This window comes from Alternaria infectoria, assembly GCF_024043175.1.
Source record: "Alternaria infectoria strain BMP 0036 chromosome Unknown scaffold_39, whole genome shotgun sequence".
In the NCBI taxonomy this organism is placed as follows: domain Eukaryota; kingdom Fungi; phylum Ascomycota; class Dothideomycetes; order Pleosporales; family Pleosporaceae; genus Alternaria; species Alternaria infectoria.
The window spans coordinates 89,131-190,449 of NW_026250728.1; the positions used below are offsets into that span (position 1 = coordinate 89,131).

At 49.4% G+C, this 101,319-nt stretch overlaps 32 protein-coding genes across 32 annotated transcripts; 14 read left to right on the forward strand and 18 right to left on the reverse strand.

The window, feature by feature from the left end:
• Positions 1-1,461: 1,461 nt before the first annotated feature.
• On the forward strand, positions 1,462-2,375 carry J4E92_010598 (uncharacterized protein; the record flags this gene model as incomplete). The annotated part of the gene is made up of 2 exons (XM_051501935.1): positions 1,462-1,575; positions 1,629-2,375. 2 exons carry the CDS (start codon positions 1,462-1,464, stop codon positions 2,373-2,375), a joined length of 861 nt encoding a protein of 286 aa, XP_051347837.1.
• An 860-nt stretch (positions 2,376-3,235) lies between these two features.
• On the reverse strand, positions 3,236-3,744 carry J4E92_010599 (uncharacterized protein; the record flags this gene model as incomplete). Its single annotated transcript, XM_051501936.1, has 2 exons — positions 3,236-3,381; positions 3,702-3,744. 2 exons carry the CDS (start codon positions 3,742-3,744, stop codon positions 3,236-3,238), a joined length of 189 nt encoding a protein of 62 aa, XP_051347838.1.
• Positions 3,745-6,491: 2,747 nt separating this feature from the next.
• J4E92_010600 (uncharacterized protein) lies at positions 6,492-6,854 on the forward strand (the record flags this gene model as incomplete). The annotated part of the gene is made up of 1 exon (XM_051501937.1): positions 6,492-6,854. The coding sequence occupies one exon, from the start codon at positions 6,492-6,494 to the stop codon at positions 6,852-6,854; it is 363 nt and encodes a 120-aa protein (XP_051347839.1).
• A 1,293-nt stretch (positions 6,855-8,147) lies between these two features.
• J4E92_010601 (uncharacterized protein) lies at positions 8,148-9,637 on the forward strand (the record flags this gene model as incomplete). Its single annotated transcript, XM_051501938.1, has 4 exons — positions 8,148-8,237; positions 8,286-8,353; positions 8,407-8,767; positions 8,816-9,637. The coding sequence occupies 4 exons, from the start codon at positions 8,148-8,150 to the stop codon at positions 9,635-9,637; spliced, it is 1,341 nt and encodes a 446-aa protein (XP_051347840.1).
• Positions 9,638-9,671: 34 nt separating this feature from the next.
• On the reverse strand, positions 9,672-10,298 carry J4E92_010602 (uncharacterized protein; the record flags this gene model as incomplete). Its single annotated transcript, XM_051501939.1, has 1 exon — positions 9,672-10,298. The coding sequence occupies one exon, from the start codon at positions 10,296-10,298 to the stop codon at positions 9,672-9,674; it is 627 nt and encodes a 208-aa protein (XP_051347841.1).
• Positions 10,299-10,891: 593 nt separating this feature from the next.
• J4E92_010603 (uncharacterized protein) lies at positions 10,892-13,278 on the forward strand (the record flags this gene model as incomplete). Its single annotated transcript, XM_051501940.1, has 3 exons — positions 10,892-11,223; positions 11,437-12,127; positions 12,181-13,278. The coding sequence occupies 3 exons, from the start codon at positions 10,892-10,894 to the stop codon at positions 13,276-13,278; spliced, it is 2,121 nt and encodes a 706-aa protein (XP_051347842.1).
• A 115-nt stretch (positions 13,279-13,393) lies between these two features.
• J4E92_010604 (uncharacterized protein) lies at positions 13,394-14,997 on the reverse strand (the record flags this gene model as incomplete). Its single annotated transcript, XM_051501941.1, has 2 exons — positions 13,394-14,949; positions 14,994-14,997. 2 exons carry the CDS (start codon positions 14,995-14,997, stop codon positions 13,394-13,396), a joined length of 1,560 nt encoding a protein of 519 aa, XP_051347843.1.
• A 1,561-nt stretch (positions 14,998-16,558) lies between these two features.
• On the reverse strand, positions 16,559-16,960 carry J4E92_010605 (uncharacterized protein; the record flags this gene model as incomplete). Its single annotated transcript, XM_051501942.1, has 1 exon — positions 16,559-16,960. One exon carries the CDS (start codon positions 16,958-16,960, stop codon positions 16,559-16,561), a length of 402 nt encoding a protein of 133 aa, XP_051347844.1.
• A 1,300-nt stretch (positions 16,961-18,260) lies between these two features.
• On the forward strand, positions 18,261-19,061 carry J4E92_010606 (uncharacterized protein; the record flags this gene model as incomplete). Its single annotated transcript, XM_051501943.1, has 2 exons — positions 18,261-18,610; positions 18,674-19,061. 2 exons carry the CDS (start codon positions 18,261-18,263, stop codon positions 19,059-19,061), a joined length of 738 nt encoding a protein of 245 aa, XP_051347845.1.
• Positions 19,062-19,932: 871 nt separating this feature from the next.
• On the reverse strand, positions 19,933-24,917 carry J4E92_010607 (uncharacterized protein; the record flags this gene model as incomplete). Its single annotated transcript, XM_051501944.1, has 3 exons — positions 19,933-21,651; positions 21,701-24,742; positions 24,801-24,917. 3 exons carry the CDS (start codon positions 24,915-24,917, stop codon positions 19,933-19,935), a joined length of 4,878 nt encoding a protein of 1,625 aa, XP_051347846.1.
• Positions 24,918-25,724: 807 nt separating this feature from the next.
• J4E92_010608 (uncharacterized protein) lies at positions 25,725-27,545 on the forward strand (the record flags this gene model as incomplete). Its single annotated transcript, XM_051501945.1, has 1 exon — positions 25,725-27,545. One exon carries the CDS (start codon positions 25,725-25,727, stop codon positions 27,543-27,545), a length of 1,821 nt encoding a protein of 606 aa, XP_051347847.1.
• A 1,116-nt stretch (positions 27,546-28,661) lies between these two features.
• Positions 28,662-30,581, forward strand: J4E92_010609 (uncharacterized protein; the record flags this gene model as incomplete). Its single annotated transcript, XM_051501946.1, has 5 exons — positions 28,662-28,847; positions 29,141-29,432; positions 29,498-29,625; positions 29,680-29,690; positions 29,768-30,581. 5 exons carry the CDS (start codon positions 28,662-28,664, stop codon positions 30,579-30,581), a joined length of 1,431 nt encoding a protein of 476 aa, XP_051347848.1.
• Positions 30,582-31,087: 506 nt separating this feature from the next.
• J4E92_010610 (uncharacterized protein) lies at positions 31,088-33,316 on the reverse strand (the record flags this gene model as incomplete). The annotated part of the gene is made up of 7 exons (XM_051501947.1): positions 31,088-31,358; positions 31,424-31,499; positions 31,557-31,898; positions 31,948-32,620; positions 32,670-32,704; positions 32,755-33,163; positions 33,230-33,316. 7 exons carry the CDS (start codon positions 33,314-33,316, stop codon positions 31,088-31,090), a joined length of 1,893 nt encoding a protein of 630 aa, XP_051347849.1.
• Positions 33,317-34,623: 1,307 nt separating this feature from the next.
• J4E92_010611 (uncharacterized protein) lies at positions 34,624-34,914 on the forward strand (the record flags this gene model as incomplete). Its single annotated transcript, XM_051501948.1, has 2 exons — positions 34,624-34,638; positions 34,714-34,914. The coding sequence occupies 2 exons, from the start codon at positions 34,624-34,626 to the stop codon at positions 34,912-34,914; spliced, it is 216 nt and encodes a 71-aa protein (XP_051347850.1).
• Positions 34,915-35,713: 799 nt separating this feature from the next.
• Positions 35,714-36,703, forward strand: J4E92_010612 (uncharacterized protein; the record flags this gene model as incomplete). Its single annotated transcript, XM_051501949.1, has 1 exon — positions 35,714-36,703. The coding sequence occupies one exon, from the start codon at positions 35,714-35,716 to the stop codon at positions 36,701-36,703; it is 990 nt and encodes a 329-aa protein (XP_051347851.1).
• Positions 36,704-37,564: 861 nt separating this feature from the next.
• On the reverse strand, positions 37,565-39,953 carry J4E92_010613 (uncharacterized protein; the record flags this gene model as incomplete). Its single annotated transcript, XM_051501950.1, has 4 exons — positions 37,565-37,793; positions 37,871-39,306; positions 39,359-39,680; positions 39,736-39,953. 4 exons carry the CDS (start codon positions 39,951-39,953, stop codon positions 37,565-37,567), a joined length of 2,205 nt encoding a protein of 734 aa, XP_051347852.1.
• A 1,673-nt stretch (positions 39,954-41,626) lies between these two features.
• On the reverse strand, positions 41,627-44,318 carry J4E92_010614 (uncharacterized protein; the record flags this gene model as incomplete). The annotated part of the gene is made up of 2 exons (XM_051501951.1): positions 41,627-42,205; positions 42,303-44,318. 2 exons carry the CDS (start codon positions 44,316-44,318, stop codon positions 41,627-41,629), a joined length of 2,595 nt encoding a protein of 864 aa, XP_051347853.1.
• A 906-nt stretch (positions 44,319-45,224) lies between these two features.
• On the reverse strand, positions 45,225-47,000 carry J4E92_010615 (uncharacterized protein; the record flags this gene model as incomplete). The annotated part of the gene is made up of 1 exon (XM_051501952.1): positions 45,225-47,000. The coding sequence occupies one exon, from the start codon at positions 46,998-47,000 to the stop codon at positions 45,225-45,227; it is 1,776 nt and encodes a 591-aa protein (XP_051347854.1).
• Positions 47,001-47,341: 341 nt separating this feature from the next.
• RPT4 (26S proteasome subunit rpt4) lies at positions 47,342-48,621 on the forward strand (the record flags this gene model as incomplete). The annotated part of the gene is made up of 3 exons (XM_051501953.1): positions 47,342-47,558; positions 47,611-48,454; positions 48,501-48,621. 3 exons carry the CDS (start codon positions 47,342-47,344, stop codon positions 48,619-48,621), a joined length of 1,182 nt encoding a protein of 393 aa, XP_051347855.1.
• A 487-nt stretch (positions 48,622-49,108) lies between these two features.
• Positions 49,109-51,150, forward strand: J4E92_010617 (uncharacterized protein; the record flags this gene model as incomplete). The annotated part of the gene is made up of 3 exons (XM_051501954.1): positions 49,109-49,220; positions 49,272-50,941; positions 51,013-51,150. The coding sequence occupies 3 exons, from the start codon at positions 49,109-49,111 to the stop codon at positions 51,148-51,150; spliced, it is 1,920 nt and encodes a 639-aa protein (XP_051347856.1).
• Positions 51,151-51,756: 606 nt separating this feature from the next.
• ATG1 (Serine/threonine-protein kinase) lies at positions 51,757-54,806 on the reverse strand (the record flags this gene model as incomplete). Its single annotated transcript, XM_051501955.1, has 3 exons — positions 51,757-51,899; positions 51,949-54,583; positions 54,645-54,806. 3 exons carry the CDS (start codon positions 54,804-54,806, stop codon positions 51,757-51,759), a joined length of 2,940 nt encoding a protein of 979 aa, XP_051347857.1.
• Positions 54,807-55,368: 562 nt separating this feature from the next.
• J4E92_010619 (uncharacterized protein) lies at positions 55,369-58,261 on the reverse strand (the record flags this gene model as incomplete). The annotated part of the gene is made up of 2 exons (XM_051501956.1): positions 55,369-57,425; positions 57,637-58,261. The coding sequence occupies 2 exons, from the start codon at positions 58,259-58,261 to the stop codon at positions 55,369-55,371; spliced, it is 2,682 nt and encodes an 893-aa protein (XP_051347858.1).
• Positions 58,262-58,615: 354 nt separating this feature from the next.
• On the reverse strand, positions 58,616-61,362 carry J4E92_010620 (uncharacterized protein; the record flags this gene model as incomplete). The annotated part of the gene is made up of 3 exons (XM_051501957.1): positions 58,616-59,089; positions 59,138-61,160; positions 61,211-61,362. The coding sequence occupies 3 exons, from the start codon at positions 61,360-61,362 to the stop codon at positions 58,616-58,618; spliced, it is 2,649 nt and encodes an 882-aa protein (XP_051347859.1).
• Positions 61,363-62,181: 819 nt separating this feature from the next.
• Positions 62,182-63,480, forward strand: CYT1 (cytochrome c1; the record flags this gene model as incomplete). Its single annotated transcript, XM_051501958.1, has 5 exons — positions 62,182-62,253; positions 62,388-62,545; positions 62,604-62,666; positions 62,717-63,316; positions 63,369-63,480. The coding sequence occupies 5 exons, from the start codon at positions 62,182-62,184 to the stop codon at positions 63,478-63,480; spliced, it is 1,005 nt and encodes a 334-aa protein (XP_051347860.1).
• A 161-nt stretch (positions 63,481-63,641) lies between these two features.
• On the reverse strand, positions 63,642-64,337 carry J4E92_010622 (uncharacterized protein; the record flags this gene model as incomplete). Its single annotated transcript, XM_051501959.1, has 2 exons — positions 63,642-64,271; positions 64,326-64,337. The coding sequence occupies 2 exons, from the start codon at positions 64,335-64,337 to the stop codon at positions 63,642-63,644; spliced, it is 642 nt and encodes a 213-aa protein (XP_051347861.1).
• Positions 64,338-67,016: 2,679 nt separating this feature from the next.
• On the reverse strand, positions 67,017-69,294 carry PRT1 (Translation initiation factor 3 subunit b; the record flags this gene model as incomplete). Its single annotated transcript, XM_051501960.1, has 2 exons — positions 67,017-67,427; positions 67,480-69,294. The coding sequence occupies 2 exons, from the start codon at positions 69,292-69,294 to the stop codon at positions 67,017-67,019; spliced, it is 2,226 nt and encodes a 741-aa protein (XP_051347862.1).
• Positions 69,295-69,730: 436 nt separating this feature from the next.
• J4E92_010624 (uncharacterized protein) lies at positions 69,731-73,407 on the reverse strand (the record flags this gene model as incomplete). Its single annotated transcript, XM_051501961.1, has 5 exons — positions 69,731-71,117; positions 71,163-72,573; positions 72,622-72,688; positions 72,744-73,279; positions 73,344-73,407. The coding sequence occupies 5 exons, from the start codon at positions 73,405-73,407 to the stop codon at positions 69,731-69,733; spliced, it is 3,465 nt and encodes a 1,154-aa protein (XP_051347863.1).
• A 283-nt stretch (positions 73,408-73,690) lies between these two features.
• On the forward strand, positions 73,691-74,641 carry J4E92_010625 (uncharacterized protein; the record flags this gene model as incomplete). The annotated part of the gene is made up of 1 exon (XM_051501962.1): positions 73,691-74,641. The coding sequence occupies one exon, from the start codon at positions 73,691-73,693 to the stop codon at positions 74,639-74,641; it is 951 nt and encodes a 316-aa protein (XP_051347864.1).
• A 17-nt stretch (positions 74,642-74,658) lies between these two features.
• Positions 74,659-75,801, reverse strand: J4E92_010626 (uncharacterized protein; the record flags this gene model as incomplete). The annotated part of the gene is made up of 1 exon (XM_051501963.1): positions 74,659-75,801. The coding sequence occupies one exon, from the start codon at positions 75,799-75,801 to the stop codon at positions 74,659-74,661; it is 1,143 nt and encodes a 380-aa protein (XP_051347865.1).
• Positions 75,802-76,521: 720 nt separating this feature from the next.
• Positions 76,522-78,120, reverse strand: J4E92_010627 (uncharacterized protein; the record flags this gene model as incomplete). Its single annotated transcript, XM_051501964.1, has 1 exon — positions 76,522-78,120. One exon carries the CDS (start codon positions 78,118-78,120, stop codon positions 76,522-76,524), a length of 1,599 nt encoding a protein of 532 aa, XP_051347866.1.
• Positions 78,121-79,022: 902 nt separating this feature from the next.
• On the forward strand, positions 79,023-80,401 carry J4E92_010628 (uncharacterized protein; the record flags this gene model as incomplete). Its single annotated transcript, XM_051501965.1, has 2 exons — positions 79,023-79,656; positions 79,704-80,401. The coding sequence occupies 2 exons, from the start codon at positions 79,023-79,025 to the stop codon at positions 80,399-80,401; spliced, it is 1,332 nt and encodes a 443-aa protein (XP_051347867.1).
• Positions 80,402-80,550: 149 nt separating this feature from the next.
• Positions 80,551-81,975, reverse strand: J4E92_010629 (uncharacterized protein; the record flags this gene model as incomplete). The annotated part of the gene is made up of 1 exon (XM_051501966.1): positions 80,551-81,975. One exon carries the CDS (start codon positions 81,973-81,975, stop codon positions 80,551-80,553), a length of 1,425 nt encoding a protein of 474 aa, XP_051347868.1.
• Between the last annotated feature and the right edge of the window lie 19,344 nt (positions 81,976-101,319).

The following is a 101,319-nucleotide window of genomic DNA, read 5'->3' on the forward strand; positions in this document are numbered from 1 at the left end:
GGTCCTCTTTGTGCCAATGCGGGGAATGCTGGTCATGTCTCATTTCCAGTCTCGTGGTATCAACAGTATCGTCAATCTACCCCTCTTCGGTACTTGTTTTTCATATAATTGATGATCAGCTTGGCTTGCCTTCATATCTTCTTCGGCAGTTGAACTCTCCGCTGTGCAGTGACAGCACGACCCATCGAAGACCTAAGACGCATTCTAATCGTAGTTTAACAGGGTATTACGGGACCGGGTCTGAGGCGCCGAGGCGCATGCATCTGTGCAGGAGCTGCTCTTGACTTGGGATTGAAATACCCAGTTAATAGTACTCAGCGCCCAGCTCATGGCAGTGAGCTTCAAGATGCTTGGTATGCTTAGCCGGGCAGACAGCCGAACAAAAGGGTTGTTGCATCACATCGCCTGTCCGAGTGACCTTCTGGCTGCGATGACGATGTCTAATGATTCCTACATTGCGTGGAGATTGCCTTGTAGACCTACGGGTGTCCGCGTCGCACTAAGCAGTCAATTCATCTCATAAGCTGTCCGCGTCTGTGGTCGGACACGTTCTAGCCTCCAGTGAGATGAATCTCGACATGGCATGTAGGGGCCGCACATTATCGGTATGCGAGAAAAGGCTTTGAACGCAAATTGCAGCAGTTGGGGCGTGGTTTAGCATTTATTGACACATTGATTGAAAGATGGAACATAGAGTACATACGCCCAAGGGTAATTAGAAGGCTCCGCGAAAAGGGACATAAGAGACGCCTGCCGATGCACTTGCCATGATCTTGATTCAACCTTTTGTCAGTCTTTGCCCACGATATTACTGAAACCCCAAAGCCTGTACTGCTCACCATCTGGGCATGTATCACTACTTCGTCATTGCCGCGTGGTTTTACCACGTCGTTCACGCACAGCTTGTTGGTACTCAGCAAACCGAAACCCATCCAGGAATGACATGGCAGTCTTGCACCGCCAAGGGTAGCTGCACAACCAAGAACGGTAAAATTGTCATCGACGCCAATTGGCGATGGCTTCATGTCAAAGGAGGGTAATGGCATAGGCACAATCTGTTGGGTTGACTCAGCTGCTAACACAAGACTAGCTATGACAACTGTTACACAGGTAACGAGTGGAACGCAACTGCCTGCCCAGACAATAAGGCATGTGCGGCCAACTGTGCCGTTGACGGCGCAGACTACAGTGGCACATACGGCATCACCGCGGGCAGTAACTCCCTGAAGTTGAAATTCATCACGAAGGGTTCCTACTCCACAAACATCGGTTCTCGGACGTATCTCATGAAGGATGATACGACTTACGAGGTAAGTAACGTTCTCGTAGGTACAAACAGTGTCTCAACTGATCCGTGGATTTGAACAGATGTTTAAGTTTACCGGCAACCAAGAGTTCACGTTCGATGTGGACGTGTCGAACCTGCCATGCGGGTTCAATGGCGCTTTGTACTTTGTTTCAATGGATGCAGATGGCGGATTGAAGAAATTCTCGACGAACAAGGCTGGCGCCAAATACGGCACAGGGTACTGCGACGCCCAGTGCCCACGGGATTTGAAGTTCATCAACGGCGAGGTAAGTCACGCTCGGTTCCAAGAATTGGTTTTCAGCTACTCAGAATGCTGCAGGGAAATGTCGAAGGTTGGCAGCCATCCTCCAACGATGCGAATGCAGGGGTTGGGGGCCATGGTTCGTGCTGCGCAGAGATGGACATCTGGGAAGCGAACGCTGTCAGCACAGCCGTCACCCCACACTCGTGCTCCACAATCGAGCAGTCTCGTTGTGACGGCGACGGTTGCGGAGGTACCTATTCGGCCGACCGTTATGCCGGGGTTTGCGATCCTGACGGCTGTGACTTCAACAGCTACCGCATGGGTGTCAAAGACTTCTATGGCAAGGGCAAGACGGTAGACACTTCAAAGAAGTTCACCGTGGTCACACAATTTGTCGGTACCGGGGACGCTATGGAGATCAAGCGTTTCTATGTCCAGAACGGCAAGACTATTGCGCAGCCTGCATCTACTATTCCTGGCGTAGACGGGAACTCCATCACAACAAAGTTTTGCGACGAACAGAAAGCTGCGTTCCACGATACATACACGTTCAAAGACAAGGGCGGTATGGCGAACATGGCAAAGGCTCTCGCAAACGGCATGGTCCTCGTCATGAGCCTGTGGGATGACCATTACAGCAACATGCTTTGGCTTGACTCTACGTATCCCACAGACAAGAATCCAGACACGGATCTAGGTACCGGCAGGGGAGAATGCGAGACGACGAGCGGTGTGCCGGCAGACATTGAGAGCCAACATGCTGATGCCACTGTTGTCTACAGCAACATCAAGTTCGGGCCACTGAACTCGACCTTCGGTTGAGGGAGTGTAGTGGAGGGAGGGAGCTGCAGCGGAAAAGATGACCTCCAGTTCCCGAGGTCGGGAGAACGGGGGACATGAGAGCGTGGTCTAATACACATGGTTTGTCGCGTACTGAAGCGATAGTTGATCGCTTGGCAGAAGAATTCAAGGCGCGTCTGCATGCAGCTTGCAATGTGGAGCAAATTCTTCTGTGCACCCCGGCCCCCTTTGATATTTTGTTGAGTGATGACAAATCATGCGACAAGGCCCAAGCGTCATTAGCGCGTGTCAAAGACGCGCGCTTCTCGTCTACCTAGGTACTCTCAGCTGGGCATGGGCGACTTCGTCCAAATGTGAGCGCGCTTTGTCCGACCGTTGAACAATAACACTTACGTGGGTTGCGTCACGCAGCCGTGCGTAGGTATTCTTCTTGCGTGTTGGCGTTGCCAAAAAACGAAACATGGACCACAGCGTGCGTGGTAACCTACAATCTTAACGACACCAAGCATGGCTCAGCAAACCTTCCCAACGTCGCCACACTCTGTATCCATGATTTACGTGGGATCAATGGCCCCGGAGGCACAACTGAAATATCGCCAACGGCACACAACGCCGAACCTTGCCTTAGACATGAACATCTCCAAGACACCGAGGCCGTGCCGCGAAAGACACTCGATACGCTCAATGTTTGTCTCTAGGTGCGCATTCAGGCTGTATGCAACACTACGCTCGATGTAGTTGCTCAGATAGGGTCATAAGGGGATTGAATCGGAAAATGACACGGATTACGCGAAGAGCTGATCCACCGCTGCAACTGTTTCTCTGCCCTTCCTCGCCCTAAAGCCCTTCCCATACCACCGGGTACTTTATCTTCTTCCAAATCAGCCAGGGGCGCTCATGTATCGATCAGAGTAGTTCTGAGGAGGGAAGAGAGCCTCTTTCAGATCCTCGACATCCACTCCTTTGTTGCCAAGGTTGCCTGCCGCGAGTGCAGCATCCACGATCAGGTCCCAGTCATCGTGATCTTCTGTGGATGATTACTAATAGTCTTGACGTATGAGCACAAGAGCCATGTTTGGACAACGTACCAAATATCACCACCAAGCAGTCCTGCTTGTTCCTATGGCTACAAACCGTCTTCCCACCAGGGATGACACGCATGTGTTGTCGGCAATAGTAGAAGTGGTTGGCACGAAAGCAGGGTATATGGAAAGGGTCTTGAGAGCATTTGACATCGTTGGTCCGCCCTTCTGGAAAAACGAATCCACTGATATGCATTAGCCACTATCACTCATTCATGAGCGCTCGCTCAGAGAGCATCTCACCAAGATCTCAAGGTGCCCTCACGTTTGTGGCGGCGGTGCTCGGACATGATATTCTCCATGACCATAGGAAGATAAGCTGCGTTGTCTTTACTACCAATGACTGGCTGCTGAGGGCGGACTGGGTTCAGTGGGGGAGCAGCGTGTTGTGCGCGTGGTGTAGCATTCGCATCCACCGATTGAACAGGGGATGGGCGACTAGAATAGCTGTTGTGTCTAGAAGAAGCCTCCCCTGATGATAAGAAGCGGGTACGATCATACCTGTCGTTACTCGTGGCGCCACCGGTATGTGCTCGTGGAGGTGTTGTGATGCGACCAGTACCGATAAGAGACTCCGAGAGAGGGAGAGGATTATCTTGGTTGGCAGTCGAACTCGAGTAACCACTGTGACTACTGCCAGGCGGTCCAGGAAAGCGGTTCGTAGCAATTTGGAGCTGATGTAGGAGTTGTCGCTGGCGGTTCTCAGCTTGTTGCAGACGCTGGCTTAGCCCGACAATGTGGCCATCGTGTTCTTCGCGGATGCTCTGGATTTCGTCGCCGAGTGCCTGGAGCTGTGCTTGAATTTGGCGAGGGTGTGGTAGCCGCGAGTCCATCTCGTAGGCAGGACGCGCGAGTTGAGCGAGAGAGTGGCTAAAGACGGCTGTAAAGGCTCTACGAGCTGAGTCGACGGTTCAAGGAGCGGGATAGATGAGAGCTTTACTTCAGAGGCCACATCCAGAGGTGGGAAATGTCTTGGCCAGGGAAAGTATACGTCATCTATGAGCGGTACGGCTGCTAAAACGAGACAGGCCCGGATTCAATTTCATTACGGTCAAGCATTGATACTATCAGATTAGGGTCGTACGTGATTGGAGTACTGGAAGATCTATACTCGAATGCGAAATTGTTTCCCATTTCCTAGCTACTTATGCTGGTGTAGTTGATCTTGTCTTCGTCGCTGCTTTGGGGGTACCCAGATGGGATTCGCCGCGTTATCATATCGCTTTTCCTATCTGACAACACCGGCAGAGACATTATCCAAATAGCATAGTGACAAAGCGTGCTTTTGGTAGCTACATGAATCTTGCATTGTCTATCTAGTACAGAATGTGGTGGTGTACATGACTACCTGGGTATGATATAAGACGCAATAAAGGCGGAGGAGCCATCAGGAAACTATGGGGCAACTATCGTATACCATACTCGGCTAGAAGGCTAGTATAGTCGCCCTCCCAGGGCTCACTGCCAGACTCTTGTGTTTCCTCGTTGTGCGCGTCTGCTCTTACGGTCATTGTCACAGTCTCTCCACCGCTCTTCACTGAGCCTGAGTCATGCTCAAAGTACTGTTGAGATGAAACCCGCCGCGGCCTATTCTGGAGGTAGCGTAGTGAGCGTTTGCAACGATTCCAAATGCTTGCTTGGTCTTCAAGACGGCCGCAAGTGACATACTGGCTAGCGTTAGAGAAACAAATGTTCTAGACTCTATCAAAACACTCAGGACATACCTCAATATTCCCGTCCCGAATTCTGCGAACAACAACAGCGCTTTCCTTCGCTGCTTCTTCGGCCCTGAAAGTCTCTAGTACCGACAGATGGCGCTTTTGCCATGGTGCCCGCCATTTGATATGACGCCAGTGCATGGTCTAGGAAGCAGTATAGACATCAAGTTGCGATCGAATCTGAGTTCTCTCTTCTTGAGGCGGAGGGAAGCTTTCGCATTCGGTGGATGAATACCAAACTTCACACTGGGACTATGTTAGTTGGGCTTCTACAGACTATACTGGATATAGCAGCACGGGTGTCGAGTCCTCTTCGCTAGTGCTAGTGACTACCTAGGTAAACAACACGGACCACAATCTGAATATCATTAACATATTGTAGTGACAACGAAATCCATCGATATTTTCTCGTGCAACTAGATCGATCATGTCGCCTCTCCCGAAGCAGAACACATATTGAAGGTTCAATGAATGGCGCTACACCTTCACTGGAGCTTTGTGTTTGTCACCACAAACAGTCACAGGCTTGGCTGCTTCCTCTTAGTGAGTTGAGAGCGTGTTTCTAGAGTGTTCGCTTCCCCTTTCGCTTCTGCTCCAGCTCCTTACCATCAAATTGAAGTCGAAACACGCGTTGCAATCACTCTCCGCCATCAGCAACTAGGAAAGCATGTCGGTCCCCCCTCGCATAAATTCTACTTCCCCATCAGCGTCCTCACCGACAATTCCGCGACTGGTGGAGAACCGCAACTATACGCGTTTTGCAGACGTCGGCTTTGGCAACCGGCTGGCCGACGCGCGCAACCTCGTACACACGCGGAGGCCCTCCCTTTCTCTTCGTTCAGAACATACAACCGCTGTAGGTTCGGTTGCATCTGAAGTCGCCAACTCGATTCGGCGGGCTGCCTTGATCCCGCCCGGTGCGCCAAAGCATGGATGGGAGAAGGGATCATACCGGTCACCCTTCGACTATCACATCCCTGGTCATACCGTAGGTGGCAGAGACACGCCTCCTGGTAGATCAAATTCGCATGCTTCTTTTGCGGGGCTGTCTTCGTCTTCGCCTCTTCACAGCATAACGCCACTCTACACTTCGACGCCTCTTGCGACGCCTGCATACGAGATGAAGCCCAGACCTGAATCCGATTCACTGTGCCGTACAGTTACACCTGGTCCTGATGTAAGCTTCAAAGTCCTATTCTTGCTTGAGTGCGCGACTGACTGCTTCCAAGGCAAGGGAACGTCTTGTTCTCATTGCCCCCCTCCGCATGATTCGCGGAGCAGGGGCCCATCTTTGTGAGGATGACCGGGAAAAACTGTATTGTTTCATCGACGGTTACATGGCCGACTCATTACACACTGTTGTCGAACGCGATGGCATCCTTCCCAATATCGTTTACAAGGTCAGCATTCCCATGACAGACGCCGCTTGGGTCAGCTACAACCAAGTTCTCGCTACATTCGGGTTCGCCAATGGTGTGAATGACATGCTCATTGCGGGCTCCGACAATTTCGACAAGTACACATACATGATCGATGATGTGAGCGCAGAACACGAGCAAGGCTGGAAGGTACTAGCGAGTTCAAGTGAGAGGAACCTCGACATGGCAAGACTTTCGCAAGAGCTGGTGCAGATCTGGAAGAATACGTGGATCGAGAATGGATCTGGCTATGTCGGAGTGGCCAAGGATATTGTGCAATAACGTAACCAAAGGTTGTGACAAAAGTAGCAGGATGGATCTACCGGGAAACGCTAGCTCGGAAGCTCCCTGGCGCCTGTGGAATATTGCTTGCTGCTCAACGATTTGATACAAAGTCTTTACGGTATTCTTACACGGGTTTGCTCGAATGTGAAACTGAGGCGTCTGATTTGAAAACACACAATCTCCTATTTAGACGATGTGCCGTTATCTTACATGAGAGCGCAACGTGCTGGACATTCTGGAATGCATTGTACTGAGACAGTCCAAATGTATGGAATATGTCGAAGTCGTTGGCCCTTCGCAATTATCCGATCATCAAAGGTACTTGCGAATGGCTCAAATCAGGGACGTGAAGGATGGTCGTCTGTTGACGTTCAATCTCTGATGTCTTGTAGAGTATCCAGGTCCCTAGGTTCCCTGAAGATGCATGATTAGTAAACTTAACACAACGCTACATCATTGCTGAGGTTGCTGGGCCGTATCTGATATACGTGGAATCGCGCCCAGAAGGCTGTGGTCGTGGCGCTGGCAAGCTTTCGCAAAAGGAAGCAGCGGGTCAAAATGCGGGCGAGAAGCATGAGCAAGCCCGAAGACGCTGTCGTGGGTGCGCTGCGTACGCTGCCTGCGCAGGTGCAACGTTGGTACGAGTGCAGCAAACATCTTGTCCAATCCAGAACTAGCAACGTGCCTTTTTCGACCGGTGCAAACTACCTCGGTACTGTTGCCAGTCATTCCAAGTTATACGTTGAGCATACACTCGTTAGCCCATATGTCCCATCGCTTCCAAGGTTCGGTCGCAGTATTGTGCCGACTGGATGCGGCATGCTTTCCCCTTCCAGTAGTATCTGCGCTTCGGAGGGCGGCCTGTTCCATTGCTACCGAGGCCAGTGTGCATTCATGTTGAAAGAGCCACGGACATCGGGTGATTGCCAATCCAGGCGATGCATACCTAGGCAGCGTCGTGTGCAGAGTTTACAGTATAGTACGTGCAGTACACGGGTAACGTTCGATCAAGCATAGCTTCCGGGACTAAAGCTTCCCCACAACTCGTCTATTACCCTTGTCCCGGTAGTCATACGCCACCAGAATTATTGAAACAGTCATGTCTGCTCGTGACACTATGTAGCGCAGTGCCCCTTTTCCGTCAATGAGCGACGAGCCTTTCGCGGTCGACCCAGTTGGCAGATTGTCAGGAACTTGCGGGAGGATCTGCTGATGCGCCTATAAATTCCAGGCACTCTGCATAGACAATTGCTCTGGCTGGCATCTGAGACTTGATCTTACAATACCGCCATGCGACTTCTCAGACTCGTAGGCTTTGGCCTGTCCGGCTTGATCGTAAATGCGACGCTCCAGATTGTACCTGGCGCGACTTGGACAGCAGTGCGTTTCGTCGTACCCATGAGCAAATGGCAACTGACATTACACCAGACCAACACAGGCCAGCACATTCAGGCTCACGGCGCCGGCATCATCAAAGATGGCGAAAAGTGGTATTGGTAAATAGCTCTACGCGCAAGGGCAGCCTCTACCGGTGCTGATGCGCCCGCAGGATTGGCGAAGATAAAACAAACGGAACCGCTTTCACAAACATCAACTGCTATTCGTCTACGAACCTTGTCGAATGGTCTTATGAAGGCGCTCTAATCTCGCGGACTGCATCTGGCGACACAGGGCCCGATCGTGTTATTGAGAGACCAAAAGTTATGCACAACAAGCGAACGGGTAAGTATGTCCTGTGGGCTCACATTGACAGCGCCGACTATGGTGAGGCGAAGATTGGGGTCGCAATAGGCGACAGCGTTTGCGGAAAGTATTCGTATCTACGCAGCGAGCGACCACTGGGCTTCGAGAGTAGAGATTCTGGCGTGTTTGTCGATGACGACGGCAAGGGCTATCTACTGACCGAAGACGTATGACTGCCTCGTAGCACAGTAGGAACCTGTTTCTGACGAAGCCAGCGCCGCAACGGCCTACGCATCAACGCACTGTCTGATGATTATCTCAGCGTTTCCAGCAATGTCTACGTCTGGAAAGAAAAATACGAGTCTCCGGCCATGATCAAACACGAAGGCGTTTACTTCATGTTCGCCTCGCAGCTTACGGGGTGGAGCCCGAATGACAACTACTACAGCACGTCGACGTCTCTCTCGGGTCCATGGTCGTCGTGGCAAAAGTTCGCCGACTCTGGGTCCAACACGTACGCTTCTCAAACAAGCTTTGTACTGTCTGTGGGGGATGGGTACGTGTACATGGGGGACCGATGGCACAGTGAAAATCTGATGAGAAGCACATACGTATGGTTACCGGTTGAGATATCTGGAACGACGGCTAGCATGAAGAACGCTGTCAACTGGATCCTGGACCCCGGTACTGGAGCCAGCAGGGCCGGGCCCAAAGAAAACATGTACGAAGGCGAGACGGCAGAGCTTGCTAACGGAGCTATATCTCAAGCATGCTCCTCGTGCTCGGGCTCGAAGGCAATTGGGTACATTGGCGGCGTGCCCTCGGGGTCCGCCACGTTTTCCAAGGTGGAATCTTCAGCAACGACGCGCACGACTGTGAGGATCAAGCATCTCAACGGCGACAAGCAGCAAAGGTATGCAGCCATCAGTGTGAATGGGAAATCGCAGAGGGCGGCGTTCTTGCCAGACGGGGGAGGAGGCCCGGCAAGTTCAGTGGTGCATGTCAACGTGGAGCAGGGCGTCAACGAAGTCAAGGTTGGCGGGGTGGATGAGGGCTGGGGGCCGGACATTGACAGGGTGTTTGTTCCCGTGGAGTGAGGATGGGCTGATGAAGACTAGCAATGTATGGTGTTCAGTCCATCGACTTGCTCATGATGGCGTATTCGGCGGGGATGACGCTGTTTCTCGTGATCCTGTCGTCGGGGCTGCACTCGTCCCTGGTGTAGCCCAGGCTGTGGTACATGCTCTTTGCGCGCGTGTTTGCGGTGAAGACGGTCAGCATCGTCTTGGGGATGTGACATGCGCGCGCCACGCTCTCGACGAACTGGACGAGGCGGGACCCGAGGCCCTGTCCTCGCAGGCGCTCGTGGAGATGGATCTCGTAGATGTAGAGGACGGGGCGGTCGTGGTGCGGGGGGTCGTCGTGGGTGAACATGAAGGAGGTGAAGCCGAGGATGGCGTCGGGGCCGCCCTGGGCCGGGCGCAGCAGCAGATACATCATGTCGGCGTCGAGCATCTCGTCGCGCTTCCTGCGCGGGTCCCAGCCCATGGCCGAAGCCGCGTAGTCGTGGCCCGACGTGGCGTGGACGAGGCCGAGGCAGGCGTCGAGCTCGCCCGGGCGGAGGTCGAGAGCGGAGGGGACCCAGTGGAAGGCGACGGGGCAGGGTCGCTGGGGCGCCTCGTAGGCACTGAGGGCGGCGTCCTGGCGCAGCAGCGTCTGCACCGTCTGCATGCGCGCGAGGGCCTGGGGCGAGTGCATGGTGGTGTGGTGAGGTGACGATTCCGCCGCCAGCCAGCCGCCCACCACCAACCGCCCACCGCCCACCGCCCACCGCCAACCTTGGGCACTGGGACGCGCCCTCGACACATCGCACCGCCATGCTGCGCGCCTACGCGACCGTCGCCTCCAAGCCGCCCTCCCGCCTGCGCGCACGAGGAAAATCCCCCGTGGGCCTGGACCACGTACCTGTCCCACGACGCATCCGGCCCGGCGCCACGCCCGCTGACGGTCCTGCAGTTCATCCAGCGCCAGCGCGCCCTGGCCCTGTGGCGAGACATTGTCCGCAGCACCGCCAGCATCCCCGACGCAGGCGCACGACGAGACATGCGCCGCTTTGCACGCTCCGAGTTCGACCAACACCGCTCCGTCACTGACCTGGGCCACATTCGATATCTGATTTCAGTCCGCCGCCCCAGAACCCCCGCAGCGTGCCCTGGCCCTTTGCTGACGCCTACCCAGCATGGAAAGACACAGTTCCAGACCATCAAAGGCACCCTCATCAACGCTGGCCTACTCTCCGAATAGCCTCTGTTCAGACACTGCTGCCCCGAATTCCCAACCCCGTCCTGGCCATGGATGCCCCGGTCGAGCAGCAGTCCGTCTGCGTCGTCGGCGCTGGGCCCGCGGGTCTGGCGGCTGCACACATCTGCAGACAGCACGGCTTCGCAGTCACCGTCTACGAGGCCGCAGACCGTGTAGGCGGCATGTGGAGACATGACCGCGGGGAATTTGGCGACAAGTGCAGTCCGGAGATGCGCACCAACCTGAGCAGATACACTGTTGCCTTTTCTGACCTGGCTTGGACATCGGTACATGTAGATATCTCGAACCCTGCTGCCGATCCACTAGCTGTTCCGCCTGTCTTTCCCAAAGCGTGGCAGGTAGAATCCGTGCACAGCATGCTGTGAGACAGTTACTGACTTCGTACATGCATCTTTAGGCACGTGGGCCGCTATCTTGCGGCGTATTCAGAAACCCTTGGCTTAACTGACGACATACTCCTCGAGCACCGAGTTGTCAGCGCATCACTGCAAGAAGATCATACTTGGAGAGTGGTCAGTGCCGACGGCACCCGTCAGCTAACATGCCGTACCTTTGATCGACTCGTCGTCGCCAGCGGCTTCTTTAACAAGCCAGCTCACACCTTCAATCCCGTTCCCTCCCACCCTCTCTCAAACATCCAACACTCCTCACGATTTCGGACTCTCTCTGCCCTGACGGAAACCCCCGGCAAGATAGTCGTGATTGGAGGCGGCATCAGCGGCTCAGAGGCTGCTTCTCAGGCTGCTTCTCAGATCTCCAACGCAAAGCACTCGCCTGGTGGAATGACACCCTCCCACGCCGACAGCAGGGTTTTCCACGTCATCAATCGTCCCTTCTACTGCCTGCCCCGCTACCTTCCACAGGACCCTCAGACCCACGACGGGCATTTCAAGCCAGCACCCAGATTCCTTCCCCTTGATCTGATTCTCTACAATCTATCCCGTCGCGGCCATGGTGACATCTCTGCAGCTATCAGCACCGTTCCACCAGAAAAAGCAAAGAAAGGCCACGACTTCTTACGATCAAGTATAGGCTGCCATCACGCCGACGTCGGCTTCTCAGAGCTCGCGTACACGGCGACCCAGACACAACACCCTGGCTACACCGGTATAACCGACACGTATATGGAGTTTGTCAGAAGTGGCATCATTGTGCCAGTCCGGGGATGGGTTGAACACGTCGAGCAGGCAGCCAACGGTGCTTGCCTAGAGATTCGTCTTGGCCAATATGAGCCCTGGTTCCATGGGCCAGGCGCAAAAGCTATGGTACTCTGCTTACTCGAGAGTCTAGGCGCATCGAAAAGGCTAACACTTTACAGGGTGAGAGCAGACTGCGTGATGTGGTCGGTATCATTGAAGCCACAGGCTACAAAGCCGACCTCGATTGGCTCGACGCCCGTGTCCAATCCCTTCTCGCTGACGGCAGCGACAACCCGAATCCGCGCATACCATATCTCCTGTCACGTGGTTCCGTCTTTTCGCAGCAAATACCTACAATTGGGTTCGTGGGTTTCTACGAAGGCCCTTACTGGGGCGTGATGGAAATGCAGGCTCGACTTCTGGCGCAACGCTGGGCCAAACGAGAGCCTGAGCAGTCGGCGACTCTCTCATCCGCCTTGTACACGTATGATGATACGAGGCATATGCAAAATGCCATGGGTCAGAGGTCCTTGCAAGTGCCGCAGTTCTGGATGGCCGACTACGTTGGACTAATGGAAGAGTTCGCACGAGAAACGGGCGTCTCACGTGACGACACCCTATTCGGTAGCCAATCGGGTCCCGCATTCCCATCGCGCTATCGACACAGAGATAGCAGTCTGCAAGCCAAGGCAGTAGTCAGCGAAGTTGCCGGAATACTCGAGGCATCCCAGGAGCATGCTCGGTTTGTTGCAGCGGCCGTGTTCGCAGGCATGCAAGGTGTCTGGAAGATGACGCGCAAAATTGATTCACGCACCCAGACACCCGGTGGCACATTCGTGGGTACAGCTCACTTCCATCCGCGTCAATCTACCGATGCAGCGACCTACGCCTCCGAATACTTGTATATCGAACAAGGGACATTCACCATGGACGCTGGGCTGTCATTCCCTGCGACCCGTCGTTACGTCTATCGGTACAACGAAACAAGCGATGAGATCACCGCATGGTTTGTTGAAGACGACGAAAAAAGCGTCGGAAAGCTATTCAATACCTGGCGCTTCCACGCGCCTGATGACCAGGCTGGCGGCTGGATGGCTACGGGCTGCCATTGGTGCGATCCCGACACGTATCAGAATGACTGCGAATTCAAGTTTTGTGGTGCAAAGATCGATCGGTTCATGATCAGATACAAGGTGGACGGACCAAAGAAAGATTATCTGCATGAGAGCTGGTATCAGAGACCAAAGGTAGATGGTGGAGCAAACGAATGCGGATGAGGGCGTTGTAAAGACAGCGCAACGTTTGCAAAGGGCTATTCCATTGCGAATATATTGGGTGGGGTATCATATATAAATCGTCATATCGTACAGTTACACCTGGTCTTCAAGCCGGTCATGTGTTTAGTTGCTCAACACCTCCATCAGCGAGCGTACTGGGATGGGTAGGTGGCCCATCTCTCCCTATGCTCTCAAGGTCGGCCAGCAGCATCCTGAGATGATTCTCTCGGTTCTGGTTACTGCCCCAGGTGACCGCTTGCGAGTAGTACAGTATGTCCCACGCCTCGTCACCAATGTTTTGTAGGAACGTGGGCAACGATCGCGCTTTCTGGTACGAGCGCCAGAGTATTCGGCGGATGTCATCGTTTGCGCCGATATAGGCAAGCTCAATGGCTTTATTGAACGATTTCAGGGCGGGCGCAATGTTGAACGGTGGGGGGAGGTCGACGCGGAGGCGTTGGAGAGCGGCAACGTGCTCTGGGTCTTGGAGGGCAGCAGCCATACGCTCGCTGAGCGGCGCAGTGCGGCTGTCCGCGAGTTGGTAGGGGTCAGGCGCAGTTTCGTGGGCGATAGAAGTCAGATCGCCTTGCTGTTGCTTGTTCTCGGAAATGAGCTTTTGTATGTACATTAGCTTCTCCATCAGCTTCGGGTCTTTCATGATCTCGTCAACCTTGGCCTGGAGCTCAGCGGGAACATCTTCTTCGTCCTCCACAAGCTCTCCGGGCTGCGATGCTTTGGACTGGGCGAGCTTCTTCAGCTCTTCGGCCAATTCTTGGGGGTCCATTTCACGCTCGAACACACCCTCTTCATCTTGACCCGATGTGGAGTCTTCGCTGATCGCTGCGTCGAGTTCGGCTTCGAGCCCGGTGTCGCCACCCAACGACTTCATGACATCCCGCATCTGGTGCAGGAGCTTGTCCACGTCCTGCATGTCTTCGGGTGTCGCCATAGTCAGGTCCTCGTCTGGAGTCTCTGCTTGAGCAATGGCGTCTTCGGTCTCTCTCTGATAAGTCTGCCACTCGCGCTCCAATTCGGAGTCGGGGCGTTTACGCATAGCGGCGACCTTGTTCTGCATAGCTTCGTTGCCCTCAAGCTTGTGCATTGCCTTGTTCAGCATAGCCTGGAACACGGGATTGTCTATGTTTTCCACCTCAGGCATGTGGTCGATGCACGCTTGCAGGTCGGCCCTTGCGTCTCCGATGTCCGGGTCCTCGAGGACGTCTTGTAGTATTTCAAGTGTCGCCATCCGTAAGCCGGCGTTGAACTGCTTGCTCTCTGCCTCTGCCTTGGCAGCGCCCTGTTGTTTCAGTTGCTGGAGCTCCTCCCTCGACTTGATGCCTTTTTTGATGAGCTGGAGCTCATCCGTCAGTTCGGCGAAGTTTGGATTTGTCAGGAGGCTGTCGATGAGCCGCCGGTTCAAAGTTGCGTCGTCATGGTCGGGGTTCTTCCGAGACTCTTCTATCATCAGGTACATGTCTCTGTCTTTCTTGCGGTCTTCGGGCGTGGCTATGCGCTCAATCAGGCGCTGCGGCGTGCCTTTGTCCAAGTCCTGCTCGTACCAGTTGATGACGGGCAGATCGTCGCGTTCGAGTTCGGCATCGGACAGCGGACGCATTGCCTGGTCCATTTTCGCGTCATCCTCGAAGATGGAGCGTGAGCCTCTGAGCCGGCCTAGGAGCGAGGGCTTGGATTTCGTCGTTGCATCGTGCTCAGACCCATCGGGATAGCTGGCTTTGGTGCGTTTTCCGCGTCGGAGCAGCACTGGTGGGGGGCGAGCAGAAGGACATGGTGTAGCGCGAGCTCCCAGGAAAGCGCTTGAGCGTGTACACGCGCGCGAGAGCATCGTGGCGAGCTTGGTTGAGGAGCGAGAGTGCCAAGTCGCTGTCTCAAACTTGTGACGTTGTCTTGGCACCTCCGAGAACTCCGCAATTGCTTGTCACGCCTTAACAAGAGAGCTACCCAGGCGCGCTGCGATCATCAAGGTGGACTATCCTAATGCGGTAAGGCGGCAGCTGCCCGCAGTCCCCATCATTGCGAAAGCTGTATCAATCCCTTGTCCCTGTCCTGCCACCAGAAACGTCTCTCTCCGGCACATGATGAAGACAATGAGGACCAAATGGTTGCGCCACAAACAGCTCCGCGTCAGTGGGTTAGCGTCACACGTACATAACATACACCCAACGTGTCGTTACTGAGTCAATCTAGCCAGCTAATCCAATGCAGTCACAAAAGACACACGGCGCATTTCTCGAGTTACCAGGCGAGATACGAAATATGATCTACGCCATGGCCATCTACCCAGAGCTTTCTTCGCTCGTGATCGCAAATTGCACTAAGCCGGAGCATCTCGCCGCATCTGTGCTGCATCTTTCTGCCTTCCGCGTCTGTCGCCAGATACGGGCCGAATGTCTCTCCTACATTTGCGCCAATTTCTCCCTCAAGTTCCTTGGCCTGCAGACTGCGGATCTCTTCTTTTGGTGTGCGGGACCAGCCATCTCCGAGATCAAGGCTTTTGTTCTTGTGCAGCCCTGCATTGCTCCGAAAAGCAAACAAAGCGGAGATAGGAGTGAGCGCTTCCTGGCTGCGCTAGATAAGATGAACCAGTTGACCGAAGTTGTTTTGGAGGAAACCGCGAAGGTTCTGGCGTTGGAAAAGAGTGAAGAGCAGAACGAGTTCACAAGAAGGGTCGAGGCTTTGAGCAAAAGAGGCGTGAAAGTCCAAGTCAGCGTGGGGAACAGATATATCATGTAGAAGGAGTGGATTTGGGACGTCTCTTTCGTGGAGAGGCTGCTAGAGAGAATAGTGCGGGCGCACACGTCTTGGAGGTGCCGTGTCCTTACCCGCCATTTCCAACAGCCTTCGGCTTCTCTTGCACACGAGGTCGCATCTATAGCACCTCATATCGCGTGTATGCTGGGCTCACGAAGCATCACTGTACTGGTATCTGTCCCCTCCAAGCCATATTTCGACAAGTCCCACGTGACCACTGTAGCATTGAGAGCATAGAGTTAGCGTGTGCCATACACGCAGAAGTAGTAGCACATGTATGCTTTCAGGCTCAAGACTTACCTTCTTTAGCTTGAAATCCCATTCTCCCGTACAAAGGCTTGCCCATCGGGGACGACTCCAAGAAGGCAGGTAGTCTCGCGCGGTCCGCTTGCTTGGTACCCCACTCAAGTAAGATAGATCCTGCACCTCGGCGGTGGTAATCTGGGTGCGTTACGAGGATATGCAAAACTGCTGTCCGTCAGCAACACCTTCCGACGTAGCGCGCTGGGTACTAGCAGTAAAAGGGCTTCGTTCCCATGTACTCCCTTCTTACTCGACTCAGGAATACCATGAAGTCTAGCAAGCCCTGTCTTCCCTTGGCTTCATCATCTGGCACTGGATACATCTTGCTGGCTTCTCCCTCACTGCGCTCCCGCTCGTTGATGCGCCATTTGGCGCCTGCGATCATCTTGCCATGGGCGTCGGTATCGATGACTTTGAGATACACAACGTCAGGCTCGTCGCGCCAAGACTTGACGTGCTTTTCGATAGACTTTTGGATGTACTCGTCGGTGATGGGGTTAGGCGTGAGCAGGGAAGTGATACCACCGCCGTTGGCAAAGGCGGCGATCTGTATGGCGACGAAGGTTTCGAAGTCGGCTGTCGAGGTTATGCGGTGGACCTGAAGAGGCATGTTGCCTGTGTGTTACCAACACTTGGACTCGAGGCTGCGTCGTAGACAATTATACAAATGGACCACCACAGACCGGGATATTGCACAGTCGCTAGCACCTTCCTCTTAGGGCGAAGGCGGGGTGGTCTACGGCCAACGCGCAACACCAAAGAGGCACTGCCGCCCTTTATTTCGCCTTGCTACCAGCGTTCAGCCTTTTTCAACACGTCCAAAATGGAGGCATGTTGCACGGGCCTGATCAGCGCAGACTCACAGCAGTGGCCAAGGATGTTGGGCCATGATCTGTCGGCCCACAGCTACTTCGACATCGCCCTTTCCCGAGTCCTTGGCCGCCTGGCTGACTGCAAGACTCCACCAAGCTTTTGCGGACCGCGGCATCTTCGCGACGATATATGCGCACCATGTTGTTTCCATCGCCGGCATGTTGTGCTACCGTAGGCTTGGAACGTTGCTTGGCCTGGACTCTGGAACGCACGACGATTCGAGGTGTGGAGGCATGAACGGGTTTCTGAAACAGCCACAGCATGTGACGCGATGCGACAACTCCCAAAGTCATGAGACATGGTTTTGGCCGAACACCAGGTTGCCGATGACGTTTTGAGATGTCGAGAACTCTGATTCAGCTCAGACATACTTATGTGGGATGCGATTGGCCCTTCACATTGTCCAAGCGCAAAGTCGGGAGCCTTGAGCGCAATCCAGACGGCAGTTGACGACAAATCACGCGAACGACAGAGCACCAGACTCAGGGACAGGAGACACCGCCACAAATCTCATGGCAGCTTCACCATATGAAGCTCGTCGCCTCGGTCGTTCCTGCTGCCCATGCACATCGCTCGTCCACCTCGGCAACAGCTGTCGCAGACCTGGCCAGGTGCGTGGGGACAACGGCTACTGGCATGTAGCTCTAGCCCCAACCCCGTTCCCGACGAGCTTGAACCGACATGGAAGGGCTCATAGAATATGTCGCACGACACTCTTGACTGCCAGTATGCGTGCTATATGCGGTCTGGCATGACGTTTGATGTGTCTTTGGAAAACAGGTGAAAACATGACAGGTGAGTATACTACATGTTCAAACTCATAAAAAGCGGTGGTTAAATAAACAGCGTTAACCATGGCATCTTGATGTATGATACTATAAAGGGGCTTGTCGCATGCTTCTTGTGGTGAACAGCAGTCCATACATTCCATATCTTCTCTTCCAATACCCTTACTTGTTTTATCCATATTCGCATAATACTTTGTAATACCCTAATATCCCTTCCTTGACGGAACAAAGCGAGACGACTCTATCATTATGAAATTCCTTATTTTTTTCCTACCGTCAGTCACACTTGCCGCCCTCGCCTCAATCTCACAAAATGATGTGAAGAGCGGCGGCGGCTGCAAGCCCATGACCGTCCTCTTTGCCCGCGGAACGACTGAGTTGGGCAACATGGGTTCAATTGCTGGACCACCTTTTGCCATCGCTCTTGGCGCGATGATGGGAGGTGCTGGTAACGTCGCTGTTCAGGGCATCCAGTACCCAGCAGATGTGCCTGGTTTTCTTGTTGGTGGAGACAAAGGAGGCAGCCAGCTCATGGCACAGATGGTCGGACAGGTTCGGGCCCAATGCCCGGACACTACACTAGTAATGGCAGGCTACTCGTAAGTAACACACTGCCCTCAATATCTTTCTCACATGGTTCGCAAGTCTAACAAGAGATCTAGACAAGGTGGTCAGCTTGTCCACAATGCTGCTGATATGCTTAGTGCTGAGGACTCGGCATTTGTGTCTAGCGCAGTCATATTCGGCGACCCAAACAACGGCAAACCGGTCGGCAAAGTCGCAGCAGCAAACACTAAAATCATCTGCGCACCTGGCGACCTCATCTGTGCAGGCCAGCCTATCATCTTGGCACCTCACCTGTCGTATGGTGCTAACGCGGCTCAGGCTGCGCGATTTGTTATGAGCAACATGGCAGCTGGTGGTGCGGCGGCTGGAGCGGCAGCAGGAGCAGGAGCAGGAGCAGGAGCTGCTGCTGCTGCTGCTGCTGCCAAGGGGGCTACTAAGGGGGCTGCCACTCGCGCGGTGCAAGCAAAGTACTTCATCTCTTAGACCCCAGTGTCGGTGTGTAGACTCCTCTTTACGTGATGCGCTATATATCTATATCTCCTCTATTGTAGTAGCTGCAGGCCAGCCTACATTACGTTGTCTACATAATTATAAGTAAATAAATCCTCAAATCCGTTTCAGAGTTCCCCTGCCCCAGAGTCACCACACATGTGCGTCTTCCTCGATATGTCTGGAGCGCTCATTCGCAACCTGGGTTGGACATGACTATGTGTGTAGAGCCGTCTGATGAACACGCATACGAACTGCAACGCTTGTCGACCGGGGTCGCTTGAACAAACGATCCAGACATGAAGTCTACTCAATGATCTTCGATATCTTGGAGAGCTGGCTGCATCTGAGAGAAAAGGAAGAGCAGTTAATCCCGTAGCAGCACCTCAGTACCGAGAAGATTGCAATATACACCGAGACACTGTTCGACAGCAGTAAGAGCTATCACTCAAATGAGAGACATGATGAATTTTATTGGGAAGAAGTATATCGACCAGATAGTGAGTGATACAATATGGCCTGTTGAGTGAGCAGGTGCGCGACGCTACAAAGAAGGGCTGAGGATTACCGAGAACTCACGGCGAAGTCGGGTTTTCATCACACCAGCATCCCATAGACTCCACTAGTCGATTCTGAGAATGCGGGAAAAGACGTGTGAGGACTGCGGAACGTGCCCAACAAGCTTCAAGGCGAAAAGATTAGGGCTCGACTATTATAAAGTGGGATAACTAGACAAGCTATATACAGAAGCTAAATGCTGTGGTATCATACAACGTCAAGGCTCAGGGAGAAGTTTCCCAATCACTCATTATCTTGACTGCTCGTTGCTTGCCTGGCAGCTTGTCTCTGCGACAGTGTTTACACTCTAAGCAGGCAGCAAGCCACAGCATATGAAGCGACCCCATCCATTCCTCTTTGTACCCTTTGGTTTCTTTCCACTCGTCTCTTCCTCCTCCTCGCCAACAACACGGAGGAACACCTCGTCCAAGGTGGTAGGCGAAACCGAGTAGTATTCCAAGCCTAGCTCTTGGCGATTAGATTCTAGCAACTGGATGAGGCCGGGAATGCCGCCTAGATCAGATGCTGAAGCAGCTGAGGACGAAGTGTTGATTTGATGAACCTCTGCTTCGGTGACCTTGCCATCTTGCGCATTGTCAAGATGCGCGGGCGATGCAGTCGATTCGGGGGAAGCAGCCTTGAGTACTTTGAATCGGAGTTGTCCGTGGCCTCCACCTCGCGAACCCCACTTGTCGAGCTGAACACCGGGAATCTTGCTCTGAACCCATTGCTTTACGGCTTCCATCTCTTTTTCTGTGGTTTCGGGTGCAGATTTGAGCACAAGCTGTACGACCCAAGCATCGCCATACTGCTGCCCTAGATCACTGACTGTCCCCAGCGCAAGCATTTTGCGCTTCATGATACCGACGCGGGTGGCGAGCTTGTCCGCTTCTTCCATGGAATGAGTGGTGATCAACAAGGCACGCCCAGGTGCCGCTACACCGAGCAGTGTGCGCCACATGACTCTCTTCGCAGCTGCATCCATACCCGAGGACGGTTCGTCCAACAGTAAAACAGACGGATTGCCCATCAATGCAATGCCCAGACTGAGCTTCCGCTTGTTACCACCCGAGAGTTTGGACGCGAGACGGTCGTGAAAGCGCCCCAAACTGGTAGCCTGGAGAATCGCATCAACACTGGTCTTTGGGTCGGGGACGCCGCGAGCGCGAGCGTAGAAGTACAGATGCTCCGTTACTGTCATTGAATCCATGGCATCGAATTGCGGACACACACCGAGATGACCTCGTGCGGCTGCACGCTTGCTGATGATTGAGATGTCTTCGATCAGAACGTCACCACCTCCGTTGATGTGTGTCGTAGGATGAATGTCTCCACGGATGAGCGAGATAGTCGAGGACTTTCCAGCACCATTGGGACCAAGAAGAGCGAAAACCTGGCCTTGGGGGATGCCAAAGGTGATGTCGTTCACAGCGTGATTGGAGCCGAACGTTTTGTGTAAATGCAGCGCACGTAGGCTGTCTTTGCTCTGCTCAGCGCGTGTTATTTCGGCAGCGACAGCAGGAGGGATGGTATCCACGTTCTCTTCCGAGTGCTGCTGACGGCTTTTTTCTCGGTTGAGAAACGCGGGTCGGTAGCCCGAGTCCCACCACACGAGAGCGGTGAAAAGCAATATGATTTGTACAATGAGATACAAAATGGGTCCTCCGTACACTGTCAAAGCGCCAGGATAGCTAGGAATTTGATTGCCATCGCATAGTACGCTGAAAGAGTTGAGAGAAAGCAGTTGCGTCCTCAGTAGGCTTGCGGAGGGCGAGATCAACGAGACAGTCCAGTGGAAGTACTGAATGTAGGAGTCAATGGCGTATGCGGGTGCGTAAGTCAGTATGGCCATGTAACCGATAAAGTATATCAGGTAGAGCGACACCATGCCTCCAGCGGCGAAGGCAAATGCTGCTAGTTGCGACGTAACGACAATGGAGATTAGGTAAGCAAAGAGCGTCGCACACAGGCCGTAGAGAAAGAACACCACGAAGAGGTACCCTGGTGCATACCACGCATCGGAAGCCTGTAGCAACGTTAGCCATGCAGATTTGTATGTGCCAATAGGAACTTACTGCAGCAAAGATCCCTGTAGTGACGGCAGAGATCACAAGCACGAACAGGAAATCAAACGCCGTGTATGCCAGCCACAGTGGCACAGCCCGGATACCGTTGCTGTAGTGCAGCGCTCGGACATTCCTAAGCCGCTCTTGTGTCGGATATAGAGCAAATAGCGCTGGGTAGACACACATGGCCAGGCCAAAATACAAGATCAGCTGTAGCGTGTCGCCCATATTAGGAGCAAATGGCACGGCGAATTGCTGGTACTGTGTGGAGATGGTGATGTTTGTCAAGATGTTGTCGAGAGTATTCAGTGTGATGAGGCCACCGATGACACCGCCATTAGCAAGGTAAGCCATGAGTGGCGGGCCGTTATCATTTAGGAAGAAGCCACCGGGTGTGATGTTGCGGAAACGCGTGTTGACGTAGTCGTTGAATTCATCGAGTGTGTCCACGAGGTGAAAACTGTCCTCGGAGACTCCTGTTCGTTGAATGATGGTGCCGATAGCAGGATCGACGGTACTTGCCGGACCGATGGGGATGAGAGGGACATCGTCTACGTTGGAAAGCGAGAATATGGTAGGGTCGTTAGCGCTGGCTCCAGGATCGCATCCCACAGCCTCGTAATCCTTTAGGAACAGTGTGACTAGTCCCGCCGCCACAATCGGAAGGAGTAAAGCGAATATGTAGGGCCAAAAGTTGCGTTTGACAATGGTGATACGCTTCTGTACAAGTATGAGTATCTGCCTGAGTAGACTAGTGCCACGACCTTTGCTCATTTCTAGCGTCTTGTCGGTGTCAGAGTGATCTGAAGGTACGTCTCGATCCTTGTCCGACGTTGGGGTTCCAGCTTGCCCACCGTGGTCAGCGTCCATTAGGTTGTACTCCTTGACTTCCTCAGCATTGGCCAGGAAGACATCCTCCAATGTCGGGCCAACAATGTCGTAGTTCTTGACGTCATGATGTCTCAGAATATCAACGAATTTGGTGGCGGGCAGTGCGTTCTCGAATTGGTACTGTAGCATGCCTTCGGAAGGTGCCGGTTTCTTGATGGCATCCACTGGGGGCTTGACAGGAGCGTCTTTCGGATACGTAACGTGGTATCCAGCGCCGACTTCATGTTTGAGCTGAACCGAAGTACCCTTCGTTTTGAGGATACCGCGGGAAAGGATGGCAACGTAGTCGGCAAGGACATCTGCCTCGTCGAGAAAATGTGTCGTGAGCAAGAAGGTGCGGTCACCCCGCTCAGCGAGTAGAATCTCCCAGATCTTCCTTCGCGAGAGTGGATCCAATCCGGACGACACCTCATCGACGCAGCAGACTTTTGAACCGCCGGTGAACATCATGGCCAGCTGAAGCTTGCGCTTTTGACCCCCAGAAAGTGTGCAGGACGGTGCTCTGATCTTGTGCCCCAGATCGCAAGCGCGTATCAGGTTTTCGATGGTATCTTTGGTATCGTAGGTGCCGGTTGACTTTAACTGGTTAAAGATACGAACGTGTTCGTAAACAGTCAGCTCATCCCACATGACATTTTTCTGGGGGCACAGTCCAAGGCCTCCGGTGCCATCAATCTCGATCGCTCCACTAGTGATGGAGTTGAGACCCGCGATGGCGTCCAGCGTGGTGGACTTGCCACTACCATTGGCACCAAGCAAAACCATAATCTGGCCTTTGCGCGCCTTCATGCTGAAGTCTTGCACGGCGACGACTGTTTCCGGTGGCTTGACGCCGAACTTGGTAAGGACGTTGCTGCGAAACCAACTGGGAGTCCAGTGCTTACAAAAGTTTGTCAGGATGATGTTGTGATCCGGCGAAGACGTTGTAGTCTTCCGGTCGGCCGAAACGGTGCCGTAGAGCCAGCGCTCAACAAGAGCGCCCAGAACAGGGTACACAAAAGTCTGTATAATGGCAAATATGCAGAAGACGATGCCGGGAGTAGTCCAGATGTGGTCCTGGTAGTCGGGCGCGGCTTGGACGAGGTTCATTCCAACGAGCTGTCGCTCAAAACGGGCCACGCAAATAATGAAGAAGACGTAGTTGATGGACGGAAAGGGCAGGCTCAGAACGTATACAGCAGCCGTGCTGAAAGGTCCAGCGACTTGGGCGATGATGGCCAGGAGGATCGGGACGATGACGATGGTGATACCAGATAGTTGGGCTTTGCGGAAGAAAGCTGCGCCGAAGATGGAGAAGCTGGTCAAGGACAGGCCAGCAAGGATGTGGAAGATGATCAATATGGCAGGGTTGGAGGTTTGGAAAGCCAGAGCCCAAAGGATGGCGCCCATAATGACCCAGCCCGGGAAGTAGATGATGTCGAACGCAATATGCATGGACAGAAGACGGGCAAACTGCGTGTGCCATGGCTTTTTGGCGGGCGACATGGCTTCGACTAGCTGGGATATGCCGCGTTCTCTCTCCTCGGCCATTTGCCCCGTGAGCTGATAGGTGACGCCGCACACGCCAATGTACAGAGCCACGCCCATGATGTTGATGAGTGCGCCCATGTACAGGGTCCTGATGCGATCGTCGTATTCTTGCTGCGTACGCTCTGTGTACGGGTACTCGTCGGTGGCGGGGATGGCAGCAGAGCCCTCGACGGAGGCGATGGCCTGGTCGATGGCGCGCTGAAAGGGCAGAATGTAGATCTGGACATCGTTGTCGTCCTGGCCCACGTAGATTTCCTCTCCCAGCGCTCCGTCGGATCGGATGGTGTAGTTCCAGCTCTCGCCCTGGCCTTGGCTCGGACTGGAAAGGAAGGACACTGCACCATAGCATGTGCTGGCGCCCCGCAGCGAGCTCTCGCACGTCGAAAGCAGTTGAACATCCTGCTGAATAGTCACGGCCTGCAGGCCAGCGTCGCGGACCTGGGTGGATAGCTGTGCAATGACGTCTTGAATGTCGCCACCAGTGTGTCCGTTGTTGACGAAGACGACCTTGTCACGGCCGCCTTGGGCAGCACTGAGGGCGTCGGGAAAGGAGCGGATGAGAGACGGCTCACCGATGCCGTACTCTGACGGCGGGACAAAGAAGTTTTTCGCATAAGATATGAAGAACATCTGCGGCAGAGCCCTGGTTAGCCATTGTTGTGCGGGGGGCGACGAGGCGTCGACATACAAAGATAATGGGAGCCCAGAATGCGCGGACACTTGTGAAGAACCAGTGGCGCACAAAGACGACGAGGAGCGTCTTCTTGGTGAGGATCCATGTCTGGCTCACGATTGCGCCCGCCATGGTGGCTTTGTAGTCTTGGAGCGTCGTCTCGAGATGGGGTCGCAGTCGCTACAAGGCCGCGCGTGGAAGCATCCTGCTTCTCTTGGGAGAGTGGAAGGGCGCAGAGAGCGTCTTGAAGCATGGATGGCGAAGAGACGACGCCAATGCCGCGCCCCGTACCCAGCGTATACGGAACGACGCCGAGCAGACGACGTCTTGTCCGACGTCTTGGACCCGCGCCAGCCCTCCAGGGCCGTCGCCATGATCCACATGGGGCGCCAAGCTTGGAAAGTGCCAACACGCTGCGTGCCTGCCCAGCGGCCCGGCTTACCTCAGCCTGCTCCCGTAGCTGGGTCCATGTCTGTGTCGCGACGCCTGTCTACCACAGTCGGCATGCCTGAGCACGCTGTTCGAACGCGGCTCGGCGACTGCATCCGCCCAGACAGCGCCCAGTCATGACAAGCCTCGCGTGCACATCCTGGCATCCTGGCATCGCTGCGCCTCCTGTCCTGTTTGCCGTCGCGTCATCGATTGTGTGCGACGCGGTAGGGCCATCGTGCCATGACCTGCCCCAGACGGGCCGACGTGTGCCGACAACGTCGTTTACAGTACACCGTCGCCGCAACCTCACCTCATGCTAGGAGAACAAGTCTGGGTCCGTCGAATATTCACTCACGCCCTTTGCGTCTTGATATGCTTGTCCGCTCGGCTTCGTGTGCCCCAGTCACGCACGCAGCTCTTCTCCAGGTTCCCGAGGTCTGGTAGGGACCTATCGCTCATCTGGGATAGTCACGTGATGGGGTGGTATCGGCCACCCTGGACGAAGCTATGACGGGGGGTTCGTGGCTGCCGAGGCCGTGGCACGCGTCGGCGCAGCCTCCTCCCACAGCAGCGGCATCTCTCCTGCGCAACGACGACGACGCCGACGCCGACTACCAGCTCGCCATGGACTTTGACGAGGCGCTGCCCTCTTCGCCGCCGTGCGCGGGCACCGACGACCTCGCGCCCAGCCCCTTCTTTGAGCGGCACCCCACGGCCTTCACCACCAAGTCGAGCTCCCCTCCGCCCGTCTTCTCCAGCGACGACTCGTGCGAGTCGGTCGACGTGGCCAACTACGAGTCCCCGCGCATACACAAGAACAAGCGCAAGGGCGCGTGGTGGGACACGCACGCGTCTGCCCACGCCAGCCCCCAAGTCAAGAAGACCAAGTTCGCGCGCAACTTGGACTCGGGCATCTACATGCTCAGCGACGCGACCAGCAGCTGCGATGACCTGCCCCTGCCCCCGTACATGCCGCCAGCCTCTCTCCGCGCCGCCGTCTCGCTCCCCCGCTCGCTCCACGCGCGAGCTGCCGACGATGAGGCCATGGACGTCGACGTCGACGTGGCGAGACACGCCGCTCCAGCGGCCGTCTTCAACCGGCACATCGACGACGGCCTTGCCGCGGACCGCGAGTCGTACGACCTCGTTGGCCTCGACCTCGCCGACCGCGACATCACACGCATTGGCGAGCTCAATTCCGTCATCAGCCACCCTCCCGTCTACGACAACGAGCTCCCCACGGCGGGCCAGTACCGCTCTCTGCTCCCCAGGCTCCACGTCAACCTCGGCAAGAACAAGCTCCGTCGCCTCGTGCCCGCTTTGTTCCACCTCGACGATCTCACTGGCCTCTATCTGCGCCAGAACGACATCGACGAGCTTCCCCAGCAAATCAGCCGCCTGCGCAAGCTCGAGGCCCTCGACGTATCCCTCAACAAGCTTCACTACCTCCCCTTCGACATCGTCACTCTTCTTGCCCCACATGGAAACATGACCCGCCTCACTCTCATGGGTACCGATCTGCTCCAGCCAATGTCCTTCCGCCGCTTCTCCCTCACCGACTACCAGAAGCAACACCAAGGGCCCCTTCACCACCTCGATGACGTACGAGAAGACGCAAACAAGCAGCTCGCTCATCTCTATCCAACGCTGGCAACGTGCCAAGACCGCGACCAGGCTGTCTGGCGCATCCGCTATTTCGAGTCCTGGGCCAACTCTTTTGGCGGTGCAGACGACGCCCGAGAGTGCGCCGCTGAAGATGTTGGCTTCTATTCGCACCACCCGTCGTTGCGCCTAGAGGCTTTAGTAGAGGGCGATGCCGTTGCCCACGCGCCACGGTACATTGCTCGGACTCTGGTTTCTTACTATGGGCAGGATGGCAAGCTTCTCAAGGGCTCTCCAAAGCTCCCTACTTCCGACCAGGAACACTACCCCGTCATCATCGAGACGAATCAGGGTACATACGGCCTACCTTCCTCACCGTGGTTCGTCCCTCCGTGCACAAGCAAAGTTTCCTCCCTCTTCACAACGACCCTGCATATGGCACTTCACTCTTTGGAGCCCCACAAAATACGCGACTACCTCAGCCCGTGTGCTCTCCCCATGGTGGAAGCCATTCTCTCGCGAGCAGAAGCGAACGCTGCCGACGGATACGGTCTCTTCCGCGAGTGCCATGCCTGTCGCAAGCATTACGTTGTGGCACGCGCCGAGTGGGTTGAATTCTGGAGTCGGGGCTCAGGTGACTTTCTTCCACTGAGAGTTAGCGTATGCTCGTGGGGTTGTGTACCTCCAGACATGGTCAAGAGACCGCAGAAGGAATTGACATGGTGAGGCCAGGAGGTTGTCAGTTGATGCCAGACAGTAACGTGAGATGTTTATTGTAGTCACAAACCATCAAGTTGTGTCGTGAAACAAGTCATACTCTTGCAGGAATACACCAAAGACACTCGGGTTGCATCGGTCACAGAGTCTCCGACACGCCTGTCTATCCCGACACCTAGAACACCACCCGTGGACTCGAGATGTAGCTAGGTAGAAATCTTGTAGCAACTCCCATATCCATGCAGTAACACCTTCTTGGCATGGTGCTCAATAGCCATCGTACCTTGGCCCGTCTACTCCACATGCGAAAAGCCCTTGGCGGAAAGTGCGCTAATCTTGCTGGTCGCGTTTACGACAGCTGCTCTACATCACTCATATTCCGAAACTTAAGCGTGTTGCCTACGCTTGGAACATGTATGGCGGAATGATGACAACCGTAGCTGCCTCTCTCAGCTAGATGGATTGCTAGCCGAAACAGGCTTGGACGGCGCTGTTCGGACGATTGCGATAACAACACGCCGTGTTAGTGGGCATCCCTGGTGCATCACTACTTCTTGTAGGCCTATATCTCGTACTCCAATTCCTGATTCGATACCAAGATGTAAGGCTCGCCAAGCACACCTGGGCATGTTCTATGTGCGAGCGTGTTTGTCGTGCCTTCCGAGACCACCTGCACACAAGCACTTCTACGCAGCTGCGCAGTTCCATGCTGCACCCATGGATGTGCAGATGGAATCGAACATCTCTACAAGTAGCCTAGCTCGTCTATGAACACTGAAGAAGCTTATCAGCTCTTGTACTCTCTTGCCGTTGTCCTTATCGGCGCCTATCTTCAGCCCTGGTTCGTATCCTTGCCAGTCTCGACTCGTTCCACCGGACCATCGTCCGCGGCTTGACGTGAGCGTATGGAGAAAGCCATATCAGCGTTCATCTGGGGTTATCATGTCCGGCTTGGTGAATCCGCGTGGGACTACGTATCGCAGCTGGACAAGCATTCCTTGGTTACACGGCTAGCATGCTGACCGGGTTTACTTGATCCGACTGCATGCAAGACTCTTATCTACAATTCAACTCCCTTTTCTACTTCTTGACTGATTGTTTACCGTCAGAGTCCCAGAAGCAGTCATGTCCGAGAAGAAGGCAGAAGACTCGGCTATCGGAGAACAGAGCGTGGACTATGGCATTGGCCATGTTCGCAAGTCGCATACGGCGAGTCGCAGGAAAAGCTCCGCTGTCGATCCAGAGATTATTGCGGGAGAGATATTCGACGAGCGTTATGAGACTACGCAGCGTGGTCTGAAGTCACGGTCAGTAGACCCCTCTTGATATAATATATCCTCAAAGACTGACGGAACGTAGACATGCTCAAATGATTGCGTTGGGTGGCACAATAGGTACTGGGCTCTTTGTCGGCTCAGGCCAGACCCTCGCTCGTGGCGGCCCGGCCTTCATCCTGTCCACGTACATCGCCATGTCGTTCTTGATCTTTTGTACCGTTGCGGGTATCATTGAAGTCGCGGCCTATCTGCCGACCCCGGGGTCTTCCATGGTAACTTGTGGCCGTACCCAAGGCATGTGACACACGACTGACCTTGTACCTTCAGAACCTTTTCGGTTACCGTTATGTGTCGCGCTCTATGGGGTTCGGCCTGGGTTGGCTATACTTCTACTCGCTCGGTATCCTTGTGCCTTACGAAATCACGGCAGCCGGGTTGGTCATTGAGTATTGGAACCCGCCCGTGAACATCGCAGTGTGGATCACAGTCATGATCATTGTCATCGTTGGACTGAACTGCTTTCCAGTCAGGTTCTACGGCGAGACAGAGTTCTGGTTTGCCGGAACAAAGGTTATCATGATTTTAGGGCTCCTGATTCTGTCATTTGTTTTGTTTTGGGGTTAGTAACACCCCTGCACAAACTGCGTATGATACAACCACTGACTTTATACATTTATCTTAAAGGCGGCGGTCCACAGCATGACCGACTCGGCTTCCGGTACTGGAAGAACCCTGGCGCGGCGAATACGTATCTAGAAGAAGGGAATGCTGGGCGATTTGTGGCCCTCTTATCCACTATGGTACTCTCTGCTGTAAGCATGCTTCCGGCGAAGCCTTATATCTACTTGTTTGACCCTCATGTCTAGTTCCCCTTCACGTTTGCCCCCGAGCTTCTCGTTGCAACAGTGGCGAGATGCAGTCACCGCGTCGCAACTTGCCTACTGCGGCACGCAGATACATATACCGCCTACTCTTCTTCTATGTTGGCAGCGTACTGGCTATCGGAATCATTTGCCCCTCCGACGACCCCATCATTACGTCTGGTGGTTCTGGAGCTGGCTCGTCGCCCTTTGTTGCAGGAATTAAGAACGCTGGCATCCCCGTGCTGGACAGCATCATCAACGCAGGTATCATCATCAGTGCATGGTCGTCCGGAAACTCCTTCCTATTTTTGTCCTCGCGCTCGCTATACGCGCTCGCCCTGTCTGGCAACGCACCTTCCGTCTTCAAAGCATGCACCAAGTCCGGTGTACCGTATTGGGCTGTTACTGCCTCTTCGTTGTTCTGCGTTCTGGCATACCTAAACGTAGGCAGCGAGAGTGCGGTCGTCTTTAACTGGTTCGTGAATTTAACAAACACGTCTGGATTCATCTCCTGGATCTGCTGCGGCATCATCTTTCTGCGCTTCCGGAAAGCCTGCGAAACGCAAAACATCACGGATCTTCCATATCGCTCACCGGTGAACAAGTGGGGTGCTTGGTGCGTCATCATCAGCTTTACAATTCTCTGTTTGGTCAACGGGTTCGATGTCTTCTGGCCTGGGAAGTGGGACGTTAGCTCTTTCTTTACTGCGTACGTGGGTATTCCCATGTTCTTCCTGTTCTATGGGGGGCATCGCATCTGGGCCTGGAGCGATAGTTGGGCTTATGATCCAGCAGAGGTAGATCTGAAGACGGGTCTGGATCAGGTGCTTGCTGAGGAGGTGCCGGCGCGAACAATGAATATGAAAGGGCCATGGTGGAAGAAAATCACCTTGCTTTGGCAATAGAGGCGAAGGCGCTTCGAAGAGCTGTACGACAGGGGCAGGCAGCTATCGGTTCTCCCAAGTCATGTTTTTGTTCTACCATCATTCATTATGCAACATCTCGGACATTGCCCATCAAGCCTCTTCTCTTATATCCCCCTCCCGGACGGTCCCGTAACGTCCTGACTGAGAGAAGGAGACATGCCCGTGTCATTTTCCTAGCATCCTCCGATGGAATCTGATGGAAGGAAGCACACCATCGTCTTCGGGGCCCAGGCTTCGCAATGGTGGGTACTCAAGATAGCAGCACGTGAGGGTCAGAAGAAGCTGCGTAGCTCCGGACGAAATTAGCGCCAAACGCGCCGCCTGCGTCATTGACCAGCCCTGGAGGGATGTGGGGCCGGGTGGCTGGGTACCGCATCATCAACATTCAGCCGACTACGCTACTACGCTTGTCCATTGCTTCATCATCTGCAACCGACTACCGTATCTTCCCTAACTTCATCAAGTTCATTCTGGTACAATCCATCTCAGTCGTCTTCATCTTCCTTCTTCCGCTGGCGGTTCAGCTCATCGATAACCTTCTTGCCACACGCCAAAACCTCCAGTGTCCGACTCTTGTTATCGTGGTCTCTTGTTTCCGGGACCAAGAAATATGTTGTTACGGCACCTGCTAGCATGAAAGCGCTCATTACTTGCAGAATATGTCCGAAATTCTTGCGTTCCCATTCAAAATCGCTTGTGGGTTCGGATTTGTCGGATTGGAATGCATATGCCAGAAAGACTTGCACCACCCAAGACCTATGGTGCGAGTTTTCGAAGTCAGTAAATGTCTCATATGCAGTGCTTCCGCGGTTTGTCCTCACCCGAGTTTGCCACTAGCCGCAGCTATGCCGTGACAGGTGCACCGGTACCTCGTAGGGAATATCTCGGCAGGGATAACTTGATGCACGAAATTAGTAGATGTTTCACAACAGGTCGCACACGGATATCACTTACTAAAAGTCGTCACATTCGGTCCCAGGTTGAAGGCGATGTGGCTGAGCACGTAAAGCACAATGAGTCCCGAGCGACTGCTGTCGAGTAGGTTGGTCCAAGCACTTCCGGTTACGATGAAGAGAACGAATAGAACCAAGAACCCCCAGAACTGAATCACTTTTGGCGAAGCATGCTTGACAATCTTGATCATTAGCAGGCCGCCGACAACTGTCCCTATGGAAACCATCACCAGGGTGTGTTTGCTATTATCACTCAACGTCTGGTAGACGGAAGATCTGCTGTTGTTGTGTCCCTGCCAGATGTGGCTGACAATTTCTGGTGAAGAGAGGCCCAACCCATAGACTGTCTCAAAGTTAGTGGTTTTACCGCAGTGGTCTGGCAGTGTACCTACACGCGAAATCGAGAAACAGCCAGGCCAACGACGTTCCTAGAAGGTACTGCCAGTTTTTCTCCGCTATAAAGAATTGTTTTGCGTCGGCCCACGAGGCAAGTGGAGGAACAAAATCCGGGTCGCCTGGAGGAAGCCGGCCGCGAGGCGCTGCGGCGGGACGAAGATGTACGTCACTGAGGCGGTGTCCGGAGTCACTATCGCTCTCAATCTCCTCGCCGGGTGCAATCACCGAAGCGTTGGTCGATTGCCTCGATACAGGCCTCGAAACTTCCTGTGTTGCAGCCAGATCTAGCAGCTCCCTCTCGCCATGTTCGGGGTCTGTTCCGGGCGCACCAAAGTAGTTCGCCGTATCTTCGAGGGTGCTTTTTGTGTTTTGCAAGATGTCCAGCGTATACCTCGGACTCTCTGGTATCGTGAATCGAAAGAGCAGAGCGATGAGAGCCGGCACAATGCCGATCCCAACTACGAGCCTCCAAAGTCGATCGATAGCTCGGAAGCACTCCAAGTCGGCAGGCTGACAAGACTGCGTGGCCTCCTTGATCCATGGCTTGTACGACTCCACTGCAGCAAGTGATAGAACATTGGCGAGCAGCTGTCCAACAGGTTGGGCGAAGAAAACCCAGCTCAACATTCGCGCACGATGTTTGCGAGGTGCGAACTCGGCAGTAATGACCTGAACCCACGATTAGCATCAGCACGGTCACGTTGGAAACAATACCTACAGCACTCAAAGGGTAGTCCGCCCCGATACCGATCCCTAGTTATCGTCAGTCTTACGATGCATTCGTACATCAATTCGCTTCTTACCCATGATCGCTCGCCAGGTGATCAGCCATCCTCCAATTGCCATGCTGTTCTTCTCCCCGTTCGAACTCATGAGCAGCAGCATTGTGCCAACGATGACGATTACCAGCTCAAGACCATACATTTTTCGTCGGCCCAATATGTCTGCCGCGAAGCCGAATCCTATCTGGCCGACCATTGTACCCGCTAGTGTGGAACACATCATGGCTGTCTTGACAGAGGACGGCACCGAGGGTATACCGCCTTCGTTGCGATTAGGCCAGTAGACATAACCGAGCATGGGGGTAACGACATTCAAAGCAAAAAGGCCGAACGAATCTGTTAGGAAGCCGATCCCAGCTACTACTACTACCCAGACTTGGAAGGGCGCTGAATCAATCGTCGCGAGAGTCCACCGTCGACGCCTTATCTCCTGTCCATCGGATTAGCGAGAGAAGATCGATCCTAGGACTACTACGAGTGGCAGAGGGAAACCTACCGGTATACCGCTCCCGCCTGTTGTTATGTCCGGCACCCCAACTTGATGGCCTCTCATTGGACGCATGATCCATTTACGGAGGCCCATTGTAGCGATAGGGGTGACAGAACTGTAACAGTATGGTAGTTGTACCTACGTGCGAGGGTTCCGGCAATAGTCAGTATGTAACGGGGTCTGTCGTGCAGAACCGCCGTGGGGCAGCATCTTTCATATTGTGAATGCGCAAAGCTTCAGCCTCCACCATGACACGGACTACCGAAGGCAGATTTCAGACAGCGTGCATAGCCCGATACCACAAGGCAAACCGGTCAACAGAAGAGGACGCATGCGAACTGGTGCTATTCGTGCGTTCTCAATCAGCGCATCCAATCTCGTTTGGTTCGCCGAAGTCAGGCTTGGTGGCGTTCATTGCCGCGATCCAAGCGTCCAGGCCTTCATCACTGGAATCCTTTGGAGTGTGTGGTTGCTGCTGATGTCTAAATCATGGTGCATTCTCCGGCTCCTCCCGTCTGCGATGCTTCCGAGGTCGTTCAGCTGCGAACGCTGCGATGAGTGGGCAACAGCATCTTGCTTTATGAAATCCGGTTCCTTGTGAGTTCGTGCAGGCTGCATCAAAACATGTTCCGAGATTCCAAGGGAAAGCCACGCGTGGCTGAATCGAGCCCTGGAGTTGGCTGGCCCGTCTGGTAGTCGACCATGGCCGTTCGCTCCCCCACGTGTTGATCTTCGCAACCTCATTGAACGCCAAAAGCTACTATGCCGAATTAGGCGTACCATTCTAATACCGCCACATGCACAAACACGAGCTGTCCGCCACCTTTGGATAAGCTCATGGCTGCCCTGGGCTGCCCTGATTGCTGCCGACAGTAGAAGGCTTCGACGAGTTTGCGTGCCTGAGCGGTAGCAGGATGTCAGCAGCGCCGTGAGCCACCCCCCAGATGCCGGAGCGGTCTACCTTAGGCTAGCTCTATCGGACGCGTGACGAAGAGACGACCGTAAGCTCAGGTGGTTCTTACTACACCTGCTTGTCCTTTTCATGGAAGCCTGATGCTTGGACGATGATTGTCCCTACTGTGCACCAACAGTTCTATAACGTATGAGCAGTCTTTACACAAACTCTGTTGCGCTTGAGCGCGGCGCAACCCTACGAATATGTCCTTTGGGTGCAGTCCGTCCGATGTTCTGAAATTGTTGGAGATTTCGACCCGTGTATATCTTGCGTTCAAAGGTATGGCGCCAGCTACCCCCCTCTGGTGGCAGTCATCAGGGACCACCTCGCTCATCATTGCCACTAGATGCCAACGAAAATTCGGAAGCGCAAGTCAGTGGGCTTGTTAAGGAATTCACCACATTCCATGGCTGTCTCAAAGAGCTGGGCGAGCTAATGAAACAATATGGCCAGCCGCTACGTGAGCGTTCATCTGTGTACTACATTTGCGGCATGCACTGACGCGAGATAACAACGCGCAGCATTCCCTGTCCAGGATTTCGAAGACACGCTGAAGAAGTGTGAAAAGACCCTGGAGCCATACGCTGAACATCTCGTCGATAAGAAGATGACCGTCAAGAAGTTCATCTTCACGATCAGATACATCGGGATGGAAAAGGAGATCGATGGGCTGAGGAAACAGATCAGCGGCCATTACCAAGCGCTGAACATGTGCATTTCCTTTCTGCAATTGTAAGCCTCTTTCGTACTCGAAACAACAGTCGCTGACCGTCGTTAGGCGGCTACATCTCGAGGCAACCAAGCAGACTCAGCGTCTTCTCGACGCTGCGCCGTCTCGTACAGTAAATCTAGGCGGCCGCGCTTACTCCACAAACACTCTTAGTGTTCCAAGCAACCGCGCACCACTGGCACTCGCGTCTTCCGACGAACACCCGTTGTTCAGCGAATGGAAAATCTTTGATCGATGGCTGCAAAGTGAGGACGAACGTGTTGCTCAAGAAGCGGGACTATCGCGGCCTCTTTCTCTGGGAGACACACCTGCTACGTTTTCTACTGGTGATGTTCAGACAGCTGCTGTACTATATCATCTGAGACGGCAGGTCGATGACGCGATTTTCATCGAGGAGAATCGCGCAAAGCGAGCTACGGCGGAGAAACGCTCACACTTGGTCCCAAGCGACGCGATGAAGCAGCAGGTCCGCAACATGCCACCAGCTCCATTGCGAACCTATACCCTCGAGACAGATCACTCCGGGAACTTCACCATGTTTGGCCAAGACAGCTTGAGTGACTCCACGGGCAGCAACCGCCCGACCTTGAGTCTACAGCCATCGTCTCAAGATTACTTTGGATCAGTCGATTGGTCGCAGTCGCCTAGACCGACATCGCTTGAGCCTAATAGGATACCTTTTAGTTCCACAGTTGCCTGTAGCGAAAGCTCTTCGCCCGCATCACCGTCGTCAACGGGTACTGCCTCAGAGAAGCCCTTATCTCCCACTTTGCGGCGCAGTCTCTCGCGCACATCCCTGGCAACCATGGCATTAGGAGACGCTGCACTCGACTGGAAGCGAATATGTCGCAACGTTCAGGTCGAACGAAAGTCTCTGAAGTACGGATCCGAAAATCACGAGTGCGAGGTTCGGTGGCGATATCGAGAAGATACTGGCATCTCGCTGCGAACAGTCTATCACTCTAGCCAAGACGGGAAGCTTCGAACATGGACTGAACAGCACTTTCCTGCTACCGGGCCAGCGATACCCTTGACTACCACGTATGTTGACGGTGCAGTGTCTGTCGATTTTCCGCGCAGCTCGTTCGGGAAACTCAACAAGCAGTATGTTGACATCAAGTACACGTTCATTGGCCACGAATCAGCAAACAGATTCCAGACCTTGTTGTACACCAACAACGGTGCCGACTCTGCTAATCTCGAATTTGATCGACCCATATCGAGCATATCCTCGGATCACAATCCGACTGAATGTCGTGGAAGAAATTTGCGGCTGTGGCGGCGTACCGAGACGCATCTAGCGGATGGTGGGCTCGTTACGTCTGAGGTCTTGATCCTGCTGTTTTACACGAGCGCATTGGAAGAGGATGGGCACTGGGTCGAGGAGCCGCACTACGCATTCGAATGGCTCACGGAGTCGGTCTATAAGAAAGACAGTGACAAGCTTACGCTTCTCTTCTCAAAAGACGCACCGCGTTGGGCGACTGATAAGCTTTTCAAACGCCGCAAGTCATCCACACAGACGGATTCCGAAGCAGCGAATCCGTCTCGCAAGAAACGCAACGACTCTATGGAAATGCTACGGTTTTCTCGATCAGACAGCGTTACTTCAGGGTCGTTGAGCGGCTCGCCGATTCCTTTGAAAAATATATCGGGTGGTGGTGGTTTCTCGAGGGCTGCTAATCTGAACCGGTTTGGGTATTCGGCGTTAGAGATCAAGTTCCAGAGCAGGAAGGACAGGATGGCGTTCTTAGACATCTGGAAACAGTACGTCAAGCCGCTGAGTGTGTCCTGAAGATTGCAATGGGCAGATAGAAAGTACAGGGCGCATTGTACTGTACCGTGGTTTTATGCACAGATATCCGGAAGTCCGACCTTCCAAGCAGACGGACTGTTGAAGATTAATATTTGGAACAAGAGGTGTGCGATGAGAAAGGCTCCAAAGTGAATGTAGTCGTCTTGTCAAGCACAGACAGGGCATACTGGTTGCTGTAAAGCATCACGAAATCTAATTGAGACGAACATCGCTTTGTAATGCTAGTAGCGACAATCACAAAGTTTACAAAACTGCCTCGTTATTGAAGAAGTGTGCACGGCTTCGATCGAAAACACCTGATTGCGGGCACCACGGATGCGCATGACACGTCGTCCGCACGGACTTTGCGCTTATCCAACTCGGGTGCTGCACATGTATTACGTATCGGTCTATGATGTACTCAGCGATGACACGTTGGGAAATGCAATGAGGCATTGTCCGCGGAATGAAACCTACATGGGATCGTAGCAGGACTTATAAGCGAGTCCGACTCATTGTTGAGGGCGAAGGGTTGGAAGGCGAGGGCCTGGATCCTGTGGGCGGCACATTTCATTTTACCCGCATCAAGTTGTTCTCGCATGTACGTATACGAGAAGGCGTTCCGATGAAAGATGTACCCCTCATATTTGAAGCAGTCATGATCTGATTGGGAGTTGGGGCGAGAGCTAGATAATTACAAAAAGCCACCTTTCATCACGCTTATCACAGCTTGGAACCATGACGGAAGCACCTCAGAGCTGGAAACAGCTTGTAGTAGAACTTTTGAATAATGAGAACCATGAACAGTAATGACGGAATGTTGCGCGATCAACAGTATGTAGACATCCATGTAGAAGTAAATCAAATACAGGTCTTGTTGGCAGCCATTTTGCCGAACTCATCCACATTCAGGACAGCACCTTCTGCATCGTATTCAATCCTGACCTGCTGGTTGCTCGAGACAGAGGGATCGCCTACAAGGTAGTTGAGCGGTTCGAACCTCATGGCCGAATGAGCAGAGCTGAACATAGTATTGGGCAAGTCGCCGGTGTGCGGAAGATGGTGCATGCCGAGGTTGAACCAAAGCACTCTGTGTTCTGTTAGTAGTTGATATATTACGGGGTGCAGTATCAACAATAGATGGAGAAAGGAGGTGGGTTTACGAACAAATCTTCTTGATCCAGACTCTCGTCGTCAAAGAAAGTCTCAAAATTGACAAGCGGATCGTCCTTGGAGAACTGGTTATTGGCATCCGCAGCTCTTGGCTCAGTGTCCTTTTGCTGTGTGACATAGAAGTCGTGAGTCACAAAGGCACCTGTCTTGCCAGTGTTTGTCGAGTTCGTTTGTGTAAGGTGGATGGTGCCGGCAGATCTTTTGATTCTGTAACCTGGGTACTCGCCATACGGGTTCGGTGTGTCCCTATTGACAATGGCGTACAACACGTTATCGTTCTCGGCCCAATTGATCATGGACTGGCTCTCGTCGGCTACCCAAGATCGCTCAGCCTTGAATGTATTGTATACGCGACCCTGGCTCCAAGGATACGCTGTCGAAGTCGGCACAAACTGTAGTTTTTGTACACTGTTCTTCCTGCCGTTGATGTCAAGGTCGACCTTGAAAGTGAGGGTGTGGTCGTGCGAGCTACCCGAAAGGAAGTCGTGTATATGGAAGCCGTACTCAGGCTGATCCTCCCAGTAAGCAGCGGCAATGTATCCAGAAAAGCGTGAAGAAACCTCGATACCGCCATCGTAGAAGAAGCTGTAGTCGATGAGGAAGTCGTAGTTGCCTACTGTGGCTACCGTGCGCATGACGAACTGGATGTTCTTTGCTACGCTAGTGTGTGGCGCGGATGGTGAAAAGGAATGGCGACGGATTGGGTAGCCCGCGTCGAATTCGAACAAACATATAGCGTCGGCTTGCGTCTTGACCGTGTCGCCTTCTGTCCATGTTGCAGGCAGGTATGTAGCATGACTAGGGCAGTCATAGCCTCTGACAAGAGGCTGCAAGGTCGATCCCATACCACTCGTGGTATCGAAGAAGGTCGCTTGTGATTGGAAAGGGTCGGAGCCGGAGTATGATGTCAGAGCCTCCTGCAAGGACAACTCGTAAATGATGCGTCTGCCTTTGTATTTGATGTCAAACAACGACAGGCCAAGGTCCTGAGAGACGGCATGATAGAGGGTGAAGTCCATCCAGGATATATATCCCTCTTCCGTATCGATCTTGAATCGCTGGTCGCCCTGGGCGACAGAAGCCGGCGGCGGTAGGTTGTCCAAAGGCATGGGCGTTCCCTGCCTGTCGGTAGACGTCCAGTTTCCCAGTACGTTTGGTGGTGGCGTCTCATAGTCGGGAGCGTTAATTGCGGCACGGAACTCTTCTGTGCTGGCATAAAATTTGCCATACGAGTACCAACCGACAGCTTTCCAGGTATCCGAGATTGGTCCGGTCAAGTCAAATTTCACAGCGAATCCGAGTGGCTCGACGGTAACACTGCTGAGATTGGTGCCAGGGTCCGCAAATGCTCCTGCCCAGGAGATGGTTCGGCCCTCTTCATCCCAGAACGGGCTTCCAAATCTAAGACCAATGCTACCAGTAAGAAAAGTCTGCATGCATGTAAGCCTTTGTTGTTGTATGTTGTGGCTGGCTTCCACTCACAGTGTTGAACAATTGCATTGAGATATCCTCAGTCTCTGTCGCGAACCTCGTAAAGAAACTCGTCGCGTCGCTGGGTGAATACATGGGATGCATTTGTGTTCGACCTGGTTGGGAGTTTTGGAACGGGAAAGTCAACGGTTCGACCGCAGTCGCATTGGTTGCTGGCAATGGTCCCACCATGTACTCTTGCCAGTGCTTGTCTGTCGAGTTGGTGGTACCGCTTTGAACAGTAGCTCGCGCATAGCGCTTTGGAGCCGTAGCATTGCTGTCAAGGAAGGGAAGAGTATCCGTCTTGTTGGGATGAAGAAGAGCGAGCTGTACTCTGATATCGCATTAGTGTCCGGCGAGTGAGAGGTGTCTAACAATGGTCGACTTACACGTAACTATCACGGCTAGATCCTTGGTTGCCAGTCAAGCTCATTCGCTCTTGGAGAAGTTCATTGACACTAGCAGCTTCCTCCTCGGAAAGGGTCTTCCACGGGTTTTCATGCGGTGCACTCACTGTGGGCTGGCGGTCGTTGATCGTGTTATCCTGCGCTGTGGAGAAGGTGACCAAGACGGCAGCACCAAGCGTTAAAGAAGAAGTCCACTTCATATTGAGCAGGACGAAATGGAACGAGCGTGCCGTTTCCGACGTGCAGACCTCTGCAGATTATATGCCCGTCTACTGGCCCATGCCTTTGTGGTAACACGGTAGGTCTAGGGGCGTTCGTGCTGTCATCGTGCGTGCGCATCCCCGTGGCTGGCTCGCGTCCTTAGCGACGAGAAGCTATGCCTCAGACATCGGTTTGTTGAGCAGCCTCAAAAAATAACATCACACTGTTGCTTTGCCGCACGCGGTAGGCAAGAAAGGAAGTGATCAGCGCCAGGGTCGCTTTCTGCATGTTGTGCAAGGGAGATTCAGCTCCACATCCGAACGTCACGGACGGAGGCGCCTCCTTTACATGATGCAGCTGCAGAAACGATTCTCGCGACAAGAAACACGAGTGGAGACGCAGAATCGGGAAAAAACATGTTGCTCGAGCGTAAAGGTGTGCCCGGAATGTGGTAGAAGTGTCGCGCACGACTGGTAGCTCAGGGGCGGAGCCTGCCTTCCGGAAGCTTGGTACGGTAAGGTACCCCGCAGAAACAATACCGGGCAGAAGTAATTAAGCAAACAAGCTTTTTCTGGCTACCTGTCGGTTCCAAGATTTGGTCGCCGATGCTACCTACCTAGATGCGTGATACATGCTTCTGGAATGCTGGAAATAGAACAGCCTGCGTTGCCTCACACCCCCGTTAGTGGACTGCAGTCTTCACGTGTCCTGCCCTTCGCCACGCTACACCGTTCCAAATCCAAACCTCTCGTCATCGCCTTCGGTTGTCTGGCCTCTGCTTCTCTCCTCCACTCTGCGTTTTGCGGTCCTGGTCCCACTTGCTCCTTCTCTCCGCAAGTCCTGGCTTGTCTTTCTTGACTCCTTGTATCTGGTGCTCCAGGACTTTCCCCATCACAACCAACATGTTCATAGCCGACTTCATGGCTATGAACATTTTGGAGCTCCGCTCTGGTGTCATGACCATGTATACCTTTGCGTCTGTTGCTAGAAATTCTTCCAAAACTAGGAGATCGGAATGAGCGGGGTTGCGAAGAGCAGCTTTGAAAGCGATCTGGTGGACTTTCCGGGCGGCTATATATTAGTTCGACATTATTCAATACGCCTATCTGGGCAACGTTGTGATGTTGCTGTTATTTCAAGCGTATATTCCCGGTCACGGTGCAATGGGAGCGAGAACATGCGCTTTCGTTTGTATAGATCCATTTCTCATATTCTCGTCACCTTTCATCAGTCCCAGCACGCGATAATCAAAATCACCAGTCCGTCGTCCGTGCGTTCGTTTGCGATTGCAAAAGGACGAATCAAACTTGAGCACAACGCCGAAGCAGAAGGCGTATTCCAGAAGCCAAAGCGATACGCAATACGAAATGTACAACGCTAAACGACCATGGTATATCTGAGCTTTTCTGCACAATCATAAACAAACAGTCCCAAGTCCACATACAATAATTTGCAAAGCAAAAACACGCTGTTCCTGACGCTGCCACAGCATGTGCATAGCTGAGCGAAGGAAGCACGGAGGAAATGGCTAAGAGACGTAAGACCAGCCAAGCGCATGTACACGATGACAAACAAGGCGCGAACGAGGAACACAACACAGGGTGTGCCGTGGGATCGATCGCAATATACCACCGCTGCAATTGCAACTGCTTTGTTTCCATGTGTTTCAATCTTACTTCTTCTTCTTGACAGAATCCTTGCGAGCGGTGGTACCAGCAGCCCATCTGAAGAACGGTGATGGGGCGGGCTTCTTGCGGGAAGAACTCCCAGAGCTGCCACTACCGCTAGGCATGACAACAACTGCAGGTGGGGGTGGTAGCGGACCGCCAGCAGAATGCCCAGGAGGTGGCGGTGGTGGTGGTGGAGGAGCCATTGCTCCCGCAGGCAAGCCGACTGGAGGAGGTGGGAGTTGCACAATGTGTGCATGTGACAGAGATTCTCGCTTCCGGCTCTTGTCCCTCTTGCCCTTTCCCTTAAGTGGAAGATGGCTTGACATGAACATTTGAGCATCCGGTGGAGGGGGCGGTGGCGGAGGAAATGCCTCCTTAGGCGGCTCGGGCGGAGGTGGTGGAGGCTCAGGCATTGGCCACATGTGCATGGTGATGGCCCAGTCGGGTTGAATCATGGTTTCCCAAACCTGGGGCAGGATGATCTCGCCATCAGGTCCGACGAGGTCGTAGTGGCCTTCATGCACATGAGGACCAATCACATCGACATGCAGGAAAGCTTGTTTGATCAATTCTTCCATACCCTGATAGAATGTTAGCATTGGACTTGAACTCGTTGTTGGTGGGACATGCCTTCCAAGTCTTGCATAGTTCCCACGGAAAGCTAAACTTGCGGCCAACGGCGTCCTTGAACTTGATCGGGGCCTTTGGAGCATCGGAGGGCTTCAGCTTCGCAGCTTCTTCTTCCGCGGCCTTCTTTCCCTTTTCAAGCTCATCTGCAGCAGCCTTTGCCTCTGCCAAAGCCTTCTCATGGGCCTTCTTGGTCTCTTCGGCTTCCGCGGCCGCCTTCTTCTCGGCCTCCTCGCGTGCCTTTTGCGCTGCTTCGAGCAGTGACTTTGCCTTTTCCGCAGCGGCTTTCTTCTCTTCGGCAATCTTGGTGGCCTCTGCATCTGCGGCTGCCTTCTCGGCTGCACGAGCCGCGTCCGCGGCCGCCTCACGCTTGAGTTGCTCGTCTTTCTGGGCAAGGATAAGGCTCTCGAGCTTGGCGAGCTTATCCTCGTCGCCCCTCTTCTTTGCCTCGGCAGCTTCCTGTGCAGCCTTCTCAGCCGCCTCTTTCTTTGCCTTCTCCTTCTCTATTTTGGCTTCTTGCTGAGAGATGAGCAGGTTCTCAAGGCGATCAAATTTGGCCAGCTCGGCGTCTCTTCTCGCCTTCTCGGCTGCCTTTCTCTCTTCCTCCTCTTTGCCTAGCAAGAGCTTCTCAAGCTTAGAGAGCATGCCCTCTTCTTTTGGGTCGGGTTGCGGAGATTGTTGAGGCGGTGGCGGAGGCATCATGGCCATGGGGTGCATCTGTTGCATGAGCTGCTGGTGCATGGGCTGCTGCATGAGTTGCTGCTGCATCTGTTGTTGCTGCATTGGCTGTTGCATTGGCTGCTGCATTGGCTGGAGCTGCATCTGCATAGCCGGAGTTTGAGGGGGCTGGGGTTGTGGGGGTGGTGGGGGTGGAGCAGGCGCGGCGGGCGGATGGTGTTCTTCTTCGGGCTGGGGCTTCGGGGTAGGGCGCTTCGAGGGAGGGTGCTGCGGCGGAGGGGAGGGATGCTGTGCATGTCCATAAGGCGGATACATGTGAGGCGGCATGCCATACGGTGGGGCGCCGTATGGTGGGTAGTAGCCCATTGGCGAATAAGGCATCATGTCCCCCGGGGGCGCTGGCGGCATGGAGTTGCGATGGCCTCTGCGTGGCGGACGCGAGTCCTGATGGCGCGAGTCCTGGTATTCGGGAAAGTAGCCGGCTCGCGGATCTGCAGCCGAAGGGGGGCCCTGGGTAAAGGGATTCTGTCCATTGGGCGCAAAGGGATTCTGAGCATAGGCGGCGTGTGTGTCGTGGCCAAACGGAACCAGCTGGCCCGCAGGCGACTGGGTGCCGCCGCCGGGGAAGGCATATGGGAAGCGTGGATCCGACATCAAGCTTGGGGCGTAGCCGTTGGGGGCATGCTGGGGAATGTGGCCCCAGCCAGCACTGGGATGGCCGGGAGGGTGGCCAGGGCGGGCCGACGGGGCGTATGGGTAGTCGTCGTCGTCATCCTCGCCGTCGAGAGGGTCCTGGTGGTGGACGGATTGGGGCCTTGGCCTCCGCGGCCTGCGTGCGCGCTCCAGCTTGCTGCGGCTGCGGCTGCGGCTGTGGCTCGGGAGGCGCGAGGGAGGGTCTGGTACGGGGGCTGCGTGGCGCGAAGAGGCTCGGTCGCGGTGCGAGGGCTTGGGTCGAGGTGCTCGCGGGGGGGCTACAGCAGGTGGGGGGATCGCGTGGTGCGGCGCAGGCTGACGGTGGACAAGGCGAGGGCGCGAGGCAGAGTCGGAAGGGTTGATCTCGTCGATGTAGTCCCACGAGCCCTCGTCCTCTTCGTTGTCGTCTGTGTCGTCCTCTGGGATGTCGTCGTCGCTCTGCTCCTCCTCGGCGTCTTCGTCGGTCGCGTCCGAGGTGCTGTACTCGTCCTCGCTGGCCGAGACTACCTGGATGCCGGCCGAGTCGTCGTCGGTGAAGTCGTCGTCGTCGTCTTCGAAGGCGCCCGTGTGGTTGTTGACAGTGATTCCCTTCCGGAGTCTGATGGCCACGTTAGTGTCGCCCTTGACATGATAGCGGCGCGACGCAGCCTGGGGCAGGGCGCGACCGTGGGGCAGATGGGCTAGGACTAACGGCATGACCTTGTCCGGGCGGCGGGGTGCGGGCGATGGGATGGATGGGATGGGAGGGGAGGGGATGGGATGCAATGCAACGGCCAAGGTGGAGCAGTCGAGGGGCTGCGAAGTGCGGGCGCGAGGGCCAGAAGCGCTGCACTACAACAGTCTGTACAGTTACAGCAACGACACACACTGGGTGCGACCGGCAGACGGCGGTCGTGCGGGACAGTCGCTGTCTTGGGGCGGGCAGGAGAGCAAAGAGCGCTGGGCGGCTGAGCGGGTGAAGCGAGTCCAGCACTGCAGTTGGGTTGGGCCGCTGCCGTTGTGCTAGCGCGTCCACCTGGCCAACACGGAAAAGGCGATGCTGCCCCAACTCTCCAACTCTGATGCAGATGTCGGGCAAAGCTGTGTGCCGACGCGTGCATGGTCTGGCGACGGGCCGTGGATGTAGCCGTGGGCAGACGCAGCTGGAGTCCGACGACGACGACGGCCATCTGCCTCTTAACCTCACCCAACCCGCCTCGCACTGCTGCGAGTTATCCACGCCTCGTCTAGGCGGCTACGTGTCCAGCTCAGCAGCCTCACTGACCGCCTGGCTGCCCGACTCAAATGCACTCATGCCGACGGCCACGTGTAGCGCCCACTGCTTGCTTCTTCGACACCAACGTCACCGGTGCGGCAGTCGACTTGGCCTAGGCTGTGGGCCTGGCGTGCAACGAGTTCCCGCCCACCGTCACGACACCCAACGTCAAGACAGCAAGCTCAGAGCCATTCATCACGCATACCCTAGCCATCTGTGAGACCGAGTCTCGCTGCACCCAGTGTAAGAAGGCGACCAGAAGTCGTCACTAAATGCGTCATGAGAATTGGTATCTAATATGCATCCACAAACGCCTCGCAATGCAAGTGACTTCTCGCCTATGCTTCCTAACCCTCCTCCTCGCCCTCAGTTGTGCCGTTTGCCAGGCTTCTTCTCGGTACCTCGAAGACGTGAATGCCGTTCTTGGCCTTTGCAGACATCCATCTGGCTAACCTGGGCTCCTTGCCCACGGCAGCCACCACGCACAGCCCATCCTTGCCTCTGTCTCCTCTCTCCTGAACTGCAAGACCATTCACAATGCCTCGTATGAGAATAGCATCGTCCCTAGAGCTGCCATTGACCATGGACTCGTCTTCCGCAATCGGCACACGTCCTATCTTGCCCGCGGGCTCAATGCTCTTCTTGTCGGCTGTAATCCTCCAGGCGCGTATCCAGCCGTCCCAGCTCGCTGTGAGGATCAAGTCGGCAAAGGGAACGGTAGCAAGCGCAGTCACGTAGCGCGGTAGCCGCGGACCGGGCTTTGTCGATGTTGCGGCGTCGTCGTTGGCTGACATTTGCTCGGGCGAGAGCGGTGGATCGCGGCCATGGGTAAGTGGATATGTAAAAAGGGGCTTCTTCCGGTTGACAGACCACAACGACAAGGCTCCATTGTCCGATGCTGTGACAAACAAGCCGGCGTCGAGAAGGCCGACGCAATCGATGGAGCCTTCGGCATATGCCATGGGCGCATCGTCGTCGAGGCTGGCGCCGACGTCTTGATCCTGTTTGTCGTCTCCGTCAACAGTCTTGCCAAATCGGCCTTTGCGCAGCTTGTCCAAGCCCTTTTGCCTGGCTGTACCGCCTCCGTGGAAGACGAGCTGGTTTTCCTCGACGACCCTCCACAGGCGCGCAGTGCGATCGCGGGCGCCTACACTGACGCATGTCTCTTGGTTCATCTCCAACCCGCCTGCGACACCAATGACGGCGTCCTGGTGTCCGACCAGTGTCTCAATGTACGCAGATTCAGGCGCACTCCAGACAATGACTGCTCGGTCTGCGCCGCCGGAGAAGAGCTGCTCGGTGCCCCTCCGGAAGGACAGTGAGAGAACGGCATCTCGATGGCGAGTAAAGAGGTGTCGGGGCGTGAGGGTGTCGGCGTCCCAGATGACCAGACGCGCATGCACATCGCCCGTGGCCAGGTACTTTCCCGAGTCGGAGATGGCTATAGACACAATCTCGCCCGTGTGACCCAGAAAGGCGCGGTCGCCCTTTTTGTTCTTGTTTCCCTTGCGCCACAGAAGCCTCTTGGGAGTGGTGCGCGGCGTCAGGTTGGACGGTCGGTTGGGGTCGGGCGCATACGATTTCGGGTCTGCAATTGCCCACTTCTCGACGACGAGATCCTTGCTGATGGTCCAGGCATGCGGCAGCTTGACAGCGCATCCGGTGGTGGCTTTTTGCAGCCCTGAGTAGGCCGTGGCGTGTGATGCATATTCAAACCCAAGCTCAGCAGCGATGGATCGGTATATCCTGCCCTTGCCCTCCGCAACATCTTCCTTGAGTCGCTCGGCGATCAGGTCCTTGTCGATCTGCTCGGCGTCGAAGCCCACGTCCTCCTCGACCTCGTTGCGGATGTTGTCGAGATAGCGCTCGGCCAGCCTGAGGCGCTTGTCCGCCGCCGTCTCGTGCTCGTCTTCCGAAGAGCTAGCGCCGCTGTCTGCATCGTCGCCGCCGTCGAACGTGGGTGCGCCGTCGCCCTCGGATGTGTCGCTGCCGCTGATGGACTCCTCGCGCTGCATGCGGCGAGCATGCGCGTCTGTGGTGCGTCGTTTGGGGGCGCCGGCGGTGGCTTCGCTGCGCTTGCGTTTCCGCTGTGAGGCCGGCGCGGTGAAGAAGGACGACGACATTGCGGTTGCGGGTGTGGTTGCAGGAATTTGATCGGCCAACTTTTTTCGAAGGCTAACTTTCGCCGCGGAAATGGCGTCTTGGTCCAAGCTCGCTCACATACATGGACAACACCAAGGCCATCGCCGTGGCCATCACCACCGACGTCTCCCATTCCGACACTCACTCCACCCAACGCGGATAGACCCTTTCGCTGGCTGCGCACACATTCACGCCGTCTTGACTCTGCAGCAAACTCGGCTGCCTTAAAGTACCGCCCGCCGCCCTCACGCGTGCCATCACCTCCGCCTCCACACGCCGCCGCTCCTCCGCAACGTCACCCACGCCGCCGCACATGTCCACCATGAGCGGAAGCGGCGACCAGGAGCGCGAGCACGCTCTCGAGGCCTACAAGTCCAAGCTGCTCGAGTCTAGAGAATGGGAGGCCAAGCTCAAGGCGCTGCGACTGGACATCAAGGGCCTGCAGCACGACTTTGACGTATCCGAAGACAACATCAAGGCGCTGCAGAGCGTCGGCCAGATAATAGGAGAGGTGCTGAAGCAGTTGGACGAGGAGCGATGTACGTGCACGTGTGCATCCTGCCAAAAGACGCCACACTAACGTCGCCGCAGTCATTGTCAAGGCATCCTCGGGGCCCCGTTACGTCGTCGGATGCCGGTCCAAGGTCGACAAGGCCAAGCTCAAGCAAGGCACACGCGTGGCCCTCGATATGACGACACTCACCATCATGCGCATGCTTCCCCGCGAAGTCGACCCGCTCGTCTACAACATGTCGCTCGAAGACCCAGGGCAGGTCAGCTTCGGCGGCATCGGCGGCCTGAACGAGCAGATTAGGGAGCTACGCGAGGTCATCGAACTGCCGTTGAAGAACCCCGAGCTGTTTCTACGGGTAGGCATCAAACCGCCAAAGGGAGTGCTACTCTACGGACCGCCAGGCACGGGCAAGACACTCCTGGCACGCGCCGTGGCAAGCAGTCTCGAGACAAACTTCCTCAAGGTCGTCAGCTCTGCCATTGTCGACAAATACATTGGAGAATCGGCGCGTCTCATCCGTGAGATGTTTGGGTACGCAAAGGAGCACGAGCCCTGCATCATCTTCATGGACGAGATTGATGCTATTGGCGGACGTCGCTTCTCCGAGGGAACGTCGGCAGACCGTGAGATTCAGCGAACCCTCATGGAGCTGCTGAACCAGCTCGACGGCTTCGACTACCTAGGGCAGACCAAGATCATCATGGCGACGAACCGACCCGACACGCTCGACCCCGCTCTGCTTCGCGCCGGGCGTCTTGACCGCAAACTCGAAATCCCCCTACCCAACGAAGTGGGCCGTCTCGAGATTCTGAAAATTCACTCTGGCAGCGTAGTGACGGATGGCGAGATCGACTTCGAGAGCATTGTGAAGATGAGCGATGGCATGAACGGTGCCGACCTTCGCAACGTTGTCACCGAGGCGTAAGTGTCTCTTCCGTGTAACTGTGACATGGCTAACACATCGCAGCGGCCTCTTCGCCATCAAAGACTACCGAGACTCGATCAACCAGGACGATTTCAACAAGGCAGTGCGGAAGATGGCCGAGTCGAAGAAGCTAGAGGGCAAGCTGGACTACCAGAAGCTATGAGCCAGCACCTACGTTTGGATGGTAATGATGATGTGAAGATTAGCCATGGGCATCATGTACGATAGCATCACAGAAAGAGCCTGGAGCAATGATTCGTCTGCCCCACTCTGTTTATCCGATTCGTGATGAGCCCAATGCGTACATACATTTCCTCGCACAGCGCCAGAAGAGCAGGCGATGCCCTTGCGTTATGATAGCACTTGAACTTGAAACAGGAGAAAAGAAAGCAATGGGTGGGCTTTCCACACCGTCTGCGAACATGACAACAGTATTCTGCTGAGGCGTGATCACAATGCATGGATACCCGTGAACGGCGTGCTAGCGTACCTGACGTATCCCGCAAAACTCTCCGACTGTCCGACAAGCGCGTGTGATAGTGCAACGTCACGCGTTTAGACGCGGCATCATTCCAAGGTTCGATTATTCCAAGCTTGGGCCTGCGACAACCAACCCGCACCACCCCGGCGGTCTCAATTGCATGCCCATGATGGAAATGGACGGGTCTCAGTCGCCGAGTAAGGCGAAGCGCTCGCGTACCGAAATGGAGGCTGACAGCGCCGTCTCTGCAAAGAAAGCTCCTGTGCAGGCTCTGGACGACGGTATGTCCCTTGTGCATCCGTTGCGCGTCAAGTTCCTAACAACCTCCCCAGACGATACTTCCTCCTCCGACGATGACTTTGGTCCCGCCCTTCCGTCTTCAGCGCCGAAGCGAAAAAAGCGCAAACTGCCCTACGAGAAGCTTTACGTCGCTGCGCTGCCCGGCGCGACCCGCTACTCCAAATCGCTAATGCACCGCGAGCAATTGTGCTTTACCACCTTTACCCCCCACACCGACTTCCTCATAACGAGCTCTGTCGACGGCGTGGTCAAGTTCTGGAAAAAGGACTTTGGCGGCGTAGAGTTTGTCAAAGAATTCAGGGCGCATACCGGCGAGATCAAGTCTGTCAACGTGAGCGCCGACGGCCGTAGCTTTGCTACCTCCGGCTCGGACAAGACAATCAAGATCTTCGATGTCGTCACCTTCGATCTGCTGGCCATGCTGAGCGTCGAGTACACGCCTAGAGCGGTTTGCTGGCTGCACGGCCGAGGCGCAAGCTTTCCTCAACTGGCCGTCAGCTCCGAAGAAGACAGTTGGATCCGCATTTACGATGGCAGAGGGGAGAATCCAGAGCCGTTACACATGCTCAGGAGCGTTCACAGGGCGTCAGTGAACCTAATGGCATACAATAGCGAATTCGACTGTGTTGTGAGCGTCGATCAAGGTGGTATGGTGGAATACTGGAGGCCCAATGGAAACTTTGAGAAGCCAGACAATGTTTGGAGGCTGAAGAGCTCTACCAGTCTGTTCGACTTCAAGAAGTCAAAAAGTGTGCCCTCGTCGCTTACCATATCTCCCACGGGGAAGCAGTTTGCGACGCTTTCATTCCCGGATCGCAAGGTCCGCGTCTTCGACTTTGCCACCGGCAAACTTCATCGCACGTACGACGAATCAATCGAGACCATCACCAGCATGCAACAGGCTGGTACCGCTGTCCAGCATCTGGAAGACATGGAGTTTGGTCGACGCATAGCCATCGAAAGAGAGCTCGACCAGCCTATGACGAGGTGTCGCATGAATGTGACATTTGATGAGACAAGCAATTTCATCCTATACGGCAGCATGTACGGCGTCAAAGTGATCAACACACTGACCAACAAGCTTGTGAAGCTGTACGGCCAGGAAGAATCCATCAGACCGCTATGGCTGTGCCTCTACCAAGGGCAACCAGAGAAAAAGGGTGTTGTCACTGTCGAAATGGCAGCGAGCGAGAACCCGTTACTACAGGAAGCCGAGGCCAGAGATGCCATGCTCGTCACTACAGGTTCTGGCAAGGTCCGTTTCTACATGTACACTAACGATGCCAGCGCTACCAAGTCGACCCGTGATGTGCAGAACGAAAAGCCTCGCGTTGCTGCCTCCAGCAAACAAAGAGACGACAAAGCACTCGCCGCAACAGGCACTACAGCTACTCTCCACACCACCTACGGCGATATTACCATCCGTCTCTTCCCGGACGCCGCTCCCAAGGCCGTGGAAAACTTCGTCACACACGCGCGCAACAACTACTACAACAACGTCATATTCCACCGCGTGATCCGCAAATTCATGATACAGACTGGTGACCCACTTGGTGACGGCACTGGTGGAGAGAGTATTTGGGGCAAGGAGTTTGCAGATGAGTTCTCCAACTTGAGACACGACAAAGCCTACACAGTGAGCATGGCGAATGCCGGCCCAAATTCGAATGGAAGTCAATTCTTCATTACCACCGAAAAGACGGTAAGTCCTTGTCTTCTCGTTTACTTTCAGTTTCACGATGAGGCGGTGCGCTGACTGTGACATGTATGCAGCCCTGGCTTGACAACAAGCATACCATCTTCGGACGAGCGATTGCTGGGATGGATGTTATTCACAAAATCGAGAATACCAAAGTATACAAAGAGAAGCCGGAGGAGGATATTAAGATCATAAGCATTTCCATTTCTTGAAAACGCGGTCTCGAGACGGACGCCCGAGCTCATGGCGTGGAGCAACGTCATGCTTGTACATTAGCTTGGATGGTCATGTGGGCTGAACATTTGCAAAGCTCCGGTATCTACTGGCACTACCTGAGGTTGCGCGTATGATGGTAAACAGGGAATTCAGACTGCAGGTGTCACATTTCATGTCTGCTGCATGGTCTGCAAGTTCGATACACTGACCACTTCTTGTTATTCCCCAGCTACTAATAATTCGTGCAAGTCTCGATACACGTTCTATTGCTTCAAAGGCCAGCCCACAACCAATGCAAGCACTGTCCCTCCATAGCAGCATGCCAACCCAACCGTGCGCCTGAACCCGCTATTCATTTCAAACGCCTGATAATGAGAAAAATTGCACGTCGTTGCTATTCAAGATCCTGGTATCATATGCGAACGAATGCGAGTGCGCCAATGCCTTTCATGACGCCCCGTTGTCCCAAACCACGCAAAGAATACCGAATGATAAAACCATACACAGAGAGCAGGGGCTCGTAAGGATAGTGCCGTCCCTAGGTGCGAAAACAAGCAGTTGTAAGTTTGATACTTGAAAAGGTGGTTTTGTACGATGCATGACTACTTTGCGACACCTTGGGAAGAAGAGCTGCGTCCCACGGAATGTTGTGCAGGCGCACTAGTGATAGAAGTGCGCTTTTGAGTCTTGACAACGTCGAGTTTCTTCTTAAGAGCCCGTTGCCGGCTTCTCATTTGTTCAAGGACTGCGTTGGTTAGTTGGGTACACTTTGGGGACACTGTAGCGAGACTTACGCTTCTGGATCGAGCGCCGATCTTCGCCGTCGAGGCCATTAATCTCCTCGGCATCAGCCTTCTCGTTGGACGATTCTTCTTCCTCTTCAAGAACAGCTTGAAGCATCGTGATGGCAGTCCAGTAGTTGATATCGCAGTCCGCCAGGTTGTGTCCAGTGAGTTCATCAATGGCTGCCTGGCGACTCATCTCTAGCGACCGGTCATATAATAGTTTCTCAGCGGTAACACCAGTCGTAAGTAGAATGTTCTCCGCGGAACCTACAGCAGTTGCAGAGCTGGATGCCGCCGATTGATTGTGAGGATGGCTTGGATGATCTGCCGGTAGCTGCCCCTGTGCCTGCTTGAGCTTACGTGCGACAATCTCAGATTTGACGCAGCATTCGTTGAATCGATCTCGCATCCATGAGACCACCTGACCCAGCTTTGCATTGGTTCGGCTTGTTCCGTCGGGGCCACTATTACGGCGGGCGCGATTCCAGTAGCTGCCAGTCAGGTCCATAGCCTTGTTCAACATTGCCAACGTCTTGACGAAGAGTACCAGCGCTTCCTCGGAAATGATGAGAATAGTATCAGGCGTCAAATCTTCGTCGTCATCGTCATCGTCGATCACATCGCTGTTGGGCTTGCGAGCAACGCCAGTGGAACCGACTCCTAAAGCTGGGTCGCTTGGTGCAACCGGAACAAGCTGACTGTATTTGACTTCAGCGAAGCCATATACAACGTGGCTGAGCTGGGCCAGATCCTCAATCCTTTTGACCGTCATGGTATCTTCATCTTTGCCAACGGATTTGCCTCCATCGCCGACCATTAGCATGCTGCTTTGCGCAGTGGGATAGGCTGGGAATGCGGAATAGCCCTGTGGGGGTGAGACGCCCTTCATGACCGGCGGAGACAGACCAAGCCCTCGGATATTGACCATGTTCATAGCCTTGGAAAGAGCAGAGGTGGCGGTTTCAAAGCTTGGGCGGTATTGTCGCCGGCTGTAAGAAGCTGTGCGCTGGTGCGTAATGGTAGGCTTTTGCTGAATCTGGATGGCTTTCGAGGGGACTGCGCCAGTGGTTGATGTTGGCGACCCTTGCGTTGTCGATCGTCGCTTCATTGCTGCTTCCCGGTGGAGGGGACGATCCCGCTGTGTTTGTGGACTATTCGCAATCTCGTCTGCCAGTGCGTCAATCTCCACACGCCGTTTTTCCACAAAGACAAACCCCTCGTCAAGCGCGTTATCTTGTGCTGCTCGCTCTGCCGCCTCTTTCAACACGTTTGCTTCCGTCCTCTGTGGGATTCGCTCGCGATCCAGGTGCTCCTTGAGACCGATGTATGGCGGGCCTTGTTCGTCGCGAGAGTACTTGCGCCTGTGGCTGGTGGCAGTAGGTGCTGTCGTCTGGTCTTGCAGCGTCGCAGTACGTCCTGGTGCGGTTGCAGCGTTGGTGAGCGTAGGCCGACGATGCTCACGCGTTGGAGTGCGTCCGTCGTTGGGCTCAATAGGGGCGTTACTAGCTCGTCTTGCAGGCAGATATTGCGGTGGAGTGCCTGAGAAGTTGCCGGATACAGGTCGAGAAGCCGGCCGTGAAGGTGGTGTTGTCCCAAGGCCTGTCGTCCTGTCCCTGGTCGAGATCGAGTATGGACTGTCAGTAGGCCTGGATTCCAGCTCGAGGGGCGCCTTGTGGACTCGCTGGGGTGGCTCAATGGGTGGTTCTAATACGGAGGTTTGCATACGCTCAGACGCTTGCATAGAACCCGGAAGGTCCTCATCGACCATGTCTGGAATCTCATCGCGAATGACGGCATCTGAGAAGAAATGCTCGTATGACATGCGTTCGGTTGGCTTTCGCTTCAAGAGTGCGCGGATAAGGGTCTTCATGGCCCTGGTGCAGACGAGGCCTTCTGGAAATCTGACCTGGTCCTTGCGCTCTTCAATCTTGCGCAGTAGCTCTACGTGGTTGTTCGCCCTGAATGGCGGTCTGGCGCACATCATTTCGAAGAGCACAGTTCCCACAGACCACAGGTCGGCCTTTGCGTCGTACTTTTCATACCGCAGAATCTCAGGTGCCATGTAGAGGGGAGAGCCACACAGGGTTTCGGCCAGCGAGGTAGTCGGCAGAATTCTAGCGAAGCCGAAATCAGCGATCTTGAGCATGGGCAGCGAGGCGATGCCGGTGGCGGGTATCAAGGAATTGGCGCTGGCAGCCAGAGGCATGCGTTCGAGGGTGCCACTCTGCGAGTAAAAGATGGAGGAGGGGTTGAGGAGCAGGTTCTGGGGCTTGAGATCACGATGAATGTAGTTCTTGGACCGCAGGAATTCCAGGGCGCTCGCCATCTGCTTGGCAAAGTGGCGGACGACAACCTCGTGCAGGCCGCCAACGGTCGGGTTCGGGTACTTTTCTATCATGCGCTGCGTCTGCGGGTGGTTTACGAGGTCGGCGCGCTTCTTGATAAAGGCTGACAGGTCGCCGAGCTCGCAGAACTCCATGATGATGTGCATGCGGGACGGCGTCTCGTGGCAGTCGATGAGCGAGACTATGTGCGGGTGGTGCAGACTGCGCAGAATGGAGATTTCCGAGACGAGGTTGTCCTTGAGCTTCTTGTTGAGCTTGTTCATATTGACCGACTTGATGGCGACGGACTGGCGCTTCTCCTGTGCGGCGAGACAGTTAGCACTCGGCGCACGCCCCGGGCAAGGGAGGGCAGCAACGTACAATGTGAATGCCGCGGTAGACTTCGGCGAAGCTGCCCTTGCCAATGTGATGCAGGCGCTTGAACTTTCCGATGACCTGCTCCGAGCCCGTGGCTGCGGGCGTCGACACTGGCGGCGACGCGCCCGACCGCCTGGGGGCGAGCGGGTTGGGGGGTGTTGCCATGGTCGGCGGCGCTGGCTGAGCAGCCGGGCGTCAGCTACCAGCGAAGACGTGGGTACAGCGCGGCCGTGAGGGCGTTGGACATGGGCTGGCGGGAGGCGGGCGGTGGGCGGTGGGCGGTGGTCGAGGGCGGCCGATGGTGGTGATGGATGGCCGAGGGACGGGGATGCAGGGCGCGACGAGCAGCTGGGCGCGGGAGAGAAGAGGTTCGGCGCAGGGCGGCAGAGACGAGTGGGAGAGTATGTAGGGTATCGCGAGCGCAGCGTGTCGGGGGAGCGAGGAGCACCACAGGCAGTACAAGAGGCCGACGCCGTGGCTCGAGGCAGGCGTGCGCGTGTCACATGCAGGAAGCCGGCCGGGATGCTTGATAACGACGCGTGCCCCTCATGCGCTAGCACCACATCGCCCGCCTGCACGCTCCAACATGCCTCTTGTCTGGTCGCACGCATTCTGAATGCAAGTCATGCTCCCCTGCGCGAACGACCATGTGGCCGGCTTCATGGTCGGGTCGACCCGTCTATCTACGCCGTACCTGCAGCCCGCCTGATGCGGCGGCGTCGACTGCCTACAGCCTGACACCCCTCACAAGCACCCATAGTATCACTGGCACGATCACGTTGTCGTTGCCGCCTGTGAGGACCGCCTCGTTGAGGCTTGCGCCTGTCGCGCACAGAGCCGCCTTGCCCAGCGTGAGCAATGCGTCGTGAGCCCACTCGCCCTCTGTCCTGTGCCCTGCCGCACCGCTTTCCCACCCGACGCGGAGCCACACTCTACTTACCACGAGTCCAGCCGACACTGCGACTGCAAACGCCAAGGACCCTTCCAGGGACTTGCCGCCTGCCCAGGGCCATTTCCGCCGCCCGTAGCGCCGCCCGACGAGGGATGCTGCTGCGTCGCCCATGCCCACACATATAACTCCCGCCACCATACTCACGTCCCTGTCTTCCACCTCCCAGCCTTGCCACGGCTCGTCGCCAGCCCGTTCCACTCCTGCGAGCGATAGCCACAGCGGGATCGCACACCCAATCAAGAGGAAGATGTGCGACACCACCACGGGGCCTCGGAGATCGCGGCCATCCACGTACGGCGTCAGGAACCTGGCAATGGGCTTGGACAGCGGCGGAAGCTGCGAGGCGCGAATCAGATCGAGGAGGAGGAATATCGCAAGTACCAGTGCAAGCGCCAGCGCAACAAAACAAGGGTCGATGAAGATGGTCGGCAGGAGCATCGCCACCATGGTGCCGTGGAACACCTTTCTGCGTGTGTCGACTTCTACCACTGCAGAAAGCGAAAAGACCGCTACGAGGCCAGCGAGTATGGTTCCTGCACAGTACACGCACAGCAAGAGACGCGTAGTCGCTTCTCCCAGTACTATGCGGCGAACATATTCCGCCAACGACAGATGGTGTGTGAGTCGGGCCATGTCATCTGCGTGCCGTCTTGTCGGCAGAGGAACCCACCAGTTCAAATCCCACGTGAACACTTCCCACCGCACGCGTGATATATTGCCGAAGAGGTAGCTGATGGCCCATCCAAAAGGTTCGTGTTGGTGAAGAGCATATTTGCCGATACTATACCGAATTGGTCCCAGTATCAGGCCTACCACAATCACGTAGAAGTATCCAGCGTAGAGCCATTTCCTCATTGTGGCTTCGGTGGGCGTGAGCGATAAATAAGACTGCACAATCGATCCCGACTGTCTTCGGTTCGAATATCGATGCTGTGACGTATGGTCTTCAGCAACGAGGACTGGGAGGGTATTCCTACGCTTACGTCCACTGTTAGGAGTGGACCCTGCTGCAGAAGTAGACTGCTGAAAACCAGTCTTTGTCGCTTCGGCGGCGGACCGCGGCTCGCTGCCCTCCATGCAGGGTTTGATGTGTCTGACCGAGTCTAAAACGTTGACTTTAAGGCTCTTGGTCTTTTGGAGGGGCTTGTCGAATCTGGGTTCTTCATCCGCATCACTGTCACTCACATCTTTCCAGGAATCGCTTCCATCGCGTTTGGATCCCAGACTACGGGTCAAGACCTGCAAGAAGTTCTGTCGAGCTCGAATGACTTGGCCAGCACGTCGAAGCCTCCATCGCGGAATGCGTGCAAGTGCAACGCCCCACTTCAAGATGTTGCCGCAGAGCAAAAACACCCCCAGCCCGCCTAGCCACAGTAAGACACCGAGTATGGCTGCTTGAGGGGTGTCTGAGAACAAGAGGAGGTTGATAAGCCCAATTGAAAGCAGGTGCAGCTCTGCTGGTAGAAGGCTCGTAGTGGTGAGGTAGTATAGCGGCGGTAGCAGCGCTTGATGCAGAGCAAACAACGTCACCAGAAGTTCGGGATCTAGACCTTGGTTAGGCGGGGGTAACTTGAGTTTGTATGGTGTCTGTGCAAACAGCCGAGACGGTATGTCGGTGTTCTCGGCAGCGATCAGGGGCATGATGGAGACCAGCCAGTGCAGAGGAGAGTAGCCCAAGGTAGCGCTCCTGAAGGGAATAAGTCTGGCTGGCAACGCAGCTAAGCCGAGCAACATGTTGGGTAGAAGAGGCTTTGGTGATGAGGCAAAGAGTGACAGCGCAATGAGGACGGGCAGTATTGGGGGGTAGAGGATGGTGGCAGGATCGAAGGCGGCTGGTAGATGTATTCGACGGCCAAGCCGGAGACGAGAGTGATTTCTCCATGAGTAGTACAGAAGACGAAGCGGATACAGTCCCAAGACGCCGGCCATGATTGCAACGTGCGTCAACAATTCTACTAGACACGGGTTAACGACCTTGGGCCCATGCGTGGGGGGTGAGCTGACCTCTATGCCATGCCAGCAAATTGACCCAGCAGTCGCAACCGCGGACGGCGAGCGTGGCAATGCCCGCGAGCAATGCAGTTTCGGTCGTTCGCCTGACCAGCTCGTTGCGCCGCCGCTGGAGATACTTTTGCTTGGCCCTCCTCGCCTCGTCGTCGTCGCTTTGGTATGCGTCTCCCTTGCGCCTCGTCCGGTTGGTGCGAGCGAAGTAGCCCTCGAAGAGCTTTCTCCCCTCGTCGTCGATCTGTGTGGGAGTGAGCAGCGGACTCGCCCATTCGTCTGGGCCCGACGTCCGCGATTCGCGGAGGCCTTTGTGCGGTCGCAGGGGAGGAGCAGGCAGCGCCTTGACGAGGCTGTAGCCCTCGTCGTCGGCTTCGGTGCCGCTTTCGCTCGGGGAGTGCGGTGTCCGTTTCCTGCGTGTCCTGCCGTCCTTGTCGTGCATTGTCTTGCCTGGAGGCTCGGAAGAGGGTCGCGACTGCGAGGGCCGAGGGGCGCGATGCGTCGGGCCTGGTGACTGCCTCTGTGTTTGGTCTCCGTGACGCAGGTATGGATGGGGTGAGCGGCGGAACTGCTCGAGCTCTACCGTGTCATCTAGCGCGAGCGCGTCTGCGTCTGCGTCTGGGTTCGCTTCTGCGCGTGTGCCGGATCGCGGCATCCTTTGCGCCATGACGGCTCTGGCGGCTGCGCGCAACTCGATACCGAGCTTCCGACAACCCTTGCAAGTATCGTGGAGGCTGGCGCTGTGTCTATTGCGATACAATGCTCGAGCGCCACAAAGTCAACGTGAGGTGGTGGCGTTCCGATTGTACTCTTCACAGAGCCATGGCCGAACTGGCGGTCCCACGTTCGGCAAGCTGACGTAGCCACCCTTCTGGACAGATTCATGGTACATGCTAGCTTCATCACGCACCGGCTCCCTGGGTATCGCGCACTCTTATTCATAGCGTTGGCGGCATGGGTCTTTGATTTCTTCATCTATATTGTACAGCCATTTCTCACAACAGTGCACCGACAGGGGCGCCTACTGCAGATACTTGTGTTCCTTCAACCACGTCTTGACATCGTCCGCATCCCTCTCAAGCCATGCGGCTTTGGCGCTGATGGCGTCGATGCTCTGGGACAGCGCCATGTCAAAGCCCTTGGTGCTCTTGCCCTTGAAGAACGCCTCAATGTCCTCTATGTGTTCCCGGTGGGTGAAGCCTGATGTTGTAATGGCAACCACCGAACTTAGCATGCTCAGGCTAGGGGGGAGCCTTCTCTCCAGCTCCTCCCAGTTATCCTTGACCCACTTCCAGAGCGCATGACAGCCCTCCGCGTGTGACCTCAATGCTGCAATGGGCAAGTAGATGTCTTGGCCCTTGACTTCGTCGCTGAGAGCCATGGCAAGCGTGCGCTGAATGAGCTCTGGAGACTTGGCACGGCCTAGTGCGCGAAGAGCCGAGTTGCGCTCGTCGCTTGTAGCGGCATTCCGAGTCTCGTTGACGATGACATCGTACTGCGTCTGGTCAGCCTGCATTCCATTCATCCTCGTAGCACTGCTTACCTCTTCTTGCCCACCATTCGCTAGCACAATGGCATACACGCTGCCGCGGATGTTGGGGTGAATGGCAGACTTGTCGCCTGCCTTGAACTTGTCGAACATGTCAAAGGATGCTTTGGTAATCTCTTCGTCGCCAGCGATACCGGCAGCACCAAACATGAGACCCTTGAACTGCTGCTCGATGTGACCGTCTTTTTCATTGAATGTCCATCCCAGCTCATGTGCCTTCTCTGCGCTGAGCTCCAACTGGAACTTCTTCAGAGCGTCCCGGATCTTCTGGTCCTCAAACATCCATGCACCCCGGAGGGAACTAATACGACCCGTGATCTCTCCCCAGACGACAAACTCTGCTTCGTGTTTGAAGCTGTCAAGGAGCGAGAGTATACCAGACGTTTTCTGGTAGCCCGATGCCGCCAGCGAGCCTGCGTCAGCAATCATGCCAGCTCGATCCTCAACGGTCAAGAGGCCCTCCTTGGCCGAGATGCCCAGCTTCCGTAGGCGCTCTGGCGTGTACGAGGTCCGGTAGAGGCCAGAGTGGTCCGCATTAAGCTTGAAGAAGTCGAGGTCCTTGAGCTTAAAGTCGGCTTCACGATCGAAAAGCGTCAAGTCTTCGTCAACTCCTTCCTTGGTCCGCAGCGCAAGGAATACGGGGTACAGGGTTTGATCCTCCTCTGGCTTGACATCGGCAGTGCGGAGGAAGCGGTTCTGCTTGAGGTGGATGGAATCAGTGCCTTCCGTGACGGTAACGACTGGGAAGCCGACCTTCTTGGTCCAGATGTCCATGACCTTGCCAACATCCTTGCCGCTGGCATCCGCTAAGGCAGCCCAGAGGTCACCAGTCTCTGTGTTGCCATAGGCGTGCTTTTTGAGATACCGGCGGATTCCTTCCATGAAGGTGTCCTCTCCGACATATTTGGAGATCATGCGGATGACACTCGAGCCCTTGGAGTATGAGATGGCATCGAAGATCTGGTTTATCTCGTCTGCGCGCTTTACCGGTACCTCGATGGGATGGCTGCTTCGTAGCGAGTCGAGCGAGAGTGCGCTGGCTAGATTGTCTGTAACATAGCCTTCCCAGACTTTCCAGTCAGGGTAGAAGACATTGCAGGAATACCACGACATCCACGTTGCAAATCCTTCATTAAGCCACAAGCCGTCCCAGAAGTCCATGGTCACGAGATTACCAAACCACTGGTGGGCAAGCTCGTGCTGCACCGTCTCGGCGACGCGCTGCTTGGTAGCTGCCCCGCTGACCTTTTCGTCAATGAGCACGTCGACGACACGATATGTGACGAGGCCCCAGTTTTCCATGGCACCTGCACTGAAGTCGGGAATCGCGACCATGTCCATTTTGGGCAGCGGGAAGGGACTGTCAAAGGTTTTTTCGTAGAATGCCAGCGTCTTTGCCGCCAGCTCGAGCGAAAAGCGGCCGTGCTCGATGTCCCGATCCTTTGGCGCATAGACTCGCACAGGGACGCGGAAGTTGTTCGTCTCGATGTAGTTGAGCTCACCGACAATGAAGCACAGGAGGTAGGTCGACATGAGAGGCGTCGGGCTGAAGGTGACGGCCTTGCGCCTTCCGCCCGAGATGGTGCTTTGGATCTGTTTCTCCGACGCTACGTCCATGTTGCTGAGACAGGTCATCTTCTCATCGGCGATGAGGGTGACGGTGAATTTGGCCTTGAGCGCGGGCTCGTCGAAGCAAGGAAACGCCCGCCTGGCATCTGTGGGCTCCATCTGCGTCGTGGCCATGTATGTAGTGGAGCCGTCGGCAGCCTTGAAGGAGGAGCGGTAGAAGCCGGCCATGTTGTCGTTCAGCACTCCGGCGAAGGCCATGGTGAGCTTCGCCTGGCTACCGCCCGGAATGGTCTGGTCGAAGCTGACCGTGGTCGTCTGCGCATCGTCGTCGGTGGTGACATGAGGCGACTCGGTAATGACTTGCTGGCCGGCCGTGACCTTGGTCGAGTGGATCTTGAGCTCGTTGGTGTTGAGGGCAATGGACGTGGTGTCGTCGACGACATCTAGACTGGCCGAGTGTCAGCAGGGCCCTCCTCATACGGGCGGACGGGCACATACTCGATGGTGACAGTGCCCTGGTAAGTGAAGTTGGCAAAGTCGGGCTCGAGTGTGAGGTCGTAGTGGACGGGCTTGACGTTGGCGGGCAGCACCTCGCGACCCTTGGTGATGTCGATGGACGCGTGGCCCTCTGCGCCGAAGTGCTTGCACATATTTCGTCGGTGGGAACAGTGCCTTGCGGGGACAAGGGCAGGGTGACGGGAGGGTGGTGGGGGACGAGGGACCGGGCGAGGGCTGTTGGTGGGGGGAGGAGAGAGTCGCGCGTTCGGTGTGAGCGTGTGCAGTAGCGTCCGCCGTGGCTTCAGTCGGCGGCTGGGAGCGGCCAGAAGACGTCCATGGTAGGTGAAGCGGTGCATCTGGCTTCTCGTGTGCTGTGTCGCGACCTGTCCCCTGCGCCGCGAGAGCTCGACGTCCTCCAGCGCTCTCTTCGCGGCCAGATGCAGCCTAGCTCGCATCGGGGCCGTGTCCACTATATAAGCCAGGCCGACGTCGCGTTGCGTTCCGGCACCACGCAAGAAGCTCGACGACGTCTCCCGCTCCTGGGGACGCCGTGTGTTCTGGCACTGCCCCGGCACTGCCAGTCTTGCTAGAGAGAAGCAGCCCTCGTTTGAGCCCTTTTGCAATTCCTGCATGAGCGAAAGGGTATAGAAGTAGGGCTACATTGCTGCGTATCACGGACGAAGTCTCTTCCACGCGGGACCCTCTGCACTGCCTGCCATGCCATGTGATGCCGCACTGCCAGTCGCAGCCTGCACCTCTCGAGTACACTCGCCTTCGCATGCAAGGCGATGTGCGAGAGCAAAATACAGTCCGGAGGCGTCATGGCAGCCTCGTCCAATGATAGCGCACGTGATGTGGATTAGTTAGCTTGGAAATTGGAAAATGGTCTCGCACCAGTTCTCCGCCGCACCACCATCGCCGCCAACCCATTGCTCGCGTCTCCCCCAGCCCCGAGCCAGCTTCCCACGACCATGTTGGCTCGCTCACCACTGCGCACGGCACGCTCCGCCGCCGCCGCCGCCCGCAATGCCTCGAGCAAACCGGTACGCCTCCCGCATGGCCCAGCATCTCCCGGCAGCTGGCGCAAGCTGCGTCGCCGCCCTGCTGGCCCGGCTGCCATACTCGGGCCAGCCCCCGCTTCCATTGAATCATCTGGCTGACCCAGTGCGTGATACAGCGCTTCGCCTCGACATGGTCCTCCGCCGACAGCGCCGCCTCGGCCTGGAAGAACAACGCCCTGCCCGCCGGAGCGACTCTCTTCGCCGTCGGCTCGACTGCCTGGTACTGGCACCTCTACGGACGCCACGTCGATGCCATGACCCCCGCCGAAGAAGGGTGAGTGCGCCCCAGATAGCCCGGCCCGCGGCCATGTACTGACGTCGTGCCTGTACAGCCTCCACCCGACCCAATACCCGTGGGAGCACGAGAAGTGGCACAAGACCTTCGACCACGGAGCGTACGTCTTCCCCACCGCACCGCACATGCCCGCCCCCTAACCTGTCACAGTCTCCGCCGCGGCTTCCAGGTCTACCGCGAGGTCTGCGCCTCGTGCCACTCCATCTCGCGTGTGCCCTACCGCGCCGTCGTCGGCAAGTTCATGACGGTTGACGAGGCCAAGGCCCTGGCCGAGGAGAACGAATACGACACAGAGCCCAACGACCAGGGCGAAATCGAGAAGCGCCCCGGAAAGCTGTCCGACTACATGCCCGCTCCCTACAAGAACGACGAGGCCGCCCGCGCTGCCAACAACGGTGCCCTGCCTCCGGATCTGTCCCTCATGGTCAAGGCCCGCCACGGCGGCTGCAACTACATCTTCAGCTTGCTGACCGGCTACCCCGAGGAGCCGCCTGCTGGTGCCGTTGTCCAGGAAGGCCTCAACTTCAACCCCTACTTCCCCGGCACTGGAATCGCCATGGCCCGTGTTCTGTACGACGACTTGGTTGAATACGATGATGGCACCAAGGCTTCGACTTCGCAGATGGCCAAGGACGTCGTCGAGTTCCTCAACTGGACCGCCGAGCCCGAGATGGACGACCGTAAGAAGATGGGCTGGAAGGTCCTTGCCGTCACCAGTGTTCTGTTCGCCCTCAGTGTCTGGGTCAAGAGGCAAGTATTTGCAGCTCCGCCACTTTACCCACATGACTAACAGCCACGACAGGTACAAGTGGGCCCCGCTGAAGACGAGGAAGATCGTCTACCAGCCACCGCCAAACAAGAGCATTCTCGACCACGTCCCCAAGCCAAACACTTCCGGCAAGACGAACCAATAGACGGAGAGGGGGTCTGTATTTGCGCGCTTCAGGAGACCCGGTAGCGGAAGCGTGTGTTTTATATCGTGTACATTGCCAGGTGCTTTCAACAATGACATTTCTTTGCGTCGTGTCATGCAATCTCCTATTTTTGATTTACTCATCTCAGACATGTTTGTTCATCAGTCTTCGTACGAGACGCTTTTTGCCAACAAACAAGCTTTGTCTATCCCGTGCCTTGCAATCTCTGACCGTAGCTCCACTTCCCCAAAGTAATTAGGTTCGCTAACTTGGCTGAAGCCCAACGTTTTGAACAGACTGAGGCTCGGGATGTTGTCCTTGTCGATTCTGACACGGAGGTAGCTCAGAGACTTGGGCTTGTCTTTGTTGTTGGCTCCCTTCGCGTACTCGTCCAGGATGGCTGGCAGCGAGGTAGATATGTACCAGATGAACGCCTGTAGGGCTTCTTTTGCTAGCCCTTTTCCTCGTGCGTCAGGCCGGGCAATCATTATCTCCAACTCGCCCACCGCGTCCATCTCCCCAGTCTCGTGTTTGCCTTGTTCCCCTGCGCCATCGTTACAGTCCTCGGACGGGTACAAAAACAGGTTCACATCCCCAATCATACGATTGGGCGTGTCGTCTATCTTGCCAATGACTCTAATAGGTATAGAGACATCCGACAGTGCTTGCGGTGTGTGTGGCGAAGTGCAGATGATGAAAGTCAACTTATCTGCATCCCGTCGCCACGAGGACTGCATAGCGTACTCCTCCGAAAGCGTCAGCGGCTCAGAAGCTGTAAGCGTTTGCAATTCCTACACACTAATCAGCCGTATATTAGGAGAGATAGGAGGCTAGGTAGGCCTTACCTCATCTTGCATCCATTCGTGGTATGTGGGGACATGGTGCAAGCTATAAGGCACAAGGATCAGACGAGGTGTCAAGATGGCTAGATAAAATTAGCCTCGTAGCATGGGTTCAGATCTTTTCACTACATGCCTTCGCTTTCGTTGACTCTCATGGCGCCGGCAATCAAGCAATATTTTTCTTTGGTGATCGATGTTGTTCCTGCATCGCAAATCAATCAGAGATTGCACAGGCGGTATTCAAAGCTGTAAAAGCCAACTCACTAGAATTCTTGCACTACAACAAATGCACACCTGCGTAAAATGGACGTCGAGTTGCGCTTGATATAGCTGTTATCAACCTCTGTCTGCTCAGTCCACGTTATAGGAAAGTTGATTTGGCGGCAGTGTAACACCAGCGACAAACTGCAGACTTTCGCATCGCTTAAAAATTGCCCGGCATGACGTACAATTAATTATAATATACCAGACGTGTATATTTGCCATGCAACGATAATGCACGTTTGGCATTACAAGCGTTTGATGCGAAGCGGGAAAGCGCGGCGATCCTCGGACGCGACCCGCTTCTATCATGTATCCTGCTCTTCCCGAGGTCCACCGCGACGTCGACCGCCAACGACTACGGCGCGCAACCACAACATACCAAGTTCTATGCAATAACATCCGCGATAATTTCCATGCGCTGTAATGGAGCCAACACGCGTTCTGGTAACGGGTGGCTGTGGCTTCCTGGGCACCGCCGTCGTCTCCGCACTCTTGAGCACCCGAAGATACGCCATCACCGTCATAGACGTTAACCCGCCTTCGCTCGGTAGCACCACCTTTACCAACACTGTACGCTATGTTCGTTGCGACATTCTGGACCCATCTTCCTTGTACAGCGTCTTTTCCGAAGCTCGACCTGCCGTCGTCATTCACACAGTGGGTGTGTTCCCTCTGGGGACGAAGCGCTATTCCATGAAGGGCAAAGGGGCCATCTTCAGGACAAACGTCGAGGGAACAAGGAATGTTGTCGAAGCAAGTAGGGAGTGCGGTACAAAAGCCTTTGTGTATACCAGTAGCGTGACTGTCGTGTTGGACGAGTTGGATCGCGACTTCAGGAATGTAGATGAGCATTGGCCCACGGGAGGTGTACATACGAGCTATGGACAAAGCAAGGTAACAAAGTTTTACTCTATTCACGTTCTCTTTCCTATGTGCAGAGAATACTGCCGATTCACCGTTGCTCTTCCACCAATTTGTATGAAACCTCCCTGTACTGCTCTAGCCACGACAACGCACACTTCACCTCCGTACTGTATAACCAACTCATGCATAGCAGGCACTCGCTGAATCCCTTGTGCTCTCCGCAAATACGAATGACTTCGCCACCTGCGCCCTGCGCTCAGCACCCATCTTCGGTCGCAACGACACTGTGTGCATCCCTACGATACACTCATGCATCCCAGCCGGCCAGACACCCTTTATTCTAGGCACAGGGACCAATCTCCAGGACTTCGTCTACGTAGAAAACATAGCAGACGCCCATGTCCTCGCCGTTGGAAACTTGTTAAATTCGCAAACAGCTGCTGGAGAGGCCATCTTCATTACCAACGGCGAGCCGGTCACGGCGAGGGACCTTTGCATAGCTGTGTGGAAGGAGTTCGGCCATGTTCCAAAGTTCCACGTCCGGGTTCCAGAAGGATTGACATGGTGTCTGGGCTATTGTGCCGAATGGATTAGCTGGGTGACAGGGTCGGAGGGTGTGCTTAGTCGGGGCATTGTGAGTGACGGATGTCGGGACCGCTATGTTAGTATTTCGAAGGCGAGGTTACTGCTAGGATATAAGCCTCGAGTCGGCTTAGAAGAGGGCTTAAGGATCAGCTGTCAGGTAAGCACACAGAGACTAAAGGGTGAGCGAGATTTAGAGTGTACTAACACGAGTAGGATTATAGAGCGAAATTAGAAGAGCGGAAGAGAAAATAAGCTAGATTACCGTAGTCTAGAGTAAGTTTGGGTACATTGCATAGGTTAATCGCTAGACTGTAACATACTTGTAACTTTTATAATTATCATAGCACGTCTGTGTAAGGTGTACAAGCTTGTAAAATTGAGTCTGTGTAGCGGTCACTTAGATCCTATGTTATCGCAGCAACGCTCTCTCACATATTACTAATGTCTAACGGGAGGCAGGTCCCCACTCCTTCACGTAAGCACCCTTAATACAGCCCAAGTTCATCTCAATACAAGCCTCAATTGAAGGACATCGCTTGGTCACTGATTGCATCGCCTATGTACACATTACCATTACGTTGTCTCGGAAGGCAAGGCCGGGAAACTGTCAGATAGCATCAAAGCAAAGAGCGACGCCCGAGCTGCGGACCATCAGCGAGACAAAGGCTGGCTCAGACGCTCAAACGACGGCTTAGGCCTTGCTTCAAGTTGCAGCTCCTGCTGACATTGCGTTGAAGCTTCGTGTGCACATTGTTACACTATCACACGCACTCGAAGTAGAACGCAAGTAAGTCCTAATTCCACCATGATCGATCTTCGAAAAACAAGCCGGCAACGCCATTCAAGGGACACATTGGAGAAGGCGGATGTGAGTGGACGTGAGCTTAGTAACCTTCGTTATTCCATATGCCCGGAGCAACGTGCTCCTAGCATGCTGGTTAAAATTGCTGTCACACAACTCGGTTCTACTCATTTGACCACCTAATTGACAACCTCTTCGGTCTCGTCGATAATCTCCTCTACGATTTCCTCAATCTCTTCCTGATGTCCATCATCCGCTTGACCAGGCGTCTCACCTTTGAGAGATGCCAGCTCAAGGTCGGCGCCCTCATCGCGTAGCCTCTGTGTAACTTCTTCGCGCCACCTGCGCCACTCATCCAGCATCTCGCGGCGAGCTTCCACCACAGCCTTGTTGGCGGAGCTCTTCTTCGCAATATCTTGTTCATCAAAGACCTTGGAGTAGTTGCGCAGATTCTTGCGGATCTCGGCTTGTTCCTCCTTGGAGAGGAGGGTCGGGGGCCGTGGGCGCCACAGGAGCTGCTTGAAGCCTTCGATGGCTTCTTCGCGGAGCAGCGTGCCTTTGAAGTCGTAGAGGTGGTAACCGTTCTCCATCTAGTGCGTGTCAGCAGAGACAAAAGAGCATAATAGTGATGATGATACATACGCGATGACGGAAGGCACTAGCGACTGTGGCGACATAGCGGCCAGTCGGGTCCCATTCAATGTCGGTGACGCCGTAGTGCTCGGCCGTATCCATGAGCTGCAAGTTGGCATTGACTTCCTTGTCGCCCTTTTCGGACTCCTCCTTTGGCCTGTCGAAGCTCATGTCCCAGAATTCGAGTTCGAATGACTGCTGCGACTGTAGAGCAGCGACAACGACGAATCGTCCCTTGGGCGACCAGTAGATGGCATTGCTGTTCTTCTTGTCAATGGTTCGGATGTGACGGAAGTTGCCAGGCGCGCCACCCTTGAGCTTCTCGGGAGCGAAGAAAGAGACGGCAGTCTTGGGGCCAACAGCGGCGCCCTGGATGACTTCGCCAGTGGTAATGAGCACGAAGCGGTTGCCCTTGGGCTCCCAGGCGAAATTGATGACAGTGTCCTTGATGGAGTCAACGACCTCAACAGGCACACCCTTTTCGCGGACACGGAAGATTTCCAAGTTGGTGGCGAGAGACTTCTTGGACTTGGAGTGGCGGTCGACCTTGACGCAGACGTAGGCAGCTTCCGACTGCCAGTGAAGCTTGGCGTCTGACACGTTGAAGAGGTTTCGGGTGCGCACAATCTCTTTCGACGGGACGGACATGAGGCCGACCTTGGCGGGGTTGCTCCCGAGCTCGGGGGTCCAGTAGCAGAAGAGCTGCTCGTACGTCTTGATGCCTTCTCTGCGGGGCGTTGCGGGGGCCCACTCAAAGTCCATGACGCCCTCGATCTTGACGGAAGTCTTGTCGAGCAAGTTCATGCGCGGCAGCTCGTAGATGGAGATGGACTGGCCCTGGGTCATGCGTGCAACATACTTGTCGTCAGAGGACCACTTGAACGTCGGCCATTGCAGCTTCTTCTTGACCGGGTTGCCCTCGGCATCGATGCCGCCAGGGACGTCAATGGTAGCAAAGGAGCGCAGAGGCTTGCCCGTGGCAATGTCCCAGATGATGTAGTTCTTGCCGTCCTCCTCGAGCGAGAGCGATGGGACGGGGTGGTTCTCGTCGACCTGGAGGGGGCGGTGGGACCAGGTGGTGAGGTACTTTTCGCTGGGGGAGAAGTCGACGAGGTTGACGCCGGGATGGGCGAAGCGCTTCTGGCGGCTCCAGGCCTTGCCGCCCCACAGCTGGACACCTTGGGCGTGCATGGAGGTGAGGTAGGTTCCCTGGGGCGACCACTGGATGAAGGACTCGGTCCAGTTCTCGCGGTCGACCACCTGCTCGGGCTGGTCCTCCTTGTCGTTCCAGAAGACGCCGACCTTGTCCTGGCGGTACATGGCCATTTGGTCGCGGCTGTCCGGGTCGCCGAGCCACCAGCGCAGGTGCTCCTTGTGCTCAAAGGGCGGGATCTCGGGGGCGTGGTACTCGTCGTCGATGCGGCCCTCCTTGCCGTAGCGGTCGATGTCGGTGAGCTTGTTGACGGCCATGGTGTGCCTCTTGTCGAGGGCAGTCCCGTTGAGCTGCTTGACCGCCGCGACGGCCTCGGCGGGCGCGCTGTATTCGACAAAGGCATATCCCTCCGTCTTGCCCGCCTCGCCGACGGGCATGTGCACGCCGTCGTCCTTGACCTTGCCCACGCTGTTGAGCTTCCTCAGCACAAACTTGACGAGCTTGGCCTTGCTGTCCTCGGGCACCACGGGCAGCCCGTCGATGACGACAAAGGCGTCGAGCCCCTCGTCGAGCCGTACCTGGAACTGATCTTCGATGTCGGTAAAGTCGATCTGGCTCTCGTCGAATTCGTCGTCGCCGTCCATGGGCAGGTTCGAGTATGCCGAGGCCATGGTTGCGGTGATGGTTGCGGTCGTAGTTACAATACAGCGGCGGGGTGCGGTTTGGATAACTTTGCGACCCAGGTAATTTTGGTGCGCGCTAGCCCTCGAGTGGGGTCCACGGGCCCGTTAGCTCCATGCGAGGTCCGCGCCAACACTTCACCACAGTCACGCCCGTCTGGCTCGCAGGCTGGCCACGTCGTGAATTACTCATTACACTACAGTACACACACAACACGCCCAAACAAAACCAGTTGCCGCCCGCGAAACATGGTCTATCCAACACAACCGCAATGCGCCTGATCCAACGTGCACTAGATTGCCCCCATCCGTCTCGTCACATGCACCAGGACACCCTCAGCCCGTTGACGCCCATCGCACCAGGCCGCACGCCGCCCAGGGAAGGTAGACACTACAGCAAGACACAACATGTAAGCATCGGCTAGCTCTACGAGCCGCGCTTACCTTCACTCAAGTCGACGTTCGGAGTCTTGACCAACCTTCCGCTCGCCGAGACTCGCTTTTGCAGCCGCGCATCCCGTTCGCGCGCTCGTTCCGACGGAGAGCTGCCGTTGCCCGCCATGATGGGCGGCAAAGACGGAGCCTTCTCTGCGCTGGGTGCGGCCTGACTGCCCACCATGGGTGCCGGCCGCTTGCCAGCACGCTGCTCTGCCTTGAAGTCAAGATAGCTTCGTGCCGAGTGGCCGAGGGGAATGGGTGCTGGCAGCATTGGCAGCTCGGCCCCGTTTTGCAGCAGCAGCTCCGCTACGGGGAACGCTTTGCGGCTAGGCTGCGCTGTGCCTGGGCGAGCCGCTGAGCTTGGCGAGCTTGCTGGTGATGCCGTCGCTGAAGGAGATGCTGGGTCGGCGGCTGCAAGCGCTAGAAACACGGCGTGTGTGCCTCGTGATCGGTCGCGTGCGTTTGCATTTGCCCTCAGAGCTAGAGCGTAGAGCACGTTCTGAATGTCGTTCTTCTTAACCGACGCTAGAAGCGTCTCCTCTGGATTTGCGTAGTGTGACATGTTCGGTGTTATGGGTGCTACGTAGGTCCGATCGGCGTACTTTGAAGTAATGAAATGCAGCCTTTGCTCTCTTGTCGACATTGGCCCCGGCTTCAGCCCGGGTTCCAGTCTTGCTTCCCAGATGGAATTGCTGACGCGGTTGCCGATCTTGAGCAGTATCTCGATGATATCGGGAGTGAAGGACGTGACATCCAGAGTCAAAGAACGCACCTTTGTAATGTGGGTGCCGAGTGACCGATGTATGCCACTGCATTCGATACAAATGATGATGCCGAGGTTGATGGAAACCCAGTCCACCTTGATCTCCGTACCGCAATCTGCGCACATTTTGTTGCTGGAATCCGCGTCTCTTACCTGCCTAAGCAGCTTACCTTCATCGCCAAACGCCTCCTCTCGCCGGTATCCGCCAGGTCGATCACCTACGGTGGCATGCCGCGCCGGTGCCTTGGAGCCGTACGTGTTTCGATGACTTGACATTGATGGACTCTTACCCGTGAGCACTGATGCAATATCTCGGTGCGTCTGTCCAGGCAGCGAGTCTGTTGATGGCCGATCCGATTTTCCTGTCGCCTCAACAGCTGTCTGCAAAGCATTGTTGACTGCACTGATCCACGACTTCATGTCTTCTTCATTGGTTGCCTGGTACACTCGCGTGTATTGGGGGGTGATGACTTCGAAGCAAAACCGGCGATCTGCGTTGCGCGCTTCCCTTACTGAGGCCATGCGGAGGTCGATTGGTTCCATGTGCAGCTCTAGACTCTGCTTCCAGTTGGTGTACTCTGAAAGCCTCCCCTGATCAAGGACGATCCAGAACCTGGATAATGTCAGCAGGCTTCCGACTGAAAGAGGCTATACCTACTTATGCCAGGCTTGCTTGTTCAGGCCCTTGGGATCCACATGGCTTCCGGGCCTGCTGAGGGCCCACAGAAGACCTTCCTTGCGGTGCGCACCCGAACCAGCTTCGGCCATTGCAGCGGGGTCCTTTTCTTCGAGATCCCTGATTCCCTTGAACTTGTCCGGCTGCGGGGCCGCCATGGCCAGGCTCGCCTTGGTAGCCTCGGGGCTCTGCGGTAACGCTATGGAGGAGGGAATGCTTGTAGATGAGATAGTCTGGGGCGGCATGACTGTGCTTTGAAACATGGGTACAAGACTGCCCTTGCGGCCAGGAGGCGGCTCTGGATCTGACCTCGACGTTGTTTTCGGCACACTGCCTGTTGATGCTGCGGGAGATGTGAGGGAGGGCACGGGTACCTCATCGAAAGTCTTTTTAATTGTCTCCAGCGCTCGTCTTTTCTCCTCGCGCTCGGTCCTCTGGATCTGAAACTCCTTGTCTGCCTCTTTGACCTCGCAGCTCAGGGCCTCTAGGTGCGGCAGCATGGTCTCGATCTTCTTCGCCGTCTCAAGATAGCGTTTGGCTTGGGCATCGGCATATTGCGTAAGGTGGGAGAGCACCTCCTGGTCTTTCCGACCTCCATGCAGGTCCTGCATAAATGAGGAGTAGTCGAAGCGCTTCAGCTCAAAGTTGCGCCTCTTGGCTTGGTATTTTGAGTCGGTCTCGGCGCGCTTCTTCTCCTTCAGTGAGTCTTGCCGTTGGCCGAGATATCGTCCTAGGTATTGATAGTAGTCTTTGCTCTCCTCCTCAAAGTCCTTGCGTTTCGTCTCGGCCTGCTTGATGTCGATATTGTAAAGCTTGTATATGGGATCAATGATGAGTTTTTGGATGTTTGTGGAATTGGACTTTTCGTAGCCCAGAATCTCCTTGGCAATCTTGTCAAAGTAGTGGTCAATGGCCGGCTGCACTGCGTTTGCATTGGACGACGAGGCCTCTCTGAGCGCGTCCATGAGGTCGGCCATGGCATTGTTGCATGCGACCTGGGCCTCCATGGCGGACTCGGCGCGTTTGAGGACCTTTTTCCACCTGGTGCGCATGTTGCCCGTCTTCTGCTCGAGTGACTTCATCGTGGCGCGAAACAGCGGCCCATCGTCGGTCTGACTGAGGTCTTCACCGGGGCGTGAGACGTCGAGCTTGACTGAGGCGGTGCCGCTCGCCAGTGTGGTGGTGTGGCTCGGTACGAGGCCCAGGCTGTGCTCGGGGATGGGTTCGCAGATGGGCGATCGCGGAGGTATCGCGTCCCACTCGCGGTCCTCGCCTGCCGAGTCGCTGACGCGAGACTCTATCGACTGGGCCGAGGGGACGCGCAGGCGGGGAGGGACGCCAAGTTCGAGGCGCGGCGAGGGCGACTTTGGGCTCTGCAGCTGGCGCGGCGTGTCTGTTGTAGTCAGCGGATGTTGGGGGCAGGGCGGGGGATGGTACGGACTCTGGACCCAGACGGTGAAGCTCGCCAGCGTCTCGAGGCGGTGGGCGCGCTGGTCATACTCGACGAACTGGAGGGGGTCAGCAGTTGCGGCGACGGAGTGGCAGACGAGGCGGGCTACACACACTGCAGCTGGTGCGCCAGCCGCCGGGGCGCGACTCGGGGGCGCGGGGCGGAGTCCATTTCCACGACCACTGGAACTGGACCGACGAGTGGCCGGCGGTGGAGTAGTCGCCGACCAGCTCGACCTGGGGGTTCTTGTGGAGGTTGGGGTTGGCGTGGAACTCGCGCGTGACGAGATTGTCGAGGTCGCGCTCGCTCGAGGCAAAGACAAACGTCAGGCCATGGATGTGGGTGTCGACGAGGCCCGTGGGGGCGCCGTGGGCAGTCGGGGGAGGCGTGTAGGTGGCGGGGACGGCGAGGTGCTGGCGCAGGACAAAGGTGAAGTGGAAGAGCAGCTCGTCGTCGCTGGGCAGGCGCAGCAGGAAGGCGGGCGGGCCATCGGCGTAGGGCAGCGCGTCGGGGTCCTGGACGAAGTCGATGAGGGTGTCGTCGCCCGGCTCGCGCTTGGCGGCATAGCGGGCGGCGGGGAAGGCGTTGGGCGAGACGTGGAGTAGCGTGCGGTTGCGGGCGTTGGTGATGGTGAGGGCGGCGACGGAGACTGCACGCGAGGGTTAGCAGGGCGAGCGGGCGAGCGGGCGAGCTGGATCGAGGCGGCGGCTTACATCGAGTCTGGTCGCGCAGATAGAGGGCGCCTGCGTCGCCGGCCTTGCTGTTGACTGCGCCCATGCCCGCTGGCAGCAGCCCGTCGAGGCGGACGAGGGGAGGCGGGATGGATAGGCGGTCGGCGGTCTGCGCGATGCGCGGTGCGCTATGCGGTATGCGATATGCGGTATGCGATATGCGATATGCGATATGCGATGTACGATATGCCGTGATCTGTCGCAGTAGCAGCATTGGCGCCGTGGCTACTCCCGCGCGCTAGCGGCGGGCATGGGCGCACGTCCGCCGTCGTCGTCGCAGCAATTTCCCTTCACTCTGCACCCCCGCTGCTGCTTCCTCGACGCCCACCATGCTTCTCCCCACGCTGCGTCACGCCCTGCGCCAGCCGCTCGCCAGCCCGCGTGCCGTCCAGCGCCGCTGGGCGCAGGTGCACGACGTCCGCTTCCTCGCCACGCACGACTCGCAAGAGCGCATCCTCGCCAAGTACCGGGACAAGCTCGAGCACAAGGCGCGCCAACAGGGCCTCAAGGACCTCGACGAGCTCAAGGAGCAGTACAAGGACAAGATCGAGGAGCTGCGCAAGCAGGCCATAGTGCCCGGCGCAACCGCGCCCCTGACGCCGCCGCCCGAGACTCCCTGGCCCTCACCTCCGCCGCCGCCGCCCGCTGCGCCAGGCTCTCCTACGGCCCCGCCGCCGGGCGTCAAGACGCTCAACTCGTTCCTCGACCTCGCCAAAGTCCAGGCGCTCCCCAGCAAGGAAGTCCAGGCCCTGTGGCGCCTACGCCACGCTGCCAACCCGCAGAGCATCCACTTCGCTGTCCCCGCCACCACCTTCTCCCAGCTCCTTCGCAGCGCCAAACAGCACCCCTCGTTCGTCCTCCCTGTCCCCCGCGAGATACCCGCCGACGCCCCATCGGCCTCGCAGCAGCCGCCTCAGACGCAGCAAGCCGCCGAGCTGCACTATCTCCAGTTCTCCCACCCGCACGTCGATACCACCACGCTCATGTTCACGACACTGGCAGAGTTCAAGCTCAGGGGCGAGTTCGCCAGTCCCCACACCACCGTCACCTTCCACCACGAGCTCGCCGAGACCCACAACTTGGTCCTGGGCCAGGGCTTGGTCACTGAGAACAGGGGCGTATCCGTCGACGACGCCAGATGGCTCGTCATGTGCATGCAGAAGTTCTACGTGCAGACGGAAGAGGGCAAGGGCCGCAGCCAGCTTCTCGACATGTTCACCCGCGGAGACAGCGCATTCCAGGTAGAGCGACTGATAGATGAGGCCGAGAAGATATTGTGATTGTACACGCCACCCGCCTACCCCCTCAGCGGGAGCACATGCTGCACTAGACACGTCTGCCTACAAAGCGGGCATTCGGGCTTCTCCCGCGCCCAGTCCCCGATACACGTCCAACAGAAGACATGACCACACGTCGTCACACTCGGATCCTTCATCTCTTCCAGGCACAGCGTACATTTCCGATTGCCGCCGCCAATCCATCCCATTGTTTCCTCCCCCTCCAGCTCGTATCTTGCCTTGTCCAACGCTGGTGTCTGTGTCCACTTTTGCACGTCGGACGGCGCCGCTATGGGCACCGCCGACGCTGCGTCGAATAGTAGCGCGTTGTTGGCGCTGTAAGCATTGGGATCCAGAGACACTTCTGCGCCGCCACCGACAATGGCCGACGTGCCTTGCGGGTGGCCGCCACCCACTGCCGCTGTCGAAGAGGTGACAGTATTGTGCACGTGTAGGTAAGCCTGTACAGCCATCTGTAGGACTAGCAATACGCCCAGGACTTCGTAGCCTGCGCGATTGTCGCCCTCGGTCACCTGGCGCGTGAAGATGTACCGGAGCCCCCATATCCGTTTTGAGAGGTGGTAGTAGCTCCCGGAGAAGTAAAACGTTGCCAACGAGAGAGCGTACACGGGTGATGGCGATGTAATGGTGTCGAGGTTTCGGAGTAGGTAGTTTTGTACGCGCATGCCCAACGGTCGCCCTATCTGTGTCTTGCTCCCACTCTGCTGTGCCTGATGCTGTGCCCGTGCCTGTTGTCGTGCATGCCACCGCAAATTCGCCTCGAGCTTTGCGCGCACTCGCCGCCTCAAGGCCGGCAATGCCCTCCCGAGCACATATGGCCCCAAGATGCAGCCGAGTATGTATCCAGCTCTGCGGCCCAGCGCCGGCAGGCGTCCGCTTTCGCTTTCCACCTGGACAATGTCTGTGTATTCCTCGCCCAGGGTCCGGTTCCCTATCAGCGTCGTCAGACCGAGGTAAAGGACTTCTCCGGCTACACGCGTCTCGGACGCATACGTATGCGACGTGCGCGCGCCATAGAGCTTGCGCAACAGCGTCGAGAGCTGATCGAGAAGCACGCCGGAGAAGTAGGCGTCTTTCTGGTGCGAGCGAATGATGTCGGGAGAGGCGGCAAAGGGGTAGGCGTAGCGCGTAGAAGACGACATGCTTGTGTCGCGTACAAGAGTGACGGTGGCCGCTGTGTTGTGTTGTGGCATGTCGCAGCTCAGCCACGACCTCGGCTGAACCCTGGAGACATCGCGTCACGTGACTCGCTCCGGCGGCTTATAGAACTCCGGTCGCGTTCTGCATATGTTACATCTAATGTATACACCAACTTACACCCTAGTCTGCTATGTTACCGTAGAAGCCTGTTAAGGCCTTGATCATCAATCTGCTTCAGACCTCGGGAGCAAGGTTCTAGCGGACCATTGCAGTGTGGCGCGATCAATTCGCGTCATGTCTAATCCTTGGAGCGTCTCGGAGTTCACCTGGGCGTCATGGGAACCTGGAACTAGTACTTGAAGATGAGGAGCATGCCGCGGTGGGACGATCTTGTTGGTGTGCAGTGTGGCAAACTTACAATGTTGACGAGTTCACCGCGACGAGCTTTGTTGCCCCACGAACCACATTATCCTGCGACGACATCATCAGATCTGAAACAAGCAAGGGAGGTAAGTCAATATACGTAAGCAGATCAACACACGGGTCTGTCCGAGACGCACTCCTCTTTCAACTGGCCCTGTGGATGGAATTCGAAACGTCTGATGCAGGCACATGGATACGGTGCAGATGAGGCATTGGGACATGGCAACATGCCTGGTCTTCTGACAACCAACTAAGAGATTGAAGCCCATATCTACATTCAACCCATTCGTTACATCATGTCATCTTATTTCGACTTTCTTGTTCCTCCATCCAATCCGCTCCTTGTATTCAGTGACCAGGTCTGCAGCGCCCTCAAGATCTTCTTCAGGAAGCCAATCATGGCTGTCTTCGTATCCCTCCCACTTGACGAGGTAGTAGTTCTTCTCGTGCTCGTGAAAATGCGCCACGATGGCCTCTACAGCAAACTCTTCCGTTGCATCCGCTTCTGCATCGTCTTCGTTGTTGTGTTCGAGCGACTGTTGTCCCGGATACAATGTGCGCATAGATGTTATTCGGCTGCCGACGTATCCGTCCGATTCAAATTGCGGCGAAGCGGGTTGTGGGGGTATTATGTCGTCTTGGTCTGATGCAGCAAGCGCTGAATAATTAGAGGAAGACGCTGTCTGCAGAAGGACGTCCGCCACTCTGGAATCCAATGGAGCTGGGGAGCCAGAGTCTCGCGCGGAAAATGGAGCTGCCGTTGGAGCTTCTTGGAGCACGTTATCAGCAGACGGTGAAAAAGCGGGTATGATGGGGTGAAGTTGACATGGAAGAGTGCTCTCGATCCCGGATGGGCTAGAGGACGGACGATCTTTACTGCTGCCCGCATTCCCAACCTCGATTGCGAGCGATGGTAAGTCGCCTCTTGTAGATCTTGCATCATTGTCGCTGAGCGCTAAGTAGTCCACATCTTCTGGTTCGGAAGGTTCGGAAACTTCTGAAAGTTCCCGTCGAGGGACAGAGATGGATACTCTCCTGGCTATTGGTGATACCGAAAGAGCGCTGTTGGCGACAAAAGCTGAGCGTGTGGTGTTGGGCGATGTCTGCGTGGGTTGTCCGACGTGTTCGGTCGTGCGATCGAACACCATAGGTTCGCTGTCTACCAGCTGCTCGTGCATGTCGTTCTTGAGCTGTCGGGAGCTTACGACGAGGCCTCTTGTTGGCTCTACACCTCTCGCCCTTCCCCTGCATTTTCCGCGTGTGGCTCTCGGTCGACCCCGTGAACGTGGGGTCGGCTCTACAGAGAAGGCGAGCGCGCTGAGCATGCGGCTCCCTTTGCTGGCGTTTGGCCCTTTGGCATTCTTTCGCAGTTGGCGACGCGCCAGGTCTTCGGCCTCGGTGCGCATAGCAATGGCCTCTGCCTCTGCCTCGAGCCTGAACTGCTCAGTTTCATATCGTTCCAGTTCAGCTGGAGAAACGAACTGCAGTATGCGTTGCAGGTCCACATCCTCAAGCTGTGTAAGGGCAATACCGTCCCGTGCGCTCCCCGGTCCGCCCGTATATGTGACCTCTACGGTGTATAGCTCCCGCTTGAAGCGGTCCTCGGTCTGTCGGCGATGGAGTATTCGCGTTCGTGCGTTCGACATAGGGCAGACGTTAGGTAGTCGTGCGGTGACAGTGGCAGGCTCCTTGCGAATGCGCCATAACTGGTCGTACACCTCGGCGCCAGGCGTGTATGCTTCCCACTCCCACTGCGCATATTTTAGTAGTGTTTGGTTGTGGCGATTGTCTCGCGATTGTCTCGCGATTTGGCGGTAGCATACTATTCGCGTCTTGCCTCTGCCTCGTCCTCTGCCACCTCTATCGCTGCGACCGCCTCTGCGCCCCCTGCCCGACATGCCTATTCTGTAGATGGGTCTGAAGCGATGCACCGAAGGCCCGATTCCCCGCAAAGGCAGTAATTGAAGCCACAGGTATCCGCGTCCGTCATGATGAGAGTTGAGCGGTTGGCATGCGGCGCGATTGAGCGGATCCGTGCTCAGGTGGTTCCTGGATTCTCCCGGGCTTATGTCAGCCACCAAGCTATACCGATTTCGGGTTTCGTACCATCTGGGAACCACACGCGCAGCTCTGATTGTTGGGCTCACAAGCGGAATCTCTACTGAACTGTTCAAATAGCTTGAATTAGTTTACCTAGAATGCTGAGCAATGATTTTGGTATTAGCTACATCGGCCGTAACTCAAGACCTCGGGAGTGAAGCTTATCTAGGTAGGTAACTACATAGGTACCTAGGTAGGTAGCGTTCACTGGAGACGGAACCGTCGAATTATCTTACTGCAAATGAACTAGCGTCACTTTAGCGTACATCCGTTAGCAACCTACAGCAAGCACTAAGTGTTAGGGCCTTAGGAAATATAAGCAGTGAAAATGTCTAGTAGGTTATTAATCATAGCGCCCAACATGTCTCATTCCACACTTGGATGTTAGATCGCCCTACGATATCATCACGAATACGATTTCAGCTCATCTAGCGAGTCCGAGCTGGGAATACAAGCTTGCGCCGCCGCCAGCTCTACTCCTCTGGAGCAGCAGACCACGGGTGTCAAGACTGAGACGGTGCATGGCACCACCGCCGCTCCCAATAGGCTAACAACGCTGCAGCGTGGCCGCACAAAGAGTAGCCGCAGGATCGTGCAAGAACAGGCGCCTGTCGGGTTCTTTCACTCGTCCATGGCCGGTGTCAGGCTACACGTGATCAGGCTCTGGCTTCGTACAAATCTCATTCTCGCCATTGCCATCATGGCCTTTCTTTGCCTTTTCTGGGGTGCACTGTTTCGTCAAAATGCAAACGTGGGGGGTCTGAACATCTCCGTTGTAGACTTCGATGGCCAGCCACCGTTTACCGGGGTCGCACCCTTCGTGGGTCCGTTTGTCACTCGCACTGTTCGCAGCATTATGGAGGAAGATGGAGTGGTGCCTGGCTACACCTTTGCGTCTCCCGAAGACTTCAACAACAACTCGCTGAACGTACGCAACGAAGTTTACGACTTCCATGCCTGGGCGGCCGTCATCATCAATTCCAACGCCACAGCAATGCTCGATGCCGCAGTGAAACTGGGGAACGCGAGCTACGATCCCTTGGGTGCCTGCCAGATCATCTATAATTCGGCGCGCGATCAAATTACCACCTCGACTTACATTGTACCCAGTATTAACACCCTCCAGAAGCGCGTAGTCACCGAATTTGGCCGCGCGTGGATCGCACATCTTCTCCAGAACAACGTTTCAGTTACGGACATGCGCCTAGACATCGCACCCCAAGCTCTCTCTCCCGGCATTGAGTTCACCGTCAACGACTTGCGCCCCTTTGGACCGCCTATTGCTACACCCGCGGTTAGCATTGGCCTTATATACCTGAGTGAGCAATGTTCCTGTACGAACCGCATGTGACATATACTAATATCTTACACCGCTATCTAGTCATCATCTCCTTCTTTAGCTTTACGTTCTTCCTACCTATCCATCTGAAGTACCTCTCGCCCAAAGGTCATCCACCGCTGCACTTCTATCAGCTTATCGTGTGGCGCTACATCGCGACGGTCGCATCTTACTTCTTTCTCTCTCTCGTCTACTCCTTTGTCAGCCTCGCCTACCTTATGCCCATGGACCGTCCTACTGCCTCCCACAATCAGCCTGCCGGTAACCCTAACGCGTATGGCAGAGGTACCTTCTTGGTATACTGGATGGGCAATTGGATCGGAATGATTGCTTTTGGCCTTGCGAGCGAGAATATGGCCATGCTGCTGGGCTCCCCTTGGACAGCGTTGTGGCTCATTTTCTGGGTCATCAGCAATGTCGCCACTGGGTTTTATGCCCTCGAGCTTGCACCGAGCTTTTATCGCTGGGGCTATGGTTGGCCGATGCACAATATCGTCGAGCTCACACGGTCAATCCTGTTCGATCTGCATCCACGAGTTGGCTTGAACTTTGGAATCTTATCTGCCTGGGCTGTGGTAGACTCAATCTTCTTCCCGCTTTGCTGTTATTATATGAAGTGGAACACTGCGCGGGTTCGCAAAAATGCAGCCAAGGCCGAGGCGGATTGGCATGCCAAGATGGACAAAGAGAGAGAAGACCCCGGCCTATTAGCAAGGGTCACTACGCTCAAGGATAAATAGGAAGGATAGTGCAAGAACGTCGCAAGTCATGATCTTCCCATAGATCGCACGGAACATGTTCCCTTGTACCCCCCCCAATCCTAGTCATCCTGAACACATCGCGGCAACGCACGAAAGGTAGGCCAAGGAACGCTCAATGCAAGCTACCTCTAGACTTTTGCCTTCCAGTCCCAGCCTACCAGCGACACCCTAGTAGCAAGTAAAAGAAACCCTCCTACAAAGAAAGACAGACCCGCCCAAACATTCGCATACGTGTAGTTGCCATTGTGACTCTGGATAATCGCTCCAGCTAGTGGCGGACCTGTAAAACTCGATATACTCACCACGGTGAAGGCCATGCCCATCCTCACCCCAGACTTCTTCAGATCTCTCTCCTGACTCATACTTCCGATTACCGCAGGCCAAAGCGCCTGGATAACGGCGCTCCCGCTTCCATATATGACAGCAAATATGTACAGGGTGACGATGGAGTTGATTCTAATCCATACGAACATCATGATACCACAGACAAACGCGAACGGTATAAGAACATTAAGCCCACCAACCTTGTCGGCATAGTAGGTCGGCAGTAGGCGAAAGATAAACCCCATGCATACTTGCACGAGAAGCAGATTGATACTTTGCTGGTAACTGGCACCAAGAACATTTCGCGCATAACTTCCAATGTAGAAGAAAGCGAAATACAACCCCCAGAAACTGAAAAAGGCACCAGCACAGTACAGAGCATATGGCAGTTCTGTGAAGCTCGCCCAGTCGACCAATGGACCGCTTTTCCTGGGAGGGAGCCGGGTACGGTACAAGCCGATGGTGATGGCATTCATGAGCAACATGATAAAGCCGATGATGCGTATCGTCCATGGAAAGCCTAAGCTGGGTAGACATTGCTGCACGATAACCGGGAAAATGACGCCCCCAGTGCAGGACCCCAGTGCTGTGAAGCCCAGCGCAAAAGCACGACGCTTGACAAAGTAAGTGGAGACAAGGGCCATGGACGGACAGAATTGCAACCCATTTGCAATTCCCAGACATACGCCCTGAGAGAGAAAGACATGCCAAACACTTTTGCTCTCCGCTAAGGTAAAGATACCGAGTAGCTGAAAGCACGCACCAGCGATGTAGACCGGGCGAAAAAGTCCAGCGTCCGTAGCACGGCCTGTAAAAGTGCCAAGGAAGAAGAGAAGGAATACCTGAAGCGATCCAATCCAGGAAATGGTCGAGGAAGCTATGCCGAGTGTGTTTTCGTAGTAGGTCTGATACACGCCGAATGACGTGAAGAAGCCAAAGGTGGTCAGGATAGTTAGGTGCGTGCATAGGACTTGGGTCCAAGCTGTGAGGCCACCATCGGGAGCGGGGCCTGGGTCGAATGAAGCTGCCGATCGACGCGAAAGTACGCGGGCGAGAGCAGGCTGGCTTGGCTTGTCGTGTGTGTGCTGTGCATCTTGATGGCGAGCTTCAGCATTCAGGGTGGCTTCTTGTATCCCAATGTCGCGCGCGCCAGGCCATGTCTGAAGGTTGCGACCCATGACAGTGTTCAAGTCTGCAACCTCCTTCGCGTCGACGCGTTGACTGGCCATTTGTGCAGGGTAATCGCGATAAAGACTAACTACGGGCGAAGAAAGACGTTTAATACCGTGGGGGATGCTGGTGAATAGAAATCTGGGACGTGCAGAACGAGTTGGTTTTCGTAAGCCTGTTAACCTTTAGCGTCTCCGGGAATAAGACAGTTGTATAGTATTACCTAATGCGCGTAAGCGCGTAGATAAGGTACGTAAGATAGGTCTATCTAATATATAGTAGTAAAGTATAGTTCTAAGATATCTATTAAAAGAATAGAAGCTTTTAAATAAATCTAAAAGTAAATATTTTTTAATAAATTTATTATAAATATACTTAAATTATTACTAAGATTAATACTAAAAATAGAATATATACTTAAATATAGAAAAGCTAAAGTTACTATTAAATCTTAATTATAGATTTCTAAATTTATTAACTTTCTAAAGTATAGAATTTACTTTAGTATAAGAGTAAAATTATACTATAGCTTTATATATAGTACTATAATTTTTAACTTCTAGTTTAAGATACTAACTTTTTAGTAAAAGTTTTATAGCTTATCTATAAGCTAGCTAGTATAAGCTTTTATTAGCTATATACTTTATACTATATAATATATACTTATTATATTACTTTTATTTTAATTCTTTTACTTCTACTTAGTATTATAAATATCTTATACTTTACTTTATTTATTTCTTTCTAGATCTAAAAGATAAGGTCTATAGCGTACTTTTTTTAAAATTAAATAATTATATAATTATATAATTACGTAATTACGTAATTACGTAATAATATATTACTATATTATCTAATAGTAAACTTAAAAAATCTCTAATATAAGCTTAGATTTATAACTTATAATACTTATATCTATTCTATCTTTATAATAATTACTATATATATAATTATAATAAGCTAACTACTTTATATTTATTATATATTACTAATAGCTATCTAGACTATTAACTAGTACTAGTACTAGCTTTATATAATTATATAATACTAAAAAAAAACTAAGTAAGTTTAGCTACGCTAGTATAAAGTCTATAAACTAATCTAAGTATAAGATAAACTTTACGCGTAGAAAGATAAGCTAGTTAGAAGATAGCTTATATTTAGAGTTAAGAATAGTAGATATAAAATCTAAAAGAGAAAAAGTCTAGCTAGATCTATATAGAAAAAGAGAGAGAAAGCTAGTAAAAGCTAGTATAAGATAGTACTAGCTTATAGTAGTAAATATTACTTTTAAAAAGTCTAGTAGCTTTAGTAGAGTTTAGTAGCTTTAGTAGAGTCTAGTAGCTTTAGTAAAGTTTAGTAGCTTTAAAAATAAAAATATTTAAAGTTAAAGTAAGAAAATAGCTTTAAGTAAACCTCTAAAATTTATAAAAACTATATTCTTATATATACTTCTCTCTTTAAAAAGACTATAGCTAGTTCTCTAGCTAGATTAACTAATAGTAAAAGAAAAGAAAAGAAAAAATAAAGAAAAAAGTTAAAATTTTAACTATATTAAAAATTCTTAGATATAGCTTATAGTTTATATAAGTATATATATATCTATATAGTTTTTTATATAAAAAAGTATACCTCTAAGCTATTTTCTACTACGTTAACTCTAGAATATAAGATTTAAGCTAAATAATATTTCTATACTCTATAAAAGATAGTGTCTTAATTAAGACTATATTCTAGAAGACTTAAGATAGTAGAGTAAAGATACTAAGTAATTAATAGTTAACTATAGCACTATTTAATAATTAGGTATAGTATATATTAATAGTGTAGAGTTTAGGTAGTAGATATAAAAGTAACTTCTATTTCTTATATATATAAGTCTCTTTAGAGGCTTTTACACTAAAATCTTATTACTACTAGTATAATTAAACTTCTAATTACTAATATCTTTAGATAAAGAAGTTTAGTCTAGAAGTATATTAAGACTAGAAAGTTTAGGCTTATTAGAGAATTTCTAGTAGAAAAGTTTAGTATTATAGTAACTAAGATAGTTACTAGCTATATACTAGAAAGCTTTAAAGAAATTAGTCTACTTAATAAAGTAAGCCTACTTTTCTTAGATTTTATTTACTTCTAGTAGAGCTATATTCTTAAATAAATCTATAAGCTACTTTTTATAATACTTACTAGTACTATCTACTACTTCTACGCTAACTAGTTAAGTGTAAGCTTAATTAAAAAGAGCTTTAGTAGCTAATAGACGTAGTAGTTAGAAATAGAAGACTAGAAATATACTATTATAAAGTATCTTATTAGAAAGCTTTAATTTATATATATACTCTTTATAGATAATATAGATAACTATATAAAGGCTAGCCTATTAATATATAAGTTTCTTAGAATACTATCTAGTTTACTAGTTAGTTATACTTATATAGACTTTATTACTAATAGAGTATAGTAGAACTATATAGTAAGTAGAATTAGCTTAAGTACTTTATTTTTACTATAACTATAAAAGTTATTTCTTTAAATAGGCTACTAGGTTACTATAGTAGTTTATTATTTTCTTAGCTTATAGTTATTAGTTTTAGATAGATAGAAAAAAATTAGCTTTAATATCTTTAACTAGATAGATACTACTATAAAGGTAGTAGCCTAAGTTTATAAAAAATAAAGTTATACTAATACTTAAATTAACTATATTATTTACCTAGAACTTAGTAATATAAAGCTAGATAGCTTAGTTATCTTATATATAGTTAATATATTACTATAGATAAGTTTTAAGAGACTAATTAGTACGCTTAGTTTACTTATCTATCTTAGAGTAGTAAGTAGTAAATAGAACACGTTTAATTCTTAATCTCTAGTAGATATACCTTTAAAATAAAGTTATAAAGTTAGTACTATAATTAGATATAATAGTAAGAAATAGTTTATAATTTTTAAATATATCTATAAAGTAGTATAAAGCTTTATAAGTAGTTTATTTATAAGTAGAGTAGAAAAGCTTTTATTTAGTTAAGTAATTAATAATAACTAAAATATTTTAATACTCTCTGCTATTAAAGTAGAATAGAAGTAGATTTTAAATAAAATTAATAATTAAGTCTAACTATTAGATATAGAGAATAGAAAGTAGCTATAAGTAGCTATACTTTCTATTCTATAAGCTTTTTATACGTTTATAAGTAGTATAAGTATTATAATACTATATAATAGACTAGCTTATTTTAGACTAGTAGTAGCAATTATATATTAGATAAAGCGTAGACTAGAAACTCTTATAACTAGTAATCTTATAATTATAGTATAGATTAAAAATATATCTCTAAAGTCTAGCGTCTCTAGAGATATAAAGCCTAGTTTAATTAATAAAAATTTAATAGCTAAGTCTAGTACTAATAAAGATAAGATTAGCTATACTAAAATAGTAGCTATTTTTATAAAACTATTTAGAAAGTTTAGTATTATATTTATTAATAGTAGTAAAAGCTTACTAGGCTATAGAGTTATTCTTATAGATAGTATCTAAAAGGTCTTTAGTAAAGTAGAGGTTATCTTTATAAGTAGAAAGATTAGAATTATAAGCGCTTTTAGATAGTAAAGTATCTAAGTTATTAAAAATAGTATTTTTATTAGTAAAAACTATATAAAGAATATACTACTATTTTAGATTTAAAGAGAAATTAGATTATATAGTAGAAGCTAGTGTATAAAGAGTAGTAGTAATTACTAGCTATATATCTAGTAAAAGTGTCTTTAGCTCTAGAATAATTAAAGTAATAGTATAATATAGATTTTTAGAGTCTAAGAGAATATTTTAGAGTTAGTAACTAAGTATATTAGCTTTAATATTTTTAATACTAGGTACGTAGGTTATTTTAAAGTTAAACTAAAATAAAAATAAAAACTAGTAGATCTAATATTAGGTAAGCGTCTTAGTAGTTATAAATATTTCTAAGTTTTTATAGTTAGTTACTACTTTAATAGAGTAGCTAGAATCTATAAGTTTAGACTTCTATTCTTTAAATATCTAGATAATTTCTATAAGCTTAAGATTATAGATATTATAGTTATATTCTATAGATAAGTATTTTTTAGAGAAAAAAGTAATAGATTATAAAACGCTCTAGCTATTAAGTTACTTTATAACTCTACTAGTAGCCTATATAGATATATTAGTAGTAATATAAATAGACTTAGAGAAGTTAAAATATTAAAGTACTAGTCTTTTATAAAAGATAGCTTTTAGTGCGTTAAAAGCTTTCTAGCACTTAGAGATTTATTCTAGTAGATTATAGATAGTACGTGCTTTACTACTAGAGTTTTTAATATTTAGTTTAACTTTAGCTTTAATTAACTTAGTAAGTAGAAAGATAATAAAAAAGTAGTACTTAATAAACTATTAGTAGAAGCCTATATAACTAAGAAAAGCTAGTAATTTCTTTATATTCTATAGCTACTTCTAGTTATAAATAGCTTCTATCTTAGATAGGTCTATCTCTACGCTCTTATTAGTAATAATTATCTCTAAGAATTTAACTCTATTTATATAAAACTTAGATTTCTTAAAATTAATATAAAAGCTTTATTCTTTTAGATAAACTAAAACTTTCTTAACGTAGGTAACGTACTCTTTAATAGTTTCTAAATAGATAAGAATATTATCTAAATAAGTAGTATAGAACTAATCTAAGTATTTAAAAAGTATACTATTAATAGCTTATTAAAAGATTATAGAAGCGTTATATAAGCTAAAAGATATAATCTTATACTTATAGGTATCTATTTAAGTAGTAAAAGCTATAAGCTACTTAGAACTAGATTTTATCTAAATATAATAAAAAGTATAAATAATATTAAATTTAGAAAAAATAGTAGCTTTATTTAGCTTAGCTAGAGTCTTATAGAAGAAAGAAATTAAGTACTAGTTCTTAATAGTAGTGTTATTAAAGTTCTAGAAATCTATATATACTCTAATACTACTACTAGACTTACTAATAATTTAAAGAGTTATAGATAGAAGAGTTATAAAAGCTAATAAAACTCTTTATTTCTATTTTAATAATATATACTTAGATAGTATTCTTTTACTAGCTAAAGAAAAGATATAGATAATAATTAGAGATCTTAGCTCTAGAGTATAATTTAATTTTATAGTTATACTTAGAATACTTAGAATACTTAAGTAACTAAGATATAGTAGCTTTATTAAATACTAGAGTATAATTAGTATATTTCTTAAAAAGTTCTAGTGTTAGAATATTTTTAAAAGTAATCTTAGTAGAAGTATCTATAAACTTAGTATAGTTTTTATTTACTATAGCGCGCTAAAATTAAAGTTTCTAGAAACCTCTAGTAGCTATTAGATAAATAGCTAAATTCTACTTTTTATATAGCTTTTATATTACTTTAAGTAAAATTTATTAAATATTAATTTTAGAAGTAGGCTTAGATAGTAGTATTAGTACTTTAGAATCTATAGGCTTAGAGAAAACCTCTATATAACTAGAAAAATAAAGTAGTAGTAAAGGCTCTATATTCTTAATAGTAACACTATAGTCTATTAAACTAAAATTCTATCTAGCGTAACTAGAAGGCTAGGTATTAGAAGAAGTTTCTACTTCTAAAGAGTTATACGTATAATAGAAACCTAGTAGACTAATAGAGCTTATTTTCTTCTTTTTATAAATAACTAATAGTATAACTCTAGTAAGCTAATATAACTAGTAATAGTACTAGTTAGTAAATTTAATTATTTTTATATAGTAATTAAGTTTAGGTTAGTAGAGCCTCTTTTATTTAAATCTAAGTATAAGATTAAAAAAACTATAGAATTCTACTATATAAGTAGTTATATATTCTACGTAGATATCTATTTTAAAAAAGAATTTAATCTAGTAGATAATTAATTTAGTAGTCTTACTATTATAGCTCTTATATATAATAGATTATAATAGTAGAATTAAAGTAAAGGCGTAGATTTAGTTTAAAAACTTTTTTAAAATAAACTTACTATCTACACTATTATTAGCTAAGGTTTTATATCTATAAGAAACTACTAGAGTAGAGCTAATAAAGAAAAAAAAAGTATACTATTCTAAATTATAGAGAGTAATATAGCTAGAGCTAGTAGTAGATATAAAAGTAAATTATATAAAGCTTAGAGTTAAGTAGTAGTCTTTCTACTACTAGATCTAAGTCTATTAAAGTAGCGTAGTAGTATTATAAGTAGTAAGATTTATAAATAACTTAGCTAAAGCGTTTTACTATAGCTATAGTTTAACTCTAGAAAGTAGCTTACTTTTTAAAGTTAGTAGTTTTCTAAATTAGATTTAGAAGCGTTTTCTATATTAGAAAGATTAAACTAGTTATTACTATAGTTAAGCTTTAGAAAAAATCTAGCTTAACGCTAAGTAGCTTTAACTAGTTCTTTCTTAAGCTTCTTAGAGTAATTATAGATAATATAACTAGACTAGTAATAGATAAAATAAACTTTAGACTTATTATTAGCTAGCTTAGAAATATAAAGCTTTAAGAAGGTTAGCTTAGTAGCGTTTAGCTAATCTATACCTTAATATATAAAAGTATCTTTTACTTTAGAACTCTCTACTATAGTAGTATTATTAGTAGTAGTAGAACTATAGTAATTATAATTCTATAAGCGCTTATAGAAAGCTAGTCTAGAAGTATAGTTAAAGTTATATATATAGACTATAATAGACTCTAGAAGCTAGTAGAAGACCTCTAATATAGAAGTAGTCTAAGATAATATATTAAAGAAATTAGTGTAGCGTAATAGAAGCTTACTTATAATCTTAATACTATATAACTTATAGAAAATATAAAAGTTTATAGCTAGAATACTAAAGTTAACTTTAAAAAAGGTCTAGACTTTAGAGTTAGTTTTAATATTAAAAGGTATATAAAAATATTTAAGCTAGAATATTTTATTTTTATTTATAGTAAAGAAGTTAGAGTTACTCTAGATCTAATATAGAATAAAAAAGTACTCTATCTTAGTAGAGAAAGTATAGCTATACTATAACTTTAGAAAAGAAAAAGTAATATAAGCTAATCTATTAGTATACTAGTAGATAGATTAAGCCTAAGTTTTAGAATCTTAGAACTACTTACTCTTAGCTATCTAGTAAGTAAATATACTTAAAAAAAATAAGTTTAATAATATAGAGTTACTTTTAAAAAAGCGTAGCTTAGGTAGACTACTATTATTAGCTTCTATATAGACTTATATATTATTTATAAAATACTTTATTTTATAAAGAGTAGATAGAAGAATAACTACTTAACTCTTAATAATAATAAATTTATTATTCTTAGTAACTATAGATACTAGCTAAGTAAAAGATAAAAGCTAAGTAGTAGAAGTAAGTTTACTATATTATATAATTAAAAGTAGAAATTTAGAAGTAAAATCTAAAAAAGCCTTTATAAAGATAGAAATAGATATAACTAAGAGTATTTAAGTAAGTAAATTATCTAATAAAAATAAAAAAAGTTATAAAAGCTATAAATTTATCTATTCTTCTAGAAGAGTATTATATTAAGTAAAATCTAGTATATTCTTTATCTTAGTAAGTAAAGCTAATAGCTTAGTAGCTTACTTCTACTAGGTCTTAGCGTTATTAGTAGTATTATTATACTAGATATACTTTTTATTAAGCTACTTTATTAAGTAGAAGTAATAGATAGAAATATTCTTATAGTTCTTTTAAAGTAATTTAAAGTTCTTACTTAAGTAGATATAATAGTTTTTAGTATTATAATACTCTAAAGTATAGCTAGCTAGAGTATAAAAGAGTCTAGAAGTAAAAGTAGCTAAGTAGTTATTATAAGAGTTATTAATAGATAAGATAATTATATTAAGTAGAGCACTAAGTAAGATATTACGTATAGGTTAGAGAGAGCTATATAGGCTAAACTTTAAAGTTTAGCGCATAAGCTCTCTACTAGCGCCTTAGTAAGTAGAGGTTATAAGTTTAATCTATAATACTACTCTCTTCTAAAAAGAGAGTAAGTTCTAACACTTAAACTACTTTTACCTAAAGAATAAAGAAAATAAAAAGACTATTATATAATAATATACCTATTTCGCGAAAGCTATAATAGACTAAATATATTATATATCTTATCTATCTATTCTATTCTATTACTATATTCTGTTTATATATTATATATATACTAATTATAGCCTTAATTACGTATATTATATATACTACTATTATACGCGTATACTTATATTATTTAGATTATATTAGAGATAGTTATTTATAGATAGTAAGTTATTAGTAACTATAAGTTAATATTATATATAGAAGCGTACGCGCGTAAAGAAGAGTTCTACTATATATAGTAAGTATAAACTAATATAGTATAGTAACTTTAGCGTTATATTATAATAGTAGTAACTTAATAAGGTAAAGGTTCTTACTATAAGTATAGCGTTAGTAAGTCTTTTATAAAGATATAACCTAGTTAACGCCTTTAATATCTATAAGTATAACTAATACTAAGTTCTAGTTTTACTATTACTATTATTAGCTATTATTACTATAGAGCTTCTAGTAATTATTTACGCCTTACTCTATAATAGAGTTACTAAGTTAACTAAAAGTATTATAGGTAGAATAACTCTAATAATATTATTATAACTACTAGTTATTAAGTAACTATTATCTAAGCGTAGTTAAGGTTGTAAAGTTATATAACTAGTATATTCTACTTACTAATAAGAGAATTAAACTTCTAGTGTATAGCTAGTTTATTAGAGTAATTATAATAATAGTAAATTATAGTATTAGTAGCGTTAATAAGGTTTATATAGAGTTTCTAGAAAGAGTTATTAGAATCTTTAGAATAGTTAGTCTACTATATAAAGTATTAAAGAAAACTTTAGCCTTTCTTTTTACTCTTTTATAGTTATAACATAAAGTTCTTAAAGCTAGCGTTAAGGTAATAATCTTTAATAGCTTCTATAGTATATTTAGTAGCGTTCTTAACGTTTAGATTAAATTTAGTAAAGACTTCTAGATTAGAGACCTATCTAGAGAGTAGTGCTTTATTAATAAGATAAAGAAGCTATAGGTAGAAGATATTATAGATATACTTTATATTAGCTAGAAGGTCTAACTTATAGATAGTATTATTAATTACTTAAACTACTATAAAGAGACTATAATTCTTAAGGTCTAAGAAGGCTAATAGTTAATATATCTAGAGGTTACGCGTGTTTAATATAATATAGTTACTAACCTAGAATAATAGCGTAGGTAAGCGTTCTTTATTAGCGTACTTAGCTTACTTAGTCTAGGCCTACTATATTAATATACGTAGTTTATTTTATAAAGCTTTAATATAGTTTATAAAAGTATTTATATTTAAGCTTTTATTATATATAGGTGTAGTAAGTAATATCTTAACTAGTGTAGGTAGCTTAATACTACTTCTTAGATTATAGCTCTTAGTAGTAAAGAATAGTAACTTACTAGTTATTAAGCTAGTACTAGAGTTTACTTTAAATTTAGCTATTAGTAAGAACAGCGTCTAATTATCTTAGTTATAGTTTATATATAATTAAAGGTACTATTTAAGATATAAGTTAGTGTTCTCTATCTATCTATTAGTTTAGAGATAATACGCTATAGAAAACTTAAGTTATATACTAAGGCGTTAGTAAAGACACTTCTAGAAATAGAATATAAATTAAGACCTATAGTTAGAGATAATTTTCTCTAGAAAGCTTTCTTTCTACTAGATATATTTAATAAATGCAACTACTAGCGTGTTAGTAGTTATACTAGCTATAGAGATAAACTTCTTCTTCTTTATTAGTTAGTTAATAATTATAAAAATATCTATAAACGTCTAGCTATTATACTTATAAGAAGATAGGTAAGTAATAAAGTTTATAGAGATACTAGACTAGTATTTATTAGAAACTAGAAGTAGATAAAGTAGACTATACTTACTTTCTTTATAGGCTTTACTTCTTTTATAGATTAAGTAAGCGTAAATATACTAGATAATATCTATTATTATACGTAGCTAGTAGTACTAATATAAGAGTTTAGTGTATAACTTATACTTACTACTATAGCTACTATATATACTCTTATAGGTATACTTAATAACTTAAGTGCGTATAACTCTAGTAGATACGTAGACTTTACTCTATATATATAGTAACCTATTAGTAATTTTATAATTACTAAGTTCTAACCTAAAGTACTCTTTACTATATATAAGCTTAAATAGTAGTTAGTATAGTCTATTCTTCTTTACCTTAATAATTACTTATAGTACTATATTATTCTTATATATCTTCTTAATATTATTAAGTAAGGTCTTAATTAATATTTTAGTAGGCGTAGGTATAGATATAGGTATAATAAGTAGTAGTTTATTAATTAGAGTATTAGATAGTAGTATAATAGGTAATATAATAGAAGATATAATAGATAGTATAACTATAGATATAGTAATAGACGTTATAAGTAGTAGTGTTATAGTTAGTTATATTATAGTAGATAGTGTTATAGAGTTAGTTAGCGCTATAGAAGTGTATAGAGTTATAGTAGGTAAGGCTATAACGTTATTAGGTATAACGTTAGTAAAAAAGTTAGCTAAAACGCTACTTTTTTCTCTTCTAGGCTTAACTCTAGATAGCGTAGTAAGTAGAGTATAGCGCTTAGAAATGTTATTCTCTTTACTAAGTTAGTATAATATTTATATAATAGTAGAAATACTCTTAGAAAGAGTATAATATTTCTATTCTAAGCTAGTAAGGTAGACTATATAGCGTAAGCCTCTATTCTTAGTAACGTAAATTAAATAAACGTAAGCTTCTAGATTAACCTAGTCTAGCTTAATAATAACCTAAAGTTAGTATTATTAGTAGGTATTATTAGGTATTTTAGGTAAGTTGCTAGAGCGTCTTATTAATACATCTAGTTTAGTTCTTTGTTTTTCTAGGTAATACTTAATAAGAAAGTTAAACTCTATAAGAAATTTAGCCTAGTAAGCTTATTACTAGTTTAGACGCTTTATAGTTATAAATATCTAGAGAGCTTAATAATTAGATAGCACCTTAATAGAATTATTAGTACTAGAAAGCTTAAAGCGCTATTTTTTAAAGGTATTAACTATTACTAAGAGTTTTTTATTATAGATCTTATAATTATATTTAGCTAGCGTTATCTTATATAATAGAAAAAGTAACTAGATATAGAACGCTAAGTATATTTTTCTAGAAGAGAATAGTAGCTATAATAAAATTAGATATATTAGTTTCTAACTATATCTCTAGATCTAGATTAAAGTGCGCTAGAACTTCTATAGTCTTAAAAGTATCTTTAAGTTAATAGAACGTAATAACTACTTTACTATTAGAAGCTAAGAGAAACTAGTAATATTAGTCTTTTCTATCGCTATTCTTACGCGTTAGCTCTATTAGTACTTTTGTAATATAGAAGAACTCTTTAATAAAGTAATAGTAAAAGTTAGTAAAGCTTAAGAATAACTAGATATTCTTAACTAAATAAGGTATCTACTAGTTAAGCACTATAGAGACCTTCTTAGAGTCTATTTCTATACTATCTATAGTAAGAATAAGACTAAGGTACTTAACTTTCTTAACTTTAAACTTATACTTAGTAGAGTCTAGATAAAGACTAGTATTATAAATCTTAGTTAGAACTTTAATAATATTAGCTTTATAAGTAGCTTTATTATTATTATATATATAGATAAGTACGTTATCTAGATAGATAGTGTAGATATTATTAAGATATTTACGTAAGGTCTTATTAATAAAAGTTTAGAATATACCTAGAGCGTTGTATAATCTAAAGAGTATTACTATATATTTGTATAACCTATAATAAGTAAGAAAAGTAGTTTTTTTCTTATTACCTTTTTTAATGTAAATAGTATTAAATATAGTAATAATATTAATAATTATTATCTACTTTACCTTTACTATTTAAGTAAGAGTTTTCTTAATAGATAGTAGAGCGTTATAGTTCTTCTTTATAATAGCGTTAAGCTAATAGTAATTAATATAAATATAAAGACTACTATCTAGTTTTTTAATAATAAGAACTAGTAAGGCGTATAGAGAAGTAGATAGTTAGATAAAGCTACGTAATAGTATATTATTAATATACACTTTAATAGCGTAGGTTTCTATTTAGATTAAGCTATATATCTTTAGTTTATAGATATAACTATTAGTGTTAATTTTATAGTTAACTCTCTATTAGCGTAGTAGAAGCTTACTAGTATTAACTAGATTAAATAAGTCTAGTATCTTACTATATAACTAGTTAGAAACTAACTTATAGATTTTAGTCTTACTAATATAGAGGCTGTCTATCTTCTTTATATAATAGTTATAGTCTTTCTAACTAATAGTAGTAAGCTCTATAATCTTGCGTTTAAAAGCTTCTAAGTTATAGTTATTACTATTATTAGGTAGATTAGTAAGCTTCTTCTAGTTCTTAGATTAAATCTAAATAGCTTTATTAGAGTTACGCGCAGCTATTAGATAGGCTGCCTTAGTAGTAATAATATAGATCTTACCTAATAGACTTATATATCTTAACTCTAATTTAGAAAGCGTACTATTACTATAGACTATCTTAGGTAGGCTATAATTAAGGTATAAAAATATATAGTAATAGAATTTAAATATTATACTTTATAGCAAAAACGTAAGTATTAGATTATAATCTTTAAGCTATATTATCTCTAAGATAAGATTATACTTACTAATATTAGCTATAAAGTATATTACTATTAAAGTATAACTACTATGCTTAACTAGAAGCTCTATAGCTTTATTTAGAGTATTAATAACTTTACTATTAGTAAAAGAAAGTCTAATAGGCGTAGACGTTACTATAGTTAGTAGACTATTATTCTTAACCTATTATTAGTTTATAAAGTAGGCACTAGCTCTAGTATTAATAAGAGTATTAGTTATACGCTATTACTCTAAGTATATAGTATATAAGTTATAGTGTAACTAGTTAGTAGATCTAAAGCTACCTATAGTAGTTACTATAGAGATATAATAATTAGAGATATTATAAGCGTAGACGTTAGAAGCTAAGTCTAATAATAGTAGTCTAGTAGTAGTAACTTTAAGGTAATTATAATACTTACGCGTTTTATAGTTTTACTAGATATCTTTACACTAGTTTAGCTTCTAAATATAACTAGTATTAGAAGCGTTTAGTTTTCTAATACTAAATTATCTATTTTATCTAACTTCTTCTTATTATTAGTAGTTACGTTAGAGTAGATATTAGCGTTAGCGTTATTATTATTAAAGTTAATAGTATACTTAGCGTTAATAGCGTTAAGTTAGACACTACTAATCTTTGCCTTAATCTTATTCTAGTCTAATACTAGATAGCTCTTCTTATTATAGGCTTAATAACTCTTATTACTATATTAGAAGTAAACTTAAGCCTTTATTATAGTATTCTTTTATACTTAGGTACACTAAGAGATAGCTTCTTACTACTAACTTTATATAGACTTATTTTTCTAATTAGTGTTATAGTTATTAGATAAATAGGTGTAAGGCTTAGGTATATAGAACTTATTCTTACTATTAGTAGTTACACTAGCTAATAAGGTCTTACCTTAATTAATCTACTACTATATTAAGTTTACTTTATAAATAGAGTTAAGAAACTTAATAAAAGTATTCTTTTATTTATTATTAAAGCTAATAGATATAGCCTAGGTAAGTTATAGATAAAGCTACTATTAGTAGTATAAGATTATAATAGTATTAGCTATCTTAGTTAGTTAGTGTACTACTATAAGATAGTCTTACTAGTTAGTAAACTTCTTTATTTATTCTATAAGAAGAGACCTATTACTAATCTTAGTTTAAGCTTTCTAGACTTACTTAAAAGTAGAGTAACTAAAGTAAGTATTTAGAGTTTCTAGAATATCTATATATAAATAGAAGTTATCTATAAAGTCTTTAATATATACCTAGATATTACTATTAACCTTAGTCTCTAGGTACGAGATCTATTAGTCTATAGAGAGAGTCTTACACTTCTAAATAGTAAGGTAATACTACTTTAAGTAGTTCTTGCTAGTGTTACTACTCTTTTATATTTTAATATCTAGAAGCTTAAAGATAGTTATACGCTTACTACTAATAGTAAAAGCTACTTCTTATATAGTTTAGGTACTATTATATAAAGGCGTAATAAATCTATAAGAGTAGATATTTAGTAGGTTTATAGAGTAGTAGTTACGTAAGTAGAAGTGTAATTATAATAGTAAGAAGTAAAAGTAATACTATTAGTTATATAGTATATTATATTAGAAAGAATAAGGCTTTAGTTTATAAAGTATATTACGCTAGCTTAGGTAAGAATTTAAAGAAGTAGTATAATAGTTAATACACTAAGTGTAGCGCTTAGATTCTACTAAAGAGTATTATTATATAGTAAAGAGTTAGAAGGTAGAGTTAAAGGTCTAAAGATATTAGAGTACTTTATTATACTAATAAGACTATTAGTTAGTAGCTACGTATAGCTTTATATTTATATCTAAAGCTAGAATAAGCTACTATTCTAGCGCTTTATTCTATTATAAAATATCTTTATAGTTTTTATTCTTCTTAGCGCGCTACTTATAGTAACGCTTAGAGCGTGTTTTTTTCTTAACTAGTTATTTCTTAAAAGTATTATACTTCTTATAGTACTTTATATATAATATATAGAACTTATATATATTTTACTTCTTAAAGTTATATTCTTTTTATAGCTTAGCGTGCGCTAGATTATTATAAATATTATTAGTAGAGAATAATAAAGTCTAAAGTATATTAATATTATTCTTAAAGTTCTAGTTCTAAGCTTTAGTAGCGCTAAGAGAGGTTTAAAGTTCTTAGTCTTAGCTTCTAGGTATTAGACTCTTATAAGAAGCTTCTTATTTTACGCTTCTAGTCTAGATATAGCTTTAATATACTTATTAAAGTTCTTTTTAGAGATAGCGCCTTTACTTATATATAGCGTAGAAGCTACTTTCTTAAGTTTATATATAATCTTAGTAAAGAGAGTATATAGTAGACTAGGCTATTTAGTTATAAGCGCTTATAAGTTATATTAAAGTTAGAGAGTAGTTATAATTATCTAATTATAGACACGTAATTGCTTAGCTCTTAGATATATAGCTAGAGATTTTATTCTAACTTTCTTTTATAGAAGAATAATTATAATATACTTAATTATCTATAATTATTAATTGTCTCTAGCTCTAATAGTTATAAGTCTAGCTACTTAATTATAGAACTAATTTCTACTACGCATTAAAGCTTACTAGAAGATAAATTAATTAATTTTATTTCTACTCTACTCTCTCTAAACATTCTATAATTAGAAATTCTTCTACGCAATTACTTAATTACTACTTACTTCTTTATTATTCTCTATATCTCTATATTAATTCTACGCTCTAACTCTATAAATATAAGTAATTATAATATAGCTATTATAGCTATAGGTGTGCTTCTTAAGAAGTAATCTAACTAGAATACCTAGTTTGCGCTTCTTAAGCAACACTATAATAAGAAGAGTATCTAGAAAGAGATTAATTCTAATCTCTTAGATATTATATATATAAATACTTAGAAGCCTATCTTCTCTAATCTTCTAGTTCTAGAGCCTACAGCTCTAACTTCTCTTTCTATAAACCTAGAACTAACTAAAGATTAAAAGAATAAGTATAATAAAGCTACTCTTAAGTATAATACTCTCTTATAAAATTATAACTATAAAACTAAGAATAGTACTACGCTTATAGCCTACTAGAACTATAATTCTAAGTAGTAGTTAAGAAAGAGTAAGAAGATTAATAATATTAAAAACTAGATTATACGCACTATTACGCCTAAGTACCTATTACTCGCAACTATAAGTAATAATAGAAAAATAGTCTAGTCTCTTATAAAGACTCTTAAGACTATACTTACTTCTACTAATTAGACTATATAATATATAGTTTATATAAAGTATTACACTTATTTTAAGAAAACCTAGAGAGGCACTACTAAGAAGTAGTTTACTAACTAGTTAATACTCTATTAAAAGGCAAAGATCTTTAAGCTCTTAGAGGTTAAAGAACCTCTTATAATTACTAACTTTCTTACTATAGTTAAGAAGTTTAACTCTAAGTAGGCCTACTAGTAGTAATATAATTAATTATTTACTATAGCCTTTAGAAAAAATACGTTAAGCCTTAGTAATCTTAGTAAGGTATTTAGCGTTGTTCTCTAGAAGATATTAATTACTACTAGAAAGAGAAAAGCTAATATAATCTTTAACGCTATTATAGATTAAACCTCTACTTCTACTAAGTTAGGTAAGAAGTAGTTAAGCTTACTACCTAAGCCTTGCTCTTATAAACCTAACGCAAAGTATAAGTAGAAGCCTATTTTATACTTCTAATTATAGACTATAATTACTAGATCTAGACTACTAGGTATTCTACTAATAGAACTCTTAGCTTAAGATAAGTAAAAGATCTAAAAGTATTATTATAAAGAGAAGTAGAGCAGCCTATATAAAGAAGTTAAGTAATCTAGCTAGAAGATAAGTGCTCTAGCTTCTAAGTACCTAGGTAATATAGTCTTAATAATTATTTACCTAAAGAAGCTAATTACTAAATTTAGGTCTTCTATCTTTAGTATAGGCTTTAAGCCTTACGCGCTCTTAGCTAGTATAATTCTTAATAGTAGAGCTATAGTCTACTTAGTTAATAACAAAGCTTTAATTAAGCTTAATTTCTTTATTAAAACTAATAGAGAAATAGTTAAGGTAGGTAGCTAAATTCTTCTAGTAATTAGTATTAGTAATTATATACTTTGTCTTATTCTTAGTATCTCTAAAGAACCTAGAAAGGCTAATCTTATACTTACTAGCGTTAAGATTATCTCTAGTTTCTATACTAATATTATCTTAGAGAAGCTTCTTAGAAATAGTAGTATATAGTATATAGGCTATAATTATATAATTAGAATAGATACGCTAGAGGCGTCTATTATTCTTATAACTCTTAAGTGTAGATTTAACCTCTTATTTATTAAATATAACTCTTCTATCTATTTTTCTAATTCTATTATTATAAATACTATTACCTACTTATAAGTTCTATAATTACGCACTAGTAATACTAATTTTTAGTACTAAAGATCTAGCTATCTAGGTAAGTAAGCTCTTAAGGCTTTTATTAAAGCTACCTAGAATATAGAGATTATAGGTATATAGTGTAGTAAATATAATAATTGCGCTACTACCTATATATCTTAAAGAATCTTTTATTAGCTTTATAAGCTATTACTATAACTATTCTTTAGAATATTATAGAACCTATTTAACTTCTCTATAAGCTATACGCTAGATAAATAGGCTCTAATTATTAAAGAGAATTATTTAGGTAAGCTATATAATTATAACCTAAAGAATAAGACGCTAGACTCTATAATAGAAGTTATTATAAGCTTTATAGCTATAGTTAAGCGCCGCTATTAGTAGAAGATTATAGAAATCTATTAGAATAATAATACTATAACACTATCTTAGAGAGAGTACTTAAGATATAAGAAATAGGCTAAAGAGAAGAGAATTATAATTATAACGCCTTTACTATATACCTATAAGCCTAATAGCTTAGCGGAGAGAGCTAGCTAAGAGCTTATTACTAACTTAATTAAGATACGCATAAGCGCTAATCTTCTAGCTAGGCTCTAGCTAGTAATTATAAATATAGTAGCTTAACTTTATAGAATAAGTCTATTATAGCTTTATAGCTATTAATCTCTAGATTAGATATTACATAAATAGTTTAGAAAGTATTTCTAATATTATTAGCTATCTAAGATTAGGTACTAGGCTACTAATCTTTGCCTAGATTAGAGTAAAATCTATACTTATAGCTATTAAGCGTATCTACTTAATAGTAATTACGTAGCTAGAAAGCACTATTAAGACTTTAAAGTTAAGCCTTATAGCTATATAGAATATCTTATTAGCTATTAAGCTTCTAATATATATTATATATAGGTACTAGTAATTAATTAGGTAATTACAACTTGTAATATTACCTTTAATAAGTAGAAGTTCTATTAAGGCAAACGTAAAGAGAAGCTAACTAGAGATTAAGCACTTAAGTAGATTAAAATACTTAATAATAGTAAGCTTATTAATTCTATAAAAAAGTTTAATATTCTTTCTATTAATTAAATAGTAAGTATAGTAAAGCTATTAACTACTAAGTAAGATTTTAGAGGTAATATAGGCTATAATTAAAGTAATAAAGTTAGCCTATCTATTAAATATAATTAAAGCTCTATTAATTTAATAGAGATAGAGTATAAAACTAGTATTCTATTAGAAATTTCTAATAATTAGTAGCTTTTTACTAGGCTTACTACTCTAGAACCTACGCCTAAGCGTAAGATTTTAGAGATAGGTAATTAAAGTAATTATAGAGTTTCTAATAGTTAAAGAGTAGTGTATACGCCTAAGAGAGCTAACCTATTAGAGCCTAGAGGTAGAGAGCCTTCTATACATAGATTAGATAATCTAACTCTATCTATTAAGTTTATTATAATAGACTCTAGTTCTATAGAAATAGATAAAAGACTAGCTTAATTAGAGTAAGCGCTAAAAAGACTAAGAGGTAGGCTATCTAAATTAGTAGCCTTCTTTTAATAATTAACGTAGCTATAGAATTAGCTAATAGCTAAATTCTCTAGAACACGCTATAGTAAGAGAATTATAAGTAAATAGTCTAAGCGCTCTCTTTCTATAAATATCTATTAACTATTAAAACGCTCTAAAAGTAAAAGTAAATAGCCTACTTAGCCTAGTAATTAACTAGAGAGTAACAGCGTAGGTAGTGTAAATATAGTAATTATAGGCTTAGTTAATAAGTAAGCCTAGATTAACTTTTATAAGACTTACTTCTCTAGTCTTTAAAAAGACTAGAATAATTAAGCTAGCTATAAGACTATAAACTCTATTATTATAGCTACTACACTTAGTAAGTATAAGCTAAAAGCTACTTACTAACACTATAATAATCTCTAAGAGCTGCCTAGATTATAGAAATAACTAATCTAGTATCTAATACGTACGCTCTTTAAAGATACCTCTAAGAGAGAGATTAATTAGCTAAGTAAGAAGAGAACCTAAATAGAAATTTCTAGGTTATAAGCCTAAGATTAGCTACTTCTATTAAAATAGGTGTAGACTTATAAGTATAATTAGAACAGCTATCTTCTTAAATACAAAGCTTAAATTATAGTTTATAGTAATTTCTAGAAGAAGAACTTAATTAACTTA